This window comes from Cryptomeria japonica, chromosome 1 (assembly GCF_030272615.1).
Source record: "Cryptomeria japonica chromosome 1, Sugi_1.0, whole genome shotgun sequence".
Classification (NCBI taxonomy): Eukaryota; Viridiplantae; Streptophyta; class Pinopsida; order Cupressales; family Cupressaceae; genus Cryptomeria; species Cryptomeria japonica.
The window spans coordinates 639860129-640004307 of NC_081405.1; the positions used below are offsets into that span (position 1 = coordinate 639860129).

General features: G+C 37.1%; 1 protein-coding gene and 1 long non-coding RNA gene across 4 annotated transcripts; both read left to right on the plus strand.

The window, feature by feature from the left end:
• The first annotated feature begins 12639 nt into the window (after positions 1–12639).
• Positions 12640–56622, plus strand: LOC131042497 (poly(A)-specific ribonuclease PARN-like). 3 transcript variants are annotated; one of them, XM_057975811.2, is made up of 9 exons: positions 12641–12733; positions 12824–13085; positions 31341–31471; positions 31613–31804; positions 31888–32000; positions 54357–54473; positions 54592–54691; positions 54844–55081; positions 55309–56622. In XM_057975811.2, the coding sequence occupies exons 2-9, from the start codon at positions 13066–13068 to the stop codon at positions 55970–55972; spliced, it is 1575 nt and encodes a 524-aa protein (XP_057831794.2). In that variant the 5' UTR covers positions 12641–12733; positions 12824–13065; the 3' UTR covers positions 55973–56622. The 3 variants fall into 3 exon arrangements, with proteins under 3 accessions (XP_057831792.2, XP_057831794.2, XP_057831793.2); XM_057975809.2 differs by having other exon boundaries at positions 12640–13110; XM_057975810.2 differs by having other exon boundaries at positions 12641–13085.
• Positions 56623–108030: 51408 nt separating this feature from the next.
• LOC131042515 (uncharacterized) lies at positions 108031–108958 on the plus strand. Its single transcript, XR_009105267.2, has 2 exons — positions 108031–108273; positions 108516–108958. It is a non-coding gene; the product is annotated as an uncharacterized LOC131042515 (long non-coding RNA).
• Positions 108959–144179: the final 35221 nt, after the last annotated feature.

Sequence of the window (144179 nt, forward strand, 5' to 3'; positions counted from 1 at the left end):
GGCTCATGTTATTACAATTAAGACACCTCGTCATTATGTCATGTTGGTGGTTCTCAACAAGAAGGTTCCATCTTACAATTATTTCATTTTGTGATCACCTTAGGAATGTAAAGTTGATCTTGTTGACATTAGACCAAACACAATTTGGATCAAACATATCACATTTGAAAGAAGTTGTGTTTTACACCCAATGGCCTTCCATCACGATCACTATAGGATCTCTTGCATAAATGCATAGAAATTCTACTTCCTCTATGTTGGATTTCAAATCCATAGTGGAATCTCCCATAAGATGTATCCTTGGTATGCCCCATATCATGTCAACCTCTCATATAGCATACAAGTTATTGCATTCCATGTATGTGATTTCCCTGAACAAGGTTTCATCAACTATTGTTAATATTTAGAAATCTCTTTGTACTATCTTTAAGGATTGTTGGAATGGTTTGTCATTATGGCTTGGCATTGATGTCAAAGTAAGTGGATGAGATTGTTGTCAAGAAGATATTCATTATCTTTGAATAGATGAGATTGATGAACAAATTATTAAAGGAAATGCCAAACATCCAAAAGGATTAGAAATGAAGTCAAAATTATGGTGTGTCATGAAATCAAGTTGTTAAACATTCTTGTAGGGTCAAGGAAGCAAATAAATTACCATGATTAAAGGTAAGGACATATATCATAGTGAAGAAAATTCATGATCAAAAGGAACACATATAAAGATCAAACTTCATTATTACTTACCAAAACAAAGGCATGTATCTATCTAATAATGATAACTCCCTAAGTGAAGGATAGAGATGTAAGCAATTATTTCATTATTGTCTGGTTGACTTCCTCGGTAAGATACAAGAAATCATTAAGCACAAAGATGCAGTAATATTGGTAGTAACTATGTTTAAATATTAATAATTAAAGAGTGGCAATCTATTATGGAGAAAGACAAAGCAACAATCAACATTAAGATGAGAAGCAGTTCTATGGCAAAGCCGACTCATATGAAAGTGAACTAAATGTAGCAAAGACAATTTAACAAGATTCGTTTATACTAAACAAACAACAATACAATGATCAAAATTAGTGCGATTAGACATTAATAACGATACAATAATGCAGCAAGTCGACACAACGATCTGTATTGAAGTAATTAATATCTATATTTAACGATCTCCTTGTTATTCAGCTTAATACTTCAACGATTCTATTGGAGATAATGAAAAGTTAGCGACTTATTTAATTATAGAGGTGATAAACAATTAAAGGTGGTGATTGGTTCAACAAAAAAGACAGTAGCTAACATAGACAAGGAAATTAGTATGATGGCAGGAATGGTTTGAAGTCATAATGACTGATTCATTAAGAGACACAAGTAAACTAATACTCTGAGCAATACAATAGTGGCGATACAATTATCAACACGGTGATCTCTCATAAAGACAACGATTCATAGATTGAAAGGAATCGATTTATTTAGACAACAAAAGTAATTACCAAATTACAATTTACCAAGAAAGGGTGTGATTTAAACATGCTGGCCAATTATCAAGAGTTACAAGTGGCATCTTAGTTGAAGAAGAGATGTGATGTGTTATGGAAAGAGATGCTATTTATTGAAGAAGGAATCTTCATTCTTTAAAGGGCGTGATCTGATTATGAACAAAGTAATTAGTATTCTCAAGGGGTGTTATTTGTCTTGCTTCTAATGAAATGTTTTATAAAGGATATGTCTCTTCAATAAACATATATAGAGAGATTGAAAGCAATGAAGGGGGTTTGAAAAGAGAAGACATATATAGAGAGATTGAAAGCAATGAAGGGGGTTTGAAAAGAGAAGATTGGTGAGTGAAAAAAGTTCTAATTATAATATCATATGAAAAGGATAGAGGTTGCGAGACACATATATTATGAAGAGTAAAGTTTAAAGAAGATTATTTGATGGTGATGGTAAGGAATTAAGATTCATTTGTTAGAGTCATGATCATTCAAATGGTTGTATCTTTTTGAATAGATGCATCCTTTCATGAAGGGTGGGGAGTATGGAAATAAAAGAATATATTTAGGAGAGTGGATTGTATGTGTATCAGAAGAAGATAGTTGGAATACATACACCAAGAGGATTTGCGATCAGGTCTATAGTAGGTTTCAAAGGTGATATAAAGAACTCTATTTTGAAGAGAATAGTGTGACAGACTTATAGTCATTCCATAGCATTTGAAGGTAAAGTTGAAAGGGGATACAATAGCATAAGTTGTGAAGAATCTATAAACTCCAATCTGAAAATTCAATTGAGCAACAACAATTTATAATATTGAGGCATATATTTCAAGGATACAAATTTGAGGAAGCTATCAAGGTCTAAATTATGGTAAATCCCAAAATGGGACGCTACAATGTATCCATTTATTATACATTGGCATGCTTTGTGCTCACTTGTTCTTCTTATGTATCATGAAGGATCCCAAACATCTATCTAAATTACTATATCATTGAACTGGAAATAAATAATCATAATTCACTTGAAACACCTTGATCCACATTAAAGGTTATGATAACTGGAATTATTGCCCCCCATAACATAACCTTCTCACTAACTTTAGCATGGAAGGAAATCCTCTTTAAATGTATCACTCCAATACTATCTATAGCTTAAAAATCAAAAGCAACACTATTAAAATAATGTATCAACTACAAGTATGAAAGGTCTATACAAAATTCATCCATGTAATTACTATAGGAGTGGTCAACGATCATACATAGATTTAGAAATTTCCATTAGAAGCCACCGATTATAAATTTATCTTCACATAGATAGGAATCCTTGCAAAACCACTTGTGTGAATACCAATAAAGTAGCATGGTGGCTATTAACAATGATAACAATAATATTAGGACTAGAAACTAGGTTCATGGTTAACCTGGGAATGTCTTCACGATGATATAAGGATATCATAGATTACCATAACTCACCCAATACATGCTTTGTTGGAGGTAAGTCATCCATCAAACTCATATTGTACTACCCTATCATGCAACAAAATTTTTCCCTAGAAACATTTCAATGTGTACATCATGCCTATTTAATTCATGATTATATTCCCTTCTCAATAATAGCCTTGAAAAAGCAAGTTTCATGCACTACTGCTCAAAGGAAAACCAAGCGTAGCCTCTAATAAATGACTCACCTTTGAATAGGGTTGTGGTTTCTACCAATTGGAACTCCACATAAAAGTATTTGCATATCAAGTATTCACCCAAACTATCAACCAATCTCTTTGCTTTCGCGATGTTTAGAATTTGAGGTATCTCGTTCTTCATCAATTCTCTAATTTGCTTGTATCTTGAAACCCACAACACCATTGCAACCTTAGTCATAAAATATTGAACATTAAAATGACACCCATATTGCTTACATTTATCTAGAATCCAACTTGTTGGGGGGTCTTCAAGTGTAGTGAAGTGATAGCTCCATGAATGTGTCCATTTTCCTTCAATATCCACATTGGCCTTTCTAGGATATTCCATTTACAAACCAAAAGTCTAATTTTTATAACTACTAAATAACCCATCAACAAGCTCATTAATCTTAAAGAAAAGGAGTTCAGACATTTCTTGGTCAACCTTTACATATACAATGTTTATCATCATGGAGTTTCTTTCCCTCGTGTCAACAATTACCAAAAGAGCAAAGGGGTTGGAAATTGTAAGATTCTCTATCATTTTGTAGCTCCAAATAGCATAAAATTTACCTATGGAATTTCACCAAGAGGATTTGTCAACGTGTTAGTCTCTTAATATAAGTCTCCACATACCTCATGCTTGCTTATGATCTAGACTAACCATTGTTTTGTTGGCATGCAAGGGATGTAAACTATGCAATTGAGGATGAGAGTAGCTCCGTGAAAGACATAATCTCCTATATCTCACACCATTGCATGTGAATGTATTTGATCCTAAAGAAAGGGATCTCATGCCTCAAGCTAAAGGGTATAATTTCCACCTCTCCAATATCATCAAGGTTTTCATGATTAACTTGTAATTCCTCTTCGTGGGTTTAATTAAGGTCAAATAGTTCTTCACAATAGCAAAACTAATATCTTGGAAATCCTCATCACATGCTCCAATCATTCTCATATATTGCAAATCATCATTATGTAGCGCAATTACTTCCATACTTGAAATTATGGTAGATGTTTCTTGGACATCATTTATAATTACTGACACATTTTCAACATACAATAACAAATCTTCATTAGGGATGATGTTGTGTTCATCTTGGACCTCACTACCTTCTATTATTAAGGTACCCTCTTGTTCTTCCTCTATGACATCTCGTGACTTTGATTTTTCTTCCCACTCTATTGTCACAAATTTTGTCTCTAGTGCACTCTTTGCTATTTTAGGTTTCACCATCTTGGGCCTCCCTCTTTCAAGAATGATTATTTTGGATCTTTCTCCTTGCACCTTCTTCTCCTCCACACATTTATTATTCTCATTTCATAATACTCCTCAAAAGTCATATCACAACAAATTGCTTGATCGAGGACAACATGTTCAATGTGATATCTTGCTCTTTCATCCTCTTTTTGTAGGTGTATAGGTCGTTTCCTTTAACTCCTTGGTTACTACCCTACCCATCTCCTTTAGATTTGGTTTTTCTTCCTTCCTTACAAGCATTCCCTTTTAATATCAACCAAAGTATTTTCATATCTAAGCATTTTTTTATAACAATTCTAACATGGTCTCTCCAAATGTCTTCATCTTTTTGTGTTGATTCATGAGATGGAAAGATCTTGGCTACAATACCACTATAATGTCCCTTCCCATGTTTTTCAATGAAAATAATAGATTTGCAATATAAACAACATTCTTCACCAAGTAGATTTAAATTATAGTGATGTTTTATACTTGATAGTGTGAATACCGAGCTATCCAACATGTAAACTTGTACAACAAAATTCTAGCAACAACATATTTAATAAGATACAATTTCTATAGAAAATAGGTCTATTACAATAGTCATTGCAACAAAAATGACAACAAATACAATTCCAAAACAAAGAATTCTCGAATGAACAACTGAACTTCCCTACAACTCCTTAAAGCTCTAATGCATTCCATGAGTGATAATTCCCTTGATAATCAAAGGGGGTTTGTCCTTTTATTCCAATAATAAATGGATTTTCATTCATTGATCATGGTCTTTTATAGGTTTTTATCCATAGAAGATCACCTTAACATAAAGTGCCCAAAAGATATAACAACACACCATACATGACTACAATTGGTTTCCTATTTTTATATGCCACACACCCAAAAGATCAAGATAATTAGCCTAGAATCAACTAGGTGTCAAGGCCTTGATTTGAATTTCACATACTACATCACAAATCAGCCTTAGTGTACCTTTGCACATTACATCGCATGTCAGCCTTACAAGCCTTACAAACTTTCTCATCGCAGGTTTTAATGTTTCTCCTTCTGACTTGGCATGCATCGGGCTATAACCTCAATCACCAACCTCTGATAGCTCCTTGGCATAAGTTAGGCAACAACCCTGATCTCAAACCTCTGATAGGTCCTCGACATGCATTGACCAACAATATTGGTCCTTGACCTCTAACAAGTTCTTAGCATGTGTTGAGTCACAACCATAATTCCTGACCCTTTGGGAGGATCTTGGCATGTGTCAAGAAACAAACCCAATCCTCAACTTTCGACTGATCCTTGGCATGGATTAGACACTAGCTTTCATCCTCGAACTTTGATGACTCCTTGAGAAAATAGTATTTCTTTTAATTTTGAAAAAAGAGACATGTTAGTAACTCCTTTCCAATCTTGGATTAGCTGAAAACCCTTAATGAAACAATTTCAAATGTTTGGCTCCCCAACATGGGTCCACATTCCATCAAAAAAATGAAAGGCTATGGATCCATGGAGAGAACCTTATATATTTATTGAGTATGTAGATGTTTTCAAGGGCTACAAGCTTATTCATCCTACCACTCATGACCTATTCATTCAGATGAGTATTTTTTTAAGTGGGCATTGACAAATCTTCTCCTATCACATCTCCACTAGTCGTCACTTTGAGTTATTACAAAATTAGATAGTTCTTTATAGGTTTTTGACCCTCATTATTCCATTAAGGAACATTCTTCAAATAGCGATGATGATGATGAACATTATTCACTTAGTCATCATTCTAATTATCCTCTAGATTCTCTAAATTCTCTAGCTAGAGAGTCTCTTTTGGTTCAATACAAATCATAGTAAACGCGAGATTATGTTGTAGATCCTTTAAAAAACTAGAGAAACAAGATCACGATTTGAGGATTCTCCATAAATATTTATTGCTACAAATTTTTATCCTTAGTCATGTTAGGAAGCTTCAAATATCCTTGAGTAAGATGCTACTATGTAGGAGGAGTTTACTTCCTTAGAGAGGAAGCACATGTGGGATTTAGTCTCCCTTCCTAAGGGAAGGAAACTTGTTCAATGCAAGTGGATCTATCAAACAAAGTTTATTTTAGATGGGTTGGATAATAAGCATAAGGTTTGCTTGGTTGCCATAGGATTCTTTGAGGTTGTTAAGATTGAATACTTTGAGACTTTTGTACTATTCACCAAAATGAATTCCATTTGAATTTTCTAAATTATTTCTATAGATCGCAAATGGGAATTTCATTAGATAGCTATGAAGAGCGCCTTTCTTCATGGTGAATCTCAAGAGACATACGTGGAGAAACCTCAAGGGTTTGTATAGGATCCTTCACTTTTTTCCATCTTTAAAAGTCTTTTTAGAGACTCAAACAAGCCTATCAGGTTTGGTATGTTGAGATGAACTTTGTCCTTCTGATGGTTGGGTTCACTAGATGCCATTCTGATCCAAATATCTATATTCTATAACAAGATGATACTTGCGTTCTTGGTTCTCTATGTTGATGATTTTTTTTATCGCAAGGAGTCCATCATCCACCATTTGAGTAGTAAAAACTACCCTTCATGATTAGTTCTTGATGCTAGACCTAAGCCTATTGCACTACTTCTTAGGGTGAGATTGTTCGATCTTCCTCGTGTATCATCTTGGTACAATCTAAGTATGTACTTAATATTCTCTCCAAATTTTTCATGGATGATTATGTAATAAATCTTCAAAAATACTTGCAACCAATATGCATATCTAATATTTTAACAACTTGCAAAAGACCCAAATTTGGCCTGCACTAATTAATTCCAAAATTGACAAATTTGCACCAAAGGAAATGAAAAAATTATTTAAACTTTAAATGCTATAAAATAATAGCAAGAACCATTAATGGTATGGACTCGCACTTATATGACATCAAATTTCTAGATTTAATCATTAACAAAAATTTGGATACAAAGCAATAATTTTCACTATTTTTTATTATACCAATTTAACTCAAAATGAACACATATGAAACACAGTGGGATATATTTGACTTTTGCATTGTGATTAATTGTAATAAAACCATAATTCCCTCAAGAAATTTTAGAAAAAAATTTGATATAAACACACTTGACACATTGCGAATCACACACCAAATTTGTCTAGATCTACCATTAAGTCAAAGCCAAATACTCCTAGCACTTGGAGATGATATGACGTAACAAAAAGGTACAACAATAAGCTAACAATAAACTAAAACAATCACACCAAACAAAAGAATCCTTTGAGCACCACGAGTCACCTACAAACAACAATAAAATAAAACACAACAAAGCTAAACTGACTACAACTCTATAAGCTTCAATGCAAATTCAAAGTGAAATTGTCAAAAGAATCATAGAGATTTCATCCCATGACCTCACAACTCATGAGGTTTCATTCAAAGAAGATATTTCAAAACACAAGTGCTCATACAATCTAAGAAGGAGACATATTTTTTGCAGAAGATCTAAATGAAATCTATTGGCAAGAATATATAGAAAATGCACACCAATTTTGGTGCCTAAGAGTGCCCATGCCACATTTGAAGGGAAAACCAAATTTAAATTTGCATGCAACTCCCACCATGCATATTGTCAAATGACACCTAGAATCTTGAACAACTCCACGTAATTGTCAAGAAATAACCTTTGATGATACCCATGTGAAATACAATGCTCAATTTGCATAATTTGAAATATGATTTAATATTTAATAACCCAATTTCTCGTAAAATATAAACTAAAATAGGACCAAATAAACATTAAATAAAATAATTCCTACTATTTCACCTTAGCTAATTGAGCTAAAATCCAATTATCTAGATTTTCAATTAATTTGGGATATTATAAATTATAAGTTTGCACTATCTCCATTCCTATCTGGGATCGAAGTTAAGGCTAAGTGTTCTTCACCTTTGGTGGATGACACTTTGTATTGATATATTGTGGTAGTCTTATCTACTTGAATCAAATGAGATCCAACATTTTATATGTTTTAGTCATCGTATCTCAATTCATGTAGGATCCACATGAGCTTCACTGGAAAGTAACCAAATACATTCTTCACTACATTTAGGGTACTTTATCATGGGATTCACTATGCAATGAGCGTGAATGTTGTTTCAACAATATATACAGATTCATGTTGGATGGACGATTCTTAGGGTCACAAGTCTACTTTTGGGTTTTGCTTCTCACTTGGTTTCAATCCAGTTTATTAGTAGATCAAGAAGTAGTTTGCTATTTCTCTTTCATCTAGAGAGACTAAGTATTGAGGGGCAATTGATGTTGTTACTAAGGTTATTTGACGTTGAAATATTCTCTTGATTTCACATTCCATTTTGTAAGCCTACAATCATCTATTTGATAATTAGAATGCACGAATCTCACATAATCCAGTCCACCAAAAAAAGACCAAGCACATTGAGATCCATATCCACTATATCAGGGAGTTGATTCATGATCACATCATTGATATTTGGTACTATTAGACATAATAGTAAATCATACACATCTTTACCAACCCCTTCACTAAGAGAAAGTTCCTTCACTTTTGAGATTTTCTTGGGGTACAATTGATGTCCTCTTTGGGGGAGGGGGGTTACTTAGTCCTTCCACTTCTCCTCTCTCTATTTTTGGGGGCATACTTTCTCTTTGTGGGAGGGGGCTTCTTCTTTAGGAAGAATTTTCTATGCACATGAATACCTCATTAGGACTTATTTACCAAGATCCATAATCATTTTTCCCCCATAAGCTATGCTTAAGAGTGGTGTTGGTGTAGGTTTTTTATTTTCTTAGTGAGATATTTATTTTTCTTAGTCATAGGTTTTTCCTACACCTTTATTAAGATTTCTTAGATTTAAAAATGTTTAATTAATCAATAACTAGGAGATAAGGTGTTGAGGTGTCACCATCCTAAAGAGAGAGCATTTACTATTTTTAAATCACTTGGTGTTCAGTCCCTTATTGGTTGGCTTTGTCATCTCCATCACCTCCCTAGTCAATATAAACTCATTACCTAGCTTGTGTTTTCATTCATTCATGTTGATGCATGCAATCATTATCTTGTAGTTTCTCCTTGAACTCTTAATGCAATCTTGTCAACTTGATATTTGCACATCTCTTGGAATTACAAGCATGTAATTTTATGATATTTCATTTACAATCTTATAGCTTATTCTCTCTTAGAAAGATCTTCATTTTTCATCTCTCTTAGATTTCTAACACAAATTTATTATGCAAATGTGGAGATAAATTTCTAGGTTTGAACTAAACTCGGGTAAATAAGTTCAATAAATTTTTTATCAGTCCTAAATGAGAAAAGTGACAAGAAACTCAGGGTTTGTAAGTTTTGGATTAGAATATTAGAACTATTGAATTTTTGCTTTAAAATTTTAGCTAGGATACATATTGGTATTGGAGTATTTGATTTAAATTAATATCTACAAAGGGATTTTAAAAATATACTTGTTAGGGACATTATGAAAACTTAGTACCGAATATTTAATTCAAGATCACAGTTTAGTGAACTCATGGTTTACATAATACAACTTAGTAGTTTTGTGCAATCTTGTTTCTATAAAAGCAAGCACATGAGTAGTTGTTGAGGTTGGCTCGTATAATCTTTGATTTGTTGGCTAGGGTTGGATTGAACATCTCTTGTGGGTTACATATATGAGTAGAGGAAATATGAATTGAAATGTGTGGCAACATGATTCTTATTTGCTTGTTCACATGGAAGAATAAAACTAGGGTGCTTGACGCTTCAAAATATTATATGGAGACTTTGTAAGTGTATTATAATCTTGCTTATTGACTAATACACCGAGTTACACGGGTGATTTTGGAGACTAATTGTTTTTTTGAGATTTTTTAAGGGTACATCTAGTGTTATCTTGTACTATTTTGTATTCTTTTGCATTGTGGATTATCAATACTTGTTTTACATCTATAAATCTCTCATACGAGTTTTATAAAAATGTCATATTATTATTGCAAATTTCCTTTCACACACTATACGCATGAATGATCATTGTATAGGAATACAAAAGAAAACGATAATCAATATATTTTTTACATTTAGTTCTTTATGTTATCAATAAAATTTTATTTTAAATTTATCTTTTCCATGATACAATGTTAAATTTGTCATAACTTTGATAAATATCTATTTGACTAATATTTTTTCCATTTTATTTTAATTTTAATTTATGTAATACTAATTAAATGTTATTTTAATATTGAGTTTTACAATAAAATATTATATTTAATTTAAGCAAATGACAATTATAAAAAATAAGAAATTTCAAATTCTTAAATACAAAAATTAATAACATTGTTACTAAGTTTTTAATTCTCAAAGAATAAAATAAATTGCTATACACTGAGGTAGCAATTTTATTTTTTTATTTTTTCTTAAAAAATGGTATGAGTACCATATGAAATCCTTTTAGTGGAAGCAAGTACTTTTCCGTTGGAGGCATCAACAATAACTCGATTAATAAGCTATCTAAAGAAGGCAACAATGGCCCCAAATTGCGATGGAAGAGGGTCTTAACCGTAGGAAGAAAACTTGGATGAAACAAAACAAAAAGTGGTCGAACAAGTGGAACATCAAGCTACACGATTGTTCTAGAAAAGTTTGTCATGGAAAAATTTCAAACTGTTATGTGAACTAACCGCATTGAAGTAAAAAGGCATATTATATCAAAGAGTTTAATCTAACTTGGGAACATGGAGAGAAAGTATATTTAGGGGTAGTTATTAAAAGAAAAGCAAGGCTGTTAGTGACACAATTGGGGACTCGTTCGCATCATCTCAAATGAGAAACAAGTAGGTGGAAAAGGCCCAAAGAGATATGAGAAGAGAGAACACAATTGAGGACTCGTTCACAATTGTGATGGAAGAGGGTCTTAACCGTAGGAATAAAACTTGGATGAAATGAAATAAAAAGTGGTTGAACAAATGGAACATCAAGCTGCACGAGTGTCCTAATACTAACGGGGAAATAAAGAAGTTCATCATTTAAAAGTTTCAAACTGTCATGTGGACTAATCACATTGGTCGTAAAAAGGCGTATTACATCAAAGAGTTTAACCTAATTGGAGAACATGGTGAGAAAGCATATTTAGGGACAATTATTAAAGGGAAGGCAAAGTTATTACTTGCTCAATTAAGGACTGGTTCACATCATCTCAGATGTGAAACAGGTAGGTGGCAAAGACCCAAAGAGGTTTGGGAGGAGAGAACTTGCTTGTTCTGCAAGGCGGATGCTATAGAGATTGAACGACACTTTCTCATTGAGTGCACTGCTTACAATGATATTCGTGCTCAATATGAGTTTATCTTGAAAGCCGACAACATGTATCATTTATTTGATGAGGACAAGATCAACCAAACTGCTAGCTATCTGGTCAAGATTCATAGCAGGAGATCATAAATGGAAAGGAATTCAAAGGGTCTAGTGCTATGATTTTCTTGGTCCCATAGATTGATCAGTCTCGTGGACGTCAGAAAAATCATTCATTCATTCATCATCTCAAATGCAAAATAGGTAGGTGGAAAAGGCCCAAAGAGGTATGAGAAGAGAGAACTTGCTTGTTCTGTAGGACGGGTGCAATTGAGACCAAATGCCACTTTCTGATTAAGTGCACAACGTATGATGACCGAACGACACTTTCTCATTGAGTGCACTGCTTACGATAATATTCGTGCTCGATATGAGTTTATCTTGAAAGCCGACAACATGTATCATTTATTTGATGAGGACAAGATCAACCAAACTGCTAGCTATCTGGTCAAGATTCATAGCAGGAGATCAGACATGGAAAGGAATTCAAAGGGTCTAGTGCTATGATTTTCTTGGTCCCATAGATTGATCAGTCTTGTGGACGTCAGTAAAATCATTCATTCATTCATCATCTCAAATGCAAAATAGGTAGGTGGAAAAGGCCCAAAGAGGTATGAGAAGAGAGAACTTGCTTGTTCTGCAGGACGGGTGCAATTGAGACCTAATGACACTTTCTGATTAAGTGCACAACGTATGATGATATCCGTGCTGAGTACAAGATGAAAAGTTGACAACATGCATCATTTATTTGACCGTTTATTTGAGAAAGATAAGATCAACTAGACCACTAGTTTTCTAATCAAGCACATGAAGATAGTTTAGAAGTGTTGATCTAAAATCATTTCATTTCTAGAATTAAAACAAATTTATCCGTTGGGTGCCTCTTCACAGATTTATGAAAGGTTCCCAGAGCTTGATCGCATTTAACACGTACTTCACAAAACTCCCAATCTTAACTCTAAAAATTCCATGATATTTTCAATGCTGTCTAGGCGATTTTTTTGCTCTGGTTTTCTGCAGGAAAGAGGTTTGTGCACAACCAAAAGATGGGGAGTGAAGCAGGTCACGAGATCTAATCTAGGGCCTGCCGTTGAACAGCTGAAAGACCAAGTTCAAAATGCAGATTTTATTGCCGTTTCTGTGCAATGCACGGGCTCTCATGCCACCCCTTGGCGCAGGATATTAGAGTTCGACAACTGTGAGAGCTCTTATCATAAGGCAAAAGACAGTGCTGAGAGGTTTCAGCTGCTGCATTTTACTGTATGCCCGTTCAAGTGGTCAGGTGATTCCAAGGTTATCGCATTTCCGTAAGTTTTGTTGTTTTCATTCTCTCCATTTCTTGTTTTACGTGGTAAATTAGTTGGAAGATCAACCTCCATTCTCTGGACAGGAAAGGGTCTGTAAATCAATGATAGGGATCGCTAACCTACCCTAGGAAACTTAGATTTGAGTGACCTTTGGCATAGTTGCCACGATATAGGAGAAATGGTAGCACCTTTGGCACAACTGCCACGAGGTAGAGAACACTGATAGCTCACTGGTAGAGAATCCTCGGTTTGAGTGACCTTTTAAATAGTTGCCACGAGTTAGAGAACAATGGTAGCACATTTGGCATGGTTGCCACGAGGGAGAGTACTGGTTGCTCACTGGTAGAGAATCCCAGCATGCCTAATGGGATGTCGTAGTTTTGAGTGACTTTTGGTGTAGTTGCCATGGCTGAGAGGTAACTTTCAGTTGAATTTCCTTGGTCTTTATATGCCACTTTCTGTAGGATGAGGTATATTACCGGATTTCAGCACTTTGCCCTCTTTTTTCTCACCCACTTCAAAGAGAGCTATACGCACACCTATATACTCGTTAGTCTTGAATATCATTATTTAGTAACAAGTGAAAGGGACGCAGAGAAACAGCTGATGCTATTGTAAGGACCCCCCTTTGATTGATAGGTATTTAACTGGTATTCTTTTGGTCGGTTGAATATTTTTAATGATTTTTATTCCAGATTAGGATTATCCCCATATTAAAGAAATGTATTACATATTCATGCGGGATAGTGTACGCTCAGTACCAAAATTAGTGTATTTTGACAAGTTCTCATTTTGTTATAGTCTTATATTCTTCGTAAAGCTTGGGTGAGGTCATGAGCTGCCTTAAATGGGCAGCAGAGTAAGCAAGCACGACCTACAACCTTAACATTTGTAAGCTTGAATCGCAAGGCATTTTGTATGGATTAGAAATTGAATTTCATGCTCCTTGTAATGCACACAAAGCTATGATGATTACACTTCTCTAAGCATTGTAATGCAGAGTCGATAATGTTCGAAAAACAATTCAATTTACCTCATCTGTACAAACAAACAAGATAATATGATTAAACATGGTCTTTGTATACAAAATCTCAAGACCCTACTTAATCACTAGTGTGATACAAATCCTCAATAATTGTTAAGTGATGTTTGACTCATAAAATCACATAAGACATAGAATACTTCAACAGAATCTTCAGCAACAAATAGGCATGGAAATTACCATTAGTAATCTCTTATTTCTAGGTATTTAACAACATTTTTTATTTTCTAATCAAGCGGGGTTTAAAATTGGGTTTAGCAGAAATAAAAACACAAGATGCATGCTAGTAAATCTCTTATTTCTAGGTACCGAACAATATTTCTTATTTTCTAATCAAATGAGGTTTAAAACTGGGTTTAGCACAAATAGAATCACAAGAGGCACACTTTATGAAAATAGCAGCTTTAATATGTTATCAAAAACAGGCCTTTACAGATCCATGCGAACCCATTCCTGTCCATGGGCAGCAAAAATAAGCAACAGAGAACAATGGCATTCAAATAGCACAGATAGCTAGTTTGCCTAATAACATAAGACTAAAAAAACTATGAACATGTGACATGCAGGATGGAAGACTTCATAATCCTCCATCTGCTAGTGGAAAAGTCCATTCAGTGAGCCCACCTCATCTTCAGAACAACCCTCCAGCTCTAAAACACCTTCATCATTGGGCTCCATCTTCTGTTTGCCCTCATCGATTCCAGAAGGTTCTCTGTTCGATTCGGATCTCGAGGAGGATGCCAACTCCTCACTCACCGCCTGCTTCCTCAGGTCGATCACAAATTTCCGACCCCCACTTTCCATGGATAGCGTATTACGCTTCTAGTTGTGGTTTACCCTAGCAGCGATGAGCCATCCTCTCCCAAGGATTGCATCATAACCTCTCTTTTTAAGAGGGATAACTACAAAATCCAGAATGAAGATCTAAGTTCCAATGGTTTTTAGTTGTGCCATGAGAGTCTCGATTGGTTTAATGTCGTGCTAATCGGCCCCTACCAGGTTGAATGTTGACGGCCACAATGTCGGCTTCCCCAATTTCCTCCATGTCTCCTCAAGGAGCACGTTCACCCCGGATCCTCCATCGACAATGGTGTTAGTGAGGATCGTACTGAGTATTCCCATTTCTACTACGGCGGGGTGTCTTCCGCAATTCACAACCAACAGCATTGGGTTCGTCGAAGGGCTGACTGGAATCTCTATGTGGAGTGCCACCATACAAATAGGCACATCTATGGCGTTGGTAATGGCCTCCTTCAATCGTGGCATAGTGTTGAGAAGGTCCTTGATTTTTATGGACATTTCTGTCTACAACACTTGTCTAAGGATATTTTGTTCGAATTCGGCAGAAGTGCAGGTGGCCTCATTTGTTGTTTCCCTTTGCTCCTTCTTCATCTCCCTTTCAACGTCGACCTTAGCTGCCCGTACCCTCTCCTTTTCCGTATGGGAGTCTGGGTACATAGCCTTTTTTGCTTGTGCCCTTGTGATTGCCAGCATCTCCTCTTCCTTCGTCTTGTCGATGGTCAACAGGTTCACTCCAGACTTGGGGTAGTTCCCATCATCCTGGTCACCTGGACCGCACCATTTGCACAGGTGTTGCAAACTTTCTCCCTTCGGGCAATCCCTAGCAAAATGTCCCCATTTGCTACAGGCGTGACATTGAATCATTGGTCAGCCTTTGGTATCATATTGTATCCGACGATTATTATTGTTGTTGTTGTTTTTCCGTCCCTTCCGGTTATTTTTGTAGCCACCAGATGATGCAGTTGTATTGGTCGACTGCTGTGGGGTGGTTGCTGCCACGATCGTTGATGGCCGCTCCTGGGTAAGGAGTACTTGTGCACCTCTGGTCTTCATGTTGTATGGGAACTCCTTGGTGGAGTGCCCAACACCTGACAAATGTCGCAGAAGGCCTTCTTAGGGCACGTGCTCTTTATGTGACCTTCTTCTTTGCAATCTGCACACCATGATTCTCCTTCATTTTTACTACTATTCCCCTTCATGGCTTTAAATTCCTTCATCATTCTATGCATATCTTTCTATAGGGCTTGTACCTTTTTGCTTGATTCCTTGTCATTGCTTCTCCCCTCGGGCAAGTCATCATCCGATTTACTCTTCTTTTTTGGGGACGTTTTGTCTTCACTCTCTATGTCAATTGCTCTATTATAGGCATCTTCATACGACGTAGGGGGAACAACCTTCATTTTTCTTCTCAAGGAGGATTTCAAGCCCTCCACAAACTAGCGTTTCTTTAGTCCATCGGCTGGTTGCATGCTTTCATGCTTGCTTTGCGTCGTACTATAGATTTCTGCTACGATGTCATTATCGTCACGAAGCAGTTTGAATTCTGTCTGAAACACTTTCTCGAGGTCGGCCCATGTACCGACCTTGGTTCTGTCAACTTCAAATAACTAATCTATTGCTACTCCCTGTAGCGTTGCAGGAAACTGTATGACCCACTCATCTTGGTTTGTCTGCCCATTGGCAAACCAAATTGTTTCGCACGTTCTACAATGCCGTACAGGGTCCTCTGTTCCATCCCTTGTAAACTTCGGCAATTTCTGTTGCTTCGACATTGTCTTGACTCCTTGTGGTGGCACGCTTTGAGTGTTTGGTCTGGTTGGAATCTGAGACCCACTTTGTCCGCTAGGTTCGGTTGGAGTTGCTCCCTAGTTCGGTGCACTAAAGCTGAACAAAACATTCTGGTTATGGTGCTCTAGTGTACTCCTGACACTCTCAGTCGCTCTCGTATCCCCGACGCCTCTGTCTTCGGTGTGCTCCTCACTCCGTGTCCTTCCGGCCTCGGATCTGCTTGAATCCCTTTGAAACGGTGTGTACTGTTCCACTCCACTATCGTTGCCAATCTCTTCCAACGTGAGGTTCAGGTCCCCCAAACGACGTCGGGTGTTCTCAATCAATTCGGATACTTGGCCATCTCCGACCAATCTCTCACCGCCATCACGGTCTCCTTCGGTTGCTTCTTCGACAATTCTCCGTAAGTGCCTTCTTCGTTTCCAACCTCAATCCTCTCTGGACAACCTTGTGCTCGTCCTCTTGCCCCTTCGACACACGATTCCTATCCTTGTTCAACGTTACTGGCATCAATTATTTTCTCCGTACGGGTTGAAGATCCTTTGTCGTCGACGGTTTTTGTCACTTTCCTCCTCTTTCCGTCGGGTCCTTTCCTGGAATCGTTGTAGAATTTGTTGTCGACGGTGTTCATTGTTGTGCTCATCCCTTTGATCTTGAAGTTCAATTAAATTTCTTGCCAACAACCTCAGAGGCTCCCCAGAAGATCAAATACAGGTGTGTTGACCATGAGTTCACTATGTACGGTGCCTTTAGGAACGAATCTCTCCCGAGCCTCCCTTTGCACGTACTGTGTGACCGAGACCTCCCACGAGTCTACCAAGTCCTTCGTCAATTGGTTCTCTTGTGCTTCTGCCTGGGTTACCTCTTCGTGTGTATCGCTGTTTGTAACGATCAACTGCTGGTCGAATGGTCGACCCATTAGTGCCTACCGCCTGCTGCCATCTTGATCTCCGACATTTGAAACCGGTAACAATGCCAAATGTTTTGTCTCGTAGGGTATGTTTCAAAACATCACAAAATGTGAGCAAAACAGAATAACACACATATGCACGAAATGTAGAGAAGTCGGAATTGTATATTCATTAATGCTAACATTACAATGTATCTTTAGAATAACATCAGTATAACATAACACAGCATAATCATATCCCGAGATTGGGGTACACGGATATATATACACGGGGTGTCGACCGGTTGCCGGTGCCAACTGTCAGCAACTGTCAACCAACTGTTGACCCCTAAACAAACACTAATTTTTATGACAACACAAGGTAAACCTTGTCTTGAATTTCTTTTATCTGCTCCTCAGCTCTGTCAGCATCTGCCTTCACTTTCTCCAAGACTTCACTATGTGCAACCAATGTCCAGTGCCAATTGTTGAAGTCATATGCAGCTCCTGCTTCTATTACATTTTCATCAATTAGTTCTTGTTTTGAAACTCCCTTCAATTCTCTAAGGCATGGAATAATTCTTTTTTGGATATCCTGAAGGTCGGCCCATGCTTCTGCCATATTTGCAATCCTGGAGAGTAAAGAGAAGGTTTGTCCATATGTTAATGCTAACCTTTCCACAAATGTGGCTGCCTCTTTACTTGTGCTTTCCATCCATGCCTTGGTCTCTCTGGCTGTTACTGCTTCTTCCTCAGAATTCTTGACTGTTTCTTGTGGATTCAAGAGTGGAGGAGCTTTTGGATTGGCCTGGTTAAGTGGCTTAGTCAAGTTTTGAATGTATTCCCTCAGGCCTTCAACTTCTTTCTTATATTCCTTCTTGTTTTCTACTTCCTTGTCCACTCTTGCCTTCATGGAAGCAACTGAATTATCCAAGTCTTCAGCTTCCTGCTTCTTGGTAGTTGGTCCTAAATTGATTGCAATGACTTCATATTCATGGTGACCGATATCTCCCTTCGTCTTGTCCACTTTTGGCACAACAATTTGCATTGTCCTGCAATCGGCTTCATCTCTTTGGATGGTGGAAAACCTTCTGGCTGGCTTCTTTGTGGCATCTTGTTCTAGTCTGGCCAAGAAATCTGCCATATCATCCTCTTCTTGAACTTCTATTTCTTGTGTCTTTATTTTCAATATTTCCTTCAACCAATCAGGAATAGTGGGCTGCTCAATGCCTTCCATTTCCTGATTGCCTTTTTCGCACATGATATCCCGAAGGGCGGAAATCATGCCTTCTTGAAATTCACCTTTCTCAACATCCATTTCATTGTCTGATTCCAACACTTTTGTGCCAGTAGGAGACAGAGGCTGTTCATCTTCTTGATGGAGTGACTCTACATTTTCTTCGTGAATTGGGGAAGGAATTTCCATCTCTGCCAATGACTTATCAATGGCCAATATATCAGTTATGTATGCTGATGCGGCAGAACGAGATGGTTCTAGCCTTTGTTTCTTTTGAGTAGGTCCTTCATTCACAACTGCGTTCCCTTTCTTTTTAGCACTTTCGATTGCTCGGGCACTTTGAGTTGCTTCCTCATTTGAAGAATATCCTTCTCCTTCACCCATCAAGTCATAAGTCAAGATTATATTTGTGATGTCCCTTTTTTGTTGACATCAGATATTCAATGGGATTAGCCTATTACTGACCCTCCTAGGTTAATAAGATTGAATAGAGGGTCCTTTGAGGGATGCAACTTCTCCAGTGGTCAGAGTTTTGTAGGTTTGGCTTTCGTTCGACTTCATTTGGACTCCTTTTGCTACACTTACTATTTTTAGTAAGTCAGATATCTGCGGGGTGTACCCTCTTGCTATTTATAGCCAGGTAGTTAGTCATTTGGTGAATTGCAATGGTGACCTCCATTTTCTGACGGCTTGGTGAGGTATTAAATATTAATGAAGTTATTAATGATTAAATGACTTTATGTTATAATACAATAATTAAAAGTTAATAATAAAGTTATAAGTGACTTTATTATTATGGGTCATGACTTCATTAATGAGGGGGTCATTTATATTATTTTATTAGGCTCTTATATCAAAGTGACATTAATCATAAATGCCTAATAAGAGAGAAATCGAGCTCTATGAGAGGATATAAAAGGTTTAATTGAAGGAAGAGCTGATTATTGATGATTGTACTTTTTGAAATGGGAGAAGTTTGAGAGAGGAAGAAACCATGGTTTCAACCTTTGCACTTTGGAGAGCGTAAATTCTTCGAAGTTAGGGCATCTGAGGTGCTGAAATAATCACTGATATTTGCCATTGGGAGTGACTTCATTCAGGGTCACTATTTATGCACAAATTGAAGAAGAATCCATGGAATGTTGAGCTGATTAATGAATTTCATCTGGAAGTTGAAAGACCAGATTGGAGGAAACATTGCTAATGCATTGTTATTATTTATTTTGTGAGCTGCTACAGTACCCGCGTCTACAGTGTCACTGCTACAGTAGTCGTGAACAGTAACGCGGCTACAGTATTTCGTTTCAGATTTGGGGTTATAGCTTACTTCTTCTTCTTATGAGCTAGGCGCTTCAATCAGGTTCCTTTTGGCCCTTATTTCAATGAGATTTAATGTTGTTTATGTATGAAGTCATGGCTGTCTTTGTACTCAGAAAATTCTGAAACTAGTCATTGGAAAAGAAAAGCCTTGACCATTGGAAGTCATGTTGTAATCGGTTATTGCTTCAATAATCAGGAGAGACAAGGTTGCATGCTATCTTACATGATGTCTTGTGTATGCATGCCAATTGTTTGTTTAAATTCCAGTCTGCTGTAGATGCTCTTTTTCTTGCAGCTAATTCATGAAATTGCATCTGAAAATCCAAAAACTATTGCTTAAACATCACTAAAAGGTTACTTAGTTGTTTGGAGTGCCCTGCATCAATCTTCTTTGGGAGTTACATTCATAATATAAGTCTGAAGTTAAATATCAGAAAAGACAGCCAGTGTCAATAACATGCAACAGCATAACAGCTGTCTCAAAATCGATAACACGCAGAATTCTCAGTCTGAAAACTAGAACAGCAGATTGTCAGTCAATTGTTTGACAATATTCCCTATATTTCAGTTATATAACAACAGGGGTTCTTACAATATTTCTCCGTCTTAATCTATGACACTGCTGATCAATATACCACCTGGAATATTTCATAAGTGACCGCATCAAGGTGGTCAAATCTGCATGCTCTGGTTCTGACTATTTGATAGGAGAAAGAGGTGCATGCTCATCAAAGCTAGGCTGAATATATTCTACATTATCTTCTAGCTGATTGGGTACAAGGAATGGTTTAGTTGTTCTGATCAAGCTTACTGGGAGTCTAGAACTAGTCTTTTCCTGATGTCAAATTCATCTACAACATTTGCCCAATAATCTTCTATGTCCACTCTATGTTTGAATCTTTCTCCATTCATTGATCCAATATTGTTGTGAGGATCATGGTTAACTCTAGACCGGTAGAATGTAAAGGGATACCATTGCATCTCTAGTCTGGTAGTTTCAGCTGCTTGTGCTGTCAGACAAGACTCCTCCATATTTCCAATAAAGAATGGAAAGGTAATTGCTGCCTTTTGCCTTTTTCTTTTGAAGCTTTGATATGTTTCAAGTTGCCTGAGAACTTCAAGTAGGACCATCCTGTTGGTTGGATAGATTGGAAGTCGGTAAGGACGGCTGTCAAAACCTTGAACTCTTATGTATGTAAATTTCAAAAACTGGATAAACTAGGATCCATACTTGTTGATTAAACTTTTGGCTTCAGGAGTTCCTCCTTGTAATGTCCTTGTGATGTACATTAGGAAGGCATCATTCACTCGCTTGAAGTGGGTTTTCTCCTTAAGTTGTAGCTGAGGATAACAATCATAAGACTTGAATTCATTTTCGCCATTGCCAACTATGCCTCTATAGATCAGTCTGGAATATCTAAAATTTCTAGCCAATGAGTAGATAATGTAGGAGCTCATGTAGAATGACTTTGTCTTCTCCAAATTTATCAGCTGTTCATGAAGATTGTTGTTGATTATGCGGGACCAATTGAACATTTTGACTCTCGAGGTAATTTCATCTATGAAGTAGCACATCCATGTCTCGAATGGTGCACCCTGAGGGCTGCTCATTACCCTATTCAGCAATAGGATGATATCACCATATTCTTCTTTGAAGTATGGATGCAACAGATACTTTTACACTTTTCCCTGGGGTCGTTTATTTTCCAATCATGACTTGTTAATATTTGTCGCATAGAGTTCAAACTGGCTATCATAGATCCTTTGGGTATCTTCTTTGGTCTTGTAGGAGGTTTTATTGTAGTTTGGAATTCCAAACGTCTCTTGAATGGCTAACTTTGAAAGATTAGCTAAAACCCTTCCATCAAGCGCAATGATCTCCCTTGATTGTGCATTGTAATTAATAGCACACTCGACTATCAACTCAGCACATTCTTTAGCTAGAGGAAACCCAACTGCTTGGACGATGCCATTTCTCATCATCCGGCAAGCAATGGGCATCGGGAGGTGTCAATCATGCCCGTACATTCTCTTTATGAATTCTTCCATATCTACACGTCCAAGGTCAGTGTCTGTGATGTTCTTCCATTTAGACTTGACCTTGGATTTTTGCTGTACTCCCTTACTGGCGAACTTCATTGGTATTTTTCTGGAAGGTGTTTCTTTGGTGGTCATCAACCTGCAAAACACATGAAAATTCAATATTCTAAGGTTTCAATTCTGATTTTTGATCTTTTTTCCTTGTAATTTTCACTTTCAGCCTGTTAAAAGGTTAAATTTCTGCAAAAAAGCAGACTGAAAATGAAGAATTTAGTCAAGAATTGATAAAATTTGAGAGAAATAAGACAACATATTATAAAAATTTAGTCAATTTCAGATTGTGTCTTAGAAATTGATCTTTGTGACTGAAATTCACCTTCAATTCTGAAAATCTGTCTTAAAATCAGAAAAAAAGCACTTAATTTCTTGACTTCCAACACTTGGAAGAATTTTATTATTTTTACTTCAAAATTTCTTTTCAAGAAATCAATTTCCACAAAATTTGAGAGAAAACTTCTTCTCAATTGCTCTCCAAATTCTCAACCTGAATAATGAATTTGAAAGTGATTGGTTAAGGTTTTTAGATTTAGAAGCTTCTTTTTTGTTTTTTTTTCTAAATTTTAAATTTTTTTTTTTTTTTTTTTTTTGTTTTAATGTTTTAAATCTTTCCAAAATAGAAAGTTTTATTTCTCTCTCAAATTTCCATCCTTAGCCAAGAATCTTCTAGAACTTTCTTTCAAATTGAATCTTCTTGAATTTTTGAAAATATTTTGAAGTGTTGAAATTATTTTCCTTTTGAAAATAATTCTAATTGTTGGAAAATAATTAAAAATATTCATGTGTCAAAATCATTTTCCAACCCATTTGTTGATGGACCCTTGATTTCATGTGTAATTTTTGTCAAAATTATTTTTCCTTTAGCCAATTTTGTCTTTCATCATGGCAAGTTGATTGTCTTCATGTTTTACACACAGGTCAAGGGCGAATTTTCATCTGGCTCAGGCATCTTCACATATTCCATTTATGCCTAGGTTTGAATTTGGAATGCCTGTGTGATTTTATTTTTCTTGTACTCGATCAAATTTCCAAGATGTTTGGACAATTTTCTTTGGAAAATTTTAATTTTCCTTTGAATGGATCTCGAAGCGTGCTTGGACAATGCCTTGTACATTGAATTTTAGCCCTTGCCAACCTTGGGCAAATTTTGCTTTAATTCTCTTGGACAAAGTCCCTTATGGCGGACTTGGAATAATGTTTGCCATGCTTTATCTTAGCGGACTTTGTGCTTTAGTTGCCAAGGTGGACTTAGACAATCCTTTGCCATCTTCTTCCCTTCCTAGGCGGATTTGGAGAGCCTTTAGACATGGGCGGACTTTGAAGTTATCGTGCCATCCTTGTTTCAATATTTGCTTTTCATCTCATGGGCAGAGTTTAGACCTTGTTTGCCCATCTTCTTATGTGCCTAGGCGGACTTTGTCATGTCTAAGACAAGGCGGACTTGAAAGTCTCTTGGACAGGGCGGACTTTAGCTTGTCTTGCCAACTTTGTTTGCTTTTCTAGAAGGCAGACTTGGAATTTCTTTGGACAAGCTTTGTCTTGTGCTTTATTCCTCTCCTTGTGGCAGACTTTGATCATGCTTTTCCAAGGGCGGACTTTGCATTGCCTTAGACATCTTTTCCCCTTGGCAGTCTTAGAATAATGTTTGGACATCCATCTAGGCGGACTTCATATTGCTTGTGCCACACACTTGGTAGGGCGGACTTGGAAGGAGTCTTGCCAAGGTTGAATTTTGCTCTCTTTTAATTCGATCCTTGCCTTAGATTTATTTCTTCCCTTCAACTTTGCCTTAACCTCAACTAGGAGTTTGATTTACCATTGCCATGAGTTAGTTGACTGAAGGTAGGAGTTTAGCATGTGTCGGATAACTTCATTTGTGCATGAGGCGGGCTTTGAAGATGCTTGGACATGTATGCTTGGACGGAATTCATCTTCTCTTTCTTCCAGATAAAGGTGGACTTCAACCTTTGTCAGCCATTCCTTTCCTTGGGCGAATTCGTCCTCTGTCTGCCATCCTTTCATATGCTTGGCTGGTCAAACTCGGTCTTCCCTTGAATTTTCATCTTCATGCCACTTTTTCATCCAAACATCTTTATTCAAATTGTCATGTCCATCTCTAGCCTGCCATGTTCATACTTGGATCGTGTGGAACAAAAACCCTAATTAGGGTTTTACTTTACTTTTTGAACTTAAAGACGTAATTTTCCAAATCTGAGGACATGGGTACTGATCATATGGCTAATCTTTTGGAATAAAACTCTAATTAGGGTCTCCATCTTGCTTTTTACCCCTAGAGACCAAATTTTTCAATTATGAGAACATGGGCAGTAATGATATGGCCTGAGGACCAAAACCCTAATCTCAGAAACCCTGCTTTTTGTACTTAGAGGCAAAATTTCTCGAATCCGACAACATGGGTAGTGACCAAATGACATGAGGAACAAAACCCAAGTTCTACTTTCAAAAAAGCAGAAAAAAGCAAAAAGCAAGCCAAAAAAAGTTGCTTCCCAGAGTGTGCCCAAAGTGCCAAAAACAAAAATTTCTATTTTTAGAAAAGCAAAAAAGCAAAAATTCCTAAAAATAGAAAGTTGTCAGAAATGACCCAAAGCAATTGCGATCCTCATCCTTCAGACCTTCTAAACACTTTGACAACATTCAACCATGATTCTGAGCATGATTTCTCCATTTGGCTCGAGATGACTTAAAAACTCTAACTCAAAACTCTCAAAGGAAAATGGATTTACGAAACAGCAGAGCTAGGACAAAACCCTTAAAAAAAGCAAAAACAGGGGGTCCCCCCATCTGCGATGGGGTGATGTGTGAAATAGGTCACAACAGGTATGAAATGGTGAATGACCTTATTGGTGAAAGAGAATGCTTCAGTAGAGACATCATTGAGAGTGATCAAAGATATGTGGCTGGAAACAAGTGTGTCCATTATTTCTGATGGATGGAAAGATTGCAAAAATAGGCCATTGATCAATGACATAGCAGTGCCCTTTAAAATGGTAATGTTTTTAAAGGCTGTGGATTGTGAGGGGCAAATAAAATATGCGAGTTTCATTGCCAATATCCTCATAGAATCCATTGAGATGGTGGGGCCTCAAAATGTTGTCCAAGTCATAATGGACAATGGTAAAAATTGTAAGGCAGATAGATGGTCTATAGTGGAGGCTACATATAATCATCACATTGTTTGGACACCATGTGCAGTCCATTCACTGAATTTAATTTTGCAAAAAGTTGGCACACAAATTGATTGGGTCAAACAAGTTTACGCTGAGGTTGAGGAGATTCAAATGTTTGTGAGTAATCATCACATGTCACAAGCCATATTCTATACCTTCTCCAAGTTGGAATTGTTGAAGGTAATTTTTTTTTTTTTAAATTTTTAAATTTTTTAAATTTTTTATAGTTGATATATGACGTGTATTTTTTTATACCATGTTAGGTTGCCGGAATATGATTTGTATCTCACACAATCGTCTTAAGATGACTTGTAAAGGTGCAAGAGGCGTTTGTTTTCCCTCTCGGGTGAATAACTTAAAACATAAAGCACGTAATGCAGAATAATAACGCCGTAGATATCAGACAAGTATAAGAGATGTTATTCCATTCATCCTTGTTGTCCGTCACAAGTTACATTCGGAAGTATATAAAGATACCGAGGGGGTGCGAGCGCCAACCGTCGCACCGCAACTGCCACCCCTCTGTTGCCAACTAAACAACACAATTACAACTTAATTAACTAGTTTTATTTCCGTGTACAATATTGCCGCCAACATCATCCCCCCCAAAAGAAAAGAAGTCGTCTCTGGACGACTTAATACAAAATAGAGATGACATTAAACAGAACTGCTGACACCAGTCGAGCCTGGAACCCATACACCTGCTACGTCCTCGCTTGAAAACCCTTGGCTGCTACCATCCGATGCTCAAGTGCCTCTTTGACATCACAGTTCTCCTGTGCCTAAACCAAACTTGTCTGCAAAACATGCTTTTCAGTCGCAGCCTCCACCAACTGCTACTCAAATGATACTGTCTCCCTAGCCAATTTGTCCTCGATAGCCACCGGTGTTGCCCTCTTGGCATCCAACTCCTCGGTATGCTGAGCTAAGTCTCACGCTAGTACTACCTCCAACCTGGTGGTCAGCTCCTCCCGAGCCTTCTGTGCATCCACCAAGGCAACCTCACGTCCAGCCGAGACATACTCCAAGTTCCTCAAAGCGTACCATTCCTTGCCTGGAGGTGGCCACAACCCTCTGGCACAAAGGCTAGGAGACGCCTCAAATCCTCCATCACACTCCCCAAAGGCTGACAACTGAACTGAATAACTCTCTGGTGTCGTATGACTTAGCGTTCTTGCAATGCCTTCCCTCAAACTCTGTTTGTTCGCAACCTCCAAATCCGTCTCCCTCTACGGCTTATGGCTTCCCCGCCAATGCTTAGTTGCAGGCTTCTTTCTCACAGGTCGGGACAACCCAACACTTATCGTGCCTTCTTTGATGCCCTTCGCCCAACTCAAAAAGTGTATTGTAGGTCAAAAATAAACTGGGGGTAGTGCCCCCAGCGGGTTCGAGGGGCAGCGCCCCCGCGAGGTTTGGGGCAGCACCCCAACGGGGTTGAGGGGCAGCGCCCCTCACAGGGTCCGGGGGCAACGCCCCAGGGGCGCTCCCTGTCGCAGTACAGGGCGGGGTCGAGGGGCAGCGCCCCCCGGCCGCCAACACCAATTTACAACCCTCAGAACCACATGAAAGTCCATGGCGCGCATCATTTCGTGATATTTTATGATGTCAAAACCCTTCTTCTCCACTCTAATATTTTCAGTGTCTTGGCTCCAGATGTCATCGAATAATTTTTCAATTTGGTCGTCGTCTTTTTTTTTTTTTTTTCCCACTGTGATGTCCCCGATGGCACCCTGGCCATACAACCTCCTCGTACGGTCAACAACAACACTGACACCTCCAATCGTATGACCACCTTCCCGTGCGGTCAACACCCCTCCACCGTATGGCTATGTGTTTGTTTGTGCGGGGGCTGCGTGTATTGCTACGTTGTTGTGCGTCTCTCCTTTTTTTCTCTTCGTCCTTTTTTGTTTGGCGTGGGCTGCGTGGTGCAGGGTTTTTATTTCTTCTCCTTTGCGTGTGCGGACTTATCCGGGGCTTTTATGTGCGGGTGTCCACCCATGGTGGTATCCACCGTTCCGCACGGTGGTCCCACTGTTCGGTGGTTCCATCGCCGGTGGTCCACCGCCGATGGTCCCACAGTTTGGTGGCTCCATCGTACGGTGGCCCTCACGATCATGCGCCTTTTTTTTTTCCTCGTATGGTCGTTGTACGGATCGTACGGTTGTTTTTTTTAAAATTTTTATTTTATTTTATTTTTTATATATATTTTTCCCAGCCGTACGGTCAACTGTCGTACGGACCCGTATGACCGTACGATGTTTTTTTTTTTTTTTTTCCAATTTCCTAATTTAGTTGTCTAGAGAGTTGTCGGCTCGGGTCCCCTGTCTCTGGGATCGCCCTTCATCCTTCTCGGTTTTCCTCGCCCAAGAATCTCTCGCGTTGGTCTTGTGCCTCTCAAGTCGCCTGCCCGGCCTCTCGAGTCCCCTTCCATCCTCTCGGGTCCCCCTCCAGCCTCTCGGGTGTCCTTCTAGCCTCTCGGGTCCCCTGCGTGCTTCGCGTGGCAGGGTTTCAATTTGGATCCGTTGGTGGCAAGTCTATCTTCAATGGCCATTCGAAGACCTAGAACCACAAATTCTACAGGGACCACGGTCTCCTTCCCGTACATAAGAAGGAGAATAATAAAGATTTTGAAAGCTGCGGCCTTCCACACAAGGCTCCAATCGTTGCCGACACAATTGATCTTGGGATTATCTATGTCACCGAGGTTTGGGGCGTCTCCCTTCCAATATTCTCTGTATTCTGGCAGGTACACCTCCTCTGTTACTTGCGCTGGTTCCTCTACTTCGAGCCTATAGCTCTGGAACATTTCATAATCCTCCATCTGCCAGTGGAAGAGCCCGTTCAATGACCCCGTCTCATCCTCAGAGCACTCTCCTAGTTGGGCGAAGGGCATTGAAAATAGACTTGCCACCAACAAGTCCAAATTGAAACCCTACCACGCGAAGCGCGCAGGGGACCCGAGAGGCCGGAGGGGGACTTGAGAGGATGGAAGGGGACTCGAGAGGCCGGGCAGGCGACTTGAGAGGCACGGGACCAACGTGGGAGACTCTTGGGCGAGGAAAACCAAGAAAGATGAAGGGCGATCCCAGAGACAGGGGACCCGAGCCGAAGACTCTCTAGACAACTAAATTTAAAAAAAAACCAAAAAAACGTACGACTGTACAGGTTTGTACGATAGTTGACCGTACGGCTGGGAAAAAAGAAGAAGACAGCCACGGTGGAGCCACCATACGGTAGCAACACCGTGCGGTGGCAACACCGGCGGTGGGACCGCCATTGGCGCAAGGAATAAAGGCGCGAAGAAAACGCAAACAAATACGCAGCCCCCGCACAAACAAACACATAGCCGTACGATGGAGGGGTGTTGACGCACGGGAAGGTGGCCGATTGGAGGTGTCAGTGCTGTTGTTGACCGTACGGGGAGGTTGTATGGCCGGGGTGCCATCGGGGACATTACAGTGGAAAACAAAAACAAAAACAAAAAAAAACGACGACTAGATTTAAAATCATTCGATGGAGTTTGGAGCCAGGACACTGGAAATTTAGAGTGGAGAAGAAGGGTTTTGCATCTTAAAATATCACAGAAAATGATGTGCACCATGGACTTTCGTGTGGTTCTGAAGGTAGTAAATTGGTGTTGGCGGCGGGGCCGCTGCCCCTCGACCCCGCCCTGTACTGCGACTGTCCACGGACCCCGCGAGGGGCGCTGCCCCTCAACCCCAGTTTATTTTTGAGCTACAGTACACTTGTTGGAGTTGGGCAAAGGGCATTAGAGATGTCACGGTAAGTGTTGCGGTTGTCCGTACTGTGAGAAGGAAGCCTGAAGCTAAGTATTGGTGAGGGAAGGCATTGCAAGTCCGCGTAGTTGTATGACACCAGGGAGTTATTCAGTTCAGTTTTTAGCCAAATGTTTACCCTCTCGGGTGAATAACTTAAAACATAAAGCACGTAATGCAGAATAATAACACCATAGATATCAGACAAGTATAAGAGATGTTATTCCATTCATCCTTGTTGTCCGTCACAAGTTACATTTGGAAGTATATAAAGATACCGAGGGGGTGCGAGCGCCAACTGTCGCACCGCAACTGCCACCCCTCGGTTGCCAACTAACCAACACAATTACAACTTAATTAACTAGTTTTATTTCCGTGTACAATATTGCCACCAACAGCGTTGAGTTCTATGGTCATCAACATCTTGTGGAGTGTATGGAGGTAGTCAAACATAGAAAGAGCCTAGAAAGTAAGAGCATGGATCCTTGATGATGAGTGGTGGAATTGTGTGGAATATGTTTTGAATTTTACCGAGCCCATCATGAGCTCGATTAGGTATGTTGGTACTAATCACCCATGTTTGGGTTACATTTATGATGGCATGGACTCCATGGTGGAGAAAATAAGAGCAATAATAGAGGCCGATGAATATGACCCAATGGAAACATATTTCAAAATTGTGCAACATATTATTGTTGATCGTTGGAACAAGATGATCACCCCCTTACATCTCTTAGCATTTGCTTTGATGCCAAGGTATTATAGCAAAGAGATACTTGCATTTCCAAGGAAGATGACACCATATAGAGATGCGGAGGTTACTACGGGCTATAAGACTGCATTTAGAAAGATATATTTAGATGATGAAACTCAAAATATTGCCTTGAGTGAGTTTGGCCAATTCATTCTTCAAAAAATCATGATGTTTCTGCTCTTCATGCCAAATAAAGGACGAATGCTGATTAGTGGTGGTATGTACATGGTCAAGGCTCCATTTTTCTTGCAGCCTTTTGCAATTAAAATTCTCTCCCAAGTATGTATCTTTTTATTTTTTATTTTTATCATTTTTCATTCAATTCAATCATTTTAAAATATTTTTTATTTTATAATTTATGTTTTAAGTTTTGATTCTTGAATTATAAAATTAAATACTAAATGTTGCATGCAAACTCAACAGGTTGCAAGTTCTTCTTCAGCTGAGCAAAATTGGAGTACATACATACTCCTTAATCCACTCCAAAGGATTTGGTGTACATACACTCCAACCTTTGTCTATTGTCACATAAGAAACTTGAAAATAGTGAGGGTGTGACAAGGAATTGGGATCTAGCCCCTGAGTGTGCTTATTTAGATGCTATAGTTGCACAATTTGCCCAAGTCTCTATAGATGATCATGAGGCTGCTCTTACATATAATACAAACGTAGCTAGTGGGAGTGACAGCCTAATGGAATGTGGTTCAAATGAAGTTGAACCAAATGTTGACCTTGATGCTTCTGATGAAGATGAATATGGATATTAAATATGGCCTGTAATTTGAATTTTCATTGTGTGATGATATTTTGAGACTTGAATATTATCACTTTTGCAAATTATGAATATGATATTATGAGGTATTTAAATTTTTTATTTATTGGCAATTATCGATTTATGAGTATCAATTTTAAACCAAAGCTATAAGATTTCCACAATCCATTCAAATATTGTTAGTAGTTTCTGGATTTGATTGTGTGAGATTTTTTTGATCATCAACCTTTTGAATTACACTCCGTGAATCACACTCTTCTTATAGTTATACAATTATAGTTATATTTTATAATTTTGAGGTTTGGACATATCTGTACCTGCACCCACCCAATGAATTTTTTTTTGCCGTACCTGTGTACCCAAATCCGTATCATGTACCCTCTATTTGTACCCAAATTGGCAACATAGACTATACTTATTGTTTATTCATGATTTAAAATTTAAAATTATCATATTTGAATTTATTCTTGTTTTGCTTAAGAATAGCTACTATAGTCAATCCTTCCAAAAAATCTTTTGCAATGGTGGTAGTTCAATTCATGATTTAAATGTTTGTGTTATGGCAGGTATAATTTTCATTTGTTTCCACGTGATGAGCTAAGGGTTGGGATGCCTTCTTACAGTTTTTTGTGCCAAATATCATTAATAAGTTCTATGGCCCAAAAAGGTTTTGATTTCAATTCCTGTGTATATGAAGGTGAGCTCAAAGAAAATTTTTATTTCTTTGTTTTTTGTGCCTTTTAAAGTATATATTTGTTCCAATGAATAATCCACATAGGGAATATTATATGAGAAACCCTAAGTCCATCAGATCTTATATTTTTTGTTGTTCTCATAGGCATTTCATATTTATCAAGGGCACAAGAAGCTTCTTTAATGCAGCAGTATGGGAGTACAAGGATGTTTGGAGCTTATCCTGCCTCATCATTTCAAAATAAGTCAACTGCTGATATTAATTTTATGGAAAGGATTAGATTTCAGATGCAGCATTGGATACATGCTTGTTCAGCCTCAAGCAATGCATCTGAAGGTGCAGAGTTCAGAATTTTCATTTTTTTTTTCTCTTTTTGTATTGTGAGCTGGTTATTGATGTTAGTGTATGTCTTATGGCAGGCAGAGTGGTATCTTCTATTGAGACAATAGCTCTGAACAATGAAATCTTTGGCACAAGACCTTGTTTGAGAATTGATGCTACCAGCAATCACCAAGTGCAGTTGATTCTAGAGGTTAGGCTACATTCATTATAACATAATTTTCCTTCCTGAAACAAAGTTCTCTTATCCATATAACAAAGTATTGTTTGGTATTGGCAAACTAATTTACTTTCCTCATTTTTCTCTTTTACTCATGTAGCCCAGAATTAAAATTTGGTTGGGTATTTTATTATAAAGATTTTAGAGTTGTCTAGAGGAAGCACTTATCTTATTCATCAAATTCCAGAGAAGATTCATGCTTCTATTAATCCCCTCATACAAAATATATATTGTAATGAAATAGATTGATAAATTCTATAAGAAACCATAATTTTGAGACACATCAAAGGTGATAATTACATCATATCTATTGGATAACACAAAATGTATTGAAGAGATTTGGCAAATGTTTTCTTGTAAAAATATTTGTTCAAAAAATATATAGAAACCATTAACACAAAATGGTACATTGGCCATCTACAAAATGAATACTTATTTACATTAAAAGGGTGTGCATGGAGATATTGTTCACTTCCAAAACTATTACACTACCAATTGCAATATAAATAGAACATAACGAAATATACCAAGTATTTGTAGATGAAGATCATTGACTACATTATTGTGATGTTCCCACTTTGAAATATAATTTAGTAATAAATATTAAATAATGATAATCAAATTAAAATACAAAAGAATAAACATAAAAATTAAATTAAAGTAAATATCAATACACTTATATTGTACTGATTAATCATCCATTTATTTCTATCAGCAATATATTATTAAATATGAGTAACCATTTATCTCTATAATAATAAATTATTAAATAAAATATAAATCTGCAATCAATATTAATTATCATTAAATAATATTCACAATAATTATTAAATAAACACAATGAATATTAATTTGCAATAATAATTACTGTTAAATTATATTAAAAACAATTATTAATAAATATTATGGACCGATGCTTGTTTTAGTCTGCAAAGACCACGGTCATCAAAAATCATAATGCTTCACACATCTCTTAAGGGAAGAGACATAACCATTGAGACTCTTTCCCATCCAACGGGGGGATATAAGTAAGAAGGAAAATAAGGAGAGACAAGCAGGGGGAGCACGGGGAATAGGAAGAAAGAAAGTCTGACTAATAACAGTCATCACACAGCATAATACCACGATAGTAAAAGAGACACACAAGAGGAAGGCCAATTGCCTTGGGAAGGTATTCACACGGTCACTAGAGTATCATTGTATGTTCACAGCTTTATAATAATAACTCTAATCAGATTCACAGAATCACAACAAATTAATATAAATATAACATGATAGGATACGGGACTGAGCATACTCTAAACTCTGGGAACAATTAATCAGAATATAGATAGAGATTAATTCTAATTCATTGGAATTTTATTCATAAAGTAATAAATCTCTGCACTCTCAATCATATTTGAATAAATGGAATCGATCAAATCAGATCAGAATTGTTATTAAGTTACAGGTAGTAACATCTTGTTTCTTGGTGCTTGGTGGTTCCAGACCAAGCTTTAGTTGACATTAGTGTCCTTCTATTGTTCTCTCTATGTACTAAAATTGTGATTCTAGGATAGAATTTAAGAGGGTCCCATTAGGGGACATTACAATTATTCCAATGTATTGCTTGTATAATAAACATGTAGATCAGAGAGGAACATGTATACTATTAGACACCTTCCTCAACTACTAGAAACATATATAAGTTGCCTGATAGTTGCCAATTAGAGCACAACTGTTGGCAACCATTGACAACTAATCCGTAGCAACTACTTGTTAAAATTTTAATTACGATGCCATTACCTAATGGTTTGAAAACATTGAATTAATTACAGAAATCATTGAAATTCAAACTACAGAAGTGAATACAAGTATGCAAACAATTTACACCTTGAAATATGCTTTGCATTCCTTTGAAAACTTATAGTTATGTGGAAACCTCCACAATTGTCAAACTAACAGCTGCATGGAATTTTTACACTGTATCGGGTTATTAAACTTCTATCTTGCATTTATCTTTATACTATTCTGCTAAATATCTAATCTTCCAAAATAGCAATCTTATCTCACAAGAAAAAAAGCAACCTTATCTCATGCAAGAGATGACTTGGAAGATAAGTCTAAATTATTAGTGCTTACCTGCACTTTATTAGACTTAATTAACTAAATAAAAGATTTTCACTTTATCACTGAAGTGAATTACAAAACAAAAATAACTCGAACTACTTGCATGTTCACACTGAACTTTTGCAGAAGTTCCAAACTAAAAAGCTCAACACTACCCACAAGCCAGCAATTCATTAGCACAAAGTTGGTTGCATTCATAGTAACATAACATAACAATAATAAATTAAGAGAATGACATAATAGCCCTGCCAAAAGAAAAGTCAGATTCCAGCTGACTACTCAAAACAAAATGAGTTACTTCACTGGATATTGGGGGAAGGAGACGACCTTGGCGGTGCTTCAGCATTTGCTGAAATAGAAAAAGGTGGAGTCGGAGTTTGGTGAGTGGCAGGCAGGCTGAAGCTTAGAATCCTCTTCAGTTCATTGTTTCAAATGATTATTAGCAATGACTTACACTGCTTAGAGGTTCTAACCATGTGGACAACTTCCACAAGTTTCTTCTATACCTGGTCATGGACTTGTACTATTAGTCATTTTGGTTTTGAGCAGTACTATTTCTTCTTCTGCGGCTGCCAGCTATGTTTTTCCAGGTTTAGCGAGTCGGGTTTGCTGAGCCAGTTGCTCTTGAAATCTTTGTTGTTTCCAACTCATTGTGCAAAGTTTGGCAAGTTAATGCTACTTGATCTGCTTCCTTGGAAGCTTTATTTTTGTGCACACCTCAATTTGCAACATGACATATTGATAGTGAAAATGTTTGCTCAATCGAGTACAAAGCTGCCAAAATCTCTCCATCTGAAGCTCCAGAAGGAGGGATCTGAACATTTAACTTTGTGTGAGTTGCCCTGGCCAACCTTGGTTTAAAAATATGCGGACAAACTTCATATGGTACTCCTCAACCAGCTTCTAAATACACAAGGCCTCTTGTAAAACCAAGGGGGAGAGCAAACTAAACAAACTGTCAGCATTGTGTGAGCCATGGATTCAAAATTCTGAATAAATTGTTGTACAGTACCCATTGGATCAGCTTGATTGGACTACAGAAAATGTGTCGAAATTATCTTTGGCTGTCCATCCAAAGGGTTAGCTGGCTTAGAATGTGTAGGAGTGGAGGAAGTGATCTCTGCATGTGAATGGAGTTGCTTGGTGCTAAGACCTGGACTTCTTCTATACTCCGTCCTGAAAGATCAGTCATATGCAGAAACCCTCATATATCTTGCATAGGACTCATTGGAGGAATTTCTAGTGACTCCAGGGGAGCTCCTAATTGGTCAAGCCACTTCTTAATCTGTTGTGCCTCATCAGTAATGGGAAGAGTGGTTGTTGGAGATGTTGAAGGAAGAGCTTGTACTTCTACCTCATTGGATTCTTCTTCTTGCTCACTTTCTTTTGTGGCAACTTCTCAAGATGTTGTGTCTTCTGCTATATTTTTCCATTTCTTTCTAGAATGCTTTCTTCTTGGTCCTTGTACATTTAAATATTACACTCCCAAGGATCTCTATAGAAAAATATACGGTCATAAAAGGTCATAGGAAGTATTGGGCTATAGTTCACTATTTGTTGCCTGAGTGTATATTGTATCAATGAACAGTCCTATTGAATGTTGGGCATATAGAATCCCTTATTTTATATAGACATAAATTCATGGATTATGGTATTTAACAACTTGCCCCAATTAAATACTTCCCCTTTTCTCAGCCCTACCATGTTCTTTGTCATCCAAACTGTATTATTCAAAGCTCTTGTAGGCCCCACCAACTTGTTTTGATTAAATCCATTATGCATCTCCGTCTTGTGGTGGCCAAGTATTCTTCCTTGAGGCCTCAGATTCCTTTTGTCTACATGTTACTTAGCACAATAATAATCAAAATTGGCCTTGCATAACGTGTGTATGGCCAAATCCATTTGTGCCCATGTTGGTGATGGTGGGTTTACAAACAAGAGGTCTTGTACAAGGTAGTTCAAAAACTTTGGAAAAATCCACATATCAGACATATGTCTGCTTCTTCTCTTGTTGTAGTTGAACCCCCTTTGAATTAGGTAAGATTTGAAGTTGCATACACTAAAATGATGGACTGCAAAATTTTGCATAGGGCAGATCTTAATGTCTTGTCCTCTTTCCAAGCTTAAGTCATTGGGTGTCCCTGAGTCTATCATTTTATTTCCTGTAGGCTAATGGGGCGAAGTAAGATAAATGATATTAATAATATAATGTTATATTCATGGAAAAGCAGCTTATGCTTTATTATTAAAAAGCGTCTTTACAAAAAAGGGGTCAATGCAATGTTTTATTGGAATGCCTTGCCTGAAGGACCAATGCAAAACTTGGTAGAACAATTTTTTTATTTGAAACACGAAAACCAAAACACCAAAGCCACAACATAACATTTCGCACTTGCACTACAATGTGCACACAAGTGTCATGGGAACACAATGACACGAAGGCAACAACAACAAGAATGACCTCACAATTGGATAAGCAAGGGGTACTGGTAAAGGACTAAACAACCAAGGGGCAACTCACCAAGAAGAACTTACAAGGGAGGGGACAACACCCAACAATAATTATGCACTATCCCATGATTATGTTCTCGTGCAACACCAAACAATGATGGGATTAGGGAACATCATCCTCCAATCCACATCCAACACACTCTAACAATACTAACAACAATGACAAAAAGCCTAGGAGATAACACCAGTGACAGTTTTTGGGATGAGGAGTAGGATGATGGCACATTCTCCTCCAATCCACTCAAGAAGACCAAGGAAGATCCTCCAAGATAGGGAAAATCTACCCAAGAGATTGCTTAACTGGGAGACCCTATTTCCTTTCAAACCACATCAGTCCTCTGTGGTTGGGGATTCAACTTAACTCTTTCCCCAAGGATGACAAGAGTTAGACTGAAGGCTTGACCTTCGATCTTTGACAAGCTACTGAAGAATGAGGTGTTGGGGTAGACCTTTAGCCTTACCCTCGATGCTCTGATGTATCGGGGGTAGGCCTTCATCCTTACCCTTGATGCTCTGATGTATTGAGGGTAGGCCTTCGACCTTAACCTTGACGCAACACGAGCATTAGGTTTTTGGGCTTGGGGTATTGGGTTACCTTGTTGCCCCAAAAACATAACCATCAAGGTTAAACCTGGAGGTTCGAAGCTCGACAAACTTGAGAACTACGAACCCTAGAGAGGACTTTTAGGATTGGGGATCAAGGGTTTGGCTTACCCAACACCGAACATAGGTGAACAAGACAAGGTGGATGTCTGAGGCTTGAAGTCCGACGAACATGGAATCTTTGAAGTTTGACGCCCTAAGGGTCTTTAGTGGGAATTGGGGGTCAAGGGTTCGAATAACCAAGTCTACTAATAGGTCAAAGTGTAATAGCGAAGGTCCAATGCTCAATGTCCGAAATTGTCGGGGATGCAAGTCTGAAAGTTACCTTTTGGGAGTCGGGGATTGGGGATACACCTTCCCACTTCCCGCAAGAGACTTAAAGAGTAGGGAGGACTTAATGATCCCATTTATAGCTATGGGTACCTACTCATCATTTGCCACCTTCATAAGGTCACTAGCCATTGTGTCTATATCACTCATGCAATGCATGTGGCATTGAGCTTGTTCTTTAGCAACATTCTACGAGAAATGTGACACACTCTAGTAGAGAGGGATCAAGGCATCACATGTCTCCTTTATTGTCTTCTTCTCTACAATTGGAGGGATCAAATAGTTTTTCATTGACCAAAATTGTTGTAGGTCCTTAGTTTTTCTATTTGTTTGATCAATTTGATTTGTTAGTTGTGGTCTTTTATGTCAATGACTTGATCCTTACAGGTAGCTGTGAGAAAATCATAGAATAGTGCAAGGGGGAGTTGGCCTTTGAGTTTGATATGAAGGACATAGGCCTTGAGCACTATTTTTTGGGTCTTGAGGTGTATAGTATATAAGTCTTCCTTGGTCAAGGGAAGTACATGTTAGGATAAGATGACATTAACCTTGCAAATCCTATGCTGTTCATGTGTCTCCACGTTCCTTGGAAAGTGTTCCCTAGGACATGAGAGAAAAATATTAATTATTTGTACTTGATGGCTAATTGCAATTGTATTTTCAAGAGGTGAACATGTAACGGTGATAAGTCAAAATGGATAAAATTCACTCTCTTAGGCACATTGGGATATGAAGAGTCATGCTTTGGGAGCCCAAGATTGGAAGGTGAAAGGTTGTCCGTTGGGTGATCAGAAGAGTTATTAGGGAGTTATGGAGCATTCGGGAAGTTAATGATTTGAATGGCTATGGGTTAGGAGCCCATGTAGGAGAAATTTGAAGGAAATTAATATTTTATTATGTCTCATGGCTGTCCACTTTCCTAGGCATGGATTTTTTGCAAGTGGTTTTCTACCTCTTGTTTTGGGAAACAACAGTGGTTTCCCTCTCTCAGTTTGCTATAAATTGGAGCCATGGCATAGTAGTTTTGTACGAGTTATTTGCAAGTATCCAGGTGCTGCCGAGTTTGGTTGGAGAAGTGAAGTGAAGTGTATTATTGTTGTTATCTCTCTTTTGAAGGTTAATAATATATTTGCCCTCTTTCTTTGGTGGAGTTTTTTCCCAAAAGGGTTTCTCCATGAAAATTTGGTGTTGTATTGGTTTGCTGATTTTTCATTTATGTTGAATGGTGCAATCACATTTAAGTTTTTAGATTTGGTAATCTTATTTTCAGATTTGAAATCACATAAAGAAGTTAAAATTGCAAGCTTTCTTCACCTTGTTTTCAATAGTACATACTAGAGTAAGCCCCTATTTATACCCATAGTTTGAAATTTGAAGTTGATTGTGGATTTAGATTCAAAATTGGGGGATCCTTCGGTGTACAAGTAGTTGATAGGTTCCCTTGTGTAATTGGTGAATACCTGACCTGATATTTGCTTTGTAGTGAATACATTGAGCTAGTTCATGGTTCAGCTTAGTCAAATTCACTGGACTACTGCAAAGTATGTGCTTACAGGTTAACTTATGTTGGAGATGGGGAGTTGATGTGGCATGGCTTTGTGGATTTAGACCAAGCATGTGATTCTAGTACTAAGAAGAGCACTTCAAGTTTTTGTTCTGGCTTGCAGTCAATCTTGGTTGAGTAGGAATCCGGTGGCAGTGGCATAAGTTCAGCAGAGGCAGATATGGCAGCCTCATCTACTAGGCTACCTGGCTTCGCAAATTGATATCAAAAGTAACTGAGTAGATATTGTTGCTGACGGCTTTGACAATTAGAGTTGCATTAGGTACTTCGCAAATTGATATCAAAAGTAACTGAGTAGATATTGTTGCTGACGGCTTTGACAATTAGAGTTGCATTAGGTACTTGTTGTGCGTTGCACACGCTCCTTGTTGCCAACAAGGTCCCCCTTCCTGTTTTTTTCTCGCCCTGTTGAGTTTCGCGTGGAGCGTCTCGCGTTCTTTCGAGCGAGTCCGCGATTGGTCCATGAGGTGATGATGTCAATGAAAAGAGCCGATGAATCCATTAGGCTAGTCTAGCCCTTGGGCACGAATGCCAAGAGTTTGTTCAAAATTGTGAAATCGCCTTGAATAGGCGTAAGTGTTGCCGGGAATAATCATTATGTTATGTTGTTATATTATGTTTATGTTGTCGTCGGTAATAATGAGTTACGGCAGTCAGTTAGTTAGCCGACGGGTAGGTAGTTGGAGTCGCGACGGTTGTGTCGCACCCCTTCGGGTATTATATATGGTGTACCTTTTCTTCGAAGTAGGATCATGTTAGTCGTGTCAGATGTAATGTTATAAGCACTTATTGTACATGGACTGTGAATTAATAGAGGCTGGTTATTTAATATATTTCCATTATGTTCTATGCATTTACTTTTTGCATTTAACCGTTTACCCGAGAGGGCAAACATTTGGCGCCGCTGCCTAGACGAACTCGGGAACGGAAGACACGGATGGCGCACAGACACAATGGGCCTACCCGTTGGTGAAGTAAACCCGGAGGCCGACGACGCGCGGACAGAACTTTATACAGGAGAAGACACGACAACGTGAGAATTTTCAATTTTGCTCCAGGTAGCCATTCAGACATACGTTCGACGAGAAGCGGTGGAGGCAGAAATCCCACCAAGTGCCGTGTGGACAGCGCTGGAGGTTAGCCCGGCAGTAAACCGGTTGATGAACCACCTCCCCCGGTTGCTTGCACAGGCATCGCTGGCACAACAGGCCCGCCTGGAGGAGATTGCCCAGGAAGAGCGACGACAACAAATCCTGCAACGCTACGAAGAGAACAGCCGACGGGAAACAGAACGAGATGGCGCCAGGCTAGGAGGAAATTGAACCTTGTAATAATCCCGACACATTGCTGATATAAATTGTGGCCGAAAGGCAAAATAAAAATAAAAATAATAAAAGTTTTTTTGTGTACATGGCGTGTGTTTGCTGTGTATGGAAGTGACTTATGCCCAATAGACTAAATAAGGACAAAAATAAAAAGATACAGAGTGACGAATGGGAAGTGGCACAAACCGCGTTGAATCTCAGACAGCAGATAGAACGAAGGCGTAGGCTAAGGTAGCTTGCCGAGGGACGACCGACCGAGGGGTTGCCCGAAGGGAACCCAGGAGGTGTCACGGAGGTTGCGGAGGCAGAGATAGACGGAGAGAACTACACTGTCTACACTGTTGTAGGGCTGCCAGAAGGAGTCACGGAGGGTGCCGAAGGAGAACTCTACAGTTCGCCAGAATACCACCGTAGGGTAAGAAGCCGCGAAGAGTTGGTGGAACAAACAAGGCGAAGTCTAAACCTGATCGACGCTACCAGAGACTTGCTAAAGAATTTGTCCATTTCAGAGGACAACCGGAGGGAGACAACGAAAGGTGACGGTACGACCGAAGGTGCCGAGGGAGCACAAGGGTACCGTACGGGAGGCAATTTGTTTGGTTCGGTGTCAGCAACTTTTTCCGGAGGACCCACGTGTGGAGGTTCAGTTGCAGGAGGCGGAGGATCACCAGGTACAAGCACACAAGGAATTAGAGGAGCGAGACCCAGCGGTGGGATGGCGAGTAAACAAAAATTGCCAAAGTTCACAGGGGAGGGCAAGGAAGACCCCTTACGGCACTGCCGTACATGTGAAACCATTTGGTCCGCCAACGGAGTAACAGACCAGGATGACTGGGTACAGCAGTTCCCAGCCACGTTACGAGGAGTTGCCATAGATTGGTACTCCGATGTGGACAAGCAAAAAGTGGCCATGTGGGCCAATCTACAAAAGGAATTCACGGGGGAGTTTCGGTTGCTCCGTGATGACAATGAAATTGTAACGGAGATATACAGTACCAAACAAGGTACCAGGGGGACAGTACGAGCATACAGTCGGAGGCTTAAAGAACTCTTGGGTAAAATGGAAAGCCAACCCGCATATGGATTGAAGAAACGATGGTTCGTTGAAGGGTTGAAATCCTCCCTACGGAGGAAGATGAAAATTGTACCCCTGACGTCATATGACGACGCTTATAATAGGGCGATGGACCTGGAGAGCGAACACAAAACATCAAAGAAGAAGAAAAGTAATAAATCCTCATCCGAGGACGATGACTCTTCACAGGAAAGCAGCAGCGATGATGAGGCTGGCAAACGGGTGCAAGCGCTACAGAAAGACATGGAGCAAATGAGAAAGGAATTCAAAATAATGAGAAGCACTGGTCGGAACGAAGGGGACATATGGTGCACTGAGTGCAAAGAGGAAGGGCACACAAAGGGTACTTGCCAAAAGAAGGCATTCTGCGAGATTTGCCAAGTGATGGGACACTCCACCAAGGAGTGCCCATACAACATGAAAACCCGAAGTACGCAAATGAACCAGGTGTTGTTCACGGAGCAGGCCACAACATCCACACCAGCGGGTACCGGCCAACATACTAACACAACGGCATCATCTGGAGGATACCGGGACAACAGACGCGGCGGCGGAAGGAATAGCAACAATAACAATAACGGAAGCCGTATCCAGTATGACGCCAAGGGCTGACCAATTATCCAATGTAGGGCTTGTAATCAGTGGGGGCACTTCGCCCGTGATTGCACGAAGGAAGCCACCCCTCAGCACCTTTGCCGTTGGTGTGGGCCAGGCGACCATGAGGACGCAAATTGCCCGCAAGCAGAGGTTAATCTCCTCAACATTGAGAAGGCTGAGAAGACTGGTGAGAAAGAAGTACTGGCGATCACCCGCACCCAGACGAAAAAAGCCACTTATCCCGACCCCTGTATGGAGAAGGAGAGATTACGGGAGGCAAAGGCCAATATTGAACGTGAGATGACGACCGAACGACGGGACAACGAGGTGGCGAGTACATCATCCCGTACGGAAGCGGAAAATAACATCATTGGGCAAATCTTGCAGATGGAGGTGCCGATAAAGGTAAAAGACCTTCTAGACTCTATGCCACAATTGAGGACTGCCATCCTCACCAATGTGCAAAGCACCGCAGCGTCGAGTGCACCACAGGTATGGGTTCCCGCCATCGCATCGTCGAGTGCACCACAGGTACGGGTTCCCTCCACTGCATCGTCAAGTGCACCACAGGTAGGGGTTCCCGCCACCGCTTTGAAGAGTGCACCACAGGTGGAGGTTTCCGTTAGCCCTTCGACTGACCCGATGTTACTAGCCTTGAGCAGTGGTAGACACCCAGCTGTGGTAGAAATGGGTATCCGTGGGACCATTCTGAAGGACACCATTGTGGACGGTGGATCTGGGGTGAATGTACTACCAGAAGAAACATGGAAGCGGTTGGGGAAGCCCACCCTGTGGCCACCCATATTCAACCTGGTGGGAGCGGACCAACACGGCATTAAGCCACTCGGCCTGTTGATGGCCCAGCAAGTGCAATTGGTACGCAACCATTCTTGTTAGATTTCGTGGTTATTCCCTCGAAGAAGAAAGGCTATGACGCCATCCTGGGGAGAGCGTGGTTGATCAACGCGAGGGTAAACCACAACTGGAAGAAAAATACACTTTCCATGGAGAAGGGAGGGCGGAAATATACCATTGACCTACACACCCAAGATGTTGGCGAAGAGCTCGCCTCTTCCGACTCAGACTCAGAGGACTTTAATAAAGGGGAAGGGGCTCCCGATGAAAGCAAGGGCAAGAACGCGATGGAGCCAAACAGTGAAGGGGTGCTTGAATTGGAGGGATGTTCTGAAGATGAGGTATGCTCACTTAACGGGCTCTTCCACTGGCAAATGGAGGATTACGAAATGTTCCAAAGCTACAGGCTCGAAGTAGAGGAACCAGAGCAACCAACAGAGGTGTACCTGCCGGAATACAAAGAATATTGGAAGGGAGACGCCCCAAACCCTGGCGACGTAGATAATCCGAAGAGTGTTGGCAACGATTGGAACCCTGTGTGGAAGACCGCAGTCCTCAAAATCTTTATTATTATTCTTCTTCTTATGTACGGGAAGGAGGTCGTGGTCCCTGTAGAATTTGTGGTTCCAGGTCTTCCGATGGCCATTGAAAATAGATTGGCCACCAACGGGTACAAATTGAAACCCTACCACGCGAAGCGCACAGGGGACCCGAGAGGCTGGACAGACACACGAGAGCCCGGAGGGGGACCCGAGAGGATGGAAGGGGACCTAAGAGGCCGGGCAAGCGACTCGAGAGGCACGGGACAAAAGCAGGAGACTTTTGGGCGAGGAAAACCGAGAAGGATGAAGAGCGATCCCAGAGACAGGGGACTCGAGCCGAAGACTCTCTAGACAACTTTAAAAAAAAAACAAAAAAAACACACCACCGTACGGGGCCGTACGACAGATGACCGTACGGTTGGAAGAAAGAAAGAAAGAAACGTACGATCGTATGACAGGCGATCGTACGATCAAAATTTTATTAATTTTTTTTTTTGAAAAAAATCGCACGGTCGTACGACAATGACCGTACGGTCAAAAAAAAAAAAGAAAAAAAAGGGGGAAAATGGCCACTGTACGGTGGGACCAAGGTGACACCACCGTGCGGTGAAACCACCAAGGTGACACCACTGTGCGGTGGAACCACTGATGGTGACACCATCGTGCGGCGGTCACACCGTGCGGTGGGAGCCACCAAAGGTTGTTGCCGAGACATGAACCCACCACCGCACACCGCACAGCCCGACCACCGCACAACACTGAACACCGCCGCACAACAAGGGATAAAGGAGGAGGAAGACGCACCGCACGGCCCGACCACGCACCGCACGACCTGATCAACACGCACAGCAAGGGTTACGCACACCAACGTGCAGCAGCCGCAAAAGGAAAAAGAAAAAAAGAGACCAAGCCCGCACAATCCACACAGCCATGTAAGGGCAAAACGACCGCCACAGGTAGACCAAGCAGCCGCACGATTGGAGGTGCCAATGCTGTTGTTGACCGGAGGTGTGTCCGTACGATAAGAAGGGTGTCGACCGCACGGGAAGGTGGCCGCACGATCGGAGGTGCCAATGTTGTTGTTGACCATACAGGGAGGTTGTATGGCCGGGGTGCCATCGGTGACATTACAGTGCCCAAAAAAAAAAAAAAAAACGACGACGGCCAGATTTAAAATGATTTGCTGGAGTTTGAAGCCAAGACACTGGAAATTCAGAGTGGAAAAGAAGGGTTTTGACATCATAAAAATATCATAGAAATGATGCGCGCCATGGACTTTCGTGGGGTTCTGAAGGTTGTAAATTGGTGTTGGCGGCAGGGTGCTGCCCCTTGACCCCGCGGGGGCGCTGCCCCTCGACCCCGCTGGGGCGCTGCCCCAGACCCCACGAGGGGCGCTGCCCCTCGGACTCACTGGGGGTGTTGCCCCCAGATCCCCAGTTTATTTTGAGCTACAGAAGACCACGGGAAGTGTTGTTGTTGTCCGTACTGAGAGAAAGAAGCCTGCAGCTAAGCATTGGCGGGGAAGCCATAAGCCGTAGAGGGAGACGGATTTGGAGGTTGGGAACAAACAGAGTTTGAGGGAAGGCATTGCAGGTCCGCGCAGTTGTATGACACCAGGGAGTTATTCAGTTCAGTTTTTAGCCTTTGGGGAGTGATGGAGGATTTGAGATGTCTCCTAGCATTTGTGCCAGCGGATTGTGGCCACCTCCAGGCATGATTGGTACGCTTTGAGGAACTCGGAGTATGTCTCGGCTGGACATGAGGTTGCCTTGGTGGATGCACAGAGGGCTCGGGAGGAGCTGACCACCAGGTTGGAGGCAATAGTCACGTGAGACTTAGTTCAACGTACCTAGGAGTTGGATGTCAGGAGAGCAGCACGGGTGGCTATCGAGAACAAATTGGCTAGGGAGATAGTATCAATTGAGTAGCAGTTGGTGGAAGCTGAGACTGAAAAACGTGTTTTGCAGACAAGTTTGGGTTAGGCACAAGAGGACTGTGATGGCAAAGGAAGCAATATTGGTGAATTCCGCACTTGAGCATCGGATGGTAGCAGAAAAGGGTTTTCAGGCGCGGGCGCAGCAAGTGCATAAGATCCGGGCCCGACTGGCGTCAATAGTTTCTGCTGTTCATCTCTATTTTGTATTAAGTCGTCGGAGTCGACTTCATTTCTTGGGGGGGATGATGTTGCCGGGAATAATCATTATGTTATGTTGTTATATTATGTTTATGTTGTCGTCGGTAATAATGAGTTACGGCAGTCAGTTAGTTAGCCAACGGGTAGGTAGTTGGAGTCGCGACGGTTGTGTCGCACCCCTTCGGGTATTATATATGGTGTACCTTTTCTTCGAAGTAGGATCATGTTAGTCGTGTCAGATGTAATGTTATAAGCACTTATTGTACATGGACTGTGAATTAATATAGAGGCTGGTTATTTAATATATTTCCATTATGTTCTGTGCATTTACTTTCTGCATTTAACCGTTTACCCGAGAGGGCAAACAGTAAGGTGATATAGATTGGCGAAGCCCGCCAAGCAAAGAGCAGTGCGTTTGAAGGTCGCACGAGGACCCAAAGTTGCCGTTTTTCGCACAAGAGCGATGAGATAGATTGCATAAGGTTTGTCCTTGCGATGTTTATGGGATTTGAATAAAGGATGATTTTCGCCTGCTCGTGAAGGAGCGAATTTCTTGGCCAAAATGCCAAGGTTGCAAAACTTGCCCAAGTGCCCAAGCTCGCGCTTCTCGAGGAGAAAGTCTAAATCGCCAACATCGCTCTAGGAGTAAAATTTTGGACTTTCAGGCCAAATTGAGAAAAAACTCCAAAATTTGCAGGACTGGGCTTAAGGTCCGAAAATGCCTTAAAAGCTGTGAAAACTGGCAAAGGGTTCGAAATTTCAAAAAGTTGCCAAAATTGCCCAAGTCACCGAATTTCGGACCCAGAGGCTAAAATTCTAAAAGTTCAAAAGGTTAAAAGATTGCCAAAATCGCCTAGGGGGCCGAATTTCGGACCCTAGGGTTAAATTCTCAAAAGTTCAAAATTTCCCAAAATTGGCTTAAGGTCCGGAAATGCTTTGAAAGTTTGCAAAAGACCCCAATGGTCCGAATTTCGCCTAAGTCATCCTAATTTCGGACCCTGGGGCCGAAATTTAAAAATTTGGAAAAGTTGCAAAAACCCCCAAATGGTCCGAATTTCACTTAAAACGTCCAATTTCGGACCTTGGGGCCGAAATTCAAAGTTTTGTATAAATTTGCAAAGCATGTTAAATGGTCCGAAATTCGTAGAAGTTGTAAAAAACGCCTTATGGTCCGAAGTTTCTTCCAATTCCAAAAGCGTTTAAGGTTCGAAGTTTTTTTTAATTTGCAAAAAGGAGCCGATGGTCCGAAATTTGGGTAAAATCGCAAAACGCCTTAAAGCTCTGAAATTTGCAAAACATGCTAAAAGGTCCGAATTTGGCCTAAAAACGCGAAATTCCAAACATGCTAAATGCTCCGAAGTTTCTTCGATTTGCAAAAGGGGGCTTAGGGTCCGAAGTTTTAAAAAGGTTTGCAAAATGTGCTAAGAGTCCGAAAATATCTCCAAATCCCGAAATACGCTTATGGTCCGAAGTTCGTGAATGCTCCGAAATTAGCCAAAGATGCAAAAATCACGAAGGACGCAATGGCTCTGAAGTTCGTATAGCTTGCAGAAGGGCGCCCGATGGTCCGAAGTTCGCCCTTAGGGTTAGAAAACGCAGTTAAAAGTTTGCAAAACAGCGCCATAGCTCCAAAATTCGCCATAAAACTTCAAAACTGCAACGCGTAGGGCAAGTAAGGAATTCGAAGTTGATAAAAATCCTCCATTCCCCCCCCCCCCCCCCCGAAAATCGCTTAGGTCCAAAGTTGGTGTGATAGCGCTCAAGCATTTCATCAAGGAAAATGCAGTTTAAATTGGCAAGAAGCCCCTCCATACTGCCAAATTTCGCGTAAAGGGAGGATCACGTCCGATTTTTAAAGGGAGACAGAGCCAACTTCGCGCAATTCACATTCAAGATAAAACGCTGACATAAACCATTCCAAACACTCAAGTTCAGATTACCAATTGCCCAAGGTAAAAATTGCTTAGTCTAAAATGATAAATTCCTTTCAAACAGCAACCGCGAAAATTCGAATTAAGGAGATAACTGTTAATCTTCGAAATTTGCAGAACTATCTATTCATCTTTACGCAGCAAGTCGAGCAATTTCTTGCCATCCATTCTCATTAGGTAAGTACGCTTTGCCTCTCTTGATCATCTAAAATGCTTATCAATCAAATAGATGTGTGCGCGGAATCTGATTAAAATGCTTAAATTTTCGAAATTCGCATCTCTTTTCGCTTGTAAAACGTTGTGCAAAGTAGTCAAAATTAGAATTTGCTCCTAAGATTTAACTAGAAATTGCATTTTCAAACTCAGGAGAATTTATCGAGCTTTGTCCCTGTTAAAAATTAATCAAGGAAAATGCGTAAGTATAAATTCGCGATCAAAAGCTTCATGAATACTTTGGTTCAAATCAATCAAGCTCTCAGTTAGAAATGTCGCTCCATGTCCAATCTAAATTTTGAATTAATCCTTGAATGCTGGAGTATTTTCTATCTAACCCGCCTTACTTCTTTTGCATCGCCTCGTAATCCACGTCCGGCTGTGCAGGATAAATGCCTAAATCGGCGGTAGAATCATCAAAGCCGCCCGCTGCAGCCAAGACATCGCGAGCACCCAAGTCAGATATCCCACGCAAAGTTGAAAGGATGAAGTATCAGTATCAAAGAGGAGGATTGAGGGAGTTAAAAGTTCAGAGCATCTGGGACAATATCGGTGATACCGACCTAGGCCATATTGACATCCAAGACTTCAGGAATCGGGTCTTCTCCCCTAACGCATATGGCAAGCCTAGACAGATGGTGGAAAGTGGCATCACCCAGGCGGTAGGATTTCCTCTAGCAGTACAGAACTATGAGTTAGTAGTAGAGGCTGCCCGACATTATCAGCCAGATTCCAGATTGGTGCTCCTCGAGAATATGACTCTCGCCAACTTCACTCCTGAGGCCATTGGCGACGCATTCGACATTCCCTTCCCAAACAATCCCACGGCCACGACTATAGATGAAGCATAGGGGGCATATGATATGAATCCGGCCCGATGCAAAGCATTGATCAATGAAGAGTGGTATAAGGAGAGAAGGCTTCCGAGCGCCAGGATTGTGAAAAAGACCCCCAGAAGCGATTTTCATAATGAGCATGGGGATATCGTCACATTACTCAGCCGAGTTATGGGGCTTCCTAAATTCAACTACTTTGAAGAGTGGATGTTTTATTTCATAGAGCAAGTCTTCGCTGGGAAGTCTAAGTTTGACTGGGCCCAGATCATAAGCGACAACATCCACACTCAGCTGATTGAGTTTGAAATGAAGAAATACTTCACTATGACCTCTTATTTGGTCTACATGTTTGCCAAGAACCAGTCGCTGCCAGGTTTGATAATGAAAGGTGAAATTGGGAATGGGCCTGGTCAGGTAAAGGTCTATATGATTGTTACCCACAGCTGCATTACCAAGATATAGCTCAGAGGGAAAAGAGCAGCCCAGCTTATGCAGTTGGCCAATATGAGCGCGTCAATGACGCCTTCACAATGCGCCTAGTCAGGCTAATGCAGGGAGGATTACACATAAGGCTCTCAGAGTAGGCTACTATTCTAGTACAGAGATACGGGGCCTGGTTCATCCAGTTCCCAAGGTTCTCCTATATCCGAATAGCGGGCTTTGATGGTGCCCTTCTCCAACTTCCACGGTACCCAACCGACAAAGTAGTTCTTATGGAGGTCGCAAGGCAGTCATGTCCGGCCGGCATCTTACTGAGAGAAAGCAAGCAAGCTGGATTCGCGTTCCCCATGATCATAGGCAACCAGGATGTCCACCTGAAGACCCCCACCCTAGTAGAGGAATCCCTCGTAGAGCTGGCCTCTTATGGCCTATAGGACCATTTTTCGAGAAAATATTTCGATCACGATAATTTGGCGAAGACAGCCTATGGCAGGCGGTACAGAGCAAAGGAATCAGTTGAAGACTATTGGAAAAATTGCTCTGATGACTACGAAGTCCGGAGACGTGAATATTCTAGGCTGAGGGTGCAACAAATGCGGCTCTTCGAATATCGCCGGGTCCCAGATCAACTCACAGATTCAGGGAATTACCTTCAAGTCCGAGAATTTGATGCAGTCAGGCATCTTTTGCCGGGTGTTGATTGGTCACAGGACCCGATCACTGATTTTGAGGCAGTCATGGCAGCCCCAGCAAGATACATAGACCAATGGTTACATCAGCAGATTGAGAGGCTAATTCATGAGGGAGTCCAGTTCACTTACCACCTAATGGGCAGCTTCGATTCTCAGTCTTCCGAAGATGAAGGAACGTCTAGTGCACCCATAGAAGAAATTGAGAAACCTGCGAAGAGAAAGAAGGCTAAGGCTTGCAGAGGGACTCAGACGTCCAAGAGAACAAGAAGGGAAAAGATTCCTATAAGGAGACCAGAGGTCACTTCATCGTCAAAGGACCCCAGTTTGTCCGACGATGTAGTGGAATTAGATTATATACCTGCTCCGCCTTCTCAAAGTGACATTGATGCGTTTGGAAGTGATGATCCTCCTGCACCCGACATGCTAGAAGCTGAGCTAAGAGCCATTGAATCAACCCAACCGGGTAACCCAATAGAGGAAGGAGAGATTCCATCCATTCAAGGGATCGAAGTGCATGAACCCACCCAACGGAGCTGCCATGAATTGCTGCTCCATAATACAACCAAAGATGACTCTACCGTTGAAGGAGAGCAAAGGGCAGAGGAGACCTGCGAGCTCGAAAGGACTGAAGAGCAACCATCACACGAAGGCGCCAGACAACTGTTCAGTGAAATGGGAGAAAGTTCAACTGCAAGTAAGGAACTTGGCATCTCCCCCACCCCTCCGGTAACAGAACAGCTGCAAATCTGTGATGAGTCGGCTGAAAACCTCAAAGAACAGAATGCAAACTTAACCATATCATCAGCCCAAACAGTGCCTCAAGAATGGTTAATTGCCAGAGCCCAACGCAAGGCCGCCACCAAACCACCTATCGACCTCGAGGACATCTTCTCACGCATAGACCAAGCTAAAGCTAAGGGGAAGAAAAAGCCCAAGGCATATTCCAGAATGACTAAAGATGAGCAAAGGAACCACACCCTTCACATTGCCACCCCGCCTGTAGATAAGCCAACAGATCAGATCACACTGGCAGATTGTAGCATCACGACTGTCCCCATTGGACGAGCCACTAAGGAGCAAGAAAAAGAAGAATTCAAGGATTCAGTGCAAAACATACTCAGGCAACTTGAAGAGATAACAACTGAGAAGGATATGTATCGGGCCCGTGCTGAACAGGCCGAAGGGTACATCGATCAACTCCTGAGACCATTACACAATGCCTCTGAATCCCACATTCCCCCGACAACATTGGCACAGAGGACCACAACAGAATTTGAAGGAATACGGGACACCGCAAGGGCCGTCAAGGAATGGATACAAGGCATCAGAAAAAGGGGAGAACAAATCCTTGAGGAAGTGAAGGAAATGGCTCGCCATCGAGAAACCGCTTTGGTTAAGTTATTAGAGGTAAAGAGGGAATCCCTCCACATCCAGGAAGTGGCTGCCACTACTCTTCCCCTCATGAATGCTCTTTTCTGGACCCATGCATAGATTCCTACATTACCCGCCATCCTAGATCCTCATAACATCAGCACTCTTAAGGAATGGTACTGGACTGTCAACATGAAGAATGATGCGAAGGAAATCATCAATAGAGAACACAATGCATGCGAGGTAATTCTGAAAACCATGTAGGAACTTGGCAAGATAATCCTTCGATCAATGGTTTCGGGATGGGTAAATGACCAATCTGATGAAGTGATACCGCCAGACTGGGAGGAAAGATTGGGAACAAATAAGATCACTTATTCCACTAAGGACCTAGGCTTCACCGGTCAATTCCACTCGGACATGTTGTGCTTTGAGCGTAATCGTTCTAGTTGGCAAGATGTTCTGAAGCAGGTAGACCAATACCTCGAAGGCATGCAATATAAAATTCGCCATCCTCCTATGCCTCCATTCAGTCTGCTTTTCAAATTATGTATCAGGTTCCAGGAGTATGTTCGTGAGGAACGTGCAGTAGGTTGAGATCTCTGGCGGGAATATTTGCATGAAGAAAGTCAATTTTTGATTAAAGGATTTGAAGTTGGAAAAGAAAAAGTGCTTTCCTAAAAATGCACTTTTTTCTTTTTTAAATTTTGAAAAGTGCACTTTTGGCCAAAAGGGTCATATTTGACTTTCAAGTCAACTAAAATGTAAAACTTAATGAATGCACCTTTTTGGATAATTTTGGATAAGTTTTAATTATCCTTTTTGGGTAGTTATTACTCATTTTGGGGTGGTTGTTGATATTTGCCTCCCATTTATGGGTATGGGCAGTCATGCTTTATGGATGAATCTGGGCCACTTGTTTAGATTAGATTTGGGCCATTCATCCAATTTTGGAGCCTATTTAAAGGGGACTGGTTTCCCTCATTTTGTAAGAAGTTCATGGATTGTCGCTGAAGCTCTGGCGAAATTTACACAGGATTAATGCAAAGTTAAGGCTGTTTTCTTTTCATTGTGAGTGCATGGTCTCCTTCTTCACCATTTAAATTATTTTGTTATTTCTTTCATTTTTCTGTAGCATTTTCAAACAAACATCTGACAGAATCCTCGCAATTCACATCATTGGGGAATGGCTGATTGCCTTTCTCTTTGCATGGTTAATCTGAACCTTTTATGCTTAGTTCGGTTATTGAATACTCACTATGAATGTAAAAGTTCTAATGTTGTAGTTGATAACATGAAAATCTTATTTTCCTTTGAAGATTGCACTAGATTTATGTAAACATTGTGCTCAAGTAGCTGGTGATGCTTAGTCGAGTTATTAGGAGGTGTCCGTCTGTTTGCTGAAACTGCTATCTTAGTTAGAATTTACATTTCATGTATCTCTCTCTCCCTATCCTTCCCTCCTTTTTCCTCCTTTTTATCAAGAGAATCCGGAGTCCCACTAAAAACAGTATCAACTTAACCGAAATCATTTGATAAGAAAGATCATAAAGATTCCAGGGAACTTATCTATAAATCGCCTATCTCACCTTAAGTCCCCCTTGTGTTTCCAGCATAAACACATCAAACCACTGAGAAATCCTGCAGTCAAGACTTGACAAACGAAACCTTGAGGTTATCCCCTTTGATCAAACGTAGAAAATAGCATTAGGGATTTCCTTATCTCAAGAGAGGATAGGATACTCAGCTGGTTTATTCTATTCTGTGTTGGCCGAATGGAGTTTGCAGCAATGCGATTTCAGACACGTCAACAGTACTCTAAGAATCCGGTGTTACATGATTGCTTTAAGCATGTAGACATTGGGTACAATTTCCTCAGGGACATAGTCAGAAGGGAGTAATGGTACTTGAGCATGTTCCTCTGGATTCACAAGTTGCAGATATTTTGAAGAAGCACGTAGGAAGTTTGAGATTTTGAGGGAGAGACCTGGATTGGTGGGGGACACTTTCCTCACAAAGAGGGAGTATCAAGAGTTTTCACCTTGACTTGCTTAGTCAGTGTTCTCATAGTGATAGCAGAACGCTGACAGCAACAGATCAAGACCTTCGTGCAGCTGAGACATCAGCATGAAGAGGACATAGTTATATGGTGGAATAAAATTCAGCTATGTAGGGTGTCTTCTTTGAGATTAGCACACCATTAATTATATGAGACTTGAGTGATTTGTGGATGTAACTTAGTTTCAACTAATTTGATTGGGAATTATTTAGTCTAGTAAGTTGCAAGCTTAACTTGAAGATTTAGTTGATACTTCTAGTTTCTCTTCATTAGATTCTAAGAGCACTTGACTATTTAGAGGTCACATATTCTAATTTTAATTATGATCTGCATAGTCTCTTTTCTAAAATTTTATTCTAGTGAAGTGTAATTCTGTTTTAAATTTAGTGAGAAGATAGTTGCAGGTTTGAGAGTTCAAATACTGTGTATTTGCTGTTCACATTTTTAGTGTTTGTGGATTCACATGGTTAGAGATTATTGCTTCGTTGAAGATTTTTGTTTTTTAAGCTACCTAGTTTTTGGACTAACTATTTTTGATGAATAGTTAAATGAAGGGTATTATTTGATTTCAAAAAGTACAATAAGTTCATATTCATATATATAGCTGTGATGCATATTGTGATACATATTGATATGATAAGTACATTAAAAAAAGGCCAGAAGTTAATTTGAATCTAAAATGTTATAAAATTTCAACTTCAACTTTTTATAGCTTAAAAGAACCAGTTACTTCTGGTTGCAGGTTTTAAATTTATTGACGATTCATCTGAAATCTTGTGTCATTTATCTTCTCCCACTTGTTTGTGTTTCTTAACACAATTTCTGTTAAACTGTTCCTCTTCATCTGGATGAGACTTTGGTTAAGTCTTTGACGTTTTGAAGTGGGTGTCCATATTCCTGCTTTTTGTTCACTTGATGCTTTCCATTTATCTGAATTCATGCTGGCTATGGTGACCCAAAATTCCGGTTGCTTCATTCTATCTTTTCAATGTATTTTTGACCCATTTCTCAATTGTTAGTGATTTTGTCTGAACCTGGCTGAAATACATAATGATGGGAGTTCATGATGGAACATCTGTAATGTTATGCAGATGTGTTATTCTCTTGAAGCAGCTTTAGATATGGAGTTTATTTGTTGCAGGTGTTGAGAGACTTTACTGAAAATCTTGTTCCACTGAGTAGCTCCAATGGAGTTGGTACAGAAAAAGAGTTGAAAGTGGTTTTTACATGTTCTGAAGAGGACAAACATCATCTTCTGGTACAAGCAAGCTTGGCATTCAACTTTTTATAGCCAGTAAGTTAAGATTATTAATTAGGGGGATGGATTTCAAGCTTTAGTTGGAGACACATTTTGACATTTAATTTCTTACTTGAAGAGTGAACTACAACATCAAGCAGAACACCAGGGGATTCGGGATGTTATAAACACTATTATCAACTCAAGAAAAACCATTGTTGGCTACAACTGTCTAACTGGTAGTTTGATAAAAGCATTTATATTTATGATAGTAATTCAATACTTGGATGCTTTTTAATCTGATTTTTTATTAGTTTAGAACTTCAGAATAGTATGGATTAATTTTTAGATGGAAGTTATACATGTTTTTTACCTGTGCCTTTTGTTGCAGATTTGGCTATTATTTATTCAAACTTTATCGCACCCTTGCCAGCTACTGTGAAGGAATTTTTATATTCTCTCCATGGCATCTTTCCCCACTTGCTAGATGTCAGTCACCTGTTGAAAGAAGCTTATTCCAAGGAGATATCTCCTACGAAGAAAGCAAAAAACTTACAAGCAGCTCTTTTGCACTTGAACAAGCAGTTCTTTCTGCCTATGAATCTGGAAGTTCCCCTTGAATTTAAGTGGTATTGTCACTCTCTCTTTGGTGACATGTCAAATAGTTATTAGTGTTAGTAACAAACCTAATCTACGTAGAAACTGTCTCATCCTTGTTGAAGAGATAGGTCAAAGCAAAATCATTTCCCAGCTTCCGTGATCTTTGTTTATTTTGATGATGAGATAAATTTTATGAATTGTCAAGATTACTCATGACGCTTTATTGTCTTAACAGCTTTTTTTTTTCCCTATGCAGTTATGGTTACAGGGGGCCTGAAAGTCATGGATATACTGCCCTAAGGTTAACTTATTTGTTTGCTAAAGTTTGCCGACTTTTGAAAATCAATTCATCAAACGGGACAACTGATGGATGGTTAGAGGCCTTGGTAGACTATGCTGGTATTCTTTACCGTAGTGGCACATGTCTAAATAAATCAAAAAATGAAGGGGAAGTTGTTAAACTAATGGGGGATTCTTCTTATTTAAAAACTTCAAATATAATTTTTATTTGGGGGTTTAAGATTGGATCTTCATCTAGGATTCTCTTGGAAATGTTGTGCAACATACACAAAGTGTGTGAAAAAGGTGTTAAAGTGCAGCTAGTTGACGAAAGCTGTGCATATGTTAGGTTCAAGAAATCACGGTATGCAGAGATTTTTCTTCAAGATGTACAATCTGGAACTAACATTTCGGGGTTTGCAAAATCTAAGCCTCTAGAAGAAATAACTAAAATGGGACTCAAAGCTGTAAGGTATGATGTGTATGAGAAACTTTGTAAATCGTCCATATGGAAAAGTAACTTAGCAGATTCATTTAAGCTTTTTATGTCTGAATCTGATGATTATATGGCTCACAATTTTACTATGGATATACCGTCACGAAAAAATAGTTCCTTCATCATTGAGTTAGAGGATCTTTAGGTTTGAGGTATGGCACATTCACTTAAATGAAAGAATGCAGTCGTGTTGCACATTAACAAAGAATAATCCAGCAATTTTTCTCCCAGAATTGTTAAAAAGAGGCATTGACAGCAGTGGATGATGGATGATACCATAGGTCCGAAGCTGGATTATTTGTGGTAAAGTGGATCATAGTGATGTCATTGAGATGCCATGAGTCAGAGGTTGGATAATTTTGGGGTACAATGCCTTCTATGAGCGCTCAGCAACAGGACTTTAGTGAAATCCAATTGAATTGAACATGCTTCAAATGCTCCCCTTGAGAAAACATAGGAAGGGGGTGAAAATTTACTTTAGTTTCAAGAAGTACATATGCTGCATTACAATGAATTGAAAGCTACCCATCTTCATGAAGAGGATAACTATCTTTCTTAGTCTATTTTAAGTTGTCCTACGGAATTTCTATAGGGAAGGTACAAAATATAACTAGCACCTGCATTGGAAGGAGGTGCAATGGTTGTGTCAATAGAAAATTATTTGTAAGCTTAACATGCTGGATAGTATAATTTGATGTGCTTAGAAAATACATTAGTTTAATTTACCATCTTTTGTGTATACAATTTTGAAATACAACTTTGATATACTTACAATAATGACTATGACATTTGAAATATGCTTGTAATACATATTTGCTTTTAATCAATTGAAGGAATGATTTGTAACAACTTCAATTTTTTTAAATACAATCCACAATTTCCTTTGCTTCTATCAAATGAGTTTTGAATGAGCTTTTATCTTGTTTATTTATTTTTTTCCTACACATTGGAACAAAAAGTTATTAGAATTATATCATAAAGACATGTTTGGTGTTTATGGTAAAGGTATATGTTGTACACGATATAAAGTTAGTTTGTGTGAAGCAATGGAAATAAAGACGAAGAAAATAAAATATTGTTATGTGGAAAACCTGTTGATGCATTGATATACAACTGTCAAGAGTGCACCTGCACATCATGGTGCATCCAAAATGAATGGAAGTGAACTGATTTTGAATGATAGCAATGTTTATTGCTGGCTAAATTGCAATCCCTAAATTTGGTTTATGATCTATGAAGATTTGTTGTAGCAACTTAAAGACAAGTGAGCATTTAACAAGGAAAACTATGAAGATTTGTTGTAGCAACTTAAAGACAAGTGAGCATTTAACAAGGAAAACCTAAAAATGTAACTACTTATTTAGCTGTGATATTATTTGTTGGTAATTTGTTGACAAGTTATTTCAGTTCTGTGAGCTTATTCTGCCAGGAAAATGTGTTTTGAGGAATCATTCTCCCTGTTTATAACTTGTTTGTCTAATTTATGATTTTACTAATATCTGTAAATAGCTATGTCCTCTGGGAATGCATCCACTGCTCTTTTAGATGTATCTATGTGCTGGAGATGTTGGATTTGAGGGAATGTATATGATGAATGCCTTATCGATGTTATCATATGAATATTTGAAATTTCCTCATGTCTTCAGAATTTTCCCTATGTTTTAATGTTTTTAGGAATCATTTTCCCTGTTTATAACTTGCTTGTCTAATTAATGATTTTACTAATATCTGTAAATAACTATGTTCTCTGGGAATGCATCCACTGCCCTTTTAGATGTATCCATGTGCTGGGGATGTTGGGATACGGGAGAATGTATATGATGAATGCCTTATCGTTGTTATCATATGAATTTGAAATTTCCTTATGACTCTAGACTTTTCCCCATGTTTAGACATCATTTACTGAGGAGAATTTTAGATTATTAATGCTCTGTTAATATTAATTTTGTATCAAATTTCACTTCTTGGAACCCTTGTAAAACTTGGAACAACTGTTGTGACATACCTTCCCTATTTGTGAAAGTATGCAAATCCCCACAAATGAACTATGAATAAGGTGACGGAACATTAACAAGAAATTCTAAACGGAAGATTCTCTAAATATAAAAGTCTTGGTCATGAACTTCAAAAAACCTGACAACTTTCAAAAGAAAGCTAAAAGAATATCGTCTAGCTCTACATAGACTAACAAGGCCATCATAATTCAGAGACATTCATCCTGCTGTATGTGTAATGGCAGGCTCACATAAGAATCATCCTACCACCCTGCAAGAAATTGTTAATGACTATAGATTGTCTGCTTTGGAGGTGTGTGTTCTAATCATAGGAGGGCATTTACTTGTAGTCATTTGTGTAGAATCCTTATTATGATTCAAGATCTTTCTGCATCAAGCTTCTCATCTACTTCAGCAGGAACACGGAATGTGTATTTTGATGGATGCCTTCTGAATAGTGCTCAAGATTTTGCAAAAGAAGTAACTTGTGTCATTTTGTTTCTTTCTTAAGTACAAGAACCAAAAAGTGTTGCTAAGAAAAAGATATTCACTACTTGTTGACTTAAGAATTTTTTATAAACAAATTATAAAAACAATCAAACAAAAAGATATAATTTCTTCTTTTTAGTTGTTCTAAACAAAGGAAACTATGTATATCGACTTTCAGGTAATATTTAGAATTATGTATTAAATTGAGTTTGTGAAATGATGGACCGACAATTTTATAGTGAGTACAATGCCACGAAGAGTTCTTTGAAATCATAGCTAGAAATCAACTTGTGCAAATTATTGAATTACGAGAATTTTGCATGGTTATCAATTTGTTTGTATCCATCTTGGGATTTTCTAATATATCATTAGTACACAATCATGTGTTCATCACCTACCTCATAGTTGAGAGGAGTTCTAGGAAGAGATCCATAACCAAGAACTAGATTTTTATGTCTATTGATCATATAATGTGGTTTTATCAAATGAGGCAGACTAGTATTAAATAAGTTGCGTTCATTAGTGACAGAGGAGGCCTATCAATAACAAAATTGAGAGACCTCTTATCAAAAAGAGCTTGTTAGTTAAACATAACATGTATCATGAACATGTTCACCTATGTTATCTCAAATTTGTGGAACTACTTGAACTTTTTTGAAAAGTGTCCTATTTGTTTCCTAAAACACTACCAACCTTTGCATTGCTTACATTAAGATCATTGTCATGCAATGCATTGCACAATTTTGTTAAAGATGCTAAATCCAACCTTGTTTGTAACATTATACATGCTAGACAAGTTACCCAAACTAGATTAAGAGGGGGTCTTGAATGGGGGGTAAGGTACAACCTACAACTTCCTCATACAATCTCCCTCGGCATTTGAACATTCTAGTTACTAGAAATTTCTAATTTCATTGTCATGATATTTCAATTGAAAATATACTTGCATGGAAACATGGTACAAGCCAATTGTACAGATGAAGTCAATAAGGCTTCTACTATCCTCTTGAAACACTTCTATTTCTTTTTTAAAAGAAGCCATAAAACCTAAGTAGATGGGTAGTTTTTCTTTTAGATTATCATTTCGAATGTCATAAAAGAGCAATTGGAAATAACTAGCAATAATTTCTGTAGCATATAACATTTTTCTTGCATGCCTATATCACAATCTATAATAATCATTGTCATGGATTTTCTATATGCTGTTAGAGCTTGGTCTTCTAGTCTTTGGGTTCTACATATCCTTGTTAATTTATCAATACAATTTTATGATTTTATGATTTTCTGTTTGCTTTAGATGCATATTTGGTAATACATTTAAAAACAAGCAGTTTTGAAATTATAGTTTGGCAATACATATGAGCTCTTCACATTGAAATCACCTTTGGATTGTGTATGTTTAACCTATCATTAGGAGGGGCATATGTTTTCTTATTAGAATCATTGCAGGACAAAAAAGAGCATCATTTCCAAGGAACCTTGAATCAACATTCTATAGTTCAACCTTTTTACATAAGCATGTCCCTTTATTACATTTTGTGTGCCTTTGGACATGATTCATCATATACCCATATTTTTAAAGATCTCAATTGCATTTAGTAAGCAAGGCTCATCGTGCAAAGATCAATGCCAATTGTTGTTTTCTTTATATGTAATATGAGAGTTCCATACAGTGTCATATTTTTCATGAAATGTTTTTGTTTTTTCTATGTTTGCATGGTATTCCTAGTCAAATTTGTCCATGTTTGGCGTGCATTGTGAAGCCAAAGGACATGTACACATGCAGACCCTCAATGTTGTCATTCATATTTATACCAATAATATAAACCATGGATAGGGGTATAGAGATGTGATATGTAGGTTATTAATTATGTTATGTATATGATTTTTGTTAGTTTGTGGACTAGATGTTATGCCATTTGAAAATATTTACTTTAAATATAACCATTTAGTATCTTTAACACTTAATATGAAGAAGAGAGTGGATGATCCTATTTGATTGATCATATTCGTAGCTCACCATAATGCTTGTTCGAATATGAGCCAAAATGCATTAGTTTTAAGCTAGTTGAGTGTTAAGTAATAGTTGTATATGGAGATAAAGACTGTCAATGGTAGTTGGTATGTAATTGTTTGCATTTTTCTTGATAAGGATTGTGACAAGTCCTTGGTTGTAGTGATGCATCATAATGTTCACTACAAAATATCAAAATATTGGATGGCTTTTGAATCTATTGCTACGAAACCTTACTAAGAGAAAAACATATTCATGTGTCTCAGCTTCCTTATATCAAGGTTGTAGTACATGCACTATTTGGAAAACAAATGGAAAAACGACATCGAAAGGGTCCTCAATATTGTATCCATTTATCAAAGAGGTGTCCAATTGTCGCCAATAAATAAGGTTGTCATGTTCATCTTTGATTTGTAAGGTTTCTTTGATTATTTTTAGCTCATGATGTGTATTGGCAATCTATCCATAAATGATGATGAATAAGTTATTTCATTTTCATATAGATCTTGACTACCTATAGATTCCAAATGCCATATTACTATTTTTTCATTTTCAACATTAATGGTACAAAACATCTTTCAAATGTCCATATTTGTATTAGGGAGTTTTGCTAATGAGTCAACATCTATTTCAATATCTTTGTAGCATGGGCCATATATGATTTTATACTATAATGCAATGTGCACATGACTTCTACTTACATAGCAATCATAATGGTTTCCTTGTGTATGCAATCTTTGAACCATTAAGACATCCAAGTTATAATTTAATGTGGAAGAGATTTTGTTATCAATTTTTGGGTGATTACTATATTCATATTGCCTTCCATAGGGCTCACTTGCATCGAAGATTTACTCATGTTATGAGCATCTCTTCCACTTGGGTTAGATTTTTCAACTCATCTAGTCATTTCTCTGATCTATATTGTTAAATGCAGAGAATTGATGTTTGCCTCTATCACTGAAGTGTCTAGTACATATTGGATGATTGTTTGTTGAATGAGTGTGCATGCTAAGGTAGCATTCACTACATATCACACATTTCTATTCTATATCAAAATCTGCTCGAGTTGTTATGAAGTTATTATTGGAGTTTTGGTAAAGCTAAGTTCTCATTGTGAAGATGTTGCAATTTTTTTATGTGAAGTCATTGATCCACCTTGGGCATAAGCGTTTTCAAGTTGAGATCTTGTAAGTTTGTGTTATATAACATTTTCATGGTTTCAAAGAATAGTTGTTGGTTGGTTAGTCATTTCTAGATATATGACTTGCCCAATTTGTCTTTGTATGCATTGAATATGACGACATATATTTATTTACTCTTTTTGTTGACTATAATAGGTTTGACTTCTTTTACAACATCATAGATTTCAAATTTCAATTTCAAAGGTTTAGTTTGAGATTTTTCTAGGGGTGGAGGTCCTCATTAGTATAACAAATAATAGGTTTCATTATCAATACTGCTAACCAAAGTAATGTACATAACTAGACAAGACAAATATAAATGTAAAAAAAAAATGTTTTAGTTGTTGATGCACTGCAAAAAGGATGTTTTGGATCATAAGATTCAAATGTTAATGTTGTTAGTATCAATAAAAAACGAAGTAGAAATGAAACTACAATCCTAAGCATGCATATCAAGAGAGATAATAAACAGATTATGGAAAGCACAAAAAAAGGGAAGAAAGACACTAAACCCTCCCAAATGCTCTCCAACATGCTCATAGCTGTTCTTCCCTTGTTCCTCTCCTCTCCAAGTTCCACATGAGTGTAGCCCTTAGCTTTTTGCACTATTTATGGATGTCTTATGGAGATTCAAGATTATGAAAAATGACTAATTATGCAAATGCAAGCTAAATATGAGGAAGTATCTAATTAATCTATGTTAATTTTATCCAAAATAACAAAGATAAGTGCTCCTAGATGCTCTCTCAAATTTGGTATAAGTTTGATGCATACAAGATTTCTGGATTTGGATTAAGAAGGAGTGGGCTCTATTTATAGGAAAAATGGAGAAATGGATGGTTGAGATTGAGTAATCTCAGCAAGGGTCAGGATTGATGGGTTTATGATCCATGCGAAGGCTTTCAACCCAATCCCAGGATGATAAATGTCAACATGAAATGGCTTGAGAGGAGAGGGAAGAAGCATTAAATTCTTGAGATGACTTGAAGGTTACCTTGGGAGGTAAGGTTAGGCTTGAGTTAGTGAATAAAGCCTTTATCCCATGAATAATGCCTTTATCCAATGGACAAACTCTTGTGCAAGAGTTAGTGGGGATAACCATGGTCAAAGAAATAAATGCTTGAAGAGACTCATGAGTTAAATGAGGGTTGAGTTAGAGGAAAAGTCTCTAACCATGTGGGTGAGTTGAGTTAACCATTAATGGTTATGTAAGAGCCATAAATGGTTATGTAAGAACCATTAATGGTTTGGAAGACTTTAGGGGTTAACTTGTTGAAGACATAAAGCCTTTAATGCTTTTCAAAGACTTTGAGGCTTTGAGAAGTGACTCCAAGTTGCTTAGGAATGTGACAATAATTAGGGAGAGTGATTGGGCTAATTAGGAATGGTTTAGAAGAATCTATAATGGGTTAGAAGAGTCTAGAATGGGTTAGAAGAGTCTAGTGGGTTTGGTGGGTGAGAGAAAATAGGATTTTAATTAAAATAAAATTCATTATTTCAACTAAATAGGTGCAACTTGCATTTGTAGGAGAATGCAAGTGGGGCGGGGTGGGGGGGGTAGTTTAGGGATTTAAATAAATGTTATACTATTTATTTAAAGGAGGAAAGGGGGTTAAATTAAATAAATGTGCTTTATTCATTCAATTGATTTAGAGTGTGACTTAATGAATTAATTTAAATAAATTGAAAAATTTATTTAGTTAATAGAAGAAGAGGTTGAGGATGAAATTCATTAAATATTAATTTGATTAACTGATTATTGATGCTTGAATAATCAAATAAATAGTAAATATTCATTTAATTAAGTGGACAGATTTATGTGACTACATTTGCCCCTTTTTGAGACGGTGTGGTTTATCGTGTCATTTCAAAGAAAGAAAGATAGATACGAGAAATATGCCCCATAAGTATGCCCCCTTGAAAGATGTCCGATTTTTTTTGAAAAATTGGGCAATCTCTCGAAAAAGAGAACGAAGTTGGGGATAGGTAGAATAGAAGAATTTAGAAATAATGATGAAAGAACGAGAGAAAATGGAGTTAAAACGAAGAAATTAGAGGCTTTCGAAGTTCACGGGGATCATGACGGTGAGCGGGGTGAATTAGGGTTAGGGCTGGGGGGTATATATGTAGGGGAAGGGGTAAAAACAAGCTCATTTGCACCTATCTCCTTGGCACTTTGGAGCTCTGATAGTGACCTTTTGCGAAGGAGTGAGAAACAATCATCATGGTCGTGCCGATAGTAGATCACCAGTTAGAGTGGATCTGTCAATACCAGCGACCAAAGGACTACAGACCAACGGTACACAAAACCTGAATTTCGTATTTTATGCATTTTTGGCATGTTTTTTCAAGCATCAAAGTCCAATACAATAGCGCTTAAACTGTGTTTTAGTGCTTTTGTCGACTAAAATAGCGCTATTGTGCCGCAGTGGCGCTATTGCGTAGTAATTGTAGCGTTGTTGTTGGTTTAGCGCAATGGTTGCATAGTAATAGCGCTTTTGCAATTTTACCTCATCCGAGTAGATGTTGTAGCGCTATTAGTGTAGTTTGATTAGCGCGTTTGTTTTTGTAGCGCTTTTGTGCACAAGTTGTAGCGCTATTGTTAGCAGAGTAGCGCGATTGTAGTAAAAATACCCTAGTGTTAGAGAAAATATATCTTGATGCATGTGTTGATTGATTGATGAGTTGTTTTGATGAATCATAGCAACCCCATTGAGACTAGGTCATTTGTGATAAATGCCTGTTGTAGTCTAGGTTTGCCATGATCTATTACCTGTTGAGACCCGAAGATACTTGATCAAAGTATCTATTGATAGTGTAGGTTGAAACTTAAGAAAGTTTGTAGTAAAACAACTCATATGTGTGTGGATATGTGTAGGAGGATCTTCCCGTTTTATAGATGCGGGAGAGGCATCCCGCCACACAGTAGCTGCGAGAGCATTTGACGGAGGCAGAGATAGATTGCATCTGTGCAACTGGCTTGTATGACATGATGTACTTACCCGTGATTCAGATGAATCATGGTCTATTGACGGCCTTGACGGAGCGATGGCACAGTGAGACATACCCGTTTCACTTGGCGATGGGAGAGATGACGATGACATTGGAAGATGTAGGGAGGATTCTGCACATCCTGATCAGGGGGGAGCTCGTTACATATGATCGGTACCTGGGGACAACAAATGTATAGAGAATATTTGCCGATGATGTGTACATTGAGGATGGCTCTATAACATGTGAGGATATAGCAACACTGTATGAGCCGCTACCATAAGTGTTATCAGGGATTGTCGGAGGATTGCTTTGCCCCAATCGACGTTCACACGGATTGGCCATTGGTTGGGGCTAGGTGATAGAGCATATGATGACTGAGGGGACCCGCTATGCATGGGGGCCATGTGTGTTAGGACACCTATACATGGATTTACATGAGCCAGTGTATTGAGAGGCTAGATCACTAGGGGTAGGGATCACATTGCTACATATTTGGGCTTGGGAGCACCTGCCAGTCACACGGACGGTCAGCTTAAGATTTAGGGCGATAGATCAACCCTATGTGTACATGTATGGAGGTTTGATGTGCCTGCCCCATTTGGGGAAGTTGGAGTTTTGGCGGCGGGCTTTGGATGATTTAGATACGGTCATATGGAGGCCATACCTTGAGTGCGAGCCCTGGGAGGATGATGTAGAGGCGCTACCATATGTATTTATGACATTTTTTTTGATTGGTCATAAATCATACACTGTGGAGAGACAGTTGCTAGGGAGAGTGATGAGGCAGTTTGGACGGAGGCAGGGTGTGTTGAGGGGTTCAGGGGAGTATGCATGGGTACTGCGGGAGAGATGGCAGTGGGGGTTGGTTTTACCCTATGATTAAGCCCTTGTAGAGTTTCGTACATTAGATGATAGACCATGGCAGATGAGGCCATAGATTGTAGATGTAGGGGTGACAGAGGAGTACACGCAGTATCGTTCCGCACATCCGATTCCATGGATTTCAAATCCTGCCGAGCCTATACCACCTTTTGAGGATGACAAGAGACTACGAAGGAGGAGAGGAGGTAGGGGTTGAGGAGGAGGATATGGAGGTGGGGGAGGAGGAGGAGATGGGGGAGAGGGAGGTGGTGGTGGAGGTTTTGGTGGATCAGGAGGAGGTGGAGGTGGTGGGGGTGGGGGATTTGGGGGTGGGGGTGGATTTGGAGGTGGAGGTGGTGGAGGAGGACATTTACAGAGGAGGGGTAGAGGTGGGCAGCCATTGCGACTATCATAGGGTCCACTTATTCAGGGAGCAACTAGAGAAGGAGGTAGGGATGTTGGTGGGGGAGCGTAGCCTATGGCGATGGGAGATGGAGCCACATGTAGAGGAGAGGATCCTATGGAGATGGGAGGAGGAGCCACAGGTGGAGGAGAGGGAGATCTGCGAGAGTTTATGATTATACGATTACAGACTCGGTTAGAGGACAGGGAGCCAGAGATTGCAGCCAAGGATGTCCAAATTTTTGCATGGGAGGCTGAGTTGAGGGTAGTGGTGTGAGAGAGAGATGATCTGGTGGACAAATTGAGGGAGGTGCAGGATAGAGTTCGAGTGTTGGAGGGAGCACAGGCACAAGGTCCGACTGAGGCGGTGTTGAGGGAGATGTGACTGGCAGGTGGAGAGATTGACTATTGTCAGGGATTATATGAGCAGGCTGTGCCAGTTAGTCAGCGAGCACTAAGCTATTCCCAGATGCGGCAGGCGAGATCAGAGCAGTCTCAGAGGGTTCAAAGCAATGGTGGTGTTATGGGTGCTCCTCGACGAGATGGTGAGGGTGGTGGGGGAGTAGGGGGTGGTGGTGCAACATCTGTCCAAAGTGCTATTTGAGAGTTTCTATGCACTTGTTACTTTGTTATTTTAGACTGTTACTTGGATGGCTCTTGGTAGCCAATATATTTTGACATCATTGTACTCTGATACATGTATTCTGTTTGGATGCAATATATGATGCGATATATGAGATCCCATTTTTTGATATGATATGCATGTATATGATGACATGTATGTTTTTATGCAGGATGATGATTATGAGTTATGCTTAGATATATGCTATGGATGATTTGCTTTCTATATGTACATGTTGATCATATGATTTCTATATGCATGCTATGGATGATTTTCTAATCATGTGAATGCAGGTAGAGGATGGATGATGCGTTTGCAATGATATTAATGTGATGCAAATGATGATGATGTATGCTAAATGATGAGATGAGATAATGAATAACGATATTTGTGATAGATAATACTTGCTTATGTTGATGATATGAGTAAATGATGCATGTTTTTAAGATGAATTTGAGTGAATCAAATGTGTATGCAAATGTTTATGTATGCAACTAGATGAATGCACTTAAATGGATGAACAAATGTTTATACAAATGTTATGTTTGTTTCTTAAATGAATGCACTTAATGAATAAATGTACTTTAATGATTAAATGAATGCCACTAAATGATAATGAATAACTGCACCTTAATGCAATTAAAGGATAATGAATGCATCTTAATGAATCAGATGAAACTAAATGGGTTAAAATGCACCTACTAAATTAACTAAATGAAACTTCAATGATAATGAAATGAATGAATATTTAATGATTAAAGGAATGCACTAAATGGGTAGATGAAATGTCCTTGATAAAACGTCAGTAAATGAGGATAAATGAATTAAATAACTAAATGATGATGAATGATTGTGTATGATTTAGATGAATGCAACTTAATGATTGAGATGCAACTAGATGACAAAGTGCATGTACATTAATGACTAATATGTAATTGAAATGAAGATAGATGAATGAAATGATTTGAAAGGTATTTAAATGAAGTTAAATGCACTTAATGCGATGACGAAATACACGTAAATGAGAACAAATGCACTTAATATTTTTAAATGCACTAATGTGATGAATAAATTAATGCACTTAAATGAATATCTAAATGAATCTAAATGCAAGTAAATAATAATGAGCTGAATGCATTTTAAGCAACTAAATGATAATACCATGCTTTCATTATATATGAATGCGAGTTGGTCAAAATTTGCAGATGTGGAATGCAAATGTGAGACGATGTATCATAGAACTCCGTCATGATTTTGTACCCAAGACAAACTATATTAGGCGCTTTCTCATAGAAACCTGAATTACTTGCATGCAAACAATAGATATGGACAATGAATGAGCAAATGGATGAGTGAGATGCAACATAACGCATTATAAACAAATGGGATGAAATGACGATCCATAGAGTATTCATAGTGCTTTATTTTCCTCATCGAGCATGGTAGTATCGTTCTTGGTCGAGGTAGCAGGAACCAAGTTTGAGCATTTCACCTGTAAGAAAGCATCATAGACAAGAAAAAGTTACCTAGCCAGTAAGCCATAGTGATCTATGACTGTACTTTGCATAGGATCACGTAGCTTAGTGAACTTCCCACATAGACACCATTAGTACATGCCCTAGTACTTCATTGGATCAATCTGTAGACAACAAACGAAGAAAAAGATATCAGGAACCATCCTAGCTACTCTAATCACTTGTGGATATCCTGGAGTAGCGTAGGAACTTGATATGAATAAATAAATAAATAAGAAACCGACCAAGTACTTATTAGCTTAAACATAATTTTCTTGTCGAAGAAAATGCTATCCTGTCTTGGCTGTGAGGAAGGATGCATCCTTGTGAAGATAGTTGTATGTGGATGTTTTGATTGGTTGGTTGATTTGATAAGTGGTCTTTGTTTGAGTAGCTCAAAATGTTTGTTTGGTGTTTGTTGCGATGTGTATGTAGAAAGAATATTATATGCGTTGCAATGTTTTTTATTGATTTTTGATGTTTTTGACATGTTTTTGGATTTTGCGAGTGTTTTTGAATGTTTTTGGTATTATCTGAGTTTTTATGAATGTTTTTTGTACTATTTCCAGCCAATTTTGAATGAAGAACTCAATGAATCACAAGTAATGTAGAATCCACTTCCATCAATAGGTTAAGAGCATTGCCCCCAGTTAAGACGTCACTATGAAATCGAGATGCAGGACACATGAAGTACTAACCTTGGTTGCAGATCATTGACAAGCCATGGTTTGAATGATGGATGAATGGATGCAATGGATGTGATCGCGACAAGTCTGAAAGACTATGGAGCCATAAATTTTACGAGTGGCGTCTGTTTGCCAGGATTTCACCATCGCACTTACCCAAGGCGCCACCGTAGTGGTTTTCACTGTTTGGATGCATGATTTTTCTTTACTATTTTCTTGATTTTTTTGTATTTTCTTCAGGACATTTTTCTGAATGTTTTTGGTATTTTTTGATATTTTGGAGGAGCCTAATACTCTACACAACTTATGTATGAAACCGTTTGAGGTGCATGTTGTTGATCAGATCTGCTAGTGGTTCTCCTTCTGAAGTTTCCAACTGATATGCCCTAGACCCAAATACAACAGTGATAACATATGGACCCAGTCAGTTGGATTCAAACTTGCCCTGATGTTCTCTATTTGGTTGGTTGTGAGGATTCTCCCTGAGAACAAGATCACCTACCTCAAATGTGTGAGGTTTAACTCTGTGATTGTAGCTTCTGCTCATGCGCTTCTGATAGGCTTTTAAGTGGTTGTATGCAACTTATCATCATTCATCAAGCAGTTCCAAGTCTTGAAGATGGGAGACCTAGTATGCTTCATCATCTATCATATTGTGCAAGGAAACCCGTAGAGATGGTATTTCAACCTCGATAGGCAGGATGACTTTTGCTCCATAGACCAGTGAGTAGGGAGTTGCGCGTATACGGGTTCGAATGCTAGTTCGATATGCCCACAGTGCTGGATTTAATCAAATGTGACAATCACAATCAACATCATTGACTGTCTTTTTAAGGATCCTCAATATATTCTTGTTCGATGCTTTGACTTGATCATTGCCTTGTGGGTAATAGGGGGTGGAAAAACGGTGTTGGATGTGAAACTTCTCACAGAGTTCACGGACATCTTGATTTTTGAAAGGAATCCCGTTATCTGTGATGATGGACATGGGTACACCATACCAGAAGATGATGTAATTAAGGATGAATGAGGTGATCTTCTTACCGGTGACTTGGGTAAGTGGAACAACTTCGATCCACTTTGTGAAGTATTCAGTGGCAGTAATGATAAATTTATGGCTGTTGGATGAAGATGGATGGATTTTACCCACAAGGTCAAGTCCCCATTGACAAAAGGGCCATGGTGTTGTGATTGGTTTCAATTCCTATGTTGGTGCATGTATTAGGTCTCTGTGAACTTGACACTTCTTGCATTTTTTGACAAAATAGTAGGAGTCTTTTTCTATGGTGGGCCAATAGTATCCAACACGCATGATTTTCTTTGCGAGTGAAGGACCGCTCGAGTGAGCCCCACAAATTCCTTCATGTACCCCTTCCAAGGCCTTTGTTATCTCATCTTGTTCCAGACATCGAAGGAGACTACCATCAAGACTTATCCTGTATAGGGTTTTGGCAATGATGGTGTATTGAGTGGTTTGGCGAATGAAGGTTTTTCGTTGGTTATTGGATTGGTTGGGAGGAAGTGCGTGATTGCGGAGGTAAGTGAGGAACTAATTGTACCATGGGGATTCAGAACCGAAAAGGCGACATATCATTTCAGTTTTGGGGATATCATACGCAGGGATCCAAAGCTATTCTACCAAGAACTCGTAGCGTGTTGAATTTTATAGAAGATCTAGGAGAGATGCAATCATAGCCATTGCGTTGACAACTCAATTTTGATCTCTGGGTACTTGCTCAAATGTGATAGTTGTAAATGATTCTTTGTAACTATCCACCATCCTTTAATATGGCATGAGCTTATCATCCTTAGTTTGGTACTCATCGGTGACTTGTCAGATGACTAGTTGAGAATCTCCATATACCTGTATCTCTTTTAGATGCCATTGTATATCCAATCCGAGTCCTGTGATCAAGGCCTCATATTCTACTATATTATTGGTGCATGGAAACGTGAGCCTGTATGATTTCAGGATGCTGTCACCTTGAGGTGTGATAAAAAGAATGCCTGCTCCTGAGCCATGTCTAGTATATGAGCCATCAAAATATAGCTTCCAAGGTTGTGTAGCTGTGATCATGAAGATCTCTTCATTTGGAAAGTTGGAAACAAGAGGATGGTCACCTGCGAGGGGTGCATCAGCCAACTGATCTGCAATAACTTGCCCTTTGATAGCCTTGTGGTCCACATACTCTATATCAAATTCACTCAAGATCATAACCCATTTGGCCAAGCGGCCTGTTAATTCTGCCTTTCTAAGTAGGTACTTGAGTGGATCGATTTTGGCAATGAGTTGTACATTGTGTGTTAACATGTAGTGCCTCAATTTGGTGGCTGCCAAGATAATTGCTAGGCAAGCTCACTCAATAGGTGTGTAATTGAGTTCATAGCCTACCAATGTGCGAGAGATATAGTATACAATACATTCTTTTCCTTCTGCGTTGTGTTGTGCCAACAATACTCCTAATGCCGTATTTGTAGCTGAAATATAGCAATAGAGGTCTGCTTGGATCTAGTGGGATCAGCAGAGTGTATTCATCAGGTAGTCATTGAGCATTTGGAATGCTTGTTGGCACTTTGTGTCCCATTGAAAATGGATATTCTTGTGTAACAGATGCGTGAAGGGATGACACTTATCAGTCAATTGTGCAATGAATCTTTGAATTGATTGTAGCCGCCCTTGAAGTGTCCTTAACTGACTGATGTTCTTGGGAGGTGGCATGTCCATGATTGCTTTGACTTTAGCTAGATCTACTTCAATGCGTTTTCTTGAGACAATGTATCCTAGGAGATTCCCTTATGTTACTCCAAAGACACATTTCTTTGGATTAAGACGAATATGATATTGCTCTAATCTGTAAAAAATTTGACCCAGTATTGCTAGATGACCCTCTCTTGTTAATGATTTAGCTAGTAAATCATCAACATAATCTTCCTTTATGAGTGCATCATATCATGGAAGATGGTAGTCATAGCTCTTTGATAGGTTGCCCCTGCATTCTTCAAACCAAATGGCATCACATTCCAATAGTATGTTCTCCATGGACATGTGAAAGCAATTTTATGTTGATCCTTTGGAGCAATCTTGATCTGGTTGTACCCTGAAAAGCCATCCATAAGAGAAAGCATTGCATGACCCGCTGTTAGATCGACAATCATGTCGATGTTTGGTAAGGGGAAGTCATCTTTAGGGCATGCCTTGTTCAAATCTCTGAAGTCTGTATAGATACAGATGCCCCCATTAGGTTTATCAACAGGTACAATATTGAAGATCCAATCTGCATAATCGATTGGTCTGATGAAACCAACATCCAAGAGCTTTTTGAGTTCCACTTTGACAAGAACAACAATCTATGGGTGCATCTTTCTGAGCTTTTATTTAATAGGTTTATCTCCTTCTGCCACAATTAGGTGATGCATGACTAAATTAGGATCTAAGCAAGGCATGTCTCCATAAGACCATGCGAAGTTGATTTGACACTTCTAGAAGAATTCCACAAATTTTGGTTGTTCCTCTGGAGTTAATAGAGATGCCAAATGTATTTGGTGAGGAGTCTCAGGGGTCCCCACATTTAATTCTTTTGTTTCTTCGATCTCTCCTGATTTGTACTAGAGGGGAGGATGTCAAACCTTTCATTTGCAGGCACCTCAGAGAGGTTTTCACCTTTGGATACGCTCTTTATTTTTACTTTTTTGGGATCAACAAGTGCCACTGTCTAGTTTTCACTAGAAGATCCATGTTTTATTGTGATGTTTTTGCAGCTGAAAGGTTTGGCATCTGCCCTAAAGTATGATGCATTGTTAAGTTCGATGGCAAATCCAACTTTATGATCCCCGCTTGGTATGTTATCCCGTATTTCTAGAAAGTTGATGAGCACCTCATCGTTTTGGAAATGATCAAGACATGGGGGATTTGGCTAGTTCCAGTCGATGAGTTTGAGGTGGATGATAGGCATTACCTCATCGATTAAGTTGATTTCAAAGGAGGTGTCAGTGAGGGTTAATATAGATGAGTGAAGTTCATCGATGGTACTCTCCTTGTCAGATTATGGTATAGGATTTGACATAGGACCTGTGGAAATTGCTTCTTTCTCAGAAACCCAAAAGGTTTTAATCCCATTCCCACTCATGCGAGTCTGTCTCTGAATCACTCTCTAATATCTGATTATTGTACCATGCTGGATGTCTTTTGAATTGAAGAGTGTATTGGTTACAGGTTTATGCACTTTTGGAGGTGGGATTTTTGGGGCTGTTGGTAGGGTTATCGGTGTTGTTGATACTGATACTGGGAGTATCGGTGTTGGTGGTGCTACTACTGGGAGTATTGGTGCGGTTGGTGCTGCTGATGGCTTTGATTCTACTGATGTGATTATCAATTTTATGGGTGCAGTTGGTGTTGTTGATGGCTTTGATGCTACTGATGGGATTATCAGTTTTGTGGGTGCAGTTGGTGTTGTTGGTGCCGCAAATATAATCAAGAATGACCTCCTTGGAGTAATTGGCTGATACAAGGGTTTGCTGAGTTTTCCTTTGAATCTAAGCTTAGGAGGAGATTCCTTTTGAAAACCTACTCCAGTTTTATCTTTGGGTTTCAACTCAGGTTGTAAGGGCTCATTTCGTCCTTGTTTGCAATGTCCCAAAGCACTATGGCCATCATAACCCATTCTTTGCATGATAGTGAGGCCTTTGCCATATTTATTAGTGGGAAGCTTAGCCTTTGGGATTTCTATTTTTATAGGGTCTTTGTAGATCCATTCTGCTAAGTCCTCATCCATGGTTTCCTCTTCCTGAATTTTACTAGGGATGAATTGAGCCAAAGGGCATGTTTGCTTGGCCAGTTGTGGTTGAAGCAACTTTTGAGGTTTGCCATGAGTTCTAGGGGAGGTGAGTAATTGCCCAACACAAAAGAGCTGGCTAAGATTATATTCCCTGGGACCTTCCTCAGCCATTTTCATTTTCAACTTCTCTTGCTTTGGTATAGGGTTGATTGAGCTGGAAAGAGAGGCTGGATTAACATATGATGTGGAAGGGATAACTTCTCTATTGTTAGGTATAGTGATCTCTGGTTGATGGTTGATGTTGTTACAATACACAAATGGATTTGCATCGCCAAGGATTGTGATTTCTACACCATTATGGGGAAACTTGATACACTGATGATAGGTGGATGAGACGACTTGTATGACATGTATCTAAGGTCTTCCTCACAAGAGATTATATGGAAAACAAAGGTCTAGAACTTGGCAGACTATATGCTTCACCACTGGCCCCACTCTGATAGGTAATACAACAGCTCCTTTGAAAGAATGCTCTGCATCGTCATAGGCCTTAATGGTTATCTTTTTGCTAGGATCCACTAATTCTACCACATACCCCAATGTTGAGACCAACTGCAAGGTGCATATATTCAAGCCGACTCCATTGTCAATCAAGACTCGCTTGATTCTATATTGGTTTAAAAATCCTTCAATGTGAAGGGATGCATTATGTGGTTGTTGGAATGAAGCGTTGTCACTTTCAGAAAAAGTGAGGCATGGTGATGACTTGAGACTGCCAACCATGGCTTAAAATTGATCTGTGTTGAGGTTGGCGGGGACTGACGCTTCTTGGAGAGCTTGATTCAAGATTGTTTTGTGTGAGGGAGATAAGTGCAAAAGCTCTAATATGGAAATGAGTGCAGACATTTTATCGAATTGTTTCACAAGATTATATTGCTTGGGTAGGGGTGTCGTTCCTTGTGGTGCGGCTCAAATGGTAATCTTGCTATGATGCGTAACAACATTGCATGCAAGATTTGGATCTTTGATGGTGAGAGTTGCAACTTGTTCATCAACGTCATAGAGGTGACTCACAGTATAATTATATGCAGCTTGTGTATAATTAGTTGTAGTATCTTTGTTTCGCCCTGAGGTGGAAGGAACCCTTTGATCATGCGATGGAAGTGGATTCTTAGACATTAAATGATCATCATTGGATGTTTTAGGGTCATGTCCTTCTATTTCAATTTCTCCTTTGTCAATAATATCTTGAACAAGATCTTTCAGTCAATGGCAATTGCTCGTTTTATGCCCTTTTCCCTGGTGAAATTCACAATGTTCATTATCGCGCCACCATGGAGGTTTGACCCAAGCTTCATAGTTAGAGGTTTTCAGTAAGGTCAAAGATTGGAAGAGACTAATTGCCACAATATTGTTTCGATGGGTTCTCCTAAGGGTGTGTATGTGCGCTTTGGTTTGTAGTTTTGTTGCCTTTGTTTTGGTTCCTCTTGTGGCGCATTGCGATCTTGATTTTGTGAATGAGTGATGGTGTTGTTTTTAGGAGGGGGATTTTGTCCTGCAAACCTGACCACATGTTGTGCAATTTTTACTGTTCATGCATCCACTATCCCGTCATTGACAACGTTCTTGTTCTTGTTCTAGAAATTTGGTTTATCACTATTATAACGGGGATGAGGGCCATCTTTGGGTTCATTGTAGATTTTGATAAGTACCTTTTTGATAAGGGCTCTTTCACATTTTAGTCCTTGAGTGATCATCTCCTCAAAGGACTTTGTACCCTTCATGTCTAAATGGAATTCCATCTCATCATTTAAGTTGGAAATGAATATTTCCACTAGTTCTTGTGCAGGCAAATGAAGAGAACGTCTACTAGACAGTTGCCTCCACCGTTGCAGGAAAGTTGAGAACAACTCCCCTGGTTTTTGTTTGGTGTTGCATAAATCTGCCATGGTAACATCTCGTTCTATGTTATGTGCATACTAAGCGATGAATTTTTGAACTAGTTCCTCAAATGTTCTAATGCCACCTGGTAATTGGAGAAACCATTGCGTGGTTGTGCCTCCCAAAATCTGAGGAAAAAGGCGCATTAGATAGGTGTCCTCATAGGCCACCTCTAAACAAGCCGAGTAAAATTCGTGTACATGATCTCTAGGGTCTCATTTTCCCCTATACTTTTCAAACTTAGGTGTTTCAAACCCTCACGAAAAAGGTGGCATAAGAATGTTCCTATCAATGGATACGGACAAATATCGTTAAGTGAAAACCAAGTAGTCTTCACACCACTATTGAGTTCTTGAGCGATATTTTCTACTTGTCTCAACATGTCTATTTTTGAAGGAGGAGGAGGTGGAGGATTCCCTTGATGATTAAGGTCATAGCGAAAGTAATCTCTACCTCTTCCACCATCGTTACGGCTATGTTGCTCGGATGTCTGTCGTATCTGTGCAGTATCAAAGTTAGAGGGTAGTTTAGCACCCTCTTGAGCAAGTCTCACAAAATGAGCATCTGCATTGTTTCTAAGGATTTCGTCAAAGAGTCTATTGAACTTGGGATTGTGTTGTTCTCTTTCTATATCTTCGGGAGTTGGAGTGCTAGGATTTTCATCATTAGTGCCTCCTCATATGGCCTCTTGAAAATCGTTGAGGTTTTCTTCCTCCTCGTCTTCGATCTTTGGTTGTCGGTTTCTCATTGATCTTGTTTGAGCCATGTTGTTGAAAGTTTTGAGGTTGGTGAAAGTGATTATGAGGCGGTGATGAAATGTTTGATGGAAGATAAGTGTTTGTGAAATGTTTAGAAGATGGATTTCTAACACTGAAGGTTGGATGTTACCAAAGTTCTTTGTGAATCGCTCTTATGTTTTAACAATTTTTATGTGATAAGGTATAGCAAGGTTTGAGATGTGTTACAAACCAAGCTACCTAGCAATGAGAGGATTCACTCATAAACTAGTTTTAACCCGTGTAGAAATGCCTCTTAGGATGATTGATCCTAGATGTAGAGACACCCTAAAAGTGATTTGTTGGTTTGATTTAAGCAATATTTAAAAGGACTTAGGATAAGACCTTTTTGTGTTTTGAGAGTTGAATGGTTTTGTGATGTGTGAAGGCGAAAGTGGATAGAATATGGACCTCAATAAAAAATTTCTATTACAAAGGGGGTTTCTACTTCATCCTCTCTCTCAGGGGTTGGTGGTTCCCCTCGAGATTCGTTGTAGGTGATATAGAGTTCTAGAAAGAAAGCAGGGTTGATCTTTTCCCCTTTGTTTTTGTGATAATCCAAGGCTCTATATTGAGTAAAAGCTCTATTTTTCAAAGGCTCCTTGTCAAATTCGTTGGATTTGCCTTGAAGATACAAGTGCATATGGCACAAGAAGGCTCTGTCTGAGAGAAAAATTTGTCTATTGATATAGAAAAACTTCCTTCTTTTGATTAGAGCTTTTGAACTCAATTGTCTCTTTTTCAATGTGGTCTTTTGATGAAGACTCCTTTTTATCAAGATGTGAGTGATGGTCATACAAACTTGATACTTGTTTCACTTGTTGATGTTGTTTTGTTTACTAATGTTGGATGTAAATTTGTTGGATGAATACTTGGTTTAAAATTGTTTTGATTTTATTTGACAAGAAAACACAACAAGCACACAAGCACAATAAGCTTTCCCTTTTTCAACAAAAGGCAAAAATAGGTGTGGGTCTAGATCAACCCAATCATGAACTTTATTGACCCTTTTTACAAATGTATTTAATGTTTCCCAAAGCCTGAAGCTAGCTCAAATTGTTACTGGTCTTGACACAAGAAAAAGACAACTCAAACACACTTTTTATCCCTAAGGTCAATGGCTAGTTGCGATATTTTCAACCCACATCTTGATATTTCTTTGACTTTGGTACTACATATCTTATGAATCTCGCCGTGGTAGGTAAGAATGTGATATACTAAGTCTTGCACGAGCATAATAGATAGATGATCCCTATGATGGGGGAGTCACCACTTTCATCAAGCTACAAGTAGCCTTTCAAAAAGCCCTGTTTCTACTCAAGGAAATATGTATGGTGAGTATCTTGGGAGCAAAACCATCTATTCTCTTGTACTGAACTTTTCACAAATATCCTCAATCAATAGAACAAGTGGGATTCTATAATAAAAGGTGTTTAGTAATGTTCGATGTCTTTGGATGTAAGTTCATTCTACAGTGACTCACTTAAGAGCCTTGTAACTTGTGGTGGGGCCCATATATCCTTTCGACAAGTTACACTATAGGAACAACTACACCCAAGGCTACAACTTTTACTCTCACTTGATTTCTATAGCAGCTTGAAGGATTTACTGCGCAAGGTCGTTCCCAAGAGTGATGTGTCTCTTGACAGACCTCTCTTAAAAATAAATTTTTTTGAGTGTTACTAACACTTTTCTCTTGCACCTAGGACCACGAGAGCCAAGGGAGAGGATAGTGTGTGTTAGAAATGGGACCACACTATATATTTTTGCACAAGTGTGCCAAACATTGAAAACACTTGTTCTTTTTAACTGGTTTATTGCAATGTGATCTATATGCTATTTGGAGATTTTGCTCCAACAACCATGGTGTTCTTTTTAACTTCACAAGGCAATTTGTTTTCTAACTAGGAAATTGAAAATCCTGGTCAACAAAATTGAAAGCACGTTGCTCAAAGTAAAAGCGATTTTATAAAAAAATGGACAAGTTGTTTGTTCTTTTTAACTTGCAAAATAAAAAGTTGATTGTGAATTTTTATCCTTTGCAAGAAATGAAAGTTTTTTGTTTGTTTTAAAACCCAAAATGAAAAGTTTGCCCCTAACTTGCAAGAAAAGCAAAGTTTGTTTGTGTGATTTTGTGGTTCTTTTTAACTTTGCAAATGAAATTTTTTTTAAACCCCAAACTAAAATTTTTGTTGATTTTTAATCCAAAATGAAAGATGAAGTTATTTTTAAACCAAAAGGGAAAGTGATTTCTTTTTAAATCTAACTTTAAAAGCAAAAGCTTTAGAAAGAAAGAAAAAAGAAAATAAACTTCCTAACTCCTCGAATCCTGCAAACCAAGAAGTTAGAAAACCCGCACAAGAAAAAAAAAGAAAATAGTTAGTGAAAAAGAAGGTTTTTGGTGCGCTTCTACAAGCCTAAAATTTTAATTTTTTGGTTACACAATATTTTTTTCAACTCTTTGTTACAAAAGCGCTACTTTGTGTAAACATAGAAGCGCTTCTTCAATACAAAGGCGCTAAAATACTGACAAAGGTGCTAAAAGAACAACAACAACGCTACAAGATGGACAAAAGCGCTAATTAAAACTGTCGAACAAAATGAAAATTCTATCAGACAGAGAGCGCAAATGCGCTAAAAGAGTGACAATAACACTATTTAACCAACAATAGCGCTACAACAAGGACAAAGGCGCTAACTCTGAACCAAACACACTAACTTTGAACCAAACACGCTAGAACTTAGACAAAGTCGCTAAATCCTCTGCTGTTGAAGGCGCTAAAAAGCATCTCAATAGCGCTAAAGTGCAACCTATGTGTGGCAATTTTGGCAATTTTCACAAAAAAAGTTAGTAGTTTCAATCAGAGGGTTGCGTGTTCGCTTCACGTCAGGTTCACCAAATGATGCACTGCAAAAAGGAAGATTCAAACGTTAATGTTATTAGTATCAATAAAAAACAAAATAGAAATGAAACTACAATCCTAAGTATGCATATCAAGAGAGATATTAAACAGATTATGGAAAGCACACAAAAATGGAAGAAAGAGACTAAACCCTCCCAAATGCTCTCCAACATGCTCATAGTTGCTCCTCCCTCGTTCCTCTCCTCTCCAAGTTCCACATGAGTGTAGCCCTCAACTTTTTGCACTATTTATGGATGTCTTATGGAGATTCAAGATTATGAAAAATGACTAATTATGCAAATGCAAGCTAAATATGATAAAGTATCTAATTAATCTATATTAATTTTATCCAAAATAACAAAGAAAAGTGCTCCTAGATGCTCTCTCAAATTTGGTATAAGTTTGATGCATACAAGATTTCTAGATTTGGATTAAGAAGGAATGAGCTCTATTTATAGGAAAAATTGAGAAATGGATGGTTGAGATTGAGTAATCTCAACAAGGGTCAAGATTGATGGGTTTATGATCCATGTGAAGGCTTTCAACCCAATCCCAAGATGACAAATGTCAACATGAGATGTCTTGAGAGGAGAGGGAAGAAGCATTAAATGCTTGAGATGGCTTGAAGATTACCTTGGGAGGTAAGGTTAGGCTTGAGTTAGTGAATAAAGCCTTTATTCCATGAATAATGCCTTTATCCAATGGATAAACTCTTGTGCAAGAGTTAGTGGGGATAACCATGGTCGAAGCAAAAAATGCTTGAAGAGACTCATGAGTTAAATGAGGATTGAGCTAGAGGGAAAGTCTCTAACCATGTGGCTGAGTTGAGTTAACCATAAGTGGTTATGTAAGAGCCATAAGTGGTTATGTAAGAACCATTAATGGTTTGGAAGACTTTAGGGTTTAACTTGTTGCAGACATAAAGCCTTTAATGCTTTTCAAATACTTAGGCTTTGAGAAGTGACTCCAAGTTGCTTAGGAATGTGACAATAATTAGGGAGAGTGATTAGGCTAATTAGGAATGACTTAGAAGAATCTAGAATGGGTTAGAAGAGTCTAGAATGTGTTAGAAGAGTCTAGTAAGTTTGGTGGGTGAGAGAAAATAGGATTTTAATTAAAATAAAATTCATTATTTCAACTAAATAGGTGCAACTTGCATTTGTAGGAGAATGCAAGTTGCGGGGGTGGCGGGGGGGGGGGGGGGTAGGTTAGGGATTTAAATAAATATTTTATTATTTATTTAAAGGAGGAAAGGGGGTTAAATTAAATAAATGTGCTTTATTCATTCAATTGATTTAGAGTGTGGCTTAATGAATTAATTTAAATAAATTGAATAATTTATTTAGTTAATAGAAGAAGAGGTTGAGGATGAAATTAATTAAATATTAATTTAATTAACTGATTATTGATGGTGAAATAATCAAATAAATAGTAAATATTCATTTAATTAAGTGGACAGATTTATGTGACTACAATTGTATGCAATGAGGTTTACAATTACCTTAATTCAAGAACTATTTGGCACATGGTTATCATGTAGTATACGAAAATAATTTTATGAAAGATAATTCGAACATAATTTATGAAAGATGATCCAAACATAAATTACATGAATATAATATATTTTGAAAATGGGTACAGATACGAGAGTGAATTCACACCGATTAAAATACAAATATATAAAACTTAATATGTACAATTTTTCAAATATGTTTGTGCATATGATAGACAATGAATCTAGATTTAGTTGGTTGTATTATTGCACATATCATTGAGTCTACCCATCATAAAGGTGCTTTCTACAACACAATTGGTTTTCTCAACTTTGGTAATGATTAGTTTTTATTGTCCTTCAATACTTTTTAAATCAATTGTACATGAGAGGTGAAGAGAAATTGTTCCAAAAATATCCATTTGATTATAGCCTTAGTATTGATTGCTACTTAATGCTTGAATTGTAGCCTATATAAGTTCTTTGTGGACAAATCAATGAGGTCAATGGTTGCACTTCAAAAGCAACAACCCATATTATACTTGCATGATCTTCTATGTTTAGTTGAAGTACATATATGTAATTGTGATTTGTAAATTTGGCTTTTCTTTGACCACTACTATGTTTCATTCTCATTTTTTTAGAGATTTTTTAATTTATTTTGATTTTTGTATAACTCAAGGGGATAAGCTAGATAGAGAAACAAATTCAATTTTAGTAAATGTATTGTTGCTTCTACAATACATTGGATGGGTTGTTTCATGTTTACAATCTCTTCTTGAATATTGAAAATTGCATTTATAATAATTAGTTGAGACAATTCCACACACTATATATATGATGAGATAAAGTCATTCTCATTATGTTAAACCAAGATTTTAGTTGTGTTTCCTTTATGTCAAGGTTTATGGACAAGTGGGTAGTGACAAAAGTGCTTATCACATTTCCATTATACTTAGTGAGTCACCCTTTTTTAATTACAAGCATAATAACATGATGCAAGTGGTACATCTCTTGGATTTGTGTACCTTCATTTTGAGTGGTGGGTTCCCATAAAGTCACATTTAGGGAAAGACGTATCTAATAGATTGACACTCCTCTTATGAACCTTCATCCAATCCCTCCTTATTGTGGAGTTCAGGTCTACACAAATGACAATTCTAATAACACCAATAAGATAATTACTACTGATGCATGCAATTATGTTGAAAGTGTGAAAGAGAATTGATGTTTTAAAATTGTAAGTTCATCTTTAGAGAGGCAAATCTTGGAATCATCCAATAAAGAATTTGTACATTTGCATAGACAGTTGTATATATTTTACAACTCCACATTTGCATAGATGACATATTACCTCATAAAAAAAAAAGCTAGTAGGTTTTTATTATATTGTGGTTTCTAACTTTTACTACGTGAATGATTAGGCTTGTGAAAATTAGTGATGTCGCCTAAAATTGAAAACCAAAATAATAGGTGAAGATTAGTGATTTATAAGGAAAAATGATATTAATTTGGATATTCAACATTGAATGATTTGCATATACACATTTCTTTGAACTCCCACTATATTAGAAATCTTAAACATGTCTTTTAAATAAAACTAAAATATGCATATACAAAAGCTTCTCTTTATTGACTTTTGATAATGAACTAGTTTTTGGTTGTGATTTGATTATGGGCAAACATTTTTTTCTAGACTATCATGTGTTTCTTTGGTAACAACACCTCATACATTTTCTCACTCAATTAAAAATACAACCCCATGTGCATTTGATGTACATCTTGGTTATTCTTGTCAAGGGTTGAATTAGTTTTACATTCAACATTTAAAGCAGTTACATGTAACCAGAGTAACCCACAAGTCACTCACCTTGTCAATTATTTGTATTTTGACATTGCTATAAAATTAGAGAAAATGTTCATTATTGTGGGAAATTCCACCTTGAATACAACTTATGAAATCATGCATAGCTAGTGCGAAATAGTTTAGTACTCATCCATTATGTTTTAGGTACTCAAGATCTCATAAAATTAGCAATTATATTCTATTGGGTCACAACCAGGGCCAAAGTAATGTTCTTATGTACTTTTCCTACATTGAATATTTCATGATTCCTATCCCATACAAACTAGCCACCAATTTTCCTTACCTGCAAACATAAGGTATATAATCTAGGTAGCAACGAAAGTAGATAAATAAATATTCAAATAATGGTACTTTGTTAATATAAAACACTTCATAGTAGATTTCCATATTTAGTGATGTATATGATACACTTGTATAAAGAAACACAACCAAATAGTTTGATTTGTAATTTATGGATGAAAACATATATGTATATGTTCATATCGAGCTATAAATATGAACAAATAGTTATAGAAATACATATATATAGTTGTATTACACATTTAGCCTAATATACAACTATACATGCATATACAAAGTTGTATCGACAAGTATACATAGTTGTACATGTACATGCACAATTCTACACTTGTGTAGATAAATGTATATATTTGGACATATATATATATATATATATATATATATATATATATATATATATATATATATAGACAAATATCATGTAAATTTTTTAATGAAAGTAACTATACATTTATAAACATAGACATTGTAAATAATATTTATTTTGTTATATATTTGTAGAAAAATATGTGTACACACATATAATACAAATCTTTGTAAATATACAATCTATAAATAGTTAAAAGTTTCAATGTTAGAACTTGTTTTCCACATTACAAAATAAAGATAGTTGAGAAACAATTTTTTATAATTATGTTGTATTCAAATATATAACTGTATTTATGAGTATATGGTTATACATATGCATATACAATTACATATTTGTATATATTATTATGTGTGTATATATACACATGTGTAGAGCATTGTATTATGATAATATAGGAGAAACCTCAACATAAATAAACCTTGCACATAAAACTATTAACCAAAAAAGCTTAATACATGTAAAATCTTCATTTGTATATATTTGTAAAATCTTCAAGAAAATTGATTGCAATATACTGTAGGCAAGGAACCTTTATAGGTGATAACATCAACAACAAGATATAGAGTAATATTGATAGCATACCAATACCTACAAGATACACTATGAAAATCCATCCCCAAAAACCAATAAATAGAGAAAACAATATGTTAAAAAACTAAAGTAGAATTTAAAAAACCATAATCTAATACCACCCAAATCCCCTAGTTGAATTCCAACACCCAAATTCCAGGAGTAATCATATAATAATCTATTACATGTTAGAATTGGGTGCTCTAATTTATCTTATTCCAACCATCCAAAGATGCTTTATGATAATTATAGTAGCATGTCATAGGTTGGTGAATACTCTTAGGCACCATGTGTAACTTCCTCTTATAGCTCTCCTATGTATCATTGATGCTTTTACATTCTTGATGTGGGAGCCCTAACTTTCAAAGGCAATAAATTTTGATACAAGTACTTGATTGAACCCCTTTTTTAAAATTGAAGATCTTGGAGAGATTAATGCCACTATAGCTAATTTAGTCAATTAAAGCCCATTTGATGAATTTTTGGGGCTAAGAATGACCTCTGTAGCCCATAATACACATTTGAAGATTGAGATACAAGGAAGAAAAACCTTTCCTAACACCATCACCCAAGATAGGGAAATTTTTATAGGACTAGGTAGTCAATGTGGTAGTTAGGATAGGACTAGGTAGTCAAAAATATCATCCTCTCTTGTATGGTTAGGTTCTTTTGGTCACAAAGCTATAAAATTTACCAGGCAGCATTTATACAATATTTTAAATATTTTTCATATTAGTGAACCCTTATCCATAGGTGTATCTAGATCCTATTTTTTCTCTATTGTTTGTCTCTTTGTGTTAGTTTCTTATTTCCATTTCCATCCATTTTTTTTTTATTGCTTGTTGAATGATATTCTCAACTTTGTTGCTAAGAAATTATCGTGAAAACAATGTAATTAAATTAATTTTCTAAACAACACCTCTAAAAATGACCTAGCACCAATTCATATTTTAGGTTCTTTTAGCTAGTAAATCTAGTAGTTTCTTACTAGTCCAATATTTCTAAATTACATAAGATAAAATAGTTGTTGCATGTACTTCTATGGGCCTAATCTTTAGCTTATCAATTGATTTGTATGTGTGATTTAATATTAGGTGTTAGCTTGGTTTATACCTTAATCTTTGGGTTATCATCTACTATTATGGTACTTTACATTCTTGATCAAGGGTTTGGTTGTGTATACATGTTGCCTATGATAGTCTATTTCACTTATTTCTTGAAAACCTATCTTTGCTTTGATTCCTACCTTTGATTGACATGGTATTTTTTTCTTTATATGTGACTAATACATATATCTTCTTTCTTTAGAATGAACTTCTTGAGGTGATATGGTTATGTACATGTACTTGTTGTCATTTTCTATGTGTTCCTTTAGCCTGTATGGTATGTCTTAGTGTTCTTGATGTTTTCCTATACTTGATTTATCCCATTCATGTATTTGGTTCTATCTAATCTTCTTCCATGGATTACATGTTCAGCCCTAGTACTCGCCCTTAACTTTTCTTGCATGAAAATCATATCCCACTAGACACCAAAATTTATATTCTATGTAATTTTTTTTTAATCCATCAATGACTACCTACTAATTGGTACCGCATAGCCTAGAGCATATACATAAGTTTTCTATTTCCCTTATTTCTTGCATCCTATAATACCTACTAGCCCCTTTGTTTACATCTTAATCATGTCATGCCCACTACTATTGTATAGATTGGGCTCTTGTCGCTATGTGCCACTACTACATTAGTAGCACACATTGACTCAACTTAGAGTGTGCAGTTAGTTTCATTTCACCCATTGGAAATTGATATTGAATCCCCCTCCTTGAGAAAATATTGTTCAATATTCTATTATGTGTTTGATGCTTACTCTCTTCATAGAGAAATTTCCATTTGATACTTAGCTAGCATTTTTGTCATGCATAATGTATACCTATCGACCCATAGGTATATTATTAAAAACTCTATGTCTTTTGGAAATAGGTATGGATAGATTGCATAGTGCCACATGGTACCTAGTGACATCATTGATTGTTCCCTTTATGTTCATCCTTGGGATTGTATTTCCATGTAGTGGGTTTGACAAAAGTTACCATGGACTCTTAATGCATTACCACCTTCAATGTATTAGCTTTGGCAATGACACGATATATCTCATCACCATGGCATATATCTTCATTCCAACTATTAATAATAAGCTCCCATATGGCGCATATGTGGAAAAGTGGTGAGCCCCCCACATCTTATGTGGCTTTTAAGATATTTGGTGAAGGAGTTTTCAATAACCTATGTTTGCATGTTGCATGACATGTACCTTCATCCCAGTTATTAATCATGAGCTCCTATATGGTGCGCATGTGACAATTTGGAGCCCCATATCCTATGTGGCTTGCAAGGTCTTTATCCTTGTAGTTTCACAAGACCAAAAAACACCCTTTAGGCGTAATGTTACATGGTTTAGTACTTTACTACTCCCTTAGGCCTACCATTGGTGCACTTAAGTGTCTTGTTTACTTTGTGGTACTATATATTCACAACCCTTTCATAGTGAATGTATGAGTGATGGTGTGACTATTATGCTACGTGATGGTAATCTCATTTGAGTGTCTATGTATACCTTTAATGCATAAAATAATGAAACACAACTATGAAACATAACAATGCTCATCTTAAATGTTGACCACATAATAGTCTTAGTTATCAATCAAATTTTCTTACATAGAATAATGTTTATAAAAATGATGGATGAGTTGTGTGATACATGTCATAATTAACATCGTCATATCAACTTTAACCTTTGGCCCAAACTCAACCACAACCACATAAAGTGTTTCCAAATATACTATACAATACCAAACAAGTTTAACTAGGAATCTAGTAACTAACCAACATGGTAACTTATTGTTATGTTAATATTAGTGAACAATGTAAGTTGTGTTGGTATGTTTTCCATTGTGCCAAAAGCTCGAGTTGTCAACGAACGTCACAAACACCAGACTTACCCAGATCCACGGGAGGCGGTTAAGTCATGTCGTGAACCTTGAAGGAGGTGTTGACCACCAAGTCAACAATCTCCCCCTTAGCACTGACTAAGGGTTTCGCACCGACAAAATGAAGGAAACCTCCTGGGATTCGAACCCGTGACCCAAGGCTCTGATACAAATTGTTGGTATGTTTGTCATTGCGTCAAAAGCTTGAGCTTTCAACAAACATCACAAACACTAGACTTACCCAGATCCACGGGAGGCAGTTAAGCCATGTCGCAAACCCCGAAGGGGTGCTGACCACCAAGTCAACAAGTTGATAATGTTATATCCTCGTACTATTCAAAATGGTTTTAACTTATTACCTTATAACCAATGAACTTACTCAAATGTATAGACAAAAATATTTTGGGGGCTTACCTAAACTTGTTTATAATCCCAACCTCATTCATAAAATGTACCAACTTTAAAATATGCTCCAAAGAAAATAAACCGATATACAATATTCATGATTCCATATGGTGGTTCTACTTGTTACAAATATAATGGAATAATATCACCAAAATAGGCACACCTTATCTACATGTGAATATAGTTAAAATAAAGGTATATAAATCAATCTTGGATAAACAACTTCATGTACAATATTTTATGTGTTGAGTATTTTACCAATTAATCTATGCATTTCAATTAGAATTTATACTTAGTCTTGTGATGCTATATCCTCAAAAGAATCCCATATACAAAAATTCTATGCACATGTACTTCTTCTATAATAACATGTAGTGGAGGAAGATATCCCCTTATATCACACCAACACACTTGTGAAAAAAATTCTAAGATATCTAATGGTGTGCTTCATAAGACATTACAAAATATAGTGGGATGAGATAACTACAAAAAAACATTGGTTTAGACTTATGCTTCAATCATCAATCTTATTAAGCAATAACAATAATAGAGAATTACCATAACATCTTTGTCTTATGTTGTTCTAAGTAGTGAACTTACTACTATGACTAGATCTCAAAACCCTTTTAGTTGTAGAAGCAATTAAGTTAGAATTAAATGCTATTTATGGATGTAGATATTAAGAAATGCACTTATAGGAATGATTTGGAAGATAATTACGATGTACATGCTAGAATCTACCTTTATTTCTAGCAACGATATTGAAGATATTTTTTATGTAGGTGCCTAGTATCTATTACCTTAAATTCATGTAGTGACAACCCAAACAATAATTCAGATATGACATCCTTCATATCCTCTGACTTACATACCTTTTCAAAATCTCGAGCTTCATCATTTTTTCTTGGCATGCCCTTTTGGACCTCTAAAATATCCCCTTTAACTTAAAATTCACCCAAAATGGTACACCCCTCCCTACTTCGCTATGCCTTCATTCATAGTTTTTTTTGTCTTCTAATCTACATTCACATGCAATCAATCTTGGCAACTTCCATTATACCAAGTGAAAATGCATTTTTCTAAGCATCTATATTAGTCTATGTTATTATCCCTCTATTGGTCATTCTTAGGGATTAATTAAATTAAGGAGGGATGACAAATCTTCATAAATATGTGGTAGGAAATGTCCTTCCCATGACACCCATGCCTATTGATAATGGTTGTGTCTTTACCTAAAAAGGTAATGGTTTCAACAAACTTATATCCAATCATTTTAAATTTATATTCTTCTTTTTCCTATCAACCTTTCCTTCCTTTCTCATGTACAAAGATCTTTTCTTTTATTTATTATCTTGTTCATATTAAAGCACATGACAATATGCTTTGCATTTGATGAAATAGGACTGATTTTGGGCAAACAACTGAGAGGGGGGGTGTGAATCAGTTATCTCACAAACTTACACAAATTAAACTTAATCTCTGATCTGATTAATATGCATGAAAGAATAAATCAACATAACAACAACACCAAGATTTTTGAAACGGAAAAACTGGTCAAGGGAAAAACCACAGTGGGAACCTACCCACAATATGATGATACTCTATTAGAAGTATATGAAATATTACAATAGAGAATGCACATGCATTCAAGCACACTACCTAGAACTCACTGCTCAAAAACAACAAAGGGCTACAAACCAGGGAAGACCCATTGTCACAAACACATTCATATTACATCTGAAAGATCATGAACTAAAGAAATAACATCTCCTAATGACTAGTTACAATTTCGGTTAAGCACATAAACAACTTCTCTTCACTCTTCTTCTCTACCTTCAAAAGATGTATGCATTATTCCCTCATTCACTTCTGATTCTCATCCATACACTTACTTCACACACTCAATTACAAAGATATTACATTTATTTATACATGACATCAACTTTACTAAGGTTGGCTTAACACACTTACCTAATTACAAAAATATAATCACACACGCTACAATATCAAATGCGGACCAAAACAATCTCAACTGAGAAATAGCATGGACCCAAATCACAGGCCTCGAATATGAAACACCTCCAAGAATTATGCATCGAACATCCACAACACACTACAAGCATTTGTCAGCCAAAATAATGAAGAGCACCAACACATTGGAGAAAACAATCAATCACATGCACAATGATCAATGCTGACCACCAACACGAATAACACCCAATCTAGAAACATCCACAATCATCATGAATCACTGCCGCAATAACTCAAATTACTAGAATCACATCATAATTATACCAAACTTCAAGAACACTAACTGAACTGACTGCTAACCTGAAAGATTCACTTGCGGAGCTCCAAATCACGAACCACTTGAATTGAAGACACACATCAATGTCCCAAACATTCCTCCAAATCCGCATATCAAGATATTATAATGTGGAACAATGCAGATCAAAATACTGATATTTCGATATTAGTGAACAACAAAAAAACCAGGCACAACACAGATAACCATAACTCACTCAAATCTTCATGTGAACCTCTACAAATTGCATTGAAACATCCAAACACAATCCTCTACATACCCTTTAATCTGCAAACACTAATCATCAACATGTCGAATAAACCAACTAACTAAACTCAACTAAAACATTGTCAGAGACAAAGAAATATGTTGACATCAATGACAACACATCTCTCAGATATCATTAAAGCACATATTTGCAACAATATCCAACAATCTCCCCCTTTGGCATTGATGGTAACATGATGTGAAAAATAATCAATGACAAAGAAATCAACAACTCTCTTAGATAACTCTCTCCCACTATACAAATATTCTCTCCCCCTGAAATCATTACACAGTTTTTCACATGAATCTCTCCCCCTTTGAAATCAATTAAAAAGACACATATTTGCAGCACAAAAACCTCACAAATTTAAACATGTGACTACTCCCCCTGAGTAGCAGCCACCTCATCAATTTGGATCACAAGATATGACTGTGAAATGTATTGGACTGATGGATACCAATGCACCTTAGTTCTGATCAGGAGGGGCAATCACCCCTAACTTCCCTCTGAGATACTCAAAGGCATCTTTAGGCAAAGGCTTCGTAAAGATATCCATAATCTGTTCCTTTGTAGGAACATACTCCAATCTGACTTCCTTCTCATTTATCTTTTCTCTCGAAAAGTGAAACTTGATTGTTATATTCTTAGTCTTGGAATGCAATATTGGATTCTTAGAAATGTTAATTGCACTTGAATTGTCATACTAAATAGAAATAGGCTCATCATATACAACACTGATATCTTTCAACATTTATTTCATCCACATAACCTGAGTACAATTGTTAGTAGCAACAATATACTCCGCCTCTACAGTAGATAAATAAATTGAATTCTACTTTTTACTCAACCAAGAAACCAACCCTTTTCCCAAGAAAAATGCACCACCACTAGTACTCTTTCGATCATCAACATCTCCTACCCAATCAACATTAGTAAAATGACTCAAAGTAAAATCATCATTTTTAGGGTACCATAAACCAAAATCAATAGTTCCTTTCAAATATCTAAAGATTCTTCTAACAACAACAACATGAGATTCCTTAGGATCAGTTTGAAATCTAGCAACAAGACAAACAACATTCATGATATCTGGTCTAGTTAGAGTCAAATATAACAATCCACCAATCATAGATCTGTATCTAGTCTGATTTTCTTTAGGGGAATCATCATCTTTAGTCAACTTGTACATCCAGTTACCATAGGAGTCCCAACTGGCTTTGTATCCTCCAAATCAAACTTCTTCAACAACTCTTTCACATATTTTGACCATGATATAAAAATTCTTTTTTCTAACTGAGTAATTTACAATCCGAGAAAGAATTGCATTTCTCCAATCATAGACATCTAAAACTCATTTTGCATCTCATTAGCAAATTCTTTGCACAAACTATGACTTCCTCCAAAAATAATATCATCAACAAAAACTTCAACAATGATAATGTTATCATTATCAATTTTGAAATACAGATTACTATACACAGTACCTTTGTTAAATCCAAGCTTCAATAGATACTTATCCAATCTGGCATACCAGGCTCTTGGTGCTTGCTTCAATCCATACAATGATTTCTTCAATCAACACACCATATCTCTTTGATCAATCAATCGAAATCCATCTTGTTGCTCTATGCATACTTCTTCCAATTCACCATTTAGAAATGCTGACTTGACATCCATCTGATACACTTTGAAATCTCTGTAAGCAACATAAGCAAGAAATAATCTAACAACTTCAATCTTAGCCACCAGATAAAAAGTCTCCTCAAAATCAATTCCTTCCATTTGAGAATATCCTTTACAAACAAGTCTATCTTTGTTTCTAATAACTTCACCTTGCTCATTCAATTTATTCTGGAAGACCCATTTAGTTCCAATTACATTTTTGTCCTTAAGTCTAGGAACAAGAATCCATGTCTTGTTCTTTTCAATCTAATTCAATTTCTCTTCCATTGCTTTCACCCAATGTTCATGTTTACATGCTTCATTTACATCCTTATGTTCAATCTTAGAAATCGAACAATATTCAACTTGATCTTATTCAATTATTCTCCTAGTTTGAACACCTTTATTTCTATCTCCTATGATCTGATTTTCTAAATGATTCAATCTTACATACCTTGGAGTCTTCGAATTTTCTTGATTTTTAGACTCTTGAGTTCTTTCTTCTGCACTTACACTAGTTCCTTCACCTTGATTCTCTAGATTCATCAGAACAATATGAACTTGATTCTAGGTTTTTGGTTGCTTTCCTTTATTTGCACCATCACTTTGATCATTTGAATCATATGCGCAAGATCTGATCCGTTTCTCATCGCTTTCATCAAATCTGACATTATCACTCTCAACTATCTTCCTCAATCTCTTTTTATAACACTGATAGGCCCTGCTTTTGCTAGATTAACCAAAAAATATTCCTTCACCACATCTAGAATCAAACTTCCCTAATTCTTCATCTCTTCTGATATAGCATTTACTTCCAAAAATTCTTAAATATTTTATAGCAGGAGCATGACCAAACCATAATTCATAAGGAGTCTTATCGATATCACCTTTGATATGCACTCGGTTAAGAGTGTAAATTGTGGTACTCATAGCTTCTCTCCAATAAGCATGCAAAACATTTCCTTGCAAAATCATTGTCCTAGCATCTTCTTGAATGGTTCTATTCTTCCTTTCCACTAATCCCTTTTGCTGAGGGGTTCTCGGAATAGATAACTATATTCTTATCCCATGCTCTTCACAGTATGCATTAAACTCACCGAAAATGAATTCTCTGCCTCTATCATATCTCAAACACTTTAGCTTCAGACCTATCTCAATCTCAACCATAGCTTTGAAAATATTGAACTTCTCCAACACTTCAGACTTATCCCTTAAGAAAGTAACCCACATCATACTTGAATAAGCATTAATCAACAACATGAAATATTTGTCTCCTTGAAAACATATAACTCTAGAAGGTCCACACAAATTAGTATGCACAAGATCTAATAATCCATTAGAAAAATGCTTCTTACTCTTCAAATATATTTTGGTTTGTTTCCCTAACTAACATTCCTTGCACATAGGGTTAGCATGTTTCAACAACTTAGGAAGATCTGTCACAACTTGAGTAGAAATTATCTTAACAATGTTATCAATATTCACTTGACACATCCTTCTATGCAACAACTAACTTTCATCAATTTGAGAAATCAAACATCTTTTATTGGAGCTATTCAGATGAAAGATATTACCTTTAGTCTTTGTACCTGATGCAATCTCAATTCTAGAGCTACCCAAGATTATACACTTTCCATTATTGAACTAGAGATCATAACCCTTGTCAACCATCTATCCAATACTCAAAAGATTAAGCTTTAGGCCTTCTACATACAAGACATCATCAGTATTGTTTTTACCATCAAGAGAAATATAACCTCTACCATGGACTATACCAGATTTATCATCTCCAAACTTCACAAGTCCACCTTCATACTTTTCCAATCTCACAAAATTACTCTGATGACCTATCATGTGATGAGAGCATCCACTGTCGATCACTCATTCATCTTTTTCTTCAACCTATGTAGCTAAAGATCTTTCCACATTCATGCAGCTAGTAGAATCAATAGGCATTGAATCATCTTCCTTGATAGCAATAAACACCCATTCATTATCACTTGTATTTTCTTTATCCGGCTTATCATCTATAACACCTACATCAACAACATATTAACATCTCTTCTGAAATTTAGGCTTGTAAGTTTTCTTAGGAACTCTTTCCGGACATCTTGAGGCAAAATATCCTATCTTATTGCATGAAAAACATTTAAGAGACAACTTTCCTTCATACTTATCGGCTCCTTTAGGTAATCTCCTGGCAATCAATGCTTCAATCTCCTAAAGTTATCTCTCTTATTTTTCCATCTCCTCCATCTCTTTCTCATATCTTGATATCCTCCTTGAAGAACTTTCTCCTGGATCATATCTATGCCTATCCTTTTGGAAATAGTGGCTTTGAATGCAGATTCTACCTTAGGAAGGGAGTCACCAAACTCGCTCAATTCAAAGGCTGATAACTTACCAATCAAGATGTCTCTGGTCACATTTGTCACAGTCTGGATCTCCTCAATAGCAGCAACTTTATGTTTGTAGGATGCAAGCAAGGATCTGAGCACTTCTCTGATTCTTCCAACTTTCCACCGACATATCTGATATTGCACACAAGTTCATTCACCTTCTGCATAAAAGAAGTAATTTTCTCATACTTTCCTTTCAAGCTCTGCAACTTAGAAATATTCACATAGATGTCACCTTCATATAAGGTTTTTGACTTATTCCAAATCTCATGAGCATTCTACAATTCCATAATATTTGTCATTTTTGAATCTATCAAGGAGCTCATCAATGCTTCCTTAGCTCTAATATTACATTCACCTTCCTTAATCTCATCTAGAGTTGAAGGTCCATTTGTAATAGTTCAGTAAGCTTCGCCAATGCATCTGAGATGACGTTCCATGCGGCTCTTCCAAAGAGAGTAGTTAGTACCATCAAATCTCAGACTGTCCTTCTTGTAAGACACCATCCTAGATCACCTCAAGCGGTTAAGCTTCTTTGGAGGAACTTGCTCTTATACTAATAGATGAAATAGGACCGATTCCAGACATACAACTAAGAGGAGGGGGTAAATCAGTTGTCTCACAAACTTACACAAATTAAACTTAATCTCTGATTTGATTAATAAGAATGAAAGCATAAATCAACAACACAACAACACCAAGATTTTTGACGTGGAAAACCTAGTCAAGGGAAAAACCACAATGGGAATCTACCCACAATATGATGATACTCTTTTAGAAGTATACGAAATATTATAATGGGGAATGTACATGCATTCAAGCACACTGCCTAGAGCTCACTGCTCAAAAACAACACAGGGCTACAACCCAAGGAAGACTCACTATCTTACAAACACATTCAGAAGATCATGAACTGAAGAAATAGCATCTCCTAATACCTGGTTACAGTTCTGGTTAAACACATAAACAACTTCTCTTCACTCTTGTTCTCTTCCTCTAAAATATATGTGCATTATTCCCTCATTCACTTTTGATTCTCATCCATACACTTCACACACTCAATTACAAAGATATTACATTTATTTATACATGACATCAACCTTACTAAGGTCGGCTCAACACACTTCACCAAATTACAAAAATATAATCGCACAAGCTACAATATCAAATGCAGACCCAAACAATGTTAGCTAAGACATAACATGGACCCAAATCACACGCCTCGAATATGAAACACCTCCAAGAATTATGCATCGAACATCCGCAACATGCTCCAAGCATCTGGTCAACCAAAAAAATCAAGAGCACCAACACATAAGAGAAAATCATCAATCACGTGCACATCGATCAATGCAAACCACCAACACGAATAGCACCCGATCTAGAAACATCCACAAGCATCATGAATCACCACTGCAACATCTGCAACAACTCAAATTACTAGAATCACATCATCATTATACCGAACTTCAATAACACTAACTGAACTAACATTCTGACATTACTGAACAACAAAAAAGCTAGCCACAACACAGATAACCATAACTCACTCAAATCTTCATGCAGACCTCCGCAAATTGTAATGAAACATCCAAAAATAATTATCTACGAACCCTTTAATCCACAAACACTGATCATCAACATGTTGAACAAACCAGCTAACTAAACTCAACTGAAACACTATCATAGACATAGAGTTTTATGTTGACATCAATGACAACACATCTCTCATATATCATTAAAGCACATATTTGCAGCAATATCCAAATGCATCTCCCTCTTTCATTTGTTTCTCCTTATGTCTAAGATATCTATTAGTTGTATCTTTCTTCATTATATTCCTTACCCATAATAGGAATGTGATAGAGATAAGAACATGTATATTATTAGTGGATGGAGATGTAAAACATAGATAAAATTAGGAGGAATAATAAAAGAACCTTGTGAAGTAAGGGATGAGACGGAGCAACAATAACTTGATGAAATTAACCTTTGACCCATGTAACTTGTACACCTTTCATTCCATAAGGCTTACTAGTCAATAATTTGTGAAAGGATTAAATCAATATTGAAGGATAATCATCATCACCCAAAATAATAAGATTTGATAAAATCATTTGTGTATTAAGATTCTTGTCTTTCCTATCCATATGTATTTTGCATCTTGAGTGAAGACCATTGTTTGTTTGACTCTAGAGATTCTTTATAATAAAAAATCAAGATTAGGCTAATTTTTGTATACTTAAAACAAGTAAAAGGAAATGAAATCCAAGATGAAGTTTAGATCTTTCTATAAAAATAAATAAATCAAACCCTAAAGTTAAACCCTAGGGGGCGTATGTCATGCCCTATCCTAGACCCTAGTCACAACCTTCACAATCCTTGGTTGCAACATTTATAAACCCTAGTCAAACCCTAGTCACCTCTGGATATAAGCAAATAAATACATGGGGCCAATCCTAAGGAGGAAAACACATTAGAATAAGGCAATTATATTAACATTACCTTACAAATGGTCAACTCCCTTTGTTATATATTAGTATTGCCTTGTTATCTGTTTTGGGTCAGCCTCACATGTTGGCCAACCACACAATTGACCTAAGACAAGGCAAATAAAAATATAAAAAAAACTTGTTATTTAAAGGAGCCGACCAAACTAAGGATGCGTCCCTATGAAGAGGTATGACCCCCTCCTGATAGGAGATATAAAAGGGATGTTTATTCACTAGAAGAGGAAAAATAGGAAGGATTGGAATTATATAAGGGAAGATCAACTAAAACAGAAATAGCTAAATCAAGACAGATTTATAAATTAATTCAAGACAATCTTACTGGATGATCTGAGGCATTAAAAGAAATTAGGAGAAGAAATAAATCAAAATTATAAATAAATATGGAGGAATGATATGAAATTTTAATTAAGAGATCATAACATAAATATAAATATGTAAATAGTAATCAAGCAGACTAGGCATTGAATCGGACAATCAAAGAAAAGGGTAAGCAAGCCAATCGGTCCAAGTAGGATATCTAGTTTTATAATTAAGCAAATGATAGTCAACAGACTTGGATAGGTGCTTGGCTCTAAATCAAGATTTAAAGTTGGCAATTTGCATTTCCTAAGTATACTTCATACCTTGTTAGCGAATCCTAGGGCAAAGTATAGGAAACCCAACTAGGGGACATTACAAATAGTATCAATGCATCATTCCTACTAGGTTGATGGACAAAAGATAGTTGATACAAACTAGCCAAAGAGATCAAGGGTGTTGAAAAGAGAAATGGAGCAATTTGTTGAATATCATTCCTATTCAAGGCAGACTTGTGTAGACCTTTGAGCAGATATTATTTGCAAATTATTGCAGACATGATGAGAAAAAAATATCATGGAAATGAGATCAATCAACATCAACACTCACTTGAGAGTAGATTGAATCCTAATATATATATAAGTGATCAAGGAAGATTGAAGCATCTGCAATGATCATTACAAAGAACACCAATACAGATCAAGGAAAGATCATTATGAGAAATAAAGGTGAACTAGGATCACCCTTACTTTAAAGAAAAGATATATCCGTGATATTGTGCAAATGTTGGGTCAAATAAAGAATATGAATCTCCAAGGATTGGTTTGGGTTCTTCATGATTTAATTCATAAAAAACTACATTGCTTGAGGACGAGCAATCTTAAGAAGGGTAGACTGTCATGCCCTGTCCTAGACCTTAGTCGCAACCTTCACAAATATAAGAAAATAAATGCATGGGGCTGACCCTAAGGAGGAAAAGACATTAGAATAAGGCAATCATATTAATATTACCTTACAAATAGATGACTCCCTTTGTTATATATTAATATTGCCTTGTTATATGTTTTGAGCCGACCTCACATGTTGGCCAACCACACAGTTGACTTGAGACAAGGAATTTTTTTTATTATAAAAAATAATTATCATTTAAAGGGGCCAACTAGACTAAGGATGCGTCCCTATAAAGAGATATGACCCCCTCCCGATGGGAGATATAAAATAGAGGTCTATTAATTAAAGGAGACAAAAAAGGAAGGTTTGGAATTAGATAAGGGTAGATCAACTAAAGCAAAAATTGCTGAATAAAGGCAAATTTATAAATTAATTCAAGGTAGTCTTACTAGATAATCTGAGGTAACTAAAGTAGATTTAGGAGCAGGCCTAAATAAGAATTATAAGAAAACATGAAGGAATGGTATGAGGGTAAAACTACAAAAATATGTCACGTTTTAGGCCAACTTATCAACACAAGTACAAATTTAATATTTCTAACTAAAAATTAATCTTAGTCAACATATAGTCTATATAGATTTACTATAGCTAAGTTACATATGGTACACAACTTGTCCAATTGGAAGTGTCTATTAAATGTATATTTTATACCACTTTGGGTCCAATTACCCAAAAAAAAAATTTAAAAAAACTCAATGTTTCAACTCCTACTTTTATAAATAATATTTTTTTTAAATATTAAAATACCCTTTTGTAGATCTATAAGTGAATTTTCCAAAATATATATTTTTTCATATTTTAATTAGTTTTTATATTTAATATTTAATTTTTATTGAATGTAGGTCATGAGCACTAATAATATAAGGTTGAATATCTTGTCAAGGTAAAATAAATATGACACAGTAGAGAAACTAATCTATGTCAAGATGATATAAATTCTATTATATTTTGGATAAATAATTAAGACAAAAGGTGGTGCCAAATGGAAAGAGTTATTTCAAGACACGTAACTTTTCAAATTTATTTAAAAAATATTTATAAAAAAATAGTGAGAAATATATCCATGCAATAAAGTTTCAAGTTATCAAAACACACAAAAATTGAAAAAAAAAAAAGGATAAAATTTATATAAAGTGTGGGGCATTGTGTAACTTCAATTTCAACATTTTATTAGCAGCTAAATTTTATTGTTTACTTTATTTAAAACTATTTTCAATTTATTTTTATTTTTATAAAAATACAAACATAAAATATGCTAATTTTTTTTTTTTTATTAGTTTACATCAGTGTTGCTCATTTCCTTTATAAAAGTGTTTAAGAGAACTTTGTAATTTTTTACCCATGAACATTTAATTAAGAGATCAAAACATAAATATAAATATGCAAAAGTAATCAAGCAGATTGGGCATTGAATCAAAAAAGGAGAAATCAGGCAATCGAAGAAAAGGATAAGCAAGTCAATCAATCCAAGGAGGATATTTGATTTCAGAATTAAGAAAATGATAGTCAACAAACTTTGATAGGTGCTTGGCTCTAATTCAAGATTTAAAGTTCACAATTTGCATTTCCTAAGTATACTTCATACCTTGTTAGCAAATCCTAGGGAAAAGTATAGGAAACCCTACTAGGGAACATTGCAACATAGAAAATATTAGCTTCACTAGATTGAGACACCGTCTAAACTATCCGGTCTAATCAATTAATTATGTAATCAATATCACAACTTTAAACTATATTTAAATGAGGTGAGTAGATAAAGTAGCAAAACATGTACTATAATAGACAAAGATGGAAATGGGTGCTTAACTCTATGGGCAACAATAAATGGTTTTTTGTAATGCACCCTTGTGACCCAACTTAATTTTTTCTACTAGATTTATGATATCAAGGTTGTGATAGACTAGAAATTGATATGCAATCTTTGTTAGGGGTTAGAATTGCATAGGAATCTTGATTTAGAAAATTTCAACTTTGAACCTTCTATGTGACCTTAAACTATTTACTACTAGTCTTTGGAATCTTGTATGCCTAAGTTTACCTAGATTGGGTGATTCTTGGAACCACTAGTATGACCTATTACTAAGAGGGGAAATCCACATCTTGTCTTGATTGCATTTAAACCCCATGCATCAATTTAATGATGTTTGAACAAGATCGAAGACACAACGCATAATTTAAATTTCCTTGCATTCGTCTATATGCATGCACATATTGATGCAATTTCTTCTATGATCAAATGATGTATGAATGTTGATTCTATGATGTGATCTAAATGACCTAAGGCTTTCTCCTTTTACATAACACCATAACATTCAAATTTTATTAATTTACTCTTGAGTTGAAGAGTAATGACTAGTTGGAGTTAAGTCAATAAGTGTGCGATTGAAATTGATTTTGGAAAGTGGGTGTTAACATTGCTCAGGTGTCTTGAGCTATGTTTAGGGTTGACTTAGTGGTCATGACCCATGAATTAAAAAATAAAATTAATGGTTGGATTTAGACAACCAATAAATAATGATTTAGGTTTAGGCTATCACATTCCATGATCCATTATTTCTCTTCTCTTGCTATCTCATATTAATGATGGATTATGGAGTGTGATCCAAAATATTAAAGAAGAACAAAGTATTACATTATCAGATCCAAATTATTTTTTAGTTTTCGATTAAAGCAAAAACAGGTTTTGAAGGGGCCTCAAAATCCTTTACAAGAATATTCTAAGAGAGTTAGAATCAAAGTTTAACATATATCCACAACAAAACAAGTTGCAAGAGAAAGACATTACAAACGACAGTCATCGAGACAACAAAAGCCCAGACGGGCAACAAAAAACCAGCAAAGAGAACGAAACACAAAACTAGCAAAACAGAGACAACAATGATAATAGACAATAGAAACACAGACCCAATTACATGAGGCTCTTGAGGGTCTCAACCACCACAGCCTCAAGACACTCATTTTTTCAGCAACAACTTTCAATTCTTTGTACTCCACATTCTAAACAGCTGCCTTCTTCATGTTGCCATGGGTCCTTCTGTTGGGTCCTTCTTCAACCTGAGTCACATCAGTGTCATCTCCAATGGCGACAATAGCCCTTTCCTGTTGCTCCAAACTATGTACTATAGTAGCCATAACGTCAGCAGTATGCTTCACAATCTTGTGGTTGTTCAACATGATAGCCTTAAGCATAGCCTGGATCTTATTGTATCCATCTTCAACATTGGAGATGCGGTCTTCAAACCCTTTCTTTATCTGATCAATCCCTTCACCCGCCCTTTTAATGCATTCCAACACCAACTTCTTCTCCTCCACCGTCCACCGTCCACTGCCCCACATCCTTCTGATTGCTTTGATCATTCCCAACAAGGATGACCTCCATTTTACTTCCCAGGGCTCTCTGATTGAGTCTAACCTCCTTTAATTCATGAAACAACCATTTAAACATGTTGAACATGTCAATTGCATGTTCTCGAGCCATACCCAACACATTCTCATAATCTACCTTTTTATCACTAAGCTCTATAGATTTTGGGTGAAGGTCCTCATGAGCTGCCGCACCCACATTACCAGTCTCATGGGGTGGGGAAGGAGGGGTTTGAAGATTATGGTTGTTCGGCTCCTTGCTATCTTCTTTCTCACTCAGAGAATCCTTACGACTAGCTTTGGTGCCACTGGAAGCAGGGGAGTCTTTTCGAGCCGAAGTAGAAGAGGAAGAACAAATTATTTTTAAGTTATTAACACAGACTATGGAAATTTAATGTCCATGAATATGTCATTTGAACATTAGACTATTACATTAAAGACAAGATGTTAAAATGAATCCAAGGCCAATAATTTTTTATTTTTTTAAATTACCTTTACAAAACTAAAAAATAATCTTAATTTTTATTTATTTTTATAAAAATCAGTAATTTCATATATAAAACAAAATTATACCAACTTAATATAATTATTAAATATTATGAAATCCTTTGTTTTGATATGCAATATATAACTTTTGATGTACCTTCAACATTAAACCCAATAAAAAAATATCGTCTTATTCAAGACATTTTTTGTTAATGATAAGAGATTTCTACAATTAATAATATAATAATATAGATATTGTGATTAAATTGTGTTTAGTTTTTAGGATGAACACTTCTGATCTCACTTCATAATAATATTGATTGTTTTGGCTCTATATCATCTTGATGACGGAACATAGAATGTGATTTAAAATGTTGGTCCACAAAATTATCTTTTTCTTCTCCTAATATTTTAAGCACCATATAGATTTAGACTTACGAATTCAAGTGATATTTAATAATGTTATGTGATCTTATTATGACAATTGAACTATTGCTCGTATCAATGCAACATTTTTCCTTTTAATGCTAAGTTTATAAGTAAGTAAAACACAAATTAATAACAGGCAGAATCAAATAAAAGCAAAGGCTAAGCTATGTGAATTAGTAGTGTGGTTTTGGAGGACTTCTGTCTCTAAGATTTGAATATTCTTTTGATCTTCTTTAAACACGTCAACTTCACATGCAAAACCACACCTTCACAACTCTCACATAGCAATTACATCCCATCCCTGAGTATATCATCTCCAATTGTTGCAAACCCATCAAATCATTTCATGATAATCAACAAAAATACAGTCTTAGGAAGTTTCATATTAGAGAATAAACTGTGATAGATTTGGTTGGTTTATTAGTATGCATAGAACTTGTCAACTTGGCTTACTGAGGGCAAGATCTGCCTTACACAAGGATCATGATATTTTCTTCAGAACTATTTCCTTTTACTTGTATACTTAAAACAAGTAAAAGGAAATGAAATCCAAGATGAAGTTTAGATCTTTATATAAAAATAAATAAATCAAACCCTAAAGTTAAACCCTAGGGGGCGTATGCCATGCCCCATCCTAGACCCTAGTCACAACCTTCACAATCCTTGGTTGCAACATTTATAAACCCTAGTCAAACGCTAGTCACCTTTGGATATAAGCAAATAAATGCATGGGGCCAATCCTAAGGAGGAAGAGACATTAGAATAAGGCAATCATATTAATATTACCTTACAAATGGTTGACTCCCTTTGTTATTTATTAGTATTGCCTTGTTATCTGTTTTGGGTCAACCTCACATGTTGGCCAACCACACAATTGACCTAAGACAAGGCAAAAAAAATTATTAAGAAAAACTTGTTATTTAAAGGGGCCGACCAAACTAAGGATGCGTCCCTATGAAGAGGTATGACCCCCTCCTGATAGGAGATATAAAAGGGATGTTTATTCACTAGAAAAGGAAAAATAAGAAGGATTGGAATTATATAAGGGAAGATCAACTAAAGCAGAAATAGCTAAATCAAGACAGATTTATAAATTAATTCAAGACAATCTTACTAGATGATATGAGGCATCAAAAGAAAATTAGGAGAAGAACTAAATCAAAATTATAAGTAAATATGGGGGAATGATATGAAGATTTAATTAAGAGATCATAACATAAATATAAATATGTAAATAGTAATCAAGCAGACTAGGCATTGAATCAGACAATCAAAGAAAAGGGTAAGCAAGCCAACCGATCCAAGCAGGATATCTAATTTTATAATTAAGCATATGATAGTCAACAGACTTGGATAGGTGCTTGGCTCTAAATCAAGATTTAAAGTTGGCAATTTGCATTTCCTAAGTATACTTCATACCTTGTTAGCAAATCCTAGGGCAAAGTATAGGAAACCCTACTAGGGGACATTACAAATAGTATCAATGCATCATTCCTACTAGGTTGATGGACAGAAGATAGTTGGTACAAACTATCCAAAGAGATCAAGGGTGTTGGAAAGAGAAATGGAGCAATTTGTTGAATATCATTCCTATTCAAGGCAGACTTGTGTAGACCTTTGAGCATATATTATTTGCAAATTATTACAGACATGATGAGAAAAAATTATCATGGAAATGAGATCAATCAACATCAACACTCACTTGAGAGTAGATTAAATCCTAATATATATATAAGTGATCAAGGAAGATTGAAGCATCTGCAATGATCATTACAAAGAATGCCAATACAGATAAAGGAAAAATCATTATGAGAAATAAAGGTGAACTAGGATCACCCTTACTTTAAAGAAAAGATATATCTGTGATATTGTGCAAATGCTGGGTCAAATAAAGAATATGAATCTCCAAGGATTGGTTTGGGTTCTTCATGATTCAATTCATAAAAAACTACATTGCTTGAGGACGAGCAATCTTAAGAAGGGTAGACTGTCATGCCCTGTCCTAGACCTTAGTCGCAACCTTCACAAATATAAGAAAATAAATGCATGGGGTTGACCCTACGGAGGAAAAGACATTAGAATAAGGCAATCATATTAATATAACCTTACAGATAGCCGACTCCCTTTGTTATATATTAATATTGCCTTGTTATATGTTTTGAGCCGACCTCACATGCTGGCCAACCACACGGTCGACTTGAGACAAGGAAATTTTTTTTATAAATAATAATTATCATTTAAAGGGGCCAACTAGACTAAGGATGCATCCCTATGAAGAGATATGACCCCCTCCCGATGGGAAATATAAAATAGAGGTCCATTAATTAAAGGAGGCAAAAAAGGAAGGTTTGGAATTAGATAAGGGCAGATCAACTAAAGCAAAAATAACTGAATAGAAGCAAATTTATAAATTAATTCAAGGTAGTCTTACTACATAATCTGAGGTAACTAGAGTAGATTTAGAAGCAGACCTAAATCAAAATTTTAAGAAAACATGAAGGAATGGAATGAGGGTAAAAGTACAAAACTATGTCACGTTTTAGGCCAACTTATCAACACAAGTAAATTTAAATATTTTTAACTAAAAATTAATCTTAGTCAAACATATAGTCTATATAGATTTATTATAGCTAAGTGACATAAGGTACACAACTTATCCAATTGGAAGTGTTTATTAAATGTATATTTTATACCACTTTGGGTCCAATTACCAAATTTAAAAATAAAAATTAAAAAAAATCGAATTAATTAATTTTTATATTTTATTTTTTTATTTTTATTGAATGTAGGTCATGAGCACTAAAATATAAGGTTGAATATCTTGTCAAATTCTATTATATTTTGGATAAATAATTAAGACAAAAGGTGGTGCCAAATGGAAAGAGTTATTTCAAGACACATAACTTTTCAAATTTATTTAAAAAATATTTATGTAAAAAAATAGTGAGAAATATATCCATGCAATAAAGTTTCAAGTTATCAATACACACAAAAATTGAGAAAAAAAAAAGGATAAAATTTATATAAAGTGTGGGGCATCGTGTAACTACAATTTCAACATTTTATTAACAACTAAATTTTATTGTTTACTTTATTTAAAACTGTATTCAATTTTTTTATTTTTTTTATAAAAATACATACATAAAATACACTAAAAAATATACATTTTATTAGTTTACATCAGTGTTGGCCATTTCCTTTATAAAAGTGTTTAAGACAACTTTGTACTTTTTTACCCATGAACATTTAATTAAGAGATCAAAACATAAATATAAATATGCAAAAAGTAATCAAGTAGACTGTGCATTGAATCAAAAAGGAGAAATCAGGCAATCGAAGAAAAGGATAAGCAAGTCAATCAATCCAAGGAGGATATTTGATTTCAGAATTAAGCAATGATAGTCAACAAACTTTGATAGGTGCTTGGCTCTAAATCAAGATTTAAAGTTCACAATTTGCATTTCCTAAGTATACTTCATACCTTGTTAGCAAATCCTATGGAAAAGTATAGGAAACCCTACTAGGGAACATTACAACATAGAAAATATTAGCTTCACTAGATTGAGACACCATCTAAACTATCTGGTCTAATCAATTAATTATGTAATCAATATCACAACTTTAAACTATATTTAAATGAGATGAGTAGATAAAGTACCAAAACATGTACTATAATAGACAAAGATGAAAATGGGTGCTTAACTCTATGGGCAACAATAAATGTTTTTTTGTAATGCAACCTTGTGACCCAACTTAATTTTTTCTACTAGATTTATGATATCAAGGTTGTGATGGACTAGAAATTGATATGCGATCTTTGTTAGGGGTTAGAATTGCATAGGAATCTTGATCTAGAAAATTTCAACTTTGAACCTTCTATGTGACCATTAACTATTTACTACTAGTCTTTGGAATCTTGTTTGCCTAAGCATACCTAGATTGGGTGATGCTTAGAACCACTAGTATGACCTATTGCTAAGAGGGGGAATCCACATCTTGTCTTGATTGCATTTAAACCAGGCATGCATCAATTTAATGATGTTTGAACAAGATTGAAGACACGACGCATAATTTAATTTTTTTTGCATTCGTCTATATGCATGCACATATTGATGTAATTTCCTCTATGATCAAATGATGTATGAATGTTGATTCTATGATGTGATCTAAATGACCTAAGGCTTTGTCCTTTTACATAACACCCTAACATTCAAATTTTATTATTTTACTCTTAAGTTGAAGAGTAATGACTAGTTGGAGTTAAGTCAATAAGTGTGCGATTGAAATTGATTTTGGAAAGTGGGTGTTAACATTTCTCAGGTGTCTTGAGCTATGTTTAGGGTTGACTTAGTGGTTATGACCCAAGACTTAAAAAAAATAATTAATGGTTGGATTTAGACAACCAATAAATAATGATTTAGGTTTAGGCTATCACATTCCATGATCCATTATTTCTCTTCTCTTGCTATGTCATATTAATGATGGATTATGGAGTGTGACCCAAAATATTAAAGAAGAACAAAGTATTACATTATCAAATCCAAATTATTTTTAAGTTTTGGATTAAAGCAAAAACAGGGTTTGACGGGGCCTGGAAACCCTTTACAAAAATATTCTAAGAGATTTAGACTCAAAGTTTGACATATATCCACAACAAAACAAGCTGCAAGAGAAAGACATTACAAACGACAGTCATAGAGACAACAAAAGTCCAGATGGGCAACAAAAAACCGACAAAGAGAACAAAACACAGAACTAACAAAACAAAGACAACAATGACAATAGACAACATAAACATAGACCCAATTACATGAGGCTCTTGAGGGTCTCAGCTACAGTAGCCTGAAGGACACTCATTTTTTCAGCAGCAGCTTTCAATTTTTTGTAGTCCACATTCTGAACAACTGCCTTCTTCTTCATGTTGCCATGGGTCCTCTTCAACCTGAGTCACATCAGTGTCATCTCCAATGGTGACAATAGCCCTTTCCTGTTGCTCCAAACTATGCACCATAGTAGCCATAACGTCAGCAGTATGCTTCACAATCTTGTGGTTGTTCGACATGATAGCCTTACGCATAGCCTAGATCTTATTGCATCCATCTTCAACATTGGAGATGCGGTCTTCAAACCCTTTCTTTATCTGATCAATCCCTTCACCCGTATTTTTAATGCATTCCAACACCGACTTTTTCTCCTCCGCCGTCCACTGCCCCACATCCTTCTGATTGCTTTGATCATTTCCAACAGGGATGGCCTCCATTTTACTACCCATGGCTCTCTGATTGAGTCTAACCTCCTTTAATTTATGAAACAACCATTTAAACATGCTAAACGTGTCAATTGCATATTCCCGAGCCATACCCAGCACATTCTCATAATCTACCTTTTTATCACTAAACTCTGCACATTTTGGGTGAAGGTCCTCATGAGCCACCGCACCCACATTACCAGTCTCATGGGGTGGGGAAGGAGGGGTTTGAAGATTATGGTTGTTCGTCTCCTTGCTATCTTCTTTCTCACTCACAGAATCCTCAGGACTAGCTTTGGTGCCACTGGAAGCAGGGGAGTCATTTCGAGCCGAAGTAGAAGAGGAAGAACAAATTATTTTTAAGTTATTAACACAGGCTATGGAAATTTAATGTCCATGAATATGTCATTTGAACATTAGACTCTTACATTAAAGACAAGATGTTAAAATGAATCCAAGGCCAATAATTTTTTATTTTTTTTAATAAAAAACAGTAATTTCATATATAAAACAAAAGAATGCCAACTTAATATAATTATTAAATATTATGAAATCCTTTGTTTTGATATGCAATATATAACTTTTGATGTACCTTCAACATTAAACCCAATAAAAAAATATCATCTTATTCAAGACATTTTTTGTTAACGATAAGAGATTTCTAGAGTTAATAATATAGATATTGTGATTAAATTGTGTTCAGTTTTTAGGATGAACACTTTTGATCTCACTTCATAATAATATTGATTGTTTTGGCTCTATATCATCCTGATGACAGAACATAGAATGTGATTTAAAATGTTGATCCACAAAATTATCTTTTTCTTCTCCTAATATTTTAAGCACCATATAGATTTAGACTTACGAATTCAAGTGATATTTAATAATGTTATGTGATCTTATTATGACAATTGAACTGCTGCTCGTGTCAATGCAACATTTTTCCTTTTAATGCTAAGTTTATAAGTAAGTAAAACACAAATTAATAACAGGCAGAATCAAATAAAAGCAAAGGCTAAGCTATGTGAATTAGTAGTGTGGTTTTGGAGGACTTCTGTCTGTAAGATTTGAATATTCTTTTAATCTTCTTTAAACACGTCAACTTCACATGCAAAACCACACCTTCACAACTGCCACATCGCAATTAAATCCCATCCCTGAGTATATCATCTCCAATTGCTGCAAACCCATCAAATCATTTCATGATAATCAACAAAAATACAGTCTTAGGAAGTTTCATATTAGAGAATAAACTGTGGTAGATTTGGCTGGTTTATCAGTATGCATAGAACTTGTCAACTTGGCTTACTGAGGGCAAGATCTGCCTTACACAAGGATCATGATATTTTCTTCAGAACTATTCCCTGCTCAAAAAAGGTAAATGGTTTTAATTCAATTATTTCCTTTATGTGATCATATAAACCAGTGTATGCATCTGAAAGACTGAAAGAGCCATATTTCTTTCATTTAATTCCAACATGATATTGTGAATGCTTAAGCCATATTTACAAATTGTATTTGAAGTATATCCAGATGTATATAACATGGGCCTTCTTAGTATTATGTTTTAAGCATTGCCCATATGTATTTTCTGAGGAGTATGTTTTGTGGTGAAAAAGTTGGACACAGGTATTGCAGAGGAAAGTGACATTAAGCCAAGGGCTGTGTGACCCCTTAACAATGTGAAGGATCTGGCAAACAAGGCAGCAGAGAACATTCAGTCAAAACTTGAAGAAGAAGGGGAGAAAGCAAAGTCTATTGCTGAAGAAATTAGTGAGGAGGCAGAGTCTGTTGAAGGAGACACAGAGGAGATAGAGCAGTCATGGGATAGCACACAGAAGCTGGGTAAGAAAGTGAAAGATGAAGTCACTGGGTCTTAAATCTGTAGTGTTATTGTAAGTATTTATAATTAGCAGAATGAATCAAGTTCAAGCTTGGAGTTATGTTCTTGTACAGTAAATGGCATAGTTCCTTATATTGGTGGTTTGTAAGCAGATATTTTTTTTATCAGGAAGAACAAATAATAGACAATAATATTCCTCCATAACGATGTATTCAGAAATTTTGTCTTCTTTCATTGGTAGCAGCTGTGGAGTCTACATTTGAAAATTATTCAATCGGTTTTTTTGACAAATTGTCATATGGGCTCTATGCAAAACTGATATTATATGTGATATTATATGTGTTGTGACCGCATTTTGTATGTGGTTTTGGGCGGGGTGCATAAACTGATCTGTCAGATACTATAGGTTTATTTTATGAACTGTGACCAGAGGTTTTCTTCCCAGGGTTCTTTCCTCATCCTATGTAAAAAATAAAAAATATTAATAAAAAAGTTTAGTGGAATAATCCATTTTTATTAAAAAAACAAAACAATGTATTCAGAAATTGTTGTTTTTATTCACTGATTTCTTTTCATATTCCAGACCCTTGTACATATCTTATTGTTTTCAGTATTTTTCTTCTTCTGATCATAGATTTTGACTTACCAATGTTTCAGATCTCTAACATTGGCATCTAAAGAATTTATTTCATACGAACTGTGGAAACTTCATGAATTTAATATCTTATTATTTTCGAAGATTTTTTTTTCCTTTTCTGTATTAGATCATTTTATTTTTTTCAGAGTAATTAATTCTTTTGCTATCTACCCTGATCATAAAACGAAAACATTAGCAAAAGAAAATTTACAACATCTAATCTAATCTAGAAGAAGAAAAATACTGAAACCTTATTCAAAACATTAGCAATCTTTTCTTGCTATCTACCCTGATGATGGGTCATAGAGCCAAAACATTAGCAATCTTGATGAATTTGATATCTTATTGTCTACTATTATGACCCAAATGCTTCTCATTACTTATCAAGCTAATTTAAAAATGCTTTTAATTGCTTATGAAGCAAAGCCAGTGCAATAAAGCCACAAATCAAGGGAAACTCCCATTAGAAAATCAAATTAGAGACATAGGCAAGAATTTACAATAGATAGGCCATTTAGTTTAATAGTATTAGACTAGAGAAAGCCATCTCTAGATGGATAACAGAGTTGAAGAAATTATTCTGTCATTTAACAAAAGCAAAGAAAATTGAAGGTGGAGACAATGATTCCTCTAAGATTCTTCTACCATATCCTCCAAAACAGATGGAAGGATATGAAGGATTGAAAAAAACATTGCAAAAGTCTCCTGCAAGGCCCACTTCTTATTTAAAGTTTCATTCTCACAATATCTAAAGGATATGAAGGATTGAGAAAAAACATTGAAAAAGTCCCCTGCAAGGCCCACTTATTTAAAATGTCATTCTCACAATACCAAGTTTAGATATTTTGACAACAGCTATTCCAAAAATTTGCAGGCAAGATATAAGTGTTTGATATGCAATAAGCTCTTCACTTTTGAAGGAAAACAGTATTCCAAGAACCACAATGTCTTTTGATATCAAGCCCTAGAGAGAAACCAGTTTGCTCTTACAAGACGCAACTTCAGATCTTAGTTTACCTGATTGTGCAATGGGAGGAGGAGGAGAAAAGCAAGGTCTAATAAATTTCTGTCTTCCAACAGGTAGCTGCATTTTTCCAAAACCAGAATTGGGACCAATTCAAGCAGTGCACCTCTTTTGGAGATGAGTATTTTATTGATCCATAGCAAGGTTTCAGTTATAAATAAAGAGATTTTGTTTTTGGGAAGTTAGTTGGATAGTTAAGGTAAGGCTCTAGTTAAGTTAGTTCTGAGATGAATTTATGAAAATAAATTACAATCTAGATCTCAATGTTTAATAGGATATTAATGGAAATAATAAATTACAGATTGTTTTTTATTTGATTGAAATAAAGGTGAACTATACTTAGATTGTATTTTCTTGAATTCAAATAGTTTATCTATGCAATGCACTGAATATTTGGGTTTGTTCTATTTTAGCTTCATTTATAAAAAAAAGTATTGTTTCAAATATAGATTGAAAATGGATAATAAGGAAAAAATAATGTAATTTTTTTTACTCTTATCTGTTTTCTTAAATTCTTTCGTTCAACGGAACAAAATGAGTCCTTCAAAATGCATTCAGAATTTATGTAAAGCAAGCAGAAATTTAATTTATATAATGCAAAATGACACCATAATATATGAAGCTCGGAATATTTGTAATCAAATAAATTATGGACAGTAGATAGTATTTCAAAAATATTAAAAACCTAGTTTGTAATTATGACTCTAGGACCAACAGATCTTATGGTTATAAACTTATAATTATATGGGAATCATACAAAAATCTATTTTGCTTTCAGTGTGCCCTATTTAATTACAAGGCTTGCTTCCAGCAGGAAACATGTGGGGCATAATCACTGAAGCAAATGCTTTTGAGGAGTCATTATTATAGTTCAACATCCTTTTGATTTTATGTGTAAATTTTCATGGAGTTTTATTTCATGAAAGATGTAATCTAAAAGACAGATGAGATGATTGTTAGCAAAAGTTCTCTACCAATTTTTTATACTGTGAAAACTATTTGTTTATTTACTTGCAAATTTATGTTTATGTATTGTTTATAGTTTTGAAAACTTTTTATTGTATTGTTTATAGTTTACAGAATTAAAATGATATATAAATTTCTTCATTCTGATCTATTGTTTATTACAATTATTTTTAAAACTAAAAGAGGGGTCAAAATTTATTCAATCACAAAAAAGATACAAAGCATTATACCACCTTGTCATTCTCCACTAAGTTATTATAATTATTTTTGAAACTAAAAGGGGTAAAAATTTATTCAATCACAAAAAAGATACAAAGCATTACACCACCTTGTCACCTTGTCATTCTCCACTAAGTTATTATAATTATTATAATTATTTATGAAACTAAAAGGGGGTAAAAATTTATTCAATCACAAAAAAGATACAAAGCATTACACCACCTTGTCATTCTCCACTAAGTTATCTAAGTTATCTATCCACTAAGTTATCTAACATATGATTAGAAGTCCATTTGGTCAAACAATATGCAACTCCATTGCACTCCCTAGGAATATGAACAATATACAACTCCATTCCACTCCCTAAGAATATGAACAATCTACAACTCCATTCCATTCCACTCCAGTGGAATATGAACAATCTACAACTCCATTCCACTCCTTTGAAATTTTTTGAGTGAGCAAGTGCTTGTCTTTCATATAAAAGATATTGTTAAGAGATATTGTTAAAATTTATTCTTATGAGAGATCTTTCATTTGAAGTTTTTTCAAAATGTTAAGACTTTTATGTGATAAACTTTTGTCATTTGAAATTTTTTCAAAATGTTTGTTTATGTTAGAGTTTAAACACAAAGTTGTTGGATTAAATCATAAAGATTGTAAAAATGTGAATAAGATCAATCTATCAAAGACCAAAATCTACGAAGGGCTCTTTTGCCAAAAGGACTTTTTTATTATCAACAAAGTTGTTTTTTCTTTTTCTTCTCGCGATTCTCTTATTTAGAGACTATCCATGTATTAATAATGAAGTTATTCTATTTTTTTTTTCACATATAATGGTTTTCTTGTTTGAATGGTTTGCAAATAGATATTTTTTATCAAGAAGAACAAAATAATAGATAATAATATTAAATTCTTCTATACATTGTTGTTATTTTTCACTGATTTTTTTCATATCTTATTGTAATAATAAATAATAATATTAAATTCCTCTATACAAATGTATTCAATGATTGTTGTTATTTTTCACTGATTTTTTTCAGATCTTATTGTTCTTATTCTTTTTATGGGTGTGACACCCTTGTATATATCTTATTGTATATATCTTATTATTTTTAGTATTTTTTCATTTTCTTATTGTTTTAAGTATTTTTTCTTCTTCTTATTGTTTTTAGTGTTTTTTCTTTTTCTTGTTTTCAATACTTTTTATTTTTCTAGATTAGACCATGTAGATTTTTTCTTATCAACGTTTCATATTAAACTCTATGACCTATTCTCTTCTTTTGCTACCTTTCCTTGCTATCTTCCCTGATGATGGGTCATAGAGCCGAAATATTGGCAATAGAAAATCTATACGATCTAATCTAGAAGAATAAAAAATAATGAAATCATTCTGAACTGTGGAAACTTCATGATTTTGATATCTTATTGTTGCTATTTATAGTTTAAATAATTAAAATGATGATATATTAAATTTTCTTAAGTTTTTTTCGTATGCTAATGTTGGTATTTATAGTTTAAATAATTAAAATGATAATATATTAAATGGAAACTTATATTTTAAAAGGCGATTTAAAAAAAAGTAGTTATCAAGTTGTAAAATAATTTCTAGGAGTGCTTCATTGAATTACTCACACATTGTGATTTTTATATTGTTTGCAACATAATCCATACTTTTAATTTGACCAAGACATTAGCTATAGTTTTGATTAAGATTAAGAATCTTTTTGTTTTTCTTACTTCATAAAGTTATTATTGGCAATGTTAATGAGTCTTACTCATTTCCATGGACCCCCTTGTACTTTTTCCTTTCGTGGTCCCCCCTATTTTTCAAAAGAAAATGCCTTGTTTCACTTCACCACGTGGCACTCTTTTTGGGCGTTTTAAGGAGGCCTCTCTTCCTTCTGCGATCGAGTCCCGCAGTGCTAACACGTGTCACTCCCGGGCTTTCATATATGCCCCCAAGTCTGTTCATCATTAGTTCGAGATTGCTACGTGGCACCTTGTCCGGGCATCTTCTTTTGGGCGAATAAAGGTGATTTTGGGAAGCCCGCCAGTGAAGGAATTTTTTTAAGAATGGTGCAAACAAAACTCCACATCTTCTTCATGACCTTTTTGTAGGCGATGACAGTTATGGACCATCATGACACATCGTGGAGTTTGTTTTGCAAAGGAAAACATAAAGTTGCATGCGTAGGTTGGTGCCTAGAGAGCAACGCCCTAATGATAGGGCTATATATTTGGGGTCTTTTTATTGTTAAGGAGGTTCACAGTCATAAAAGAGAGGGTAGAGTTTTATTTTGGTCAGGCTTTAGTATTTGGCTTGTGTTTGGTTTTAACAGACTATGCCAATTCTTTGACCTCTCTGCAGACTCTTCATTTTCCATTATGCTTTATGTCAATATGAATAGACTGAGATTTTACATCTATGTTAAGCTTTTATCAATCTGAATATAAATTCTTTGAAATGAATCATGTTTTGAAACTCTTTCATCTGAAACTTGTAATTATATTCAGGATGTATTATGTCATTTTGTGAATCAGAGAATACATAAGTTTACGAAAAAATGTTTAGCCTTTGAATTATGCATACAGATGTGTGATTTATTGTGGTGCAAAGTTATATCTAAAACAGCGGTGTATCACCTTTCATTTTAATGCTTGTTTTCTCCCCTTTCTCCTTTTCCTATCAATATTGAAGAGTTGGCTTCTAAAATCCCGAAGGTCGTTCGTTGAGGCGCAATAAGTTCCCCACTCAATGAACTTCCCATAAGGTTGTTTCCTTTAAAAGCAATTTTAAGGATCAACAATTCCTTTTTCTAGCATGCCTGATGAGACGCCAGTTCCTTTATATCTTATGTGGGTTTATGAGCCATAGGCGTGTCACTAGAAGTCAGACTGCACTAAATCCAAGCTTATTATTACCACCCCTAGTAATAGTCTAATCATCTGGAGGAGGAACGAGAATCCCAATTTAGATCCCTATACTCATGGCTATCCCTCCTCCTAGAAACTGTGTTACGTGGAATAGTGGGAGTCCCCTTATCCCACCTACTTCCCCTGCTCAGTGGGATGTTATTCCAACTTCTACACTAAAAGCTTTACCCAAATTTACTAGAGAAGATTCCAAAACTCCTGGGAAACATTTAGAAGATGTATCCAATGTATGCACTATGCACAATGTCACCCAACAAAACATGGTGTTAAGGCTACTTGCAGACTCTTTTAAAGGGAAGTCTCAAGACTGTTACAGATCCCTCCCGTCAAACTCAATAGGGGACTAGGATTAGTTAGGAGATCATTTTTTTGAACGATTCACTGAGAAAGGTGACAGATTCTCTCTATTGGAACAACTCATAACTATGAAAAGAGCTCCTTAGGAAGCCATAACTGATTTCAACACCAGATTTCATAAAAATTGGCAAAGAATCCCTATTGGAACTCATCCCCTACGAATATGGCATTTATCTTTTATCTGAAGGCTTTTGATTTGGACATCTCAGTCATGATCCAATCTCTCGATGGACGTACGCTTTCGGATGCATATGAATTGGCAATCAGGGTGGAAAACAACCTCATTGATGTTGGGAAGCTTCCTCCAAGACCTCCCATGCCGGTCTTTCTGGATTTATCAAGCCAAATCTCAAAACAATCAGTCCCTAGTACCTCATCCCAACCACAATCTATGTACTATAACCCCAATTCCCAACAAAATAGTGTTGTTGTCGCTTCCCCTTCATTGGTAGCGGAAGTAAATGATATGAAAAACCTCCTGCAAACTTTCTCGAATGAGAAAATAAATATGAAGAGGCAGTAAGCGACTCCCGCAAGACCCCCTTTCCAAAATTACCAAGACGGAAGGCCTCCCTATCAGCAAAATCAACAAAATCAGTATCAAAGGAATACTAAAGCTAGCGAGTCTCAATCGAACAATTAGATTGTTTCAATACCATCACCTTTACAAGCTATACCACCCAGTCAAGGTAAGGAGTTGGTTGTAGGGCAAAATAATTTGGCAGATGACACCAGCTCTTGGTGTTTCCCTTACAACGAAGCCCACATGCCAAGAAATTTCCCCCGAGGGAATCTTCAGCAAAAGGTGGCAGAGCAACATAACCAAGTAATCAATCCTGAAGCCAGAAATTATAGTTCTTTGAGAATGGACAATGTTGTGCTCACTACACATATGCAAGGCATGTCTTTGGAACAAGAAGTCCACATCACTTTGAATCATGCTCTCTTCTCATGGATGGTAGGTGAAGAAGCAATATTTGCTAATGATATGACTACACCTAATCCGAATGTTGCAATGTACAATTTGACTACAATCTCCACTCCAAGAGAAAATTTACTAGCGAGCCAGTAACACAGCAACCCAAGATAATTCTGGAGAATTAGATACCACGAACCCTTTTGTTTAGAAGACTAAAGAGTTCACGCCTTTCAAATCTAAGAAATCAAAAGCATCTATCCCTATGACTCTCAACATTGTGGAACAACTAAAGAAGGTTCCCACAAGTGTATATTTGTGGGACATCCTTGCCATTCCAGAACAGAAGTCTCTGTTGAGAGAAGCTTTGGATGATAAAGATGAAAGTTTATCCATGTCACAAATCGAGCCAACATCTATTGAGGAAAGAAGGTATGGATCTGCAAACCAGGTGCGTTCGACTGAAGTGCTCACAATTCAAGGAGAGGCATCTTCAGATGAAAAGGTAGAAAAGCCTAAACCAACCCCTTTCTTTCTAACCATAATTGTTGGGGATAGGTTGCTACATAATTCTATGATCAATTATTGGGCCAATACCACAGTAATGTTGAAGCAACTAGCAGAAGTTTTGAAATTGGAGTATGAGCCTTTAGAGAGAGGTATCATGCAACTGGATGGGAACAAGGTGCAAGCCATAGGCTTAATTAGAAAACTCTTGCTAACCTTATACACCTGCCCTAGCATCATAGTCTAGCAAGAAGTAGTGGTAATTAACATCCCTCTTGTTTTCGGGCTCTGTTTATCTAGATCTTTCACAGCTAAAATTGGTGGGTACCTTTCCTTAGATTGCTCGCATCTTATTTTAAGAACCAAGCATGGAGCCAAAATGAAGATTATGTCTAAACATTTGCATTATGAGCATGTAGCGAATGAAGCCTTAATGAACTTTGAACCAACCTATACCTTTGTTTCTAAAGAAGAGATGCATTCTGTAGAATTTTTGGAAGATGAGGAGGTAACTGGTGGCAAAACTCCGGAACAAGAAGTATTTTTGAATGAGTTCATTGATTCTAATCCCTTTGGCAATTATAATGCCACTCGCATCAGGACATATGTGATCTTTGATGAAGATCAAATCATCCCTAAGGTCTCTAAAGATTCACAAGACAAAGGGAAGAAGAAGAAGATTTAAATTCAAAGCTCTGGACACTATGTTTTGATGGAGCAACATGTAAGATAGGTTCCAGAGCTGGCATTTGTTTAACATCTCCTTCTAGAGATCAGACCTTGAGGTCTTTCCATTTCCAATTCTCATGCTCAAATAACGAAGCGGAATACGAAGCCCTAATGCAAGGATTGTGCCTTGCTAAATGCAAAGGTATCAAGCAATTAAAGGTCCTCGGAGATTCTGAGCTTCTTGTTAAAACATGTTTGGGGTCAGTCATTAGCAAAAAATTCCGAATGTGCTCATACCGACACATGGTATGGGATCTCATAGTGAAGCAGTCACCGGTGAGGAGGGACCTCAAAGAGATCAATTTGTACCAGTCAGCAAGAGTAAACACAACAAAAACACAAAGATATGATGCAGGCAATGCAAAACAAATATTTTTTATTGCATGAAATTTGATTACATCCAACCGGTAACAACCGGGTTACAACATACCGGCACACAGGCCTGGTAGTATAGGTCACAATCGAGACCTTGAATCGAAAGATCTATCTTCTAGGCACAATCTAGCTATCTAATTCTCTGATTGAATACATTCTAAAGCATAATTACAAATATATATGTCAATCCAAAGGATCCAGTTGGCCCAAAAGGGATCAAAACCTGAAGAACAAGACCTAACATGAAAATAACAAAGGTTGGCCTCCACCAAGAGATTCCTCCAAAAAATCTAAAGGATGAAACGTAGAAGGTCGGCCACACGCCAAGGAATGTCAAAATCAATGCCCAAGGCTCTGCAAGCTTCAGATTGGGTTTCGGTATGTTACCCCTATATTTTTGCTCGTTCCTAAAGCCTCATGATCAACTAAAAATCAGCTATTGTTAATGTTTTAATGCTGAAGTTTTTATGGCCAAACTCCATATCGGCTGGGAGATTTTAATTGTTTTATTTTTGGGTTACCCATATACCCAAACAATTAAATCGCAAGTCTTATGTGTCCTATGCAAAAATGATTTCTGTGTTATGCTCTACTAGGCCCATTTATTCTATAGTTAAAATTTCATAAGAAACAGAGCCCTCAGTAAAAAGTTATGCAGGTTTTTCTATGGCAGCCCAAAAGAACAATTGTCATTGAACTTGAACCTTGAATCTTTTCAAAATGTTCAAAGTTCGGTTCAAGTTCAAAGTTCGAATTTAACTGGAGCGGGATTTGTAATTTTTGTTCATTGAACTTGAACTTTGAACCTTTTTTTGGTTCAAGTCCACAGGTTCAAGTGCGTAGGTTCAAAAGGTTCAAAGTTCAAATTTTGGGTTCATTGTAATTTTTGGTCTTTGAACTTGAACTTTGATCCTTCTTTGGTTCAAGGTTCAAGGTTCAAGGTTCAAAGTTTCAAGCGCGCAAGTTCAAGGTTCAATTTTAGAGGTTCAAATTTGGAGTCCAGGGATTCATCAGATGCAGGTTCAGAGTGTGTGAGTTCAAAATTTCAAAAAAGTTCAAAATCCAATAACATTGGCATGTCTAATGTTTGTAATTTTTAATGTAATCTGTAACCACGAATTTTCTGAGACAAAAAAATCAATCTCGGTGCGGGGGGCATAACTATCAATTGAATCGTTGGATGGTGTTGAAATTTTAATATGTTTTAGAAAACCTAGTTGTCTAAATCCTCACCAGAGAGATTGAAAAAATATTATTGCATTCAAAATTTATTAATCTTTGAGTTCGGGTCTACTAAAATTTTAGAGATAAAAGATTTGAAGCAAAAAAAAAAGAGTTGTCAGGAAGAAGATAGAAGATAAAGGAAAAGATTAATTAATAATCTTTTCAAGAATCAGTTATTGGTAACTAAAATTCTCAAAGGCTATATATATGTAATGAAAGAAAAGAGTGGGGGTTCTTTTTTTTTATCTTTTTGCTATAAAAAAGAAGGGGCAGCATTGTTTTCTAGACTGCACAATTTTATTTTTTAGCAAAGTTGAGTCTGTGAGCTCACATTTTGGCATTGATGGAATGAAGAAGATTTTGTTGATTTGTGGATTTGTCAATATTTTCTTTTGATTACAATGAGCTTTGTTTCTCTTGTGATTACCTTTCATTGCCTTTTCTGTTACATTAAACTGTGTATGCATTCAATTCTGAAACTTTGATTTCAGAAATAATTTGTATGTTGGAAAGAAATGTGTTGTTAGCTCTTTGTTTGGGTATTCTGATCCCCCTTGTCCTTTGAGGCATGAGAGAGACTCGATCAGAGTCCAGAACATTTTGATCTATTGGAAAGGGCATTTTCTTAGGTGTGGGTAATTAAACTGTGTTTTACTTATCTTCATTCACTTCATTATAAATCTGTTATTCGCATCTGTGTCATGGCTATGAGCAGATGTTAGTTGCCTTTATTGCTTTCCGGTTAAAAGCATATTCAGAAAATTTACATTTTTATCCAACGAAGGGAGTTGTACCTTCATATCAAAATTCAAAGAGCATTTGCACTCACCATTGCAAGTGACTCAATTGTTGGTTCTTATTTTTGTCTTTCAATTTGGGCATTTGGGAGTCATTTTTGAAAGGTATTTAAGAAGGACAAATCTGTTAACCAACACGATAGATCACCAGAATAGGTCTCAAGCAACTAGTAACAAAGAGACAACCGGTAACAAGAAACTGTCATGGAAACTAGTAGCGATATTTTGTCGGAAAGTAATCTAAAAGCCATGTGATTTGAAAGAAAGAAAGATGATCAAGTCTTCAGGTATAATCCAACTCCACAACATCTGGTGAGCCAAAATCAGGACACACAGAAAAGAAAAATGAAAATTCAAACAAGAAACAAAATAGAAAGGAAAATGCTTTTGGTTGATGCAAGAGTGTTGTGAACCGGGGATGCTCCTATATCAGACATGCAGGGTTAATGAAGAACTGAGCCTCTCACTTTGTTGGGGTCAGAGGGAAACCAAGGTGGTCTACCTCTGCCTGAGAAATCCAAGATGAATTTTCAACTGGTTTGCCCTTCCACTTCACAAGATATTCCTTATACTGACTGTTCCAGGTACTATGTCCAATCCTACTGTCCAAAATTTATTCAATCTTATCTGGTTCCTTCTGGGGCAATTGTTCCTCCAAGCCCGCAACACTATCCTTACTGAATTCTAGCTCATTATACTCATGAAGATCTGCAATGTTAAATATAGGTGAAATACTTAGACTATCTAGTAGCTCCACTTCATATGCATTTCCAAAACTGAACTTCCTCAAAATCTTACAGGGTCCAAACTTCTTCATCTGCAGCTTATTAAAAGTTCCAACTGGGAATCTCTCTTTTCTCAAATATACCATCACTTCATCACCAACTTCAAATTCCTTATGTCTCCTCTTCTCATCTGCCTTCTCCTTATATTTGTTGTTCATGTCTTCCAAATGTTGTTTAACTTGAATATGCAATGCTGCCATGTGATCTACAAAATCTTTTACTTCTGAACTCTTCCGGTCTTCATTGCTAATGTCTCTCAGTTCTGATATTCCTCTAGGGTGCACTCTGGTAACAATCTCAAAAGGTATTTTTCCAGTACTTCTATTCATTGAATTGTTGTAGGCAAACTCTTCTTGTGCAAAGATCAAATCCTAACTTTCGATTTTATCTCCCACTAAACATCTCAACAAATTTCCTAAACTTTGGTTAACAACTTTTGTCTATCCATCAGTCTGTGGATAAAAAGTAGAACTGAACTTCAAATCTGTCTTCATCTTCTTCCAAAGTGTTCTCCAAAAATAGCCAACAAACTTAGTGTCTCTATCTGAAACTATGCTCTTAGGTAATCCATGCAATCTCACCACTTCCTTGAAAAATAGGTCTGCTACATGCAATGCATCTGATGTCTTCTTACAAGGTATGAAATGAGCCATCTTCAAAAATCTATCCACTACCACAAATATAGAATTATTCCCTCTCAATGTCTTAGGCAATCCAGGTAAAAAATCCATGCTTATATCCTCCCAAGGTCTTACCAGTACTGTCAAAGGTTTATAAAATCCCACATTCTGACTACTACCCTTTGCAACTTGACAAACTCTACAACTCTGCACATATCTCTTAACATATTTATGAATCTGGGGCCAAAAGTACTGCTCACTCACCAATGCAACTGTTTTGTCAATGCCAAAATGTCCAGCTAGTCCTCCATTGTGTTTCTCTTTTATCAAGTTCTCTCTCATGGAACTCTTAGGTATGCACAATTGAACTCCCCTGAATAACATCTCATCCTAAATGAAATAATCCAACCATTTTCTCCTATCAACCATAACTGATTCTCTACATGCTTTCCAAGGTTCTGCAAAAGCCAAGTCTTGATCATACAAGGTCTTCAAATCTTCAAAACCTAATATTGTCACTCTCATCTCTGCCAACAAATTCCTTCTCCTACTCAATGCATCAACAACTTTGTTAGATTTTCCACTTCTATGCTTTAACACAAAGGTGTAACTCTACAAGAATTCTACCCATCTCATATGTCTTTGATTCAACTTACTCTGACTATTCAAATACTACAAAACTTGATGATCTGTATACAACACAAACTCCTTAGGCAAAAAGTAGTGTCTCCACTTCTTCAAGGCTTGAACTATGGCATAAAATTCTTGATCATACATTGAATATCTCTTCCGGGCATCATTCAATTTCTCACTGAAATAGGCTGCTTCTCTCCCTTCTTGACTCAAGACTACTCCTATTGTTGTTCCACTTCCATCACAATCCACTTGAAATACTTTATTGAAATCTGGTAAAGCCAACACAGGTTGCTCAATCACTTTATGCTTCAACAATTCAAAACTTTTATTTGCTTTGGTGGTCCACTTAAATTCCTTCCGATCTCCTCTCATGGTCTTAGTCATGGGGTTACAAACTGAACTAAAATTTCTGATAAACTTCTGCTAAAAACTGGCCAATCCATGAAATGATCTTACCTCCCCAATGCTTTTCGGTGTAGGCCACTCAACAATGGCTTTCACTTTCTCAGGGCCCATCTTCAAACCATCCTCAGATATCACAAATCCTAAATAGACTAACTCATCCTTCATGAAAGTACATTTCTTGATATTGATTAACAACTTTTCTTCTCTCAACCTCTGCAAAACTTGTCTTAACTACAACAAATGCTCCTCTTTTGTTTTACTAAAAATCAGGATGTCATCCAAATACACAATAACAAACTTACCCGAGAATTTCTTCAATACCTTATTCATCAGCCTCATGAAAGTACTCAGTGCATTAGTCAATCCAAAAGGCATCACCAACCATTCATATAGTCCTTATTTTGTCTTAAATGTTGTCTTCCACTCATCACCTTCTCTGATCCTGATTTGATGATATCCACTCTTCAAATCTATCTTTGTAAAGTATTTTGCTCCACTCAAACAGTCCATTATGTCATCCATTCTAGGCAAAGGAAATCGGTATTTCACTATGATCTTGTTTATTTCTCTTGAATCGGTACACATTCTCCACTCTCCATTCTTCTTAGGTGCTAATACTGCTAGTATTGCACAAGGGCTTAGACTCTCCCTGAGCAAACCTTTCTTCAATAGCTTCCACACATGTCTATTCAGTTCTTTATTCTCTATCGGTGTCAACCAGTGTGCAGTTTTGTTAGGCAAACTAGCTCGGGGAACCAAGTTCATGCAATGACTAATACTTCTTACAGGTGGCAATCCATATGGTACATTATCTGAAATGATGTCCTCATATTCTTTCAACAAATCTCTTATCTCTTTCAGGTGCTCTCCTTCCGGTTCCAGTCTCTCAGTCTTCTTAGGAATTAAGGCAAAACACAAATTCTCATGTCTCAGTCCATCCATGAATTTCCTTTCATCTACTAAATAGATTATAGCATTCATACAAACTTCATTCTCCAAAGGTTCCTGCAAAGGTAACAAGGTTTGCTTCACCCCATTGGCCACAATAGTGTATGTATTCTTCCTCCCAACAAAAGATGACAAATATCCACATGCATAATATAACACAAAACTTCATCATGATAATTCCCAATTGTCAATTTCACCAAACATTGTTCACTTACTAACAACTTATGTTCATCCCGAATCCATGCTATCTGATAAGGCTTAGGGTGTTTCAATCTCTCCAATTTCAACTTATTCACCATCTCTTCTTAAACAAGATTATCAAAACTACCACTATCAATAACAACTTTACAACACTTATCGGATACCTTACATCTGGTCTTGAACATATTCTTCCTCTGCAAGGGCTCTTCATCTCCTTCGGTATGACACAAAGCTCTCCTCATCATCAACAGTTCTCCATCTTCCAGTTTATTGTTTGATCCGGTGGGGTTTTCTTCCACCACTACTACTCTTTTGGTAGCCTTTGTCTTCTTACACTCAAATGTATGGTGTCCTTCCCCTGCACACTTAAAGAAAGTTCCTCTAAATATCCTCTTGTCTTGTCTTCCAAATTTCTCATTCCGGTAACCATCTGGTTCTCTCCTCCGATAAAAATTTCTATCATACTTCTGGTATGAATTACCTTCTTTGCTCACTTCCTTGTCCTTGTTCTAATCTGTATTGGTTCCTCTTCCTCTGGTATATCCTCTTCCTCCTTGAAATCTTCATCCGGTAAACCCTCCACCTCTACTTCTTTGTCTCTGCTCATGTCTTTTGTTCAATTTCTCTTAAGCCTTTAGGGTATACTGGTAAGCCTCTTCAACACTCTCCAATTTGATCATATTGAGTTCATCTTGTATAGACATCCGCAATCCATTCAAATATCTAGAAATTTATTCAACTTCATCATCAACATGTCTGGATTTGATGTTCAACTTGTAAAATGCTTCGGTGTACTCCTTCACACTAGATTCCTTCTGTCTCAAATTCTACAACTTCCGGAACAAATCTACTTGATAATTCGCCGGCACAAACTTCGATTTCAACTTATCAATCATCCGATCCCATGTCTTAATCTTTTATTTACCTCTTCTTTGTATATGAACTTGTAAATGCTCTCACCAAAGAGATGTGTGACCTTTCAACCGAGTACAAGCGTATTTCACCTTCTTCTCTTCTGCAGTGTTTTCAAAATCAAAATACTTCTCCATCTCGGAGATCCAATCCATCAATTCATCGGAATCTAACTTCCCATCATATTTTGGTGGGGTAAAATGAGGTTTAGTGTTTGCCCTACTCAAAACCCTTAAACATATTTCTTTATCTGAATCAACCGCTAATAGGTTTACTTGTTTTGTCGGGGCTTCTTCTCCTTCATCTTCACTTACATCTTCAATATGTCGACCTCTTCTCTGGGCGGTCTCTACAGCTTCTAACCAGACTTCTATTCCTCGCAACATCTCCATCACAACAGGGTTTGCATTCCCACGTGCTCCACCATTCTTAGTTCTGTTAGACACAATGCACCACTAAGAGGGGGGGTGAATTAGTGGTTCTCAATTTTTTTCTCTTTTGTTGTCCTCTGTGAGCATATAGGTTAATGGATCTAACTCTATGTATACTTACCTGTTAGTAGGGAGATCTACACAAGAGAAATCACACAAGGAACATCACATAACACCAATGTATACGAGGAAAACCCAAGATGGGAAAAACCTTGGTGAGCAAGGTTGCTGGAGACTATTGCTCCAATCCATCCTCGCAATGAAAACACTGTTACAAAGTTTAGGGCACCAACCCAAGGAGCACCAACCCCTAACTTTAGGGCACCTACCCAAGGAACACCAACCCCTGCACCGAGCTACAACTCAGTGTTCTTAAAGTAAACTTCAAATACAAAAGTAGTTATCTTACAAGTGAATCTTGCAACCATTTCATATACCTTACTTTGTTGGTGAGATACCTTCTCTGGAACATCGACTCACTTCTCTTGCTTCTCACATCTGCTTCTTCTTTGTCGGTAAGCCCTACTCGTACACTTCTTCTTCTCTTCTTCTCTGTAGTACCTCCTCCTCACTATTTTGCACTTTACCAGTGCTAAACTCTACCGGTTCACTGTCTGCCTTCTCTTTGGCACTCTTCCCTTTTGCTTTGTCGGTATAACCACTATCGGTTCTGCTCTTCACTCTCCCTCTTGTCTCAGATACTCTTTGAGAACTTGGCTGATTTTCTCTCACATGTAGAAGTAATACTTAGTCACTCTGCAATAGCACAATATATTTCTTCTCTTCAGCAACAACACTTAACTGCGTCTTTTGCCTTCATATTTATAGACTGGTTTTCCCGACAAAAGACAATTCAAAATTCGGGCGGTTAGGGTTTCTTCACTATTCTCGAAGCAAACCAAATCCAATCAAATCTTGTCTGATCTAATCTTCTAGATTGCCAATTGCACAACTCCGCCATTAAAGCGCCTTCCAGATCACTCCTTCCATCTCTGGCAATCTGATTTTTACCCTATCGACTAGTCTCTTGGTTAAATACCAAGATTTGGTTCTGTTGTTTCCTAAATTTGCCTCAATCTCCTCAATCACTCTTAGCTGGCTTGTAGTTGTCCTCAAGACCTCGAGCCACAAAACCCTGCAATACTTCTGCAACATGTCCCGTGATTTGTGTGACCTTCCATTAATATCGACCAACCCTGCAACTACCTTGTCGGTGTACATTCTATCTTTATCCAAATGCAGGTTTGCCACCTTGATGCCAAGTGGTATCCATGTCTACCATCTTCCAGCTTGGCTCTTCATGTAATTCCAAATAGTATCACCGACCAAACACTTCTACCGGTTTCTCTTCTCTACCGGTATACAAACCCTGTCGGTATCTCACACTCTATCGGTTAACTCATCATGTCTTCTCTCTGCTGAATTGCCAGTGGAACACCTTGACCGGTCATCAAACATGTCTCTCTTAAGCATTCTCATTCCCACAAGGTGGGAAGACATCTGCACCTTGCTCATATTACCGATGGACTTACATACTGATAAACCTTCTTGATGACACTCTGTCATCAACCTTCACCAGACACCATCTTCAGTCATGCCACTTCCTTTGTTTGTGCAACATTTCTTCAAATAGGCACATGTGATCCGGTGTGGGAACATTCACTGTCAGTCATCTCTTCATATGGTGACTGCATCTTCATCAGGTGGGAGTCATGTTGTCCTGCAATCTTACAACATAATACCTATTCATTATTCTCCTCCAGTGTTGATGTGATTCAGGTAACATTCTGCCTCTTCATCACAAACAACCACTCAAACACCTTGACCATCCTACTTGCACACTAGTCATGACCTTTGCAGGCTTACAATAACTCACTTGGTTGATCTGACTTCCCCATGTCAACACATCACTTACCAGTTGACATCCTTTCCTTATCGGTGAAATAGTGTACCGGTATTGATCACCTTACCATCTCATCCACACAAGTCGGGCACTAACTCGTGTACTAGTGACTCTTGAGGTCATCTTCCTTACCTTACCGATGTTTTTCAACACAAGGTGATATCCAAGATATCTCAACTTGTACTCCTCATTGACAGTGTTGCACATACACCTCTCATGACAGTAGGCATCCCATATCGGTTGACATCAATGACAACACAATGCCAATAAGTTCCTCTTTGCGTCATTGATTCACGCTAGTCCTCTGCAATTATAGGTTGGATCTGCAATCTGCCACCCTACAACAAAAATTTAGGACACACAACCTCTAGAACGAAACTTCACTTTGATACCACTTGAAGCAGTCACCGATGAGGAGGGACCTCAAAGAGATCAATTTGTACCAGTTAGCAAGAGTAAACACAATGGAAACACAAAGATATGATGGAGGCAGTGCAGAACAGTTAGTTTCTATTGCATGAAATTCAATTGCATCCAACTGGTAACAATCGAGTTACAACATACCGGCACACAGGCCTGGTAGAATAGGTTAAAATCGAGACCTTGAATCACAAGATCTATCTTCTAGGCATAGTCTAGCTACTTGATTCTCTGATTGATTACATTCTAAAGAATAATTACAAATATATATATTGATCCAAATGATCCAGTCGGCCCAAAAGGGATCAAAACCCGAAGAACAAGACCTAACATGAAAATAACAAAGGTCGGCCTTTGCCAAGAGATTCCTCCGAAAAATCCAAAAGATGAAATGTAGAAGGTTGGCCACACGCCAAGGAACATTAAAATAAACTCCCAAGGCTCTGGAAGCTTCGGAATGGGTTCCAGTAGATCACTAGAATAGGTCTCAGGCAACTGGTAACAAAGAGACAACCGATAACAAGAAACTATCATGGAAACCGGTAGCGATATCTTGCCGAAAAGTAATCCAAAAGCGATGCGGTTTGAAAGAAAGAAATATGATCAAGTGTTCAAGTAGAATCCAACTCCGCATGATCCAGTGAGCCAAAATCAGGACACACAAAAAGGAAAATTAAAACTGCAAACTGGAAACAAAACAAAAAGGAAAATGTTTTTGGTTGATGCAAGATTGTTGTGAACCGGGGTTGCTCCTGCATCACATAGAGAGCTTTGAAGCTTATAACATTATAGGGATTCCCATACACTAGAATATAATAGCAGACCAGATGGCGACCATAGGGTCTCAATTTGATCCAGCCTCAGAGTTGCTGGAGAACAAACATTCTATTTGGTTACAGACCAACAATCCCAAATAATGACCGGAAATGGCAAGTTTTTTATAGTGACGAATAGATAGCCATGTTTGTTCAACAATCTTGTGATTTTGTGGAACAATTTAAAACTAAAGCATCTGAAGAATACAAGGAGCAGATCATTCAACTCTGAACTAACAAATTGTCAAGAGGATTGATCACTTTGGAAAATTTATTTGACCATGATGATGACTGGAACAACAAAAGGAAGTTCACTACAGATAAAGATGATAACACCGAAATTCAGCTAGCTGGAGGAAGGAAATTTAAGGTGGGAAAAGATGTTCCTCAGCGTGACACATATAGGTTAGCTCATTTTTGTGACAAGTACAAAGGGGTGGTTTCCTGGTCGTATGATGATTTGAAAGGATACAATCCTTCAATCACCAACATACTATTGAGCTGACAGATGAAGCTAAGCAGGTAAGGAAAAACAAAGGCCTATTAATCCTAAAATTGAGTCCCTCATGGCTCAAGAATTAAAAAAATTGGTTGAGTCTCAGATAGTATATCTGATTGAACATAGCACCTGGGTCTCTAATCTGGTCTCAATCCAAAAAAAATGGAGATATATGCCTCTATGTGGATTTCCAGACCTAAACAAAGCCTCTTTAAAAGACCATTACCCACTACTGTATATGGAACAAATCCTATAGATAGTGGCCAGAGCTGAAATGTTCTCAATGCTTGATGGTTTCTACGGGTACAATCAAGTTATCATCAAACCAAAAGATCAACACAAGACCATGTTTACCACTAAATGAGGAACCTTTGCATGCCAGAAAATGTCGTTTGGATTGTTTAATGCTAGAGCCAGTTTCCAAAGAGCTATGGACATAGCATTCCGAGAGTTGATAAATAAAATTATTTTTATTTATCTTGATGATTTAACTATCTTTTCAAAAAACAAAGAAGATTATTTTGATCACTTGGAACTTGTTTTGCAAAAATGCCTAAAATTTGGGGTCTCTTTAAACCCTAAAAAATGTATATTCGGGGTCCCACAAGGAAAGCTCCTAGGTCACGTAGTTTCCAAGGAGGGTGTTTCACTAGATCCTAACCATGTAGAATCTATTAGAAATCTACCCCTACTTATAAATAAGAAGGGTGTGCAATCCTTTTTAGGAAAAATAAACTTTGTTAGTTGATTCATTCTGGACTTTGTTGGAATTATCCGACCAATTAACCTTATGCTAAAAAAGGACCAACCATTCAAATGGAATGACCCAACAAGACAGGCCTTTAAGAGGGTAAAAGAAGCCATCTCCTATGCCCCAGTGTTAGTCAACCCTGACCTTCCAAAAGATTTCATAATGTATGTCTACAACAATGATTTTAGTGTCGCCATGCTCCTAGCTCAGAAAGATGATGGCAGGAAAAGTGAACACCCTATAGTTTTTTATTATCGAACATTGAAAAGCTATGAATTCAACTACAACTTTGTTGAAAGACAATCTTTTTTTCATTATGAAAGGATTGAAGAAATTCTGGCACCTAGTAGCTTGCAACAAAATAATGGTATATCTCACACACCCTAGAGTGTGTGAATATATTATGGAAGGTGAAATGATAGAGAAAAGAGCTATTTGGATAACTAAAATTTTAGTATATGACATTGAGGTCAAGCCGACCAAAACAATCAGGGGAAGAGGGATTTGTGAATATTTTACCCACGAGCTTTCATCTGATGAAGAAAATGAATAGTGCATGTTGGTGAATGAAACAAAATTTGAAGGTTTTTGGGTCCAACACAGAATCGGGTTCATGCAAACCAGCAAGTACCCGCCAAACTTTCCCCCATATAAAAAGAGATTCTACAGGCTCCAAACTAGCAGTTATGTATTAATTCAAGGTACCATTTTAGACAAAACTTGAGTGGAGTTTTTTTGAGATGTGAAAACAAAGTACAAGCCAACAAGATTCTCTGTGAATTCTATCATGGCTTGGCGGGAGAATATTTTTTCGCAAGAACTACCATTGCCAAGATTATGTGTGCTAACTACTTCTCGCCCAAAATGTTTAATCAAGCTCACTCTATAGTCAGAACATGCAAAGAATGTCAGGTTTTTGTGGGTAAGAGGAAGACTCAACTATGCCTCTCAGTCCTATTGTGGTAGATGAGTTGTTTGCAAATGGGGATTGGATTTCATAGGTTTGATCAATTAGCCATCTAGTTCTGGACACAAATGGATGTTAATGGCAATAAACTATTTCACTAGATGGTCAGAGGCGGTTCCCCTTAGTAACGCAAATGAAGTTGAGATCTTAAATTTTTTAAAGGAGTTAGTTGCAAGGTTTGGTGTTCCAAAACCTATCATCTTCGGCAATGCTAGAGCTTTTTTAGGATCCAAAATTTTCTAGTTCACACTAACCCACAAAATCTTCCTCAAAACATCATCTAATTATTATCCTCAAGGAAATAGCCTCGCGGAGTCAACAAACAAGAACCCGAAAAGGTTGATTAAGAGGATAGGATCAGAACATGTGAGAGAGTGGCATCAACACCTAGTAGACTCTCTTTGGGCTGACCGAATCACCCCCAAACAAATCCTGAAAACCTCTCCCTATGAAATAGTCTATGGAAAATCAATAATTGTTCCTATTTTTATGGAGATTCCAGCATTACAACTACTCAAAGCTATGGATATCAAGGAAAGAGGGGACACAAAAGTCCATTTAGCGGAACTCCTTTAGCTTCAAGAGCAATGAGAAGCCACCCGAGAGGCAATTGAGACCAAACAATCGGTGGTGAAAAAATGGTTTGACAAGAAATCCTCTAACCTTGGTTTTAAGAGCGGAGATTTAGTAAAGAAATATATTGAACGTGTAACTAAGACTTGACAACATCATAAGTTAGACTCCCTGTGGGAAAGCCCATAATGTGAATATTTTGCATAGAAGGAAGAGTCGGTTGCCTAATCAAATTCTTCCCCTTCGTCTTCAAAGATGGAGGTGATGGCAATAGCATGAGGTATTGATATAAGTGGAAGAAATTCGACAGCAGTAGCAGGGGTGTGAGGTGCGACCAAGTTTTGAAAACTCACATACCATCCCAAGTCGAACATATGCTCTATTCCCATGAACTGCATAAGGAAACGACAAGCACTAGAAGACCTCTCGTGATGTCTATTTATGTTGGTAGTGTGAAATCCTCCAAGAAAAGGTAGCCATGGAACCACTTCCCAAGATCATTGTAAGCCCTTGAGTCCATAGTTGTAGGGATTCCAAGGCCTGTGACAAAGGAGTGAAAAACTTCATCCAAACCACCTAACAAGTGTTTCAGAAACACTTCCTTGACCAGCTAAATTATTTTCCCTTTCTGCTTGCCCAGGTCTAGCAAGGAGGCCACAAACCAAGAAGCAATATCAACATTTACCTTATACATGTCCTCCCTAGTAATGAAATCATTCCCAAGAACCCATTTAATTGAATTTATTTTGAGGGCATGCTTTAGCTTAGTCATACGCATCAACCAATTATTTGTCATCTCCCACTAGTACATTCAGAGCTGATTTCTGACGGCCGATTGTCGGATTTGCGACTAATTTTTGTCGGAGTGCCGACAAAAGTAGTCGTCAAAAACTCATCATCGAATTGGTCGACGATGCCCTGCCCGTCAAAAATACGACAATCCCATAGACTCTGCCGACGATGGGCATGAATGCTCTTCCACTCAAAAAGTCGTCAGAATCAGTAGATTTCGTCGCAAAGCCGATGGTGATTTGGAACTTCACACCGACGGTGATGTTGTTTGTCTGACACTTGTGTCGTTGGTCCATTCAGAGACATCGACGACCGTTCGACTACGAAGTGTCATCGCATGTACAACATCCTCGTTGGATGTTTGTGTGGTTTGAGTCGGAAGTGTGACGACTCCAGAATATTTCATCGACGAGAACACTGTATGTCCGCTGATTACATCGTCGGTCAAAAGCTTGGTATTCGTCGTAATTCCGATGATGATAATTTTTATCAAAAAAAATATTATTATTATCCAGTCATTGAAATGTACAGCGAATGATATTCTATCCCCACCACCTACCAGTAGGGGCATAGGTTTGAGGCTAATATGAGGCGCATGGTTTCAAGCTAATATGATCAGGTGCACCATGGTTGAGATGGTCCAACTCCCTAGTCTCACTCTATGACTAATCTCATGCCATATCTAAATCAAAGACATCTCAAATACATCATCGGTGGAAAGCTGCAAAATGCCATTTTCATACATAAGCAAGACATACACAATTGGGCACAATCACCAAGAGAATGGTAAAAAGTGTGTTTGAGATCATTGTCCTAATTGTGGTGTAGTCACGAAGAGGTTGGTTGACAAATTTATGGTGATCTCTTCGTGACCACACCACATTTAGGACAATGATCCCAAACACACTTTTTACCGTTCTCTTGGTGATTGTGCCCAATTGTGTATGCCTTGCTTATGTATGAAAATGGCATTTTGCAGCTTTCCACCAACGATGTATTTGAGATCTCTTTAGCTTGGTATTCGTCGTAATTCCGACGATGATAATTTTTATCAAAAAAAATATTATTATTATCCAGTCATTGAAATGTACAATGAATGATATTCTATCCCCACCACCTACCAGTAGGGGCATAGGTTTGAGGCTAATATGAGGCGCATGGTTTCAAGCTAATATGATCAGGTGCACCATGGTTGAGATGGTCCAACCCCCTAGTCTCACTCTACGACTAAGCTCATGCCATATCTAAATCAAAGACATCTCAAATACATCATCGGTGGAAAGCTGCAAAATGTCATTTTCATACATAAGCAAGACATACACAATTGGGCACAATCACCAAGAGAATGGTAAAAAGTGTGTTTGAGATCATTGTCCTAATTGTGGTGTAGTCATGAAGAGGTTGGTTGACAAATTTATGGTGATCTCTTCGTGACCACACCACAATTAGGACAATGATCTCAAACACACTTTTTACCGTTCTCTTGGTGATTGTGCCCAATTGTGTATGTCTTGCTTATGTATGAAAATGGCATTTCGTAGCTTTCCACCGACGATGTATTTGAGATCTCTTTAGCTTGGTATTCATCATAATTCCGACGATGATAATTTTTATCAAAAAAAATATTATTATTATCCAGTCATTGAAATGTACAGCGAATGATATTCTATTCCCACCACCTACCAGTAGGGGCATAGGTTTGAGGATAATATGAGCCGCATGGTTTCAAGCTAATATGATTAGGCACACCATGGTTGAGATGGTCCAACTCCCTAGTCTCACTCTACGACTAAGCTCATGCCATATCTAAATCAAAGACATCTCAAATACATCATCAGTGGAAAGCTGCAAAATGCCATTTTCATACATAAGCAAGACATACACAATTGGGCACAATCACCAAGAGAATGGTAAAAAGTGTGTTTGAGATCATTGTCCTAATTGTGGTGTAGTCACGAAGAGGTTGGTTGACAAATTTACGGTGATCTCTTCGTGACCACACCACAATTAGGACAATGATCTCAAACACACTTTTTACCATTCTCTTGGTGATTGTGCCCAATTGTGTATGTCTTGCTTATGTATGAAAATGGCATTTTGTAGCTTTCCACCGATGATGTATTTGAGATCTCTTTGATTTAGATATGGCATGAGCTTAGTCATAGAGTGAGACTAGGGAGTTGGACCATCTTAACCATGGTGCGCCTGCATATGTATATAGTTTTGTGTATTCATTAAAGATTTTCATTTAATTTTGAGCATTTTGGTTAGCAAATCAGGGGTGCACTTTGCATTCTTGTTGTTATCCAATCCACTTACTTTAGCTCTGTTTCTTTCTTCAGATTTGGGGTCTAGAGCTCCTCCCTAAGCAGAGATTGTTGGTTTTGTCTCCCTTGCTTTGGTTGGAGAGTTTCTTTCTATCTCTGGTAGTTTGCCCTCAGAGTTCAGCTTCTCTATTGGTCGAACTGCTATTTTCCTTTGCCTTCTACTCAATGGCCCTTGGTTGTGCCTTCATGCCCTCTTAATGTCTTCACTAGGTTCTTGTTTCCACAAGGACATTTCCTCCCCCAAAACTATTTGTTTTTGAAATGGGGACACCTTCAGAATACAGGGACTTGGATGGGACGTCCCCCTGCCGCCCCAGTGCAATCCAATGCCATCATCTTTGAGACATCTCTAGGACATCCTTGAGACGTTTGAGGGACTCCCAAGAGCCTCCTAACCATCCCAATAGCCCATAAGTGATTTAAAAAAAATCAGAACTTTTTTTCAAACTCCATGCCCAAGGTCAAACCATCACAGCCTATGAGCCCCACCCAAACCCCACCAACTTTATAAAAATGCCTCCTATTTTTGTTTCAACTCACAAAAACAAAGAGCAAGAAGCTGACAACTGTGAATGTGAGAGTGAGAGTTGCAAGTGCCAGGTGAAAAAGTGAGAGTGTAGAGCAAGAGGGTTGAGGAGAAGTAAGAAGAGAAGTGATGCCAAGTTGCCAATTTGTAATGGTCTACCCCTATTTTGAAACCAATTTCCTTTGCATCTTTTCAACTATGCTTCTTGACAAACAGTTTACTTGAATGCTCTACTGCTAATTTTCAGTTTGTCTTTCTTGATTTTGTGAATGCCAATGTTTGTTTGTTGATACTTTTGAGATGGCATTTTGGCAAACAGCATGCATGCACTGAAAGGGCTTCAATTTGGAATTGATAGTGCAGATATCACTTTATAATAATCAAGATTTGCATTCACTGAAATGATTTTAATCAACTAAAGAGCAATATTCATGACTTACAAGTAATAAAAAAACTTACAAGGATGAGGCATATTCATTACTAACAAGTAATAAAAAAACTTACAAGGATGGGGCATATTCATAACTTTTGCAGTCCCACCTTGGATATCAACACTAGAAGCAACTCATATTGTTCGTGTACAGACAAGACAATATGGGAGTTCATTATACCCAACAACTTGTGGTGTTGTTGTTCGTGTTGGCTCTGTTGGACCCTGCAATTAAGATTCAATATATATTATTCAATAAGATTAACTGTGCAACATAATGAAATATTGAAAAGTGTGTTATCTTGTTGAGCTTCGCTTGGTTTTTAGAATAGTTTAATATTCTCTACTTAACAGGGCCAACCACGTGAAGGTGGAAGCTCATTTGGCCCCTCCCCCCCCCTAACATCACTCTAAATTCTTCGTTAACATCTTATAACATTCATTCATTCATTCTTTCTACCATTAATAAAATATAGCATTCATTCATTAATATCACATAACGTTCATTAACTCATAACATTGATTAACATTAATTAACACGCAACATTCATCAATATTAATTAACATGTATCATCCATAACCATAAATTAGCACATAATTACATTCACTAACACATAAAAATCAGTCATTATCAAATAAGTTAGATTACAATTATTTCTTTCTTTGTTTTTTATTTGAAGCTATGAAAAGACTAAGTGGAACATCAGTTTCTTCATCATTTCCCCCCTCTTCAGATGTTCCGCCAACTTCTCGTGATCTCGATGTATGCCTAGTCCTATACTGAGGACGAGGACACAAAGAAATGGGTTAAATTCAAAAAAAATAAAAATTATTGTTACAAGTATTTCATTAATTTAGAGAACATAATTATTGTGCTCTTTACTTGATGGGGCCACATCATTTTGTGTAGCCTCAACCTTAACATGTTGAACACCCTCTAGATCATCTGGAGTTGAAATACTAAAGGTTTCATTAATGCTAAACACCAATTGCAGTTATATTTGTTTAAAGCAATAATAGTGGTCCTCTTTACCTGAGTGGGGAACATCACGTTCTTGATGTTGTGTACCCAGATCATGCTCCACTTGCTCACCACCGACTACATGCTCTAAAATATTAACAAAAAAGGTTACATTAATTACTACTCTAATTACAAATTAAGATGTTTAATTGTAGTAATAGCTAAATAAATAAATTTGAATAGCAAATGAATACCTCTACTACTGGGATGCACATCCAGACCTTCATGTGTAGGTGGTGTTTCACGATTAGCATGCTGCATTCCAATGACATGCACATTGTTATCATTGCTTGCTTATTTAAAACAAATATAGTCACTTTATGTTGGAACTCAACATCAATTAGATTATTGGTAAAGTATTCAATTTGAAACAATTTCCATTTAGCATATTTACCTGTGTGACGGATGCACTCGAATGTTGTGTATGCCCTCTCAATTCTCGTAGCCGATCAGCCACAGCTGAATAGCCTTGCTGGTAGGCAATTCTCTTGTCATCTTCTGTGGGAGCTCTATTGAATTCAGAGCCCTAATTTTTGCTTGGTACCATGAATTTTGCTTGCAATGTTTGATAAAAGAAAAATGTTTGCAATTTATTAATATTTTGATGCAATATTTTGTTTACATGAGATACTTACAATTCGTGCAGCAAGTTTCATGTAACCACCAGAGCTGAGTTTGTGTTGCCCGTGCTTTTCTTGCCTTGCCTTGGTTGCCTTTGACGTATCACTCGGTCTATAAAAAGTTTGAAATATGTTAGATTATATAAATATAAAGAGTAATTAATTAGTACATAATTACATTCTTAATAGTATTTTGTACCTTCTTCTAGCGTCTAGTGGTGTTTTTCCTTTTTTCCTTTCAATTCTCTCCTTGGCATCCAAAATTAGGTCCTTCCACTCCCTCTCTAGAATCATGGGAGGACGCTCGTACTTTAGGCTCCTCTCTAAATGGATCTTGTATTGATCCCTCACATACTTTAGATATATGCCATCTTTTTCAAGGAGCTTGGTTTTGTCAAAGGTGTCATTTCCAAACCACTCAACCATTTGGTTTGTCAATTCATCTTTTAACCTTTTCTCTTGGTCATTCCACCTTTTAAAGCAAAAACAAACCTATTAGATTTAGAAATGAACTGAAGCTACATTTATTACACTTCAAGAAATGTATCAAAGGAAAACTATTCTAGCAATGATATGAAATCAAAATAGTGGATTAGGGTTAGTTCACATATGATGTACCACCTTTTACATATGGTGGGCCCAAATATCTACAATGCAATGTCACTAAGATGTTTATAGAAAATATCATTGCCTGCAAAAAATTCATGGGATCATTAGTCCAAAACGAGTGATCATAAAGTAAATTATATATAATAATAATTTTAAAGTACCTGGAACCTTTTGTATCTTTAAGGGAATCATTTCTTCGTCGCTCACCACCAATGTGGCCTGCAACGTTCTCGTACTAGCAATACGAGAAGATCCAGGAAATGATGGTATGTTATTAGTAGTAGTCGCCTCTGACACATCCTCATGTGCATCTCCTCCTGCAAAAAATGAATCCATTATGAAATGGCATTAGAATTCAAGAAAGAATGCTTGAAGGGAAACAAACACATGATAGAAGATAGAGAAAAAGAGGGATCTACCAACAGTGGGCAGGCCAATATGACGTGCACTAGAGGATGTCTACATATTACGTGTTGCCGACATTGCAGTCGGCAATACAGGTGAGGGTAACCTCTGATGAGGCGGCGATGACATTTGCACAGTAACATTGACAACACCTAAAGAATAATACATTAAATATATCAAACATTAAATATATGAAAAGTGCAAGAATTGTAAACAAGGATGAACCTTTATTTTGAAAATTGACAGTATCAAGTATGATGTATTTTGGGTACTCAGAGTGATAAGCTAAGCAAGTGATAATACAAGAAAATCATCATCACCTGAAGATCCTGCAACACCCTGATTGTGGGAACAACTTTGATGAGGGCGGATAAATTATTATAAAAACAATACGTACATATTTTAGTTAATGACATAAAAGAGAATAAAATATAAACCATTATTGAACTTTTATTATAATTAAAGCTTTCATTACTGCTTACTTGCAAGTTTTCTGCTATCCGAAGCAATAATTCCACCCTCTCTCATATCTCATCAGTAATAGGATGCACGACTGCCAAAGCAACAATCTCTTTTCTAATTTTTCTAAGAGGCATTTTAAAGAATTTCATAAGGTGTGTGGGATCTTCAGGGTCATCATCGCTTAACCTTAATGATTCCACATCCCTAGAAAGGTGCTCAGGTACTGCAACTTCCTTTCTATAATGTCCCCTTTTAGGATTTGTCGTAATTTAGTCCTGAGACAATAATTTTGACTTGAAGTGAGAATTGTAATATGATAATAAACATATTTTTATCAGAACTGAATACATTTTATCATAATTTTTTAACTTAAAATTCTAAGAGCAGTTTGGAGGGTAGAACTTATCTTGGTAGTTTTTCTGATTTGAGTACTTGAAACATATTCCACCCTATTGTGAATTTTTGCTGCTTGTCTGAGCCCTTCAGATTTGATTAAAAATAAAATAAAATCTTCCCCAAATCTTCTATAAGGTCTTCCAATTCTTAGCACAAGATAACCGAAATAACCTCTTTCAAAGGTTTGCCATAATCTCCCAAAATGACTCCCCTTAAAATTGGTGTACATAATCCATCTCTACCCCTACTTTACTTATCAAAATGATCCTTTATGTATTCTCTCTCTCTTAGAGATGCGCCTGTTAGAGTAGACGTTTCTTATAGAAAGTTTGTGATTTAACGTTTATGATTTTTCTAAATTAAAATAATTTAAATAGTCTTCACTTGCTCCTTGTAATTGTACCTTAACATCCTTACTTAAAAATCGTATATTTCAACCATAGACACGCATTGCAGAATTACAATTCTTATCGAATCATAATAAATACACACATTATCGTTGCTATTCTTTATTATGTATTTATTTATATTAGTTGGCCTGATTACATACAATCATCTATTCAATATTTCATTTGTAAATCGCAGCATACAAATGCTTACCAACTACTTATGGGATCAGCTAGCATATTAATCTATCTTGCGATTCAATTTTCTTATTGACGACAACTCCATCTCTACAATCTTTCCATCTCTTTGGGAGCATCCTCTTCTAGTTGGCAGTTTTAAGCATCAATCCGCCACCTCCCATATCTATTAACAAATCACTGTCTTATTAAATCGATATTCAAATTAGATTGCCACTATGCGAATTTGGCAATATAGAGACTTAAGATAGATGATCACTGACTGTCTTGGTAAATTCCATCTACTTCTTTGCGAATCATTACATTTTCTTTAGTCAATCGGATACCATTTGATCATCAAATTCTGATCGATCACCTTAATGTTTGCGAAGTCTAAGTCATTAAGCACTTTGTTGTATTGTTTCCCCTCTTATCGTATAATTGAGACATCATATTAATACCCATTGTTGTCTTCTCCAATCCCCTTGTTCCTCATAATGATTCGCTGGACCTCTTAATACATGTGTTGCTGATGTGATGGGCTGTATGGGAAGGACGTGTCTCCTCCTTATTTCCAACGGTGTTTTTTTTGTTTTAGGAATAACTAAGGTTCGTAGCTTCTTAAATATTATGGCTAACATAGCCTTATTAAATATTATTATTAATAAATATTTATTAATGTCAGTCAAATATTATTATGTCTCCATATCTTAATTGTACCTTTCCTTGTTGCTTATCGGTCATGGTACTTGTTGATCTTAGTAAATGGATTACTATTAACATCCATAATTAATTACATAATAAATTATAATTTATTATTGTGATGAAGAATCACAAAAACTAGTATTAATTACATCACCAAGATGTGGGGTTATGACCACCCTCTCACTTAGGGGAAAATTGTGAAGTCTCATAAATGAGACGATTTTCCGATATTATTAAATGTTAATTAATGAATGTTTTAATTATCGTATTTATTTAATCACAATAATCCAATGTCCAAAGAGGGTTTATGACACTTTCCCTTTCCCCGAACATCCGTCTGAGTCAAGAATATCATTAACAATTACAAAATTAGTATAAATCACTAAAAAAAAGAACATAATAATGTAACAGTTTGCTTCTATCTAATTTGTACAATTACAATGAGGTTTACCTGCTTGGTAGAAGTGTCGCAAGCTACATCCCTGTCTGCGATATGTGATGGATCCATGTCGGCCTGTGACAAATAAAAAATATAAAAAATGTTAGCGAAATTAAACCAATAGACTTAGCAAAAAAACTTCATAATAAAATGGCATATTGGACTCATTAATTGGAGGTTGGTTAATTTAAATGGTATATAGTACGTACCACCCCCATGATATTAACTTTGTTTGTATCTATACGATTCAAACTGTAATCGATTAGAAGCTCTTTGCCTGCACTTATTGATTTTATCGCACATACAAATACACGATTTCCCTCGTGTGCCTCAAATATGCAATTGGGTTGTTTATTAGTTGACCTAGGTCGCATACTATTTATAAAACCTGCAATATTCCCTGTTGCTTTTGGCCGACCATCAATGTATATAGCCACTCGTTTACTTTGATCATTATCTTTTTGTTCTATATAATTTACTGACAGTGCATACCTATGCATACTTTTTTTATATTTAACAATCTCCATCCAATTATTGTAATTGTAACAAGATCCAACAAACTCCATCAATTCAGCAACTCTATTGTAACAGACCTTTATGTCGTCCATGGAAAATAAGCCTAAACCATGTAATGATGAAGGTGCTATGTGATATATCCTATCGTTAACAGAAAAATCGGTGTTTATTGGAGGAAGTTCCTTGGGAACCCATTGTTTCTGTAGATGTCTGTACCTCAGTGGCACCTCAATGTTTCCTTTGGTCTCATCATCATAAGAACATGACCCCCCTTGAGCAAGGAAAAATTTCATGCATTTTTTGAATTTTCTTCTAATATTTTGACCTCTTGTTGATCTCCCTATTGTAGACCTACCACATGTGTCACTTTCATTTTCTATTTTTGCATTTTCCTCACTCGACGAAGACAGATCTGACAAATACCTATTTGGGGGTACCTACACTCCATGAAATGAGAGAGTTAATTGGTAATAAGAGAGAAATTTTGCAAATGAGGGTAATGTTGATGAAGAAGTCAGCCCTAAAGTTGATTTTGGGATTAAAATTGGAATAAGTCCAACCGGGGCCTCAGGTGTTGATAACTGTATTAGATTTGCTGCTAATGTCGAGGTTTGAAAAACTGAGGAAGTTTGTTTTCCAAGTAATTTTAAAAAAATAAACTGTTTCTATAGGGTGTATTAACTAGTTATACTTGTCCATCCATGAGACTATGCAGGATCCTTGTCAAAGGGGTTTAGGGTCCTGTACAATGTAATTCAATTATCTTATGTTAGCTAAAAATTACATAGTACACAACATGAACAACATGAACTTTGTAGACAAAAAGAGTATTAAATAATAAAAAGATGTTGTCATCAAAATCATTGTAAATTTTTTAATTCCTTACCTTTACTTTATGTAGACTATGCAGGATCCTCAACTAAATAGTTGACGATTTCTGTAGTCAACGACCTGTTCCCACCAAGGGTGACAGCATCACATAGGGACTATACCTGAAATCAACACCATCAATTGAGCATCATAAGCATTACTACATTTGTAAGTTGATAAACAATAAATACATATGTATCATAAGCATTAGAAGCATCACATGATGTGTCATCATATATGTAATTGGGCATCACAATTAGCATCACATATGTGTCATCATAAACATGTAATCCATCACATATGTATCATAAATCACCATCCATCACATAGGTAATAAAAAATCCACGTTCTATAAATAAACACAAAGTTCAAAAAATGTCACATGCATCATCATAAACATGTGATCCATCACATATGTATTTTAAAGAAACATCCATCACATAGCTAATAAACAATCCAATTTCCATAAATAAACACAGTTTTTAAAAATGTCACATAAATAGTCACTCTCCCTATCTCCATCTCCATATTAAAAGGTGCATCATGGATTAATTATGTAATGGCATTAGAATTCAAAACATAATGAATTAATTATGTAAAAAAAAATCTATCAAGAAGTCAATATTAAATAGATAATATACTAATCGCATACCTCAAACATTTCATTCTTCATCATCATGAACATCAAGGTCATCATCGCCATCATCATCATCATCATCATCATCATCAACAACAACAACGTCTTCACCATCATCATCACCATCATCACCATCACCATCACCATCACCATCACCATCACCATCACCATCACCATCATCATCATCATCTTCTTCTTCTTCTTCTTCTTCTTCTTCATCATCATCATCATTGAGAAACTGTTGATCGTGATCATCATCCACTTCATCTTCTACTTCTTTGGTATCTTCTTCTTCAATATCTTCTTCTTCCATCACGTTATACTTTATCAGCCTTCCTCTTGGATCATGTCTAACAACAAATGACCAACTTGGTTTATGTGGAAACTCTGAGTAAAATACTTGCTCACATTGGCTTGGAAGAACATAGGGCTCATCCCCAACTGGTTCAAATAACCTTGTATTTAGCATTATAAAACCGTTATCATGTTCAATAACAGTTTTATTAGGATCATTTTTATTCAATCGTAGCCTGTATCATTTGACAATGAACAAAACTAATTTGAAGCAATTAAAGTCACACTCAAGTATATCATCCAAAATGCCATAGTATCGATTTTGAGACTGTTGAGGATGTATGTCATTTCTCGATAAAATATTTGTCACCTCAAAGACTACAGTGATGCCAGAATCACAAGTTTTCTTTGTGTCATCCAACTTTTTTATGCGAAATTTATGACCATTGCAGCACATAGCGTTGTGGTGTTTGACCTGCGATATGTCAAACATGTAAAATTCATTGCATTGTGAGTTGATAAACATATGGGTGATTAATAAATTTGTACGTACCTGTTTATCTCTCAAACCATATGCTAAATCAATTTCCCTTTGCGTAACATTGGAATCTCCATTACGATGTGCTTCTTTAACCAATGAAGCCACACCTTCCCATGTTAACGTGCGTCTAGAATGTTGACAACGTTCAATCCATACTGTCATCCAATCAATATTGTTTGCAATATACAAATGTAGTGCATCCCACTCTTGACCAACTATACAAAAAATAAATAGATGTCTTACAATCGATTTATTTTGAAGATTAAGAATTAATTAACTACAATAACATCTTATAATTACCTCTCACTTTCCTCAATCTACATTTCCCTATCAAGTACTCGCCTTTGAATTTGTTAATGGTGTTGGGATCTCAAATGCGATCCACGTGGATCTTTGCTGCAAACTTAGGAAGATATTCAGAAATGTACACCATAGTCTAGTATACCATATATCCCTCCACCATAGAACCCTCAAGATGTGCTCTTTGTCGAACCAAAGCCTTCAAAAATTTCAAGTGCCTCTCAACCATCCTCATTGACCTAGTGTGTACAAGTCCACATAATTCAATCTCCTCAACTTGGTGTATGAGGTAGTGTTCTTGTGCATTGAAAAAAGCTGGAGGTAGACACTTTTGCATTTCACACATTAAATGAGGAATTTTTCTCTTCCACTATTTTATATCGTCTTTATGGATTTCTTTACATGACAACCACCTACAAGGTATTCAAGACGCAAAAAAATATATTACATAACAAGTAAAACAAATCGCAAATATAATATCTATACAATGAACTGAACAAATATCACTACTTACCTCATGTATTTTTCAAGATCATATATGACTTGCTTGACATTATTGTTGAAGTCGTCTGGGAGAGATAGAGGTAGAATGTACTGCAACAATTATAAAATTATCTTTTCATTTTTTTGTAACATAATACAATGAAAAGTACATGTACTTGCAGTACTTAAATACATACTAAAAACACAAGAACGTGAATTACCTTAATGAAGGTATGCCAATCATGCGTTTTCATCCTTGGCCCAAATTCACTTTTCTTTGATATGAGATTGTTTATGTTCGCAGCAAATCCTATGGGAAATCGAATTTTTCATATGACTTCTTTTATAGCATTGCTTTGCTGGTCCATTAATAACCAAGGAAGCTCACTTATATTAATCTGGTCTCCATGGCTATTTGATTGAATGACATTTATCATTGCATGATTGGAATCCTGAATGTCACTACATATTTTGATAATTTTTTCTTTGTCATGCCTTCCATCCAATATTTTCCATACTGTCTATGTTATATTCTTTCCAATATGCATACTATCAAACAAATGAACAATTTGTAACTGCTCATAGTAGGGCAACCTACTAAATTGTCGGGGATAACTTTTTAGTCCCTTAGGAAGGTGGTCATTTATGCCTTCACAACCTTCATGATCATCAATCACATCATCAGTAAACAAAACAAAATAGAAAAGATGTTTTATGACAAACCAATAGATGGAATGGCATTACCTTGACAATTAATTCTATTATATTCCAACTTCCACAGGTGAGGTGTCATTCTTTGTGGCTTTGATGTATTCTCTTCTTTCCCATTGAAAAGATGTTTTTTCAGTATTTCGATACTTATGATTTTTGTGGAGAAAGTGCCTATACTCATCAAACACCTGCTTTCCTAAACTTTTTGAATGACAAGATTTCATCTTTGGACCACAAAC

Bases quoted from the DNA above. Each gene is read 5' to 3' on its own strand.
- LOC131042497 (XM_057975809.2), top strand. From the start codon at position 12,773: ATGATATTTTCAATGCTGTCTAGGCGATTTTTTTGCTCTGGTTTTCTG. The intron at 32,001-54,356 runs GTTAGGCTACAT...TATTTGTTGCAG, and splicing joins AAGTGCAGTTGATTCTAGAG to GTGTTGAGAGACTTTACTGA. The intron at 54,692-54,843 runs GTAGTTTGATAA...CTTTTGTTGCAG, and splicing joins TGGCTACAACTGTCTAACTG to ATTTGGCTATTATTTATTCA.